The sequence below is a fragment of the Amphiura filiformis genome, chromosome 16 (genome assembly GCF_039555335.1).
Source record: "Amphiura filiformis chromosome 16, Afil_fr2py, whole genome shotgun sequence".
Classification (NCBI taxonomy): Eukaryota; Metazoa; Echinodermata; class Ophiuroidea; order Amphilepidida; family Amphiuridae; genus Amphiura; species Amphiura filiformis.
In genome coordinates, this window is record NC_092643.1 from 17903480 (window position 1) to 18046407 (window position 142928).

The 142928-nt window shown below is 35.5% G+C and overlaps 2 protein-coding genes across 5 annotated transcripts; one reads left to right on the forward strand and one right to left on the reverse strand.

The window, feature by feature from the left end:
• Nucleotides 1-16090: 16090 nt before the first annotated feature.
• Nucleotides 16091-44112, reverse strand: LOC140135667 (G-protein coupled receptor 54-like). Of its 2 annotated transcripts, XM_072157249.1 has the most exons (4): nt 44037-44112; nt 24139-24571; nt 21529-21664; nt 16091-18624 (listed from the first exon to the last, which is right to left on the reverse strand). In XM_072157249.1, exons 2-4 carry the CDS (start codon nt 24484-24486, stop codon nt 18059-18061), a joined length of 1050 nt encoding a protein of 349 aa, XP_072013350.1. In that variant the 5' UTR covers nt 24487-24571; nt 44037-44112; the 3' UTR covers nt 16091-18058. The 2 variants fall into 2 exon arrangements, with proteins under 2 accessions (XP_072013350.1, XP_072013352.1); XM_072157251.1 differs by lacking the exon at nt 44037-44112 and having other exon boundaries at nt 24139-24626.
• Nucleotides 44113-56742: 12630 nt separating this feature from the next.
• On the forward strand, nt 56743-116088 carry LOC140135663 (G-protein coupled receptor 54-like). 3 transcript variants are annotated; one of them, XM_072157246.1, is made up of 4 exons: nt 56743-57139; nt 88146-88511; nt 112990-113125; nt 114687-116087. In XM_072157246.1, exons 2-4 carry the CDS (start codon nt 88176-88178, stop codon nt 115271-115273), a joined length of 1059 nt encoding a protein of 352 aa, XP_072013347.1. In that variant the 5' UTR covers nt 56743-57139; nt 88146-88175; the 3' UTR covers nt 115274-116087. The 3 variants fall into 3 exon arrangements, with proteins under 3 accessions (XP_072013347.1, XP_072013345.1, XP_072013346.1); XM_072157244.1 differs by lacking the exon at nt 56743-57139 and adding an exon at nt 76297-76695 and having other exon boundaries at nt 114687-116088; XM_072157245.1 differs by lacking the exon at nt 56743-57139 and adding an exon at nt 76297-76840.
• Nucleotides 116089-142928: the final 26840 nt, after the last annotated feature.

Sequence of the window (142928 nt, forward strand, 5' to 3'; positions counted from 1 at the left end):
CATAAATGTATAAAGGAACCCATACAACTTTTAAAAATTTGTATCCAGGGGTACTTCTTTGTGTAGAATTCAAATCTGCCATCAGCAAACTTTCAGCAAACAAGTCCTTTACTTAAAAAGATATAGGGCCCTCAAAATGCAACTTCAACCATCCAGGACCAACTTCGGGGGTCAGAACTCCAAAAGTAAAAATTATTTTATTTTTTTCTGAGAACAACAACTGTATACATTCTGTGCATGGAGAATGTTTATAGTCCCTTCTCTAAAAGCAGGGACATCTCATTTCATGACGTCAACCTTTTTCTAGGTCAAATCTGTCTCGTTCGAAGGAACTCATCGCCAGGGACAGGCGATTTGCGCGGAAAAAAATAGCAAATTGCGCGGAATTGCGCGGAACTCTTTTTTCAGTGCAAATCATGTATCCCTGCCCATAGGAAAAAAATAGCCAATTGCGCGGAATTGCGCGGAAAAAAAGTTCCGCGCAAATCGCCTGTCCCTGCTCATCGCTTAAGTTGGTTTTAGCGGAATATCAAATTTAAACGTCTTATTTTCTCAAAAAAGGAGTAATTTTCATTGTCCTCATAATATTAGCTTGCCAATGATATGATGTTGTCCGAGCAATATATGACCTTTAAAGGACACGGGAGTTTTATGGTAAAAAAAATATTTTAAGGTAAAGAAGAGTATAAGATCCTAATTCAAAAACCGGAGAAACTATTGCTACATGTAGTGTTGTTTCTTTACAACATAAATCAGTATAGGAATGTTCCTACTTAAAAGAAAAGTACAGATGAAATTGTTCGAACGGTTATCAAATTTTGCAGCTGAGCAGTAACATCAGAATTGTCAATTGCCTAAGGAGCAAAAGCAACTTAAACGTCAAAATTAATAATACTTAGTTTAATATCCTATTCTTAACAAGTATTTCAATAATAAAATTCAATTTTAAACATCTGATAAAAGCTACTACAGATATTTTGTAATCATCTAAAATTACCCTCTAGCACATTTCGATCCATCACGCCACTAAATAAAAGCATAAACGTGACTTCGAAAAAAAAAAACCAATCGTATATTACAATTTTGCCTTGTACCTGTCATATGAGGCGTCCATTTAGCAACATTAAATCTCACAGGAGCGGGTTAAATCGATTGCAAGAAAATGAAATTGATCGATTACTGGCATCAACAACATCAAGTTATTATTTCTTACATCGTGTATTTTATATATTCTATTCTATATAAAGACTGTACAAAAAGTAACGCAACTGTTATAAATACGCCTATAGCTTCAGAACTAATAATTGTTTTCACAATATTTCAACATAGAAAGAAGGATGATTTATATGCGCGCATTTTGATACCACATTCGTCCAACTTCGTTCAATATTCACAACACAGCAGTGTTTTTGAAGACAAATACCCGTACAGGCTGAGTCAAAAAGAAGTAAACTCATGTTTGAGGGCTGTAACTCGAGATCTGTAAGGAATATGCTAAAAATACAACCACCCATTTTTGTAGCTTCACTTCCCAAGTAGGGGCCTACCTATTATATTGATTGCTAAGGCGCGAAATTCAAATGCAAATAAAGTTCTGTGGCAGGTGTGATTTCCATCAATAATTTCTCCATGTTATAGGGCTCTTTTCAATATGAATTTTACCTCATTGCACTACATTATAATAAAACGGGCCAATGACAACATGGCACCACAATTTACAGCACGGGAGCGCACGTTTCTGTCGGCGAAGTATCATGAAACTAAGAGTCCCGCTGAAGTACAGCGTCTTTTTCGTTTCCAATTTCCTACAGCTAACCGGGTTTCATGTAAGGGAGCAGTATATAACAATGTGAACAAGCTCCATGTACATGGGACACTAAGGAACAGACAGCCGGAAGCTTCAGGAAGACCACGAACTGCTAGATCACAAGTGAACATTGCTAGAGTTAGACATGCGTTACAGCAAGACCAAAGATCCGCTCAATCCTTTACCCAACATTCCCCAATCAAGCTCCTGCCGGATCGTTCGTAAAGACTTGAATTGGTATCCCCACAAACTATAGTACCGTCATGGACTTTGTTGAATATTGATTAAAAGCAAAAGTTGTCAACAAAAAATCCTGTTAGCACTTTGCTGATTCGTCGAAATTGAAATGGATGAAAATCAACCAGCCGTGTGCAGCTACAAAAATGGGTGGTTGTATTCAAATGAGTATAATTTTAGTTTGCTGTGAGCAATTGCAACAATTCTTTTTTTTATTTAGACGTGTAGAATTCGCTCTTTGCAGTGGTATTTTTATTTTTAGCAGATTCCTTGCAGATCTCGAGTTACAGCCCCTCAAACATGAGTTTACTTCTTTTTGACTCAGCCTGTATATACAAGTTGCAGCTATATGTATTGATTTGAAGTAAGCGCGAAGATAGTTGCGGGATTTACGTGTCACAATGCTTGCGTAATAACCATTGATGGATACAAGGATGTAAACTGCAACTTTTAAATTCGGGTATCAAACTGCGCGTAAATAAAACATCCTTCTCCCTATGTTAAAATATTGTGAAAAGAATTATTGGTTCTGAAGCTATAGACGTATTTATAACAGCTGCGTTACTTTTTGAGCAGACTTTATTTCGCAAAATCGCCTTATAAGTCATTACTTTTCCATGCATTCAAAGGCATAATTATACCATTTCCATTCCTTTCATTCACAGACTTGACATTAATACAAGACTGGTCTGGATGGAGTAGTCTGCATAGACCGCAAGGGCTAAATATTAATTGGGGTATATCGAGAGATTGTGTAAAATAATTGTTTGATAGAAAATGTGCTTTCCATGTTGACATTATGATGCTCATAATGTAGCGAATTTGCCTAAAATGACGGATTTAGGGAGGCTGAATTTGAGCTTTGTGAGGGACACAATTAATTTCGGACTTTATGCAACACGGTTCTGTTATTATCTAATTTCCCGGTCAAATTGATATGGGTTTGAGGTGATATTTCTTAAACTTTGTCAGCAACTGGCATTCATCAAAGGTGAAATACACTTACAATGTACCAAATTTTTGAACAGAAGAGGAACTTTAAAAATAGTGCTCTTAAAAGCTGTACGTACTCAGAAAGTTCGGTTGTCCAATGAACTCACACTGTTTCTTTGTGTACAGTAAGTTTATAACATTTGGCTCCAGGGGACCATTCAAACTTTCTGAGTGCGTACCACTTTTATGAGCCATATTTTTTAAAGCTCCTCCCACTTTCAAAACTGGTAGATCACAGGTACATTTCAGTTCTGACGAACACTTAGTGGTATTTACGTTTAGTAAAATTGCCTCAAACCTCAATAAATTTGATAATATCAGAATAATGTTGCTCAAATGCAGAAATTTTACCCCCACAAAAATTAAATTCAGTGTCCTTAAATCCGCCATTTTAGGCTAATTCACGACATTATGAGCGGCATAATGTAAACTAATGAAAAGCACATTTTCTGTCAAACAATTATTTTACACCATCTCCTGACACACCACAATTAATATCTAGCCCGTGCCGTTTATGCAGACTTCTACTAGACCAGTCTTGAAATTTTGCGAAAAAGTATTCCATATTAAATGTCAAGTCTGTACATTACATTGCATTTTATAACATTAAATTTTTTATTACATTACATTACATTACATCACATCACATCACATCACATCACATCACATCGCATCACATTACATTACATTACATTACATTACATTGCATTACATTACATTACATTACATTACATTACATTGCATTGCATTACATTACATTACATTACATTGCATTGCATTACATTACATTACATTACATTACATTACATTACATTACATTACATTACATTACTTTACATTACATTACATTGCATTACATTGCATTGCATTGCATTGCATTATATTACATTACATTACATACATTACATTACATTACATTACATTACATTACATTACAATTGACATGGGAGTTTACCATCTACAACTTCCCAATTACGTTCCTCGAGAATCTGGAGGCTACTTGCACCAAACACTTGAAGCGATGGGCTGGAGTAACCGATGCACCACCAACACCGCCCTGTACCGAAGTAGGAACAGATATGGCTGCAGCTAAAGGGGCTCAGCACTTCTGTTAAGTGCATGCAGGTCACAAAGTACCGTCTCAACAAACACTCTATAGATGGAAGCACTCAAGCTCTGTTCAAAGATTGTCTCCAAAAGAAGGCAAAGCAAGCAAGTCAGGTGGAATGGAGTCAATGAACTAGAGCAGGGAGAACGCCATCTGATACTAGTCAGGCAGATAGAGCAGGCCTTGGCTTTAGAAAGTTCCAGAAGCAAATAAAATACATGATTCCGCAGTAACACAGAAAGTACTTGACCGGCCTTGTCAAAGATGTGGATGAAGATGATATGCTTGTCTACCTATATGGTTGCGCCAAGCAGGGACAGTGGCTCAAGTGGGACTCCGCCATGCAAGTTGACACATCGTGGAAGAAGCTGCTGTACGTGTGGACACCCGAGCTGTTGTCGTTCCATATCAACGCCATACATGACCAACTGCCAACCCCACCGAACCTGAGATAATGGGGCAAGACCAATCTAGGATCCTGCCAGCTATGCCATCACAGCAACTGTACACTGTTCCCATATGCAACTTCTGCAACTTCTTACTGCAATCGATGAGGCTAATCAAAGGAAACATGGTATGCCAGACAATACAAACTACATCGCTACCATCTCATTCCGGGCTGCAGATATACAACCTACATGATCCCATCCTTGCCTCTTTTAAAGAAGGAATGTACAAACATCCTGCAAAAGGCCAACAACTTGGAAGTCCTAATGGATCATGAAGAACGCGAACAAATAGTGTTCCATCCCCAAATAGCAGAGACAGCTAAACGTCCTGACATTACCATCTACTCTGAAAGGACATGAACAGTATTGAATTATAATTGAACTCACCGTTCCAATGAAGGAGAACTTGTCCATTGCATACGCCAAGAAAAAGTGCAAATATCAAGAGCTTGTAGCTGAGTGCGAGAATAGAGTATGGGGCGCCCACTACTTCCCAATTGAAGTAGGAAACAGAGGCTTTTGCCTCACTAAACACTACCTCACTAAACAAATGCCTTGCCGCTGTAGGAGTTCCAAGTGGGAAGAGAAAAATCATCTTGGAAACAGCCTATGTGACTGCACTCAGAGCTAGTTACTTTATCTGGCTATGTCGTCAAAACATTCAACCAGATGGACCTAACTTCACCAATAAAGCACTTGGAGGGAAGAGGGACGGTTGAGCGCTCATAAAACCGGTTTAACCCGCCAAAGTCTGGTCCCAAGTACAGAGACCCCAATGCACACTATACTGTGAAAATATGCTTCGATGTTGACAGTGTTGATGTTAAAACAATAAACTATTCCTCAATGACACTTTTCATAGCTCTAGACTAGTCCTGCCTGCTGCCGTACATCACCCCGTGTCAACCGTTCCACGGGAGTTCATAACAATTAGTAAGTTTTAGCAGGTTTGCCGTCGGACAAGTTAAGAACTGTCAAGCTTTTGTCAAGCTCTGACTTCTTCAGGACAAAGTATAAGTACCCGTTCACTTAAGACTTTTCAGAGCCAGATCTTTTAAGATAAAGGTAATTAAAATTACCTTTATCTGTTGACAAGGAGCAGTCTTTAAAAACGTTTACATAAGCAGATAGGTGAGGTCTACTTGTTCACTGTTCACAAGGGGCAATCTTTAGTGAACGGCTCTTATCAGAGCCATCGGTAGACAAGGGGCGGCCCACATGTCTAGACACTTTGTCCTGAAGAAGTCATAGCTACTCCTTACGAAAGCTTGACAATTCCAAACTTGTCCGACGGCGAACCCGCTGAAAACTTACTAATAGGTTTCATGAGGTTATCTTTCTAAAAAAAACACAACAACAAACGCTAACAATAGGACAAACGGTAAAGAAATAATTGACTTCAGCTGTAGTTTAATCGTTACCTATTTTAATAACCTTGAACATTTAAGTATGTCGGTATGATTATTAAAAACGCGCCATGAAAATAGGGGAATGAAATGTTTTCTTGTTTTGCTTTATAAATAACTATGTGACATTGAATTGCGATGTTAACTTTTGCGTATGCAATGTTCAAGTAAAATTAAATTATGTCATTTGGAAAATAGCTCAGAGTCTTCCTACTTTATTTTTCTCTAAAGTGTTAAAACGTGTCATGTAAATGTACATTAGTGTATTGGTATTTTATGTAAGGTGGGTGCAATATCCTCAATGTAATGAAATATATATGAGAACATTCTGGAATGGTGGTTGACTTTTGTATAATGGTAGATAAATACTCATAAAACATGGCCCTTCTTCGGGAAAAATAACATAGCTGTAAAAGCTAGCATCGCATATGAAATGTGATCAGTCACTGTAGTTAATAAAGTATACAGTCTAAACTCTACCAAATTCATAATAGTATTGGCTCCGGCAGTCGCAAAATACATTTTTTAAACACAATTCCAGCTGAAAATAATTGGACATAATAAAAATAGCTTTTGATAATATTTCTACATTGTTTGAAAGGGGTATTATTAATTTTGCAATAGATGATGATGCATAACCCTCTTATATTTTATATCTTGCCATTTGTACTTAGCTTTTGTTTGTTTAAAATTGTTTTTTATTTAATATTTATATTAAAAATCAAGAAAGATCAATATACATTACGAGATGCGATATCTGGCAGCTCTATTTGAATGAGCTGTGAATGAAGTTGTTTGTTTGTGTATGTGATTTTTTTTGTGCGTAACAAGTCATGTTTATCAATCATCATAACCCGTGCAGCTGAGGTACATTAGTTGAATTTAGCTTACAATTTAACTATAGCGAAAGTCTGGCATTCAGGTTTATGAATAAGAAATTGTTAATTTTTGAAAGAAAATATCACTGAAGCAGCTATGATAAGGCTCCAAAAAATAAAAACGGTTCCCTCACTGTATACGCGGACTATTTTGCTCATAGTTTCAACATTAGAAAACATTTAATAGTGCGACGCATAGGTCAGATTGCCCATGTAAATTGGATTTAAGAAAACGAACCTATTGTTTTACCATCGATTGCGTGGAATAATGAGAAACATACGTGATACTATGTGAGTGTAGATAACATTTTATCTTGCCTTTATGGAATCAGGAAAAGATTGAGTTTGACGTGCCTACGGGAAAGGGTGACCATCAAATTTATAACACGATTTCCATTAGGTCACAGGTATCGCAAGTCAATCGATATTCACAATTAGTATAACGTTAATAATTATTCAGTTTTGTGTTTAAATATTATTAAAATATTATTTAGAAATGACCTGAAAAATTACATATATGCTATCCACTTACACAAATTAAAGCCATATTCAAAATCAAAATATCAAAATTCTTTTTTACGCGATTATATTGTACTTTATTAAACAAACATACCTTGCAAATTCAAGACTCTAGGTGCTGTAGTTTTGTCAAAATCCGAGATTTTGAATAAAACGCAGGAATCGTCGTTTTATTACTAGGATGGAATTACTAGTCGAACTCATACACGATGTTCATAACACAGTACCATAACACGACCGAAGGCGTGATACATATTGGCGACATCGGCACTGGTAGTAAATTTCAATTTTCTTTGCTTTGCCTTAGTTGTTCGGCAAAGAAATGGTTTTGTATGAAAATGTTATAATATGGCTTTAAGCGGATTTAGTAAGAAAGCGTATGTTTTTCGAGTTTAGGCGGGTTGAGTTACAGGTTGTTTTCAATTGTGTCTTTTTTCTCGTTTGAATAAAAACATCAGCAGTATAACAATTTTGTTACGATTCAAATTCGAGTTTTTAGCGAAGGAGACTTCGTTTAAAACTCAATACTGTATTATACAACGACTCTGCAACAACTTGTTGATTATAAAACAATTTTAAATTAATATTTTCTAGATGACTTACCTGTTTTTTGCTCTTGCTTGGTATTTTTGTGGCACGTATACATTCCAAGGTTTTCACTTACGACGCACTGCAGTGAATTTATAAATCAGAACCTTTTTTCTTGCTGCATTCATAACTAATCGACTCTTGTGAGCAGAACAAATCATGACAAATCTGAGTACGGATGGCGTTCTCTCTATGGGATGACAGTTATTAATGATGTCTTGAATAACGACTCAGTAATTTGAACAGTGCTCATGACCAGCGCCACTGGCATGAAATCAGTGCTCATGGTTGCATAGTTCGTTCACTGTGTGATAAACTACTATTATTCACCGTAGAAATGAGGTAGTTAATCGGATTAACTAAATACAAGTTTGACTATATCGCCCTGCACTACAACGTTCACACGGTACCGATGCATTGAAGCATAGATGTCAAAAAAGGCTGATCACTCGCACCTGTAAGATTAGTATCTTTGAAAAGAGCGGTATTGTATTCAATATATGTTTGCTGACATACACCGGTGATAAGTGCAATCAGCTTGCAGTGTAGGGCGATCTATTCAAAAATTGTATTCCTCTATTACTGTAGTAGTTAATCTGATTATGACGTCACTTCTACGTCGAATAGTCATGGCGCTGGGTAGTTGTCTTGTTACATTCTCGAAACCAATATTTTTTGGCATCCTTACACCTCAAATGATAAAACTAGAATTAGCGATTTTTTATATGCTCATATATGCTTCCCACGAGGTGCTGAAGATTATAATGGAGACAAACTTTAAAATTTGTCCATCACTGCTACGAATAAAAAAGTCTTAGTCCAAGAGTTATAGAGTAAATTAGGTCATATGTCCATATGAGACCAGATTCGAAGAGATCGGACCATTTTTGCAATTTGACATACGTGTATGAAATTTTAGACATATTGAGGATTGAGAGCCAGAAAGCCATAACTCACAAATGATTCCTTGTGAGTTGAGGCTTTCTGGTTCTCAACCTTCGATATAACCTATTCGACGTTACAACCCCTGAAATAAGCACTGCAGAACAATACGACAATTGATATCAGAAACATTACAACATAATAAGGCGAAAAACATCACCAAATATGACCAAATCGAGCATAGATCGACGAAGTTGAAGAAATTATGTTACTTAAGGGATCTAAAATGAGCGTTTATTGCGTTTCGACAGTATTTTTTGTGGGTCATGAGAGCACCTCAGACCTATCGAATTGCATTTTGAATACGAAGCATGTCTTTCTGATATCAAATAATTTACATTTTTTGAAAATCACAATATAATACTATTTTTATGACAAATTATAAAAATTTGATATTTTTCAAATTTTTGATATATAATAGTCCTCGAAGTAAATTATATAAATCTAATGACATATTCTTAAAGTGTATGTAGCAGGGAGGAAAAGCCGACGGTCAATTGAAAATTTTGACCTTTCATATTGAAGATATGGATTTTTCCCCAAAAAGACCTTTTTTTTGGTGTTTTGGGAAAAAAAATCCATATCTTCAATACGAAAGGTCAAAATTTTCAATTGATCGTCGGCTTTTCATCCCACCTACATACACTTTAAGTATAAATCATCAGATTTATAAAGTTTACTTCAAGTACTGTTAAATATCAAAAATATCAATTTTAATGATTTGCAATAAAATGTGTATTAAATTGCAAATTTCAAAAATCAAAATTATTTGATATCAGAATGACATTCTTCGTATTCAGAATGCAATTCGATATGTCTGATGTGCTCTAATGTCCCACAATAAATACTGTCCAAACGTTCATACCCCAGCCCTTAAACGCATTAAATTTCCCGGTGTTCCCTTAGTTTATGTAATTATTGCTAAATTAAAGGAACGCAAACACATCCTCTAAATATGGTAGGTTTCGTCAGTGTTGCCAGATCATCTTTATCACTTTCATTCGCTATTCATATATTTGCGTATATGGTCGAATCCAACCAAAAGTGTCCACGGGCCAAAAATAAAAGTCCGAAATAAAATGTCTCCACAATTTTTTCCTTTTGCCCATTGATTGATGACATATTGGCCTTATAGGAACCAAAAGTGCCATTACTAATCTTGAAAAATAAATCCAGGACGTGTGATAGTAAATGTGATATCAAAACCCAATGTTACCTACGAATACCACTAGGATGCTTTCACTATCGCAATACTAATCAACCTAAAACAAATGGAATATTCACATTAACGCTTTTTTTCGTGTAATGTAGACCACAGGGTGTCAGGAAAATGCTAGCTCAACCAGAAAATATTTGTTTTATTTTTATAACGCGATCAATATGATCTTAGTCAATTTATGCTAGTTTATTTTTGAAAATGAAATTCAGGTCAGTTTCTGTATTTTATTTATCAAATGAGTATGAATCAATTTACATATTGTATAAGAACGAGTATGATTATGTTTTCAAGAATATTAGGAATTATACGCATACACCTAACGCTTTATACAATAAAAAGGTGAAGAAACTCGGGTATTCGTAGGTAACATGAGCGATTTAACAATATCTATATTGAGTTTATTGGTTTAAATTTTGCTATTATGGTAATGAATTAATAAAATGGTAGTTTTTAGATCTCTTTCAGACGGTACGTCCAAATGAATAAATGCTATTACCTTACCATTTTGATGCTTTTAGCAAGATTTTGACCACTTCATTTTGATATACAAGTAGTTAATCAGCAATTTTACATAATAAATAATTGTTGAATGAATCCGTATGGGTAATAATAGTGTCCTGGGGTACCGCTTAAAGTTTTTGACAATTAATTTCCATTGGTAGGGACACTTCATTACACATGTCATGTATTATGCTGTATTCGTAAGTAACATTTCAGTATTTGTAGGTAAGAATTAGACTTTTGGTGGATATCGCAATCAAAACTTCATTTTATAAAGCACTTTGAATGTATTATTTTCTTTATGTGCGTTTATTGATACTTTAGACCCTATCATGTATTAATAATGTCGGTTCACAGCGGTTGAAAGAGGATTGAAGTAAGAAACAAAGGCACTAAAGTGACTTTAATTTGCTTAATTGCACACAAATCGATTAAAACCGTTATTGCAGACTTATGAAGTCCATCTTGGAGTCAGTTACGTCTTGTGGCCTTTCGTTTGAGGGCAACTACAATTAGCTTTATACCAGGGTCCATCAATGTGTTGTCTAGATCATGAGACAATGAGAACAGTCGTTTTTTCCATGGTATTCGTAGGTAACCTGAGCGAAAACGTCAAAAGTTACCTTCGTATAAATGTATTTGGGCACAAATTACTCTGACACCAGAACGTCGGTAAACATTTAAAATGAAGCACACATGACAGTTGACAAATCCAAGTATTTATCCCTTCTAATCTTCTTTGAATCTGATTTTTCTTTCAAATGAGCAGACCGTCGTCTATTTCAGTACATATTTTTCACCAATTAAGCCGTATTCAGTTTTGCATGGTGGGCATGTATGTGAATTCGCAACTTTCATTGACATATAAGAGGATTTTTTTTCGAAATGGACCATGAAAAGTCCATATTGTTTCATAAAAATTTAAAAAAATTAAAATCTAGAAATTTGCAATTTATTTTGATGCTTTAATTGAATGAGAAATTATTGTTTAAAAAGGACAGACTTGTAATCAGGCTAAAAAGTTAGCCCATTGAGAAATGCATACTTGTTGTGAGTATGTGGTGAGTAGACTTGAACAAATCTTGGATTTTACACACCACCAAATCGGGTTTGAATCAAACTCCAAACTCAGTGTTTTATTCTGAGAACCACACCAGGTTGATTTAATGGAAAAAAAATGGGGTGGGGTGGGGAGGGGTTGTAAGGTTGATGGTTAAAAGAAGTTGATGATTAGCATGGTATACAGATAATATAATAACATTATCACTTATGAATAGCTTTATTTTGATACCAAATTTCATTTGTAGTTCCCATCAGCATTGACAAAATCATCAATATGAACATGTCGTTCAATGAGGATTTTTGCATGTATAGTGGTGTGCAACAAGAAAAACAAATCAAATAAGAATGGCGACATCCTATCTATTGCGAAGTGGCGGTTTTATCAAATAATAAGAGTTGAAACTTGAAAGTGAACAGTGTCATGTGCTTGAAAGGCTAGGTCTATATATTTAACTATAAGGCCTGATTCAATTCCATGTTTTCGTCGAAGTCAAGTTATAATGGATTTATAGTGAATTCAATTTTGATGAAATGAGAACAAAAAAATTTGTTTAAGCTTACTTACACAGTACACATATACATGCATGCATGTTGAACCACACTCAGTTTCAGAGAAGAACGGCAGTCTCTTACTCAGATTGACGCAAGTGCCCTGTTAATGAGCGACATTTTGACGTGTAATCGGCCAATCAGATTACCGCGTATGTTGTTATGATTGTCAGACGATTGAATCACCGATCAGAAACACACGTCCATGTTTACGCTGTGCACGCTCTTAAAATGTAAACAAGTGCCGTTCTTCTTTGACCGAAACTGCATGTAGCTGAGGGCATGCATGCAATGGCCATATCTGTAATCGCCATAGGGTAGCAACAACATATACAAGATTAAGCCTTTTTAAAATGAAATTTTATGCATACCAAATTTTATCGGCTAAATACGCACAGTTATGCCGTTTGAAATGACGCGTCAATTATTTGTAATTTGTGACGTATCGTGAGATGGCGAACACATCCAACGAACCATTGATTAGCAAAAGCCTGCATTTAATTTAAAAAAAATATAATTTAACTTTTCCCAGATGTTCATTTAATTTTTGTACATTAGCATTCTATTTAGTAGGCAAATTTCCCAATACTACAATGTACTACAGTACACACATAACCTATGATTCTGCATGGCCATAGATGCTTGTTATGTAACACCTTTTGTAATTTACACCCTTAATCCAAGGTTATGAATATGAAATGAGGGCTACCTGTTTACATTGTCTGTTTGCATTGCAATGGACCTGTGATTTTGCACAATGGATCTTGTTATTGCATGCTAAAAATATCCCATGTTGTCTAAATGGAAGAATGTTTTATAAATGGGGGGGTGCCCTAAAATTACACCCACAATCATACCCCTAATCTAACTGAACATCGCAATAACCCTAAATCCTATATGTACCTCTAACGTATAGCCGTCCCTAATTCTAAACCCTAACCTAATTTTGAAGTCGACGCCCGACGTCGCGAAATGACAACCGCGTACGTCTAGAATAGCGTCGAAAGTGAGACGACCGAGACGCGTCCAGCAAAAGTCACGAAACGCGTATAACTCCCATCGTTCCGCTTCCGCTTATTAAATCCGCTTCCGCGCCGCCGTGCGCACGTCGTCGTCGTCGATAAACTCTAACTCTATGTCCGAACCCCAACACAAAATACAAAAATATTTTTAAAAAATCATCAAAATTTATTGCATTTGCATCCATGCCGGTATAATATTATACAGTATCCATGGTATAATATTATACAACATCCATGGTATAATATTATACAGCACCCATGCATAGCATGTGTGCACTGATTCCTATTTTTTAAATTATTTTTTTTTAACTTTTAACTTAAAAATGAACTTTTTCTGGTCCACTTCGAAAAAAAATCATGTTATATGATTTGATAGCAAATATACAGGCCTTCGTTATGTACCAATATGGGCATTGGCATGAATGGCGGTGTTTCACAATACTGTCATGATGTCAAAGTGTATTCGTAGGTAACATTCGGTTACCGAAATTTACCTACGAATACTTGCTTTTATTGTTGACATCTCAGAAATATTTAAACGCAGGTTATTGAAACTTGGTAGAAATAAAGAGTGTATTACCCTGCACCTATTGCTTAACTATTGTTTACTATTCTCTCACTTTGTGGAAATGGCACAGCTTTTAACATGTATTCGGAGGTAATGCATATTTTTTACCAAACCTACCTTTGTGCCATTTAGAATTTCTGGCAGCTAAACACAATAATAAAGATGTCCGAATGCAATGCATTTCAGTATTGGACATATCAAAGCTTGTATCAATTGCGCATTTATTAGTGATTTTCATTTTTTAAAGATATATCTAGTGCTATGAAAAATTGTATTCGTAGGTAATGTAAAAAAATACCACTCAAAAAATTATCACAAAAAATTCATAATTATGTACAAATATGTGAAAAATTGAACAGGCAATCTTTGAATACACACCTTTCAGGAAATCAATTTAGATTCAATCCAATGACTTCTTTTCTGATTTAGATGTTTTTAAAAATGCTTTAAGAAATATTTTGAAAAAATGGGTAAAAATAGCATGTTTTGGGGTCTCTGTGTCTAAGTTTTTCACAGAAGGGGTCTTATTATATATGGCGCGAAGCGTATGATCAAGGCGAATAAACACAATACAAAAACGAATGCCAATTGATTTAATACTTTTAAGTTATGGCCCTGAACATGCCGTGTACACTTTTCGTTGGATTCGACCATATACGACCCACTGCTCAAAACAAAAAAATCACCACTTCCGGGAAATGTCAACAAGCCGTTTCGCGGGAAAAGCAGTGGACCAAGTCACGTTACTTGTGATCAAGCCGTCAGACCACACGGCGAAAGCTAAAGTAGTGAGTTACTTTTTTCATTGGATTTGCCTAGCAAAATGTTTGAATTATTTAAGGGATCTGGAATGAGCGTTTCGACAGTATTTTTGTGGGACATGAGAGCATATCAGACATATCGATGTCTTTCTGATATCAAACAATTTTAATTTTTTGAAATTCACGATATAATACAAATTTCGCATTTCACATTTTTGATATATAACAGTCCTCGAAGTAAATTTTATAAATCTAATGATATATTCTTAAAGTGTATGTAGCCGGGAGGAAAAACCGACGATCAATTGAAAATTTCGACCTTTCATATTGAAGATATGGATTTTTTTCCCAAAAAGACATAATTTTTTTTGGTGTTTTGGAAAAAAAATCCATATCTTCAATACGAAAGGTCAAAATTTTCAATTGATCATCAGATTTATAAAGTTTACTTCGAGTACTGTTAAATATCAAAAATATCAATTTTTAATCATTTACCATAAAATGTGTATTACACTCCGAATTTCAAAAATCAAAATTATTTGATATCAGAAGGACATTCTTCGTATTCAGAATGCAATTCGATATGTCTGATGTGCTCTAATGTCCCACAATAAATACTGTCCAAACGTTCATACCCCACCCCTTAATCTACAATCCTACAAAAATGCACCTGTTTACTGATTTCTGTAAAAATAAATATTGGTATCCTTCACCAACCCCCTTACCCTCAAGTTTATTGGTCGGCATCAGCCGCTTTGCCCCCGGGTATTATTGTGTGTTTTTTGGTAAATATTAGTACAAGGATGGTCCCACAACTACACTAAGCCATTTGTTTGTAAATTGGAGCGTTTTCGCTTTTCGGTAGACGGGGGGTGAATGCATTTAAAAAGTCAGGTAAATTCCTTTACAAGCTTTTGATCATCTTTTGATCTCAAACTAATTGCATTTTTCACTTACGATAAAAGCCAGGCGGTGATGGAAGCGATATCGCCAATTTTGAGGTCGCCATAGGATTAACACATAATCATGAAATCTTTACAAACAATTCTAAATTTGTTATGTGGTGTCAAAGCAAAATTATCTTACTCTAAAACCGTCGGGGTACGACCGTGTACCACTCTGTAAGTATGTTGATTTTCCATTTGTAATTGCTAACCGTGTATTTTGAATGGGGCTGTCAGCCCTGTATCTTCGCCAGCCTCGTACGTCACGTGTTGCGCTTCCTATGCCGCCTGATAAAAGCGTGTCACTTGCATCACCCCATCACTATAATAATACTCCTATTATATTATCCTTTTATCACAATAATAAATTTATTTTGAAAGGGATAGACCTTAATAAGGTAAACTTTTAGTTTAGTGTATTAAATGATGACAATAAAACATTTCTTACAAAAGTTACTAATAATTATAATAAAACACCAACACTAACCTTTTAACTTACTACATTTTCTCAAGTGCATATTTTATGTTATTGCTTTGAGTAACAGACTTAATTTGTGTATGGTTAATTTTGTGAGTTCATAACAATTAGTGGGTTTTTAGCGGGTTCGCCGTCGAACAAGTTTAGAACTGTCAAACTTTCGTCAGGATTAGCTCTGACTTCTTCAGGACAAAGTACCTAAGAATGAGACATGTAGACCGCCCCTTGCCTATTGATGACTCTGAAAACAGCCGTTCACTGAAGACTGCCCCTTGTCAACACGAGAACAAGCAGATTTACTTCCAATGCAAAAAGATTCATCCATGTGTTTCTTCAGCTGAATAACACCAAACTTGCTGTCATTGCTATAGCCGCAAAAAGTATCCCCCTGGCCATGCTGGGAATGATATAAAAAAAAGTGCTATCCACGCACAGTGTCGACAGCCTCTATATAATTATTTTTCCCTGAAATGAATCACGCCCTAATACTCCGTTGGTATTGGTATTTCACCAATAAGATAGCTCGCCTTTCCGAACGCAAGAAAAGGAGTCCTATCTGATTGGCTAGAAACCGATCGCTAGATCGCTCAGTGATTAGTGTACAACCTCAGATGTAGAGATGTATTCAATTCCATTTAAATCAATATTCAATATTCTATTATTGACGCAGATAATAGTTGTTCACTGTGCTGTATTGTATTAGAGACTTGTGATTTAATATTCTATAGCCAGTGCTACAGCACTGTGGTCTGACCTGAATGGGCTAAGCTTGTTCTTTTCATAATAATAATATTCTCAAGCAGTTGAATATCATTATTATCGTACGATTTGAAAACGTTTCGGTGAAAATGCAGTTAAATATATGTGTTTAAAGAAAACAGCAATCGTATCTTTAGTTAATTGAAATTCCAGTGAGTTAATTGAAAACAAAACCTGGGTTTTACCTGACAACAAATCGAATTTTCTTGTAATGGAAACATTATATGGGGTACTGAGCATGCGCAGATCGTATAAACGTGTATGAATGGAAACGCTGCGGTATCTCATATCGTGCCAGTGATATGCTTAGCCTGAGTCGCTCGGCCTATCTCGAACAAAATCACCATGCGTAGCTTTTGAAGAACGAGTGGATTCGCCGTACTATCACGGCAATTTTTGACACGAAGATACAGGGATGATGACGCTGTGCCACGTGTCCCATGAGCTGAATAAATACATTTTAGCCCCCAATTTGTGATCTCCAGGCTGCCTTTACTGGCTGTGACAAGGGCAGCAATATTGAATCTCGGCACTATACTAACATAACCAGGCCATCAACGCTTTTGTGTCTGATGAACAGAATTAACTCTATGGACTCCAAGTGTAGTATAAGTGGCGACACTCTGATCGCAAAACCGAGAATAGTGTCGCGTGACTTCGAGGGTTGGACCTTATACAAAAGGTGATCGTCTATGGTAATGAGCTGACGTAATTAAGTAGATCAGACATAGACAACAATATTAACAGACAATGACTTTCTCGATGATCTAATTACGTATTTCACAGAATGTCTAAAAACATTATGTAATAGGCTACTTATTTAAATTTGTATATAACATTTATATAACCGATTATAATCCTTTATTCCAACACAGAATTCGCGGTTGTGCATGGATTGGCAGGTGCAGGTGTGGCTAATATAAGATAAGAAGATGACTCGAGCTAGGTTTCAAAAAAGTGATCTAAGATTAGAGGGCACTATTTTTGGCATCCCGTGTGGCGCAGTTCACTGTTCATTGCACATATAAACTACCAGTGACAAATGGACCATAGTGACGATGGGCAACTCTAGCGAAGTATCTCCAAATATCTAGGCATTTACTACAGAATGTTGAGGGCTTGCATAAATGGGGAATCATTTACATCAGATGGCATTTTGAGTAAACAGTCCAGCGGGTTTTTTTCTTCAAATTTTGTCAGCTAAACATCTGGTGAAATACGACAAATTGTTTAAGGGATCTATATAACATTGTTAAACGCTACAATTTTTACTGCATCATTGTAGAGCCAGTGGCCTCGCGTGAACTACTTGTTGTTGACTTTGTCTTCTCCCTGCGTATGAAACCACAGAGACAAAAGTGTCCGATGTCAGACACATGTCTGCGAAAGGACGATCCAGCCAGAGTATACAGATATGGATTAACGCTGCTATTAACAAAAATCAACACATTAGCCGCTGTGTGGAGCTCAATGTACAGGGGAGTCGAAGCAGTCACTACAGGATGAAAAGCCATCCACATATGCACCACGTGTACTGGTAACCACATTAAGATGTAAAATATCACCACTACAAATATGCCTATAATGGTTCTCTTGCGTTGAGCCACACGACGCCTTGACGCCTCATCGTTAACTTCAGATGCCGTAAATGCTGACATGTTAATGGCAATTTTTGTGTAGCATGGTACGATTACGATGAGAGGAACGATATAGAGGGAAAAAGTAGCATAGGAAAAGAATAATTCTTGACCCCAAGGTTGGCCGAATTCAGCGCAGCTTGTTTCTGGTGTGGCTCCCGGGACGAATGCTACAGGGATCTGCACTACAAAGGAAGCTGAAAGGGAAAAGAATAGATGTTATGACGAATTTTTAATTTTATGTGGAAATAATATAATAATAATAATATTAATAATAATAATAATAATAATAATAATAATAATAATAATAATAATAATAATAATAATAATAATAATAACACTAATAATAATAATAATAATAATAATAATAATAATAATAATAATAATAATAATAATAATAATAATAATAATGATAATAACAACAACAACAACAACAACAACGTGCTTCTCTCGTTCAAAAATACATTTTTTTTATCATTCATTTTATTTATGCTGAATAAAACATTTGTGACGTGTCATGTCAAAAGCAGACATTTTTGGGCAGGATCGTAAATGGAGAAATAGCCAAAAATCTGCCCGGGTTGATTTTTTCACAATTTGGGTTTGTTGTGAATTTGTGATGTTATTAATGTTTAAAATATTGTCTGATAGTTTCAGACCGGAATATAACTGGCATCTTGTATTTTTTGAGACATTTTTAAAGGTAATTCCTATTCCCAACATTGCCTCATTTCAAATATATAGTTTTAGTTTTGGTTTTGGTTTTGGTCACGTGGTTTCCTATTGTCCTGCCTAACCACTTGAATCACAAGATATCGAACTCTTTGTTTCTACCTTTTGTTTAAAACTAAACATTTGTGACAGGTAGTTTCGGTTTTGGTTTCAGTTTCTTATAAGTGGTGTGACGAATAAAATTACAGGATTTTCGAGTTACCTGATCTAAGTATACAAAAGAAATGTTTAAATTTCGCAGTGCAATATTCACGAGCAGAGAAGTCGAACAAAACAGTCTACATTTGAAAGCATTGATTTAGTTTGAAAGCATTGGCTTGAGACTACGTAATAGCCTAAGCTGATTTCACTGTGAAAATATATAGACCATCGAATTATTTGCATTCGACATTACAAAAGGGGCCACTACTGTAATTGTATAGGTGCTATAAACAAAATCGATTCATGTCCTTAATCCCATGTACCAGAATCGATGGAAGGCCATTATATGACCTCTAATAACCTAATGACTTTTACTGAAGCAATTTTACTGCAAAAGTAGAAGATAGAGGGAGAAGATTGGGGTGTGTATGTATGTGTGTGTGTGTGTGGGGGTTGGGGGGGGGGGGGTGGGAGGGCGAGGGGAGAGGGGCCGGGGGAGAGAGAGAACCGAGAGAGAGCATTGGAAGTGAAAGAGAAGGGGAGGAGAGCTCGAGATGAAGATATCGAATGTAGGGGAGGAGGAGGGGAAAGGGGTAATTTAGGAAAGAGGTGGTTATATAGGGAGGGAGCCCCTCTTAAAGAGGTATGGGTTGTGCTTCCCGGGGATAATAAACTAATTCATAATCAAATCATCTCCATGCATCGTTTATGTTTCATACAAACACACAAATTCACCCACCCCACCCCATCCTTCAGTATACGCGCATGTATATGATTTCTAGGCCTAGAACTCGTGAGTGTAATATGCCACCTACCTTCGACAGAGAGCATCAACTGTCGTCCGCGGGATAGATTTCCGATATCAATCATGATAATAATTATGTTAGCACAATAGGCTATTGTATACTTCTGGTTATATACCCTATACTGTGTCCTCCCAGCATAATAGTGTTATGATTGCAGATCAGATCAGCTCTACTTTTTAATCCCTTGATTTTTGGTTTCTGAACAAAAGAGAAACCAAAACTATATATTTGAAATGAGGGATTGTCAATAATATTTTTCAAAGGCCGATATCTCAATTTCCAATTTTATAATACCATAACTTACGAACTCAATATCTTCGCTTAGAAATGTCCGATTTCATTGGGGAAAACAGCGTTGTGGAGCAAATTATCTCTAATATTTATGATATGTAAAACCTCAAAATTGATAACCTGCCCAAAAGTGTCTGGTTTTGACATGACACGTCACATTTATATTACCCAATTAAGTTTGCCATTTGCAGCTAATTGAAAGACGAGAAAATTGTGAAGGTGAAACTAATTGCTCTATTCTAGCTGAAATGATGCGGAACACATTAATTTGTAAAGCGTACGCGTCACATTGATCATGTTGCTACAAAACGCCTTGTTTCCCACAAGAAATATATTAAGGATTGATTTCGTTTACTATATGCAATTACATTCGCTTCATAATACCGCCATAGTTACTTGTACATTAGTTTTGACGCACTACATCACAAGGCCTGTGGCAGTTGAGATTGGATTAAGCATCATATGCTTTCTCTTGACCCAAAGGCTTAGGGTAACATTGTTCATTTGATTGTTGGGAATGGCCTTATTTTCCTTGTTCTAAATCTTCAAATCTATTTCTCACTCATCTTTCCATGAAAGCCAGCAGGCTTATAGGCTTAAGCATTTTGTTTGAGCCTGGTCCCATCAGGATTCAGTACCCAAGTGTGTCTCCACACGGCGCGACCGTTTTAAACAAACAAACAGCACCTTTAACCATTAACAACTGAATCTTGAATATAATTGTAAGAATTCCAAAAATGTATTTACAAGTTTGTATGTCTCAAAAACACCCTGCTACATCTTAATCTCCACAATAATGTCTATTTTTAAAACAAGGATCATCGTAAGCTACTGCACCTTTTGATCCCATGCATTTCAAGCAATAATTAGCTGTGCGACATATCTCAAAGCTAATGCATTAGTCCAATTTAGTCGAAACAAAATACACATATTTAACCTTGTTTGTAAGTGTCTTCACCTAGTTGAAGTCAAATTTCACTTATTTGTTTAAAAAGATGGATAGATCGAGGTTTAAAATACAGATGTACTGACGAAAAAATGGCAACAGAAATTAGCCCATATCGACAATACCACATTTCCCCTGACGTATATATATGATAATCAGTCCTTAAATACAGTTAAGATATTTACCGATCCAAATCAAGAACATGATGAGATATATAGTTTTAGATGACCTGGTGCTGAGGGACTTTAAAGGATTCACAATAAGACGATAGCGGTCCCAGGACAAGAAGGCTAGAGTCAGACTGGTCACTTCGGCTACCACCTGCACGGGGAGAGAACAAAAAACGCTGTAAGTTACCTACTTCATCAGAAGGACTCAAGTACTTTATTTGTTATTCATGGTTTTATTTGTTGTCTTTATACGCTACCTCGCCTTAAATAAAGTTTTCTTTTTCACTCTACAATTCAGTCCAATTGTTGTCACTATTTGTCATAATCGTGATAATAGCTAGATGCAGGGCACAGGGCCGGACTTACCTTTTTTGTGGGGGGGGCGGGGCACTTTTGAGGCCCCCAAAACCACCGTGAGGAAGGCATGTGGACTCAATTGGCCAAATTTTGGTTTACGTTTAAGATCGATAATGACAGAGGAAGTATTATAGTTTAGATGGAGACAAGAATAGTTTGTTCCGATTTTACTAGGACATGCGCGCGAATCGCGGGAAAAAAATCAATTGCAGACAATTTGAGCCCAAAATGAAGGTGAATATTGCTATATATCAGTCAAGTTAGCTCAATCGATAAGGTGTTCGACTATGGTGCGGGTGTGAGTGCGAGAGGTTACGGGTTCGATTGAGTTAGCTTGAACTTCCCCTGGACAAGGAACTTGAACTGGAAAGGTTTGTATACAAAAACGATTCAGTTTCCACCTCGATACACCTATATCATTATTATAATGATACAATTTCAATTGTATGATTAATCTACTATTTTAAGCAAAATTATATAAAGAAAATTTAAAAAAATACGAAAAGAAATAAAGCATCGCCAGGTTCTTGCTAATCCCCGGAACCGGACAAAAAAAAAAGAAAACAAAAGCCAACGTGACATGTGAATAATGTTTGTACAACAGGAGAGTAGTTCCCGGACTGCCCTATACGTGTACTTGGCTTCCCTTTCAATGTCGTTTTGATTAATTATACCACTTCCAATGACACTCTGATAATGACAAATAGCCAGCTCCGCGTAAATAAGCTAAATTACAAATATAATAAAAAATAACATTGCGTCGGACGTCGTATGTTCATCACGTTTAGACATTCGTAAAAAAGGCACTTTTGGTGGTATTTTACATATAACAATGTTCACAGATTGAAATGTGTAACGGATACACACATTAACAAAAGATGATGACGTTATGCTTTAATATATTCATTTTCTTTCCATCGCAGTAACCATACTTAATAATGCTTTTAAAAATAAACAAACGAACAAAGGAACATTCACTCCTCAAACCTTTGAAATATATTGAATAAACAAACACAGAGACAACAACAAATATTCATCCAAATGTAACCAGCATAGTACTAACATTCTGAATAATCTAAGTTAATTTACTTCACGTGAATGCTAAAAAACATTGGTAAACTTTAATAGAATTCTAGTGCAGAGCAAAGTAGATTTATTCATTAACCAGCCCTGTCAATTCTTCTTAGAAATTTGATTTAGAACAAAATATTGCTCTGTAAATTGCACATCGAACCACTTTTGATTGAAAAGCACATTGTTTTAAAATTTACATCTTGATCAAATAAGGAAACACGGTTTGCCATTTGCATTGAATTTAAGTACAGCGAACGTGTCCACAATGTATTGGTAGCTTCATGTCTCGTGAAATACCGTCAATGAAAGGCAAAACAGGGTGTGAATGTATAAAAGGTCATTCAAATCTTTTCCTGTAAACTTTTCACGAGAGTGTATTTTAACATGTTTTTAGCGTACATTCCGTACTTACTGCGTTGAAACTCACTCGTCTCTGATTAGCTGCTGAGGCGATCTGCTGTTACCAAGTGGAAATGTATGGATGAAATTTGCGCCGTACGCGTTGTTAGCTCCGATTTTGAAACATCACTGCAGTACGCGCTCGTCGAAGTTTTACAGCAAAATATTATAGTAAAATTATTTGGACATCAATTGCGGTCAAACTGGAGGATATATTTAATACAATTTAAGTTTCACTGACGCATAATGTTCATTTACTTTGAGCACATTACCATGCGACGCGACGTTTCTGCAGACCGTCACTAGTCTAGTCATCACATCATTACATTCTTTGCATGCCACTTGAACACCCAAAACACATTCTTGTCCATCAAACACCTGCAACACACACTATTAGCGTTCCATTCAAACAGCTGAAACACATTCGTTGCATTCCATTCAAATACCTTGAAGACATTCTTTGCATTCCATTCAAACATCTGGAAAACATTCTTCGGAATCCATTTAAACACATGGAATACATTCCTTGCATTCTTTTCAAACGCCTAGAACACATTCAAACACATGAAACACATTATTGCATTCCATTCAAACACATGGAACACATTATTGCATTCCATTCAAACACATGGAACACATTATTGCATTCCATTCAAACACATGGGACACATTGTTTGAATACCAAAATCGTAAAAATGAAAAAAATAAAGGGCAAGTGACAAATGAAACTCGATAAAATTAAATGCAAACTAACAACAACTTTATGAAACAAACATAGCCACCAAAGGTACTTACATATTGAAGATATATCGGAATATTGCAGCCAAGTTTAGCGGACAGATTCCAACCAATAGTATCGGTCGCAGTTGGGACAGCATCCAAAAGCAGCAAAGTCAGATCAGTAAGAGCCAAATTAGCGAAGCAGAAATTGATGAGCGTGTGCATATCTGAGAAAATCAACACGATCAGGATGACCATGGCGTTGCCGAATAGCCCCAAAATGGTAACAACAGAAATTGTAATTGCTAGCGCCATTTTAGACTCTTCAGAAAATTCATAGCCATTGTCGGCAAGACCAGGTGTCGTCATCGGGTAAATGATGTCGGTTTGCGAGAAGTTATGTAGTGCTGTAGTTGGATCCATCGTAAAGAATGCCCTGGGTGTCACAATGCTGGATGTTATCTTTTGGTGTCAGTGAAGATACGAGAGATGTGTGCTACGTGCTCACCTGCATAATGTGAAGAAACAATCAAGTACATTAGAGTACATTAGAAGTGCCCTTGCCTGAGTAATTGCCTTTTATGAGTAAATGGGTCATGTACTGCGCCATATTATATAATACATTTGAATTGAATTGAACGAGCGATTGTTCAATGGGACCGGACTTATTACAATAAGACGAAATAAAACAATAAATTATTTACCTAATCTATTTTATTTCAATATATTGGAAGGGAGACACCTTCGCGGTTCCCTTCGAAAGCCGGGAATCACCAAGAAAAACATTCGGAAATAGCGAACTAAACTGCAAAATTGTCAGATGCTCTTAAGGTGTGATTAATTTAAGCAGAGATGACAATAATGTGGCAACGAGTGTGTAAATTAGATTTGGTAACTAAGTTTTGAAAAAGAAGCGGTATTTGAATCCTAGCAATTTTAAATTTAAGAAGCAAAAACATTATAAAGAACAACAAAACTACAAATTATAATCATTTTAGAACATTAAAACGGACAATATGACACAACATCCAATGGGGGGGGGGGGGTAACATAACATAATAAACAAAGTTAAAAACCCGACGTTTCGAAAAGACTTCAATCCTCAAAGAGCACTCAATATAGTGGAAACCAGCTCTGATCTGGTTTTAGAACATTTCATCAACAAGTTCCATAATCTTTATCTTGTATCACCAAAACCACTACATTTACGTACTATTTGACGACATACCTTTATTTGCAGTGGTTTGAAGTTGACAGATTTGCTGTTACCAGTTATTTTGTATATCGTGATAAGGTTTTATAGCATTTCGTAAGTCCATATATATTTATATGTTTCAGCTGAAATGAGATGCCCCCTGTCATTCCTTGGGGTACGCTTAATAACAAAGACCATCGTAGTCTTTCAACGCCGTATGAAATGCCAAGACATGTCGACAGAATGACCAGGCCAGAAAGCCCCTGCACCACTTGCAACTTTCACTCCAAAATTACTCCAATGTCCCAAGACAACCAGAACAACCGAACAACGACCGAACAAGATATAAGTCCAAGTCAGGCAGGACTTAGAAATGCTGCTACAGGAGGCCGAAAGTGTAAAAGAACACACAGCCCTGTCCACCCCGTCAAGTCGCTATCGTGTCTACTCATTAAATCCCTTGAACCTTCGCATGTTTTTTGTAGGAATTTAATTTAAAAATCAATATAACTCTGTTGTGGCGCTAGTTATTAACAATTGAAATTAAATTAAAGATCGGACAACATCGTACCAGTCTACCCAGGACATACCGGTACTAAATAATGCTTGATTTCTTGCAATAAGTGCCTCCCGATTTATGAGAGGCCATCATTTGATATTAAAGAGCATTATGAAATTTAACAAAAAAATTGCGCCCTCAGTTTTGGTCAAAGTCCAGTTTCTTGTGTTGTTGTTTGTCCATATACTAATCGGCGGCATCTGAAAGCTCATTACAGCGTCTTTCACGTACAAACTTAGGATTTTGTAATAAAGGACCTGAAACTTTGTTCCAAAAAACAGTTCAAAAGCTGATAAGCTTAGCGCGGCGCTCACAATCTGCCTCTTATATTCAACATTACAGTCTCTAAATTACAACTCAGTAGGCCCTTTGAGTATTCAGTCTATCAAAATAAGGCACAGTTTCTCATTAGATGTTTTTGCGAAATCCCTCAGAGTTCCTTTAAAGACTTACCTTTTATAAGGAGGTATAGTTTGGAATGGTATATACTTCTATTGATCGAGCAAGCAAAGTTGTATTAAATATGCTGTATGTTGCAACTTAAAAACAAAATGGGCAAAAGCATGAACTTGTTACATAAGAAAAGATGATAATTTGATCAATAATTTGCTGTTGACATAAGTTAATTGTTTTATATCTCAGGATTGCATTTAAACTGAAAGTTCCTTGACACATTACATCAGTAATTGATGATAAGGGCTTTAGGAAGGATGATAATTTTACTTATTTTGACATTAAATCTATTCGGAATAAGCAAAATCTCAATAGAATGTTCCTTGACTTTCGGATAATTAAATAATTCGTTCCATTAATGGCAGTTGAAAAGCAACATTACTTATACACGTTTTTCTTTGAAGAGCACACGTACACTTTACCTTGTTCGTAATGTTGCATAATCCAGTAACATGATGTGAAATTAAATATGTTTATTAAGTTAGCGGCCAATTTTAGATACATTCTGCGGTTACAGAGGTAATAAATGTTTTAGTGACTCAAGGCCAAAACACCTTTTACCCAAATCCACTTTAGCATGCACAACAAAACACACTGTTTGATTAAGTTAACAATATCTGAATCTTTGATAAAATGTCCAGTATGATTTAATAATACTTTTGCGAGTGAGCATAAATACATATACAATCAGACAGAATCAATCGAATACACTGCTTGCTAATGTTACTTAACCAGCAGTATTCTTCTTACGAAGTTCGGATGTAAGCTTGGTGTCGGGGGAGGGGTACTCGGTCTGATTGAGTTTTTGTTGCAAAATGTTTGCGAGACAAACCTTTGTTTTGGCCTAAAGGGACAATTCGTGATCCAGAACCTCAACCCCAACTTACTTTAAATAAAGTTGAGGTCCATCAAAAACCTAGGACTACATCATGATAGTGCATATACTTTGATCAGCTTGTAAATGTTGGAAATAAGCTTTTTACGTGGATATCTATATGAACCATACACTAAAATGTGGAAGTTAAAATCATAAAATATCCCTTTAAGGGGTGGGGGTATGAACATTTGGGCAGTATTTTTTTGTGGGACATGAGAGCACATCAGACATCGAATTGAATTCAGAATACGAAGAATGTCCTTCTGATATCAAGTAATTTTGATTTTTTGAAATGCGCGATATAATACACATTTTATGGCAAATGATTAAAAATTGATATATATGATATTTAACAATCCTCGAAGTAAACTTTCTAAATCTAATGATATCGACTTAAAGTGTATGTAGCTGGGATGAAAAGCCGACGATCAATTGAAAATTTTGACTTTTCGTATTGCAGATATGGACCCCCCCAAAAAAAAAAAAAACCACACACACAAAAAAATTATATTTTCAATATGATAGGTCAAAATTGTTAACTGGTCGTCGGCTTTTCATCCAAGCTACATACGCTTTTACATATCATTAGATTTAGTTTTCTTCGAAGACAGTTAAATATCAAAAATTTACAAATATATCAAATTTTAATAATATTTCATCAAATTATATCGCGAATTTCAAAAAATCAAAATTATTTTATATCAGAAAGACATTCCTCATTCAGAATTCAATTCGATATGTCTGATGTGCTCTCATGTCCCACAAAAAATACTGTCGAAACGTTCATACCAGAGCCCTTAAGTAAAACAATCTTATAAAATATTAAATAGTGAATAATAAAAGAATCAATAAATGAATGAAATCCAATAAAATAAGAGGGATTAATAAAATGAAGATGAGCCTGAAAACAACGAAAGGGAAGAATGAAAGGAGAATATTTCATGTAATAAAAAATTAATTTAATAATAAACTCAAACAAAAGGCCTAATATTACTCAACTTTGCTTTATGCATTGTGCAATCGTACGTATATTGCTACATGGACTGTTAAATAATATTGATTTGAGGAAATAAGACCTAAACTTGCTATGTCCCCTTGAGGTTGAAAAAAGTTTTAGCTTAAAAATCCACAATTTTGATATTATATACATCGATATACGGACGACAGTTTATATACATGTGTCATATATTTCAAAAATTAAAAATTTACCAGGATTTTTGAGAGATTTACATTTTAAACTCATATTTCTGAAATATTTTGACATAGCCAGTTCTGATTATGAGTCATCCCCCTGTAACACTGTCAATTAAAACATACCTCCATAAAAAGTGGACAGAATGTGCCTGATAACTGCTTCTTCTAAATCAGTGACGTAGCATTATGGCGAATGTATATGTAGGTCTCGGCAGCGCATCATGGAGCAGGTTGGCTACTGTTTCACAAGCGTCTACTGAAGTCCTTCGTTACACTGTGGACTCGCATCCATGACATCAAAGCGCTAATTTGGCGAATAAGAATATTGGGCTCTTACGTGCAATATTATACGGTATGTCTTCACAAGGAAAGGTTATCCTTTATTAAATATTATGAGGCTTTCCACAGTACAAGCGGTATTTAGTATGATAAATATAAAACCATTTCGAATATGATGAATTATATGCTTCTTTTTTTCTTTAAATTGAACCTTTGATTTTTATTTATTTTATCGATAAAGTTGTGCATTAGTCAACCTTGAAAGAGTTGACAATACTTATAAGAGTTCATGAAAGACCACCCGAAGCCGTCTGCATTTTATCATCAAGTTGTGTTCTTATCTTTGTAAAGAAAACACATAATTTTCTTTTTACTTTATTGCTTATGCATTTTTGATTGGTAGTATTGCATGGTGAATATCTGCATCAATATCTGTACCAAGACAAAATTGGATGACAGTTTGATCATTTTGTTACTTATGGAATGTTTCTTGTATAAAAAGCCCTAAATAATTTTTGAAGTATTCCAGAAATTGATATGACCACCGGACCCCTTCATACCATATGTTTATATACATTAAATCAATTGAGCAAAAACTCAATAGAATGTTCCTTGACCATCGGATAATTAAATAATTCGTTCCATTAATGGCAGTTGAAAGGCAACATTACTTATACAGCACTTTACCTTGAACGTAATGTTGCATAATCCAGTTAATGATGTGAAATCATATATTTTCTATTAAGTTTGCGGCCAAAAATAGATACATTCTACGGTCACTGAGGTAATAAATGTTTTAGTGACTCAAAGCTAAAAACACCTTTTACCCAAATTCACTTCAGAATGCACAACAAAACACACTGTTTGATTAAGTTAACAATATCTGAATCTTTGATGAAAAGTCCAGTATGATTTAATAATATTGTTTGCGAGTGAACTTACAACTGTACAATCAGACAGAATCAATCAAATACAATGTTTGCTAATGTTACTTAACCAGCAGCATTCTTCTTGTTGTCGACTACAAAGTTCTGCGAGGGGTACCTGATTGAGCTTTTGTTGCAAAATGTTTGAGAGACAAACCTCTGTTTTGGCCTAAATGGACACTTCGTGATCCACAACCTCAACTCCTAACTTACTAAGTTGCGGTTTTTATACCATCAAAACCTAGGACTACATCACGATAGTGCATAAGCTTTCTGACAGATTCGGTTGTTTGACATAGGTATCGCCCATTTTGTATTTTCAAAATTACTACACAGTGCTGCTGTAATACATGCGTAATTCGCAAATTCAAAGTCAGAATCAAGTGAAATGTTGGAAACATCCTGCAGTTACTGTCCGTTTTCCTATACACAATACACAGTGCTCTCACCATTGACGTGTGACCTCTACAAATGATGTATGTTGGGAGAATGGACACTTGCCTAGTTAACATCACTGTGTGAAAAATAACCAGCCAATATTTTATTTATTCTCCAAAACTTCTAGCAAATATATTTCTCTAACATGACCTAAAATTACAGCTAGGTTAGATGTTCAGAAATGGTCGCACTTTTGTAAAATATGAGTGAGGGCAAGGCATAGCTAGCCAACTCCCCGTGTTAATTGAATGGAGATTTGACCGAAAATATTGGTATCGGACCGCTCACTTCTGAAGGATGCCACAAAAAACAGTAAAAGCTACATTTAAATTATTCTAAATAGGTTCTAGAAAATAAAGTTTTGTAACATGTCCTAAATTTTTAGCTAATTTAGATGTTTGGAGAGGGTCGCACTTTTGTGTTTTAGGAAGGATATGTAAACGACAGATAACACCAAAAATATGAAGAAATTATTTCCAAACTGTGTTAAGCAGGAGGGTGAAAGTGCATATAGGAACAATGCCAAAAACTACGTCACGCCGGTCACGCTATTGTTCGAGTTAAACTACATCATTCGCCATTTTGTAAATATTAACGCATGATCGTTGCTTTGAAGTTTCCACCGGATAGTCTGTGGATAGCGCAAGAGCATGCTTTGACCATGCGCAAAAACATGAATATCATGAAGATGTTTAAGATTGATTCTTAGATGTTTCAAAATTACCGTCATATTGCATAGATTCATCAAAGAATGGTTTGAAGTACTAACCTTATTTAGTAATTTTAAAAATCGGGAGAATTTTACAAAATCAATGTTTTTACCTGTCGGTATTACAACTCGTGAAACACATTAGTGATGTGCCTGGGTGACCTAATCTACTAACCTTTAACGTTTCCTCTATGAACTCTAACCCTCCTGCAATATGGCGCCTATTGTCTAGAGTTAAACTACATCATTCGGTGTGTTACGTAATAGCTACGATGCCTATCCCTTTATATCCCTGTGTTAAGTCAACAATCATTATGTTGCTCATTTTGAAGAATGCTGGTTAACAAAAAGCAGGTCTTTGTCTCATTTCGTGAACAATGGTACACATACCATTGTTTCCTTTCGTTTCCTTTATAATCGGTTACCCAACTGAAGCTGTAATACCCAAAGAGGTTTTAAATAGAAATAGAGTCGCAATAGATTATATAATCTTTTGTTCGTTTGATGCCGATTAGAAGTTGCGACAGGCTATTCATAAAAGTGGTACCATTGTTTCGAATAAAGGGGTTCCGCCATTAAATTGGTCACTGACCCGGCATCATATTAACGCTCTACACAACAGGCGAGTATCAATAAGTGACCACACTACAATCATGTGTAAGGGCAGTCATGTGTAAAGTGGTACCATTGTACTCAATGTATCCCAAATGTGTGCTTGTGTGGGTCTGAAGACTATAAGGAGGCTTTAGTTGTCGATGCAATCATCTTTACCACCCACCTGACGATAGGTGTTTCATTTAAATAAATTGAATGCTCTTGGTGATCGATTACACATTAGAATGTATGAAGGCTGCCATTTCCAGTCCATATATCTTTATTACACTATAATGGTAATCGCTATACGTATAGGGCCTACATGTAAGTATAAGTATAGGCCTATAAAGGTTGTTTTTAAGAAATTTCCATTTAATTTTATTTTAAGAAGGAGATTGGTATAGAAATAGTGGCGTACCCAAAGAGGGGGAGGGGGTTGGGGAGGGACAGATTCACCTCTGTGAGAAGTCTTGGGAGGGGGGAGGGAGGAAGAGGGGAGGAGTGGATATGTAGAATGAGAATGAGGGCTGGAGGAAGGGATAATAAAGACAAGTAGATAAATAGAAATATAAGGAAAATTATGGGAATGAGAGAGGGAGGGTGAGAGGGGACAATGAGAGCGAGGGAGTGATAAAATGTAGGCCTAGGAAAGAATAAGTACAGAGAAGGGAAAAGAAAGGAATGATAAATACATTTAATAATAATTATTAGGCCTATATAATAACTAAACACATAACAGCACTGGGCAGCCATTCGACGATGTCAATGCCTTTATTCGTTACGTAATTAAAACGCCCAGTCACATGTATTTCACACCTACCAAACACAACTCACCCAATTTCGCAAACTGGACGTTGAATGTACACTCTCATGAATATTGATTGGCAACATTTTCCAATATGTCAGCGCTCTAATCGGAAACAATAGAACAATAGACCCTGCAGAGCGTTGGTAATACCAGCTTTATTCAGTTAGCAACCTGGACAACGGATTCTTTTGTTCTGCAAGGCTCACTCAGTCATTTAATGAGGCAATACAAACGATCGAATTTGGTGTTGAAATGAGCTAAATTTTGAGTTACGCCTTTTCAATGTAAAATTAATTTTCTCGGCCAAATAAAAAGCAATCATTTTCATTTTTTTCAGTACATGTCAGGTCAAATTGTAGCGCTTGATACTGTATTTTTTTCAAATCCTAGTGTTAAACTTAGGCGTGAAATTCAGTCATTTCGTGTAAGATTTTCGATTTTGATAGGCTTAAACTCTGCCCGCGAGCCTTTTTTGGATCAACCTTTTAGCTTTTCAAAGTAATATAGTTCGCTAATGAAGGATTTTTCCCAACTTTCTAACGCACATCACCGTGAGCGATATATCATAGTTTTGTCAGAATTTCCGTTTTGATTTCACCATCTTTCACTGTCGGCTGAAAAAAAATTCAAAATCAACGCTGAAATCTAAGGCTAGTACTAGCATTGTGGATCGATATCCCTGGGTTTAATAGGAATACCGGCATGGCTATAGTGTTGCCAGAACTTCAATATAGCAAAGAAATTCCCAGACCTATAGCGCTCCTACTGATCATGTTTAACCAGAACACCCAATTGGGGATTTAATCGCTGGTCGGGCAATTTGCTTTCAATGAAAAATTGACCTGGATAACAACAAAGGAAATATTGACTATTTCTGCTGGTTGCTCTCGAGATAAAAGTACTGATTTGACATTTTCGGAACATGAATGGAAAAAGGGTAAAACAAAAACGGAAATTCTGACAAAACTATAACATATAGACCCACACGATGTGCTTTACAGAGGTGGGAAATATCTTTCTTTAGCAAACTATATTAGTTTGAGACGCTAAAACATGAATTCCGTGAAAAGCTCGCAGGCGAATTCAAGGCCTATAAAAATCAAAAAAATCACACTAAAAGACACAATTTGATGCTTAATTTTAACACCAGGATTTAAAAAAAAATGTATATCCAAGCACCAAGTTTTTAACTGACATTACTGAAGGAAAAAAAATTATTGCTTTATATTTGACCGAGAAAATTAATTTCATAGCAAAAAGGTGTATCTCTGAATTGTGCTGATTTTTACTGTATCGATCGACTTTTAGCGCGACTAAGCATTTCTAAAGAATTGGTTGTCCAGGCGGCTGACTGTATTGCGATGTCGCACATTGAAAACAGACACTTGTACACAACCAGAGAAGATCTGATTTAATCAGTTGAGCTGCTTTAATGAGTGTTATCTTGGTTTAATAGCTTTTAATGGGGTTTAAGTCCTGCAAAGGTCGAGATGAATTCTACTGTAGACATGACTGCATCATGATAAGCTTTTTTCGTATATATCTATATGTATTGAACCATACACTAAAAAGTGGAAGTTAAAATCACGAAATATTCCTTTAGTTAATAACAATCTTATGAAATATAAGATTTTGACCTATGGAGAAGAATAAAGAGAGGACCACAGAAAACTATAAGCAGAATAAAATAAAATAAAATAAAATAAAATAAAATAAAATAAAATAAAATAAAATAAAATAAAATAAAATAAAATAAAATAAGAGAGATTAGTAAAATGAAGATGAACCTGAAAACAACGGAAGGGAAATATTGGAAGAATGAAATGAAACTATTTCAATTAAAAATATTTAAAAAAATTAATAATAATAAACTCAAACTAGGCTTTATACATTGTGCAATTGTACGTATATTGCTACATGAACAGTTAGATAATATCAATTTGAGGAAATTATAAGACCCAAACTGACTATGTCCCCTTAAGGTTAGCAACTATTTTAAACTGTTGCGAATTGGTAGTTCACAGCATCTTGCGACTGGTAGTGAGCTTTAGCAAAATTTACATTGATCATTTCGATAGCGAGTGTGTAGAAGAATTCAAATATCACAGATATACTTTTGTATTTTATGTGGTTCTTGTATTATGTTGTAATAAAAATTCCTTTAAAAGGAATAGGGTGGGCAAATGAAAAATTGTCAAGAGAAATGAAAGAATGAGTAAGTCAAGTTCACAATAAATAAAAATTCCTTTAAAAGGAATAGGGCGAGCAAATGAATTGTCAAGATAAAGGTGTAGTTCCATATTGATAAGTCCAAGTAAAATAAAAAACATGTTTCACGTCCAGGTTTTTGAAAAAAAAGGAGTAGGAGGGGGCTTTTTATTTTGTATCGCAGAATCGATGTAAATACCCATATTTAGAGCTATTTTAGCGTGCACAATAATGCCTGCAAAAAGGAGGAGGCCTCTTTTTTATTTGTAAGTTCTGAGGGTAGGCCCCCTCTAATGATCTTGTATATTGAGAAGGCTATAGAAAGCATCTCAACTCCCTAGACATAATTTTTAAAAAGTTATAACTGAATTGCAAAATATAAAAATATAATTGAAGAAACCTCCAAAAAGGAGGGAGGGACGTGAAACATGTTTATTTTTGTATTTGGCCTAATGCAGTATTACTTCGATTATTACTTGTCATCATTAGCAGAGGAGTGAAATTTTGATTGAAAGAATTAAACTAAGGGACACACCATTTGATATCATACTGAGAGGGGGGGTAGGAAGTTGGGGTCGGGGAAAGTTTTTTATTTTTTATAGTTGGCAGGGAAAGTTTTTTTTTGCTCATGAAGTGGGTGAAGTTTTTTTTTTGTTGAAAAACTTCCTACCCCACCCTGAGAATCTAATGGTGCATCCCTAAGAAGGTTTGTGTTTGAAGTTATATAAATAACGAACTAAGAGCAATCGAATTAGAACAACAAAAATGTATATGTCCGGACTTTTTCAAAAATTGGTGAGGGAGGTCCTTATTATTTGTTATCGTGTTATTGTTTTACCATTCATTTCTGTGTAAAATTGCAATGGCAAATGTTTGTCAACACATCATAAAATCGGGGAGGCCCCTAATATTTTTGTTATTTCCCCAAAGCCCTACCCCTAGCTTGAAGAAAGTGTTTGCAATGTGTTTATACATGATAACCAAGAACTTCTAAACATGTCATTTCATCACAACAATTTTATAAAAAGTAAGGAAGCAAATAGGAAAAATAACTAAAATATTTGAAAATCTCCAAAAATCGGAGAGGGCGGGGACGATATACACGTTATTTATTTTACTTGGCCTAAACAATGAATCACCACTCATGACTCGAGGTCAAAACCATTATGTAAATAAGATAATGTTTGCATGCGATGTCAAACAAGGAAATGTTGACATAAATTAATTGACTGTTTGGTTTTCACGATGCTATTAATTTAGCCCAAAGATTAGGAAAACTAGCAAAACTGGTGAACTGGTACTGTTCAAATAAAAACATCTGCAAATCTTGCTGCAATTTCCAAATAGTATTTCTATTACTTAAATAATTATTTTTGTTATTTCTTTTAATACAAACACATTACTGCCTATGACGACTTTATCGTATTACTTACATATCAAAATCAAGTAATAATTACAAAACTCGCCGTAAACTATCACCTCTGTGGGTGTTTGGGATATAACCGGCACGAATATTTTCTCAACACTGCGGCATGTGAAAAAGTAGGTCAATAGTCAGAGAATACAGGGTGGGTGCGGCACGCCGCACCCACCCAAAAAGGGCTGAAACAAATTATATGATTTGTAGAATGAACTTTTGCAAAACATCAAAGTGTTATTTTTCAATATTGATTTAGATAATGAAAACCATTTTTTTGGCTGCTTCGACCAACAATACCTCGTCTACCCTTAGGGTTGAAAAAAAGTAAATCCACAATTTTGGTATACATACATGGATATACGGACGGCAGTTTATGTACATGTGTCATATATTTCAAAAATTTAATTAATTTCCCAGGATTTCTGAGAGGTTTACATTCTAAACTCATATTTCTGAAATATTTTGACACAGCCAGTTCTTGTTATACATGTTATAAGTCTTCCACCTGCAACACTGTCAATTAAAACAACATACCTCCATTAGAAGTGTAGAGAATGTGCCTGATAACTGTTGCTACTAAATCAATGAAGTATTATGATGACGATTATACAATATAATGTGGGTCTCGTGCAGCTGATCCTGGAGCAGGTTGGCTACTGTTTCACAAGTGTCTACTGAAGTCGTTCGTTACACTGTGGACTCGCATCCATGACATCAAAGCGCTAATTTGGCGAATAAGAATATTGGGCTCTTACGTGCAATATTTAAGAAATAAAGGGTAATGCATGATCCTTTACACGAAAATAATGTGTCCGAGGTAGTAAAAACGTAAATAATGGGTGAGGCGCAGCCGAACCCATTATTTAAACGTTTTACTGCCGAGGACACATTATTTGCGTGTAAAGGATAATGCTGCACCCTTTATTTCTATTCTATTACCACAAAATAGTGTGATTTAAAGAGAAAATATCAAATTTTTTGCCCAAATATTTCAAGTTGTTTACCTCAAGGTGGAGCGCATACGCGTAGCCAAAGCGTATGCACATTCCAATAACACAACCTAACATTCCATTCTCCCCTATAAGCAGGTATGCACATACAATAACACACCCCTGACATTCCATTCTCCCCTACATAAGCAGGTGTGTTGTGCGCTCTGCTGTGCGATGTGATGATAGAAGAACATAAAGTTCGTTGCCCTTGACACTTTATCGCTAATTAATGGTCTGTCACGTGACGCGTTTCAACAAATCACAGTGCGCGATTTTGAATAATGGGTCGTGGGGGTAATAGAATATACGATATGTCGTCACGACAAAGAAAGGTTATCCTTTATTTAATACATTCCATGGCTAATGTGGCATTGAACATGATAAATGTAAAACCATTTCAAGTGTGATGAATTATATGCTTCTTTGATATTCAGCACAGAATTTAATCAGCTTAAAAGCAATAATACATTACATCATGACATTATTTACATGTTTACCATGATCTAGCACAATGTATACTTCTTAGTGATCTAAACTAAAAAGTTAAATAGACATTTATAGATTGACAAGATTTGGATGATTAATTCAGCTAATTAATCGGTCTCTTTTAATTTTATACGGACTCATTCGTAGTTTACCAGCCAAAGAGGTTTTACTGTATTTCCACAATTGATGTATTTTAATAATAAAGTAAAAAGGAAAGTTGGTCATACTTATTTCCGTCTTTAGTTATTAAAATTTGTATGGGTATCGTAAGTGCAGCAATTACAATATAGTCTTGCACTCACTCATAAATGAGCGTAGAATGCAAGACTAAAATCGTTTTTTTCTTGTCTTGAGAAGCAATATCCATCAAGAATTATGGCCAACTACAATTCAAACGTTGACGGAGAAGTGGAAATTGCAACTTTTGAATTTGTACCTTCAGTCGGTTTAAATTTAACAGTGTACTTCGGTTATATATATAAATGCGCTTTTATAAATACGCACGTAACCACCGCCGCGCTGCCATAACAGCTCATAGACAGTAAGTCTCGAAGCGACCTTCTACATAGCGAGTGGTCTTTCTATACATTTGAATGCAAAGGCGGAACAACATGAGACTGCTGTGCAGCAAAATCGTCTATTTTGTTCAACTTTGTGATTATATTGTAAACGTTTCCGTAGTTGAATATTTTTTCCCGTCGTCAAATACTTTCAAAATGTTGTTTTTGATAACATATTACACATTTGGAATTGCAAAATGTGTAATAATTTGGCAATTCAATTAATACTTAAATTTGATGATATTTATCTACATAGTTCCTATTCCTTGCTGTACAGTGGTCAATGCATGAGGATTTGGTCACGCTTTTTTTTTGGTCTGGGTATGTCGTGCCCATGGGTCACGTGCGTATTTATAAAAGCTCATTTATAGATATAACCGAAGTACACTGTTTAATAAAAGTTATTTAATGGTTATTTTTGTTTTATTTGCCGCCACTGCTATCTCATAGGAGAGAAGACATCCTCGTAATCAATATTTTTGACCCTCACTTTGGCCTAAGGGGCTATCATTTTCTTCGGAAGGGGGGGGGGGGGTCATACATTTTTGGAAAGAAAAATAGGGGGGTGGGTCATAAATATTTGATGAACACAATTTAGGGAGTCACAAGATGACCACAAATAGTGTGTTTATTTTATTCAAAACAATGTTAACCTATTTATGGGTAAGATGTGGTGTGGGGGTCATACATTTTTGTTGCCGAAATAGGGGGTCGCCAACTTTTTGTAAATTTGGGACCCCATCCCTTCCGAAGAAAATGATAGCACCCAAAGGTCATGATGCGTGACCTGCTGCTTTGTTTATCGTGCTGCCTGTAATGATGGACGTCATGAATGTTAACAATTATTTGTCTGCAGCAATATTACTTGTTAGCATACTTTTCTTTCAAAAGCACACGACCTGCCTTTGTTCGTGATGTTATTATATGCTCCAGTTAACATTGAACGACAATTAAATAAATGGGATGTAAACTAGTTAAACTTGATCAAATTAGCCACCCGATGAATACCTTGGGCAATGAACATTGAACCTGTACATAACAGAATATTTCGCTAAAATAATTAATGTTATTTTTAGACAATATTCTAAAATGTTTCATTTAAAAAGGATGAAATTTCAAGATAGTGACAAAACAAATGTTATAATCAGTAGGAATATTTTTCATTAAAAACAAAATACGAAAAGCGTATTTGACCAATGTGGTAGCGGTGCTTTTTCAAAGGCAGCAAAAAGTGCTCTACCTCTTTGGCTAATCGCTCAGCGATGAAGTATAAGTTCAGCTTTCTGTGTTATGATTGTAGATCAGATCTGCTCCTGGTTTAAATGAAAATTAAAATGATTGAAAGTACAATAGTACAAATCAATACATCTTGGAAAGCATGTCAGAATAGAGATAATTGTGATTCAAAATTCTTTTTTGTATATCACTCAAATGTTTGGATAAACAAACTTAAAATATGTTCTGATATGGGCGAAGTTATTTAATTAATTCGGTGACGATGTTTCGGAAAGAAAACGTGTTTTTTCTTTTTGCTGTTGCATGCCCTTCCTATTTTTTATCATGATTTTACCGGTTTTTTAACTGAATCCTTATCATAAATATTTGTAAATAGAAAAGAAGTTTTTAGCGAACATGGCATGTACAATAATGTTAAGGCGACTAATGGTTTTCTTATGCGGAAGCACACAAGATTAAGATGGCTCTTATTTCTGTTGACAGGTGGTTATAAAGAATGTAGTTCACATTCCCTAAACATCATTCATAATGTATGCTCCAGATATCATTTCCGATTCATATTTGATTAAGTAATGACATCAAGTATTGTGTATGATTGTATCAGGTACATTAAAAAGTGCAAAGAGTTCATCATTTCAGATTTACAAAATAGAGATAGCAATCGATTTCATTCGAATGTACCATAATTTAAGTTGTAGCCTCCACATGTGCATACTCCTGTCGCTGGCAATAAGCGATTACGTTTTGCTTACTACAAGTTGATTCTAAAAGCCTTTAAGTCCAATTCAGACTCCACATCGCAACGCGATGCGATGCTGCGATGCTTATAAAACATCGCAGCATCGCGCGATGAAATTAAAATGTACATTTTTATTAAAGAGAAATTTCAGAAAAAAAATCGCTGTTGGATATTTTTTTATAAATACATAAAAAAAAAAAAAAGCGCAGTGATTTATAGTGCGCTACGCACGTGCAAAACGCCTAGACGTTGATCCACAAGCCTCAGCACACTTTACAGGCTGTCGCTGACCACTATGGCCCCACATCATTCCATAAACCATTTAACAACAATACAGGGACTTTGCAGCTTCAAGAGCACACACCCTAGACATTCCACAAATAACTATCACAACCATCATCTCCCCGAGTTTCGTACGGGTTACAACGAGGTTCCTTGTCCAGGGTAACTTCAAGCTAACCCAATGTTTTGGTTCGAACCCGCAACCTGTCGCACAATAGTCGAACGCCTTACATAGACAAAAAACTTCCGTATGGTTTGTATTATCAACCACTTCCACGATTTTACTGCTACATTTTGATTAGGTCATCCATTTCTCTGTTTTCTGTTGGTTTTATACATGTACTCACAATAAGAATCATTTTTTCACAATGGCATGGGCAAAATTTAAGTAGCATGGTCGGAGATTCTTGCCAAGAATATGCAGATTTGATCACTCTTCCAGTGTATTTTGGTTGATACTAAAGTTTGCATTTAATAAAAATATAGTGTGTAACAAACCAAAATATAATTTTCCATAAACTGCAATTTGTCACTTGTTGCGTGACAAGTGACTAACGTCTGTTTATGAGCTCAGTAAAATCGTTCAAATAGGCCTAGATGGTCTTGTGAAGTAATATATACCAAGGACATAAATTTTAAATAGACGCCAAAAAGTGTACATTTATTATTATTGCCGGCAAATCCAAATATTGACGGAAAGTAAAAATTGCAGCTTTTTCTCGTGTCTATTTCTGCATCATTTGCTGTCAATGATATTTCAAATTAAAGAAGATTTATATTTCAGCAGCACGTTCTATTCTGTTGCGCAGTTGGAATTTTTCTTATCGTTGTAAAGGAGACGATCGGAGTGCCCATCTCTCTTTCATTGGTGATTGGGCCAGACTCCTCCATGTAATGTTGCTATAGGGGGATCGCTACACCTCCTCCACAGCGAGTCTGTTACCTTCCCAGCATTTAAGAATGCCGGTACCCATTTAAACACCTGGATGGAGAGGAGTAATTGATATAAAGTGCCTTACTCAAGGGCACAACACGATGGCGTCGCCGGGGCTCGAACCCGCAACCTTCCGATTATGAGTAAGTGCCCGTTCCGCTAGGCCACCGTCAATATTGTTTGCTTCTTCTCAGAAGCATTAATAAAACTGTTTCAATTTGTGGCATTTTCAGTTTTGGGTGGTATTTTGGTCGATTAATTTGGTATATAGCGGGAAGGAAGGAATTAACACCAGGTTTCCATAGGATAGCTAGACAGGGGGTGGCGCAGCAGGCTGTTTATCGCGTTGATTTCTAGGATAGGTTGCCCTATTGTAATTAGAGTAGGTACGATATCCTAGTGAGGTATTCGAAATCATAAGCTTTCATAGCATGGCAGAGTGTGTGTCAAGGAACTTGTATGGCAGTTTTTGGATCATCTGTCTAAAATGATCGATTTAATGTACAAAATTATACATGTATTACATTAATAAATTCGATTTAGTTTTTCCAATCTTCGTGTGTATTTGCCTGCTAGGTGATTTGGCGTCGGTAACTGTTGATGCCCACCATGTAATCGATATATGAATATAGTATGAAAATGAAAAATGTGTCAGCCATTTAAAGGGGCTCTGAGAGATTTCTTGGGAAAATCAAGTCATAAAATTGTGCTTTATTTTGATACATTGGATACTCAGAGAACATACAAAGCAGTAACTTAGGGGACAAAATCTATAAAATTAAAGATATGAGACATATTGTGAGCGCTACGTTAAGCCTTTTCTCCAATATAACCGTGTGAGGGTATTGATGTCTGGATACAGATATTAATTACAAAATCGTACAATTTTAAATGATTTAAGATTAACTATTTCAAATGCTGATTAGTGAATGGGCAAACATTGCGTACATGTTAAAACTGGACTTTGACCAAAATAGAGGGCGCTCCTTTTGTGAAATTTTAATTTCTTTTGATACATAGTCCGCGGCGTTTGATATTTTCTCCATCGTTAGATGGTGCACCGATAGATGCATTAATTAAATTTCTCCATCGTTAGATGGTGCATCGTTAGATGATGCATCGTTAGATGGTGCATCGTTAGATGCAGTCTCTATGTTTTCGCCATCGTTAGTTGGTGCTTGGCTAGATGGAGCAACGCTAGATGCAGCCCTGTATTTTAAGGGAACACTTGGTTTATAGGCGCAACTGGCTTCCGAAGTAGTTGCTTGCGATGCTCGGTCGGCCCGTCGGGTAATTACTTTGAGTGAAAAAGTTGTACATAAATCGTTATTATTTGGCTGACCTCAATGATTTTTTTTAAAACATTGCTTGAAATAAATCATGCGTTCTTTCTGAATGCCTGATAATAGGTCCAAAAATTGATGTGAGCCGTTTCGTTATTTCAGTGTCTGGGGATTGTCTGCAGTAATATTACTTGTAAGTACATATTTCTTTGAAATGCGCACGACCTAATCTTGTTCATGATATTGTGATACAGTCCAGCCAATGAACAACAATTAAATTAATAGGATGTAAACCCGTTTAATTTGATCAAATTAGCCGCCCGTTAATGAATACTTGTACTTGTACATAACAGAATATAATGAATGATTCGTTAAATAAATTTTTAGTTTTAGTTTTTAAAAAAGGTTGAATATTCAAGATAGTGACTGAACAAATGATATAATCAAATACATACAAATACATTTCGGATTTATATAGCGCCCTTTTCCATCTAGATCTTGAAGGATTCAAAGAGCTGTAATTTCGCTGCCATGGTGAATCATCACAATCAGATTGCATCATCTAGGCCAGTTGCAGCCGAACCTCAGGCGCAGACCTATCCGCACTTAGACTGTAACATCCACCAATTATCTGTGCAGCTCCCCAAATTCCATTGAGTGAAGGAAGTTTTTGATAACCAAACAACTAATCACCGATTTTTTGAGAAAACCTGCGAGAGCGAGCATGGAATCGGGATAAACCAAGTGCACATGAGTCCTTGGGCCGTGCCGGGGCTTGAACCTGGGACCTCAGTGGTGCAAAGCGAGGGAACTACCGCTGCGCTAACTCGCCCTCCCTGGGCGAGTTAAATAATGTACATAAAAGAACATAATCATAAGGATAATTTTCGTTAAAAAATGTACATAAAAGAACTTAATACATTAAACTGCTTTCGCTTTTTGAGAGGAGGCGGGGTAAATTTCATTCAGGGGCATGCGTTGCAAATAGGACATCTTCATCAAATATCTAAAGAGTAAAACAAATCAAATATGCTTAACCACCCGGTTTCGAACCGGTACCAAGAGCTACCAATAGAATGAAAGGCAAATGGGTGATCCGCTATGCTATACGATCTGATACTGGATTATTGTATTTAATATCCAAATAAATTTATATTGTATTTTGTTCAAACGAAGCCAGGCAAAGCCCAAACGTGCTCAGAGGAGACTTAAATCTTTGTGGGCCACGAGAACACATCAGACACATCAAATTGCATTCTGAATACAAGGAATGAACTTCTGATATCAATTTTTTTCGTGATATAATACAAATTTTATGTCAATTTTGTATTTTTTGACATTCAGCAGTCCTCGAATAAAGTAAACTTTATAAACCTGATGATATGCACTCGAAGTGTTTGTAGTTGGGAGGGAAAATTTTGAAGTTTCGTATTGAGGATATATTTTATATATGAGGGAAAATGTATATCTTCAATACGAAAGCTCAAAATATTTAAATGATGGACGGCTTTTACTCCTAGCTACGTTCACTAAGTACATATCACTATGAATAGATTTATAAAATTGATAAATATTTTTAATTTTAAATAATTTGCTATAACATTTGTATTATATCGCGAATTTCAAGAATTTAAATTATTTGATATCAGAACGACATTCCCCGTATTCTGAATGCAATTTAGTGTGTCAGGTGTGCTCTCGGGTCCCACTAAAAACTACCATGCAAACGTTGCTATCCGATTCCGTAAACATGGTAAGTAATGACATTGTTGACACAGAAAAATACAAAATGTGTTCCTACCTTATGTAGACGCAATAAAAACAAAGTCAAGTTCAGTCGCATAAAATTACCGACCGCTGTCCAAAGTACAGTCCAGATTGTGAAGTCATCATTGGTAGCATAGCATTATATATTGTCATCTTGACAAATGGATTGAGGGCACTCACAAATCACAGAAATTAATAGGTCTATGTCCAAGCCTCTATACATTTTGATTAAAATATGACCAATTAAATCAACGTCTGATAATTCAGTTGACATTGAATCAGAAATCTACTTCTCTTTATCAAAAATGCAAAGAGCAATACGAAGCATCATCTTAAATAACGTTGATGAGATTGGGACAGACCTTCTGTTTGAACGATGGCAGTGACGTAGCTTCATAGGGCACGGCTGTTTGATGTGATAATATATTAATTTTTCTAACAAAACATTATTATAATGTTCAATTCTAGACCTGAATGATACCAACAGCTATCATACTAATAAACTGTATATATACACATACATTTTGTAGTAATTTTTAACATAGATTTTCGTTTCTATATAAAATTATTAATCTTTTTCTGCTTTTTTTGTGGTAATTTTAATTCTATAAACTATATATTTGTGTACAAATCATGGGCGCTATTTACATATATTTTAAATTTAAATTAGCCAAATAATATACGGTTCACAATTTATAAGTTCCCCCCTAATACTTTTTAGAATAAGTCAAAAAATATATTACGAAATGTAAAAATGTAAAACGATATGTATAGCCCTTCCTATGTGAAGAACAACAGAGGTTAATTAACTTGGTCAGAGGTCCTTTTGAATAATCTATTCCATTCAGGAGGAATGTTCAGTCCTTTATCCCTATTAAAATTGGCTGGAGTAGAATGGATATGCCAAGCTTCCATGAACTTCCTTTCATGTCCAAGATCTTGGTATTGTCCCAGTCAATGTCGTGTTGGATTTACCACACATGCTCAGCGACTGGTGATTTTTGAAAGTTGCCAGAATCAGTGTCTCCTTGGTGTTCACTAATTCTCTTCTTCAAAGTTCTGCCAGTTTCAGCAATGTAAACTTGGTCAGAAGATCAACAAGGTATAGATTAGATAGCTACCGGCTGGAGATCCTTAGGAATACAGTTGCGTGGCGTGGGTCATCGCATGGGGGGGGCACCCACCACGATTGGGGGGGTGGACACAAGCCGTTTTTATTGTACATGTATACACATTGTCACTCAGGAACATTTACTTCATCTATTCTCAATGTTTATTACAATGTTATTTCATGTGCAGATAATTAAATTCATCTGAAGGAAAGGGATTCAAATGCGAAGTTAAATTAATTGAAATAAATGTTTTATTACAAAGGGTAGCACTAAGGGAATGTAATAATAGATTAAATCGGGGTAGCGTAGATACAGTTCTAAAGATGAAACTATATCGTTTTATTCCTGAATGTTTAACGAAATATGGCACAAAAACTAAGTTCTATTATTATTATTATTACTTTATGGATTACATATAAATTACTATGTCATATAATAAGAGTTTCAATCTCTATATACTCAAGTTAATCTGTGAAGGTGGTTTGTGAAAAGTTACAACGGTACAAAGAGTTACGATACATCGTGCGTCCTTCGGCTCATATTCCAAAACCATCGTAATTGGTTGTTGGAAATATAACGTTACGTAACCTGTATATCAAATAATACGCGTACACTTTAATAGCAGTCAAGTTAGCTCAATCGATAAGGCGTTTGACTATGATGAGAGAGGTTGCGGGTTCGAATCCTGGTGGTGACTAGTTTGTTCTCGTGGGAAAATTGAGTTAGCTTGAAATTCCCCTGGACAAGGAACTTACTGCTAACTTGTCTAGTTGTAACCCGTACGAAACTCGGGGAGCTGATCCTGGTTGCGATGGTTATTTGTGGAATGTCTAGGGTGTGCGCTCTTGAAGCATCAAAGTCCCTGAATTGTTGTTTAATGGTTTATGGAATGATATGGGACCGTAGTGGTCAGCGACAACAATTAGGCTTTATGGGTTACATTTTGTCTTTGGCCTGGTGAAAGGTTTTAAAGTATAGGCTAGTATGTGCAATTGTGCATGATTGAAAACAATAATACTTGAGGTCTTCAAAAGAAAATTCACAGACAATTTTCTTCGATATAATATGGGTTAGCTCGTCCAAGTCAAGGCTGTTACGCATGGTAGTAAACATTTAATATTGGTCATTCTGTCCTCATGAATACACCATCCAATGCTACCAAGATTGATAATTCTTTAAATCCTTAACCAATTCCGTGTTTATTTACATACTAGATTGGCTCAGATGTTCGTTAAAGTGATGCTGAGAAACAAATCAGATGAGAAATACTCCCTTATTGAGCCTAATTTAGAGACAAAAATCTGATTCTAATTAAAATGTGTACGCCTGGCATCATACTCTAACCGAGTCCAGCCAGTATAAGAGCAGAAGCAGAACATTTATAAAACTGGGCTTTGTCCAAAATTGAGGGCGCAATTTATGTGAAATCTCACAATACATCATAATCTGGCAAACCAATGCTTTACAACTATCAACATGTCAAAACTAATTCATATGATTGTAAATAATTTTGATTGTAATTATTGTAATATAGACCTATATACATAAGTTTGATCTTGGAAGCAAAGAAGCGAAGAATAATTATAATGTCGTAAAAGAATATTTTATTACACGAATTTTCGGGCCTCGCCCTTCGTCAGGTGACAAAAATAGTGTTGTGAGGCCTACACAAGAGAAACATTTAAAACATGATTAAAACGCGAGCGCAGGTGAATGGTGGGAGCGACACGCAAGCGACACATGAGCGACAAGCGGGTAGAGCGTATACAAATCCAGCGCGTTAAACATGTTTATGTTGGAAAACATAACGCGCAAGACGGAAAATAAAAAATAATTATAAAATGCGCAAACGCGTGTGCGAGTACAAAAAAAAAAATTATAGGCGTCGCGCAAGCACAAGCGTGAGCCGAGGTAAAAACGCGTAGAGCGTATACAAATAAAGAGCGTTAAACATGTTTAATTTTAAAAAAAAATGCATGCAAAACGCAGAATACAAAAAATATGTAAAAACGGGGCGCAAGCGAGCGTAACAAGCGAGGCCTAAAAGGTTGAAACGCGTGGAGTGAAAAGGGGAAACCGCGCGAAAAAGTATAAGAAAAAGGGAGCGCTGAAGAAAATTATGATTAAAATTTAAAACTGTTGAAACTAGCATTAAGTCCATTGGGTTGAAGGGTGCCGAGTCTGAAGATTAATTTCTGTTCCATGTCTCTTCTGGCTTGGTCGTCACCGTGGCATTTGTAGACTCCGGAAATCTTGATGTGTGTTGTGTTGTGTCCACTGCTGGAGAAATGTTGAGCTACTGGCAAACCTGGCATCTTGAGGCGGATTGATCTAAGGTGTTCTGTAAATCGATCCGCCATTCGTCGTTTGGTCTCGCCTATGTACAAGATGTTGCACTTAGTACACTGAATAGCGTAAATGACATTGGTGGTGGTGCAGGTGAAGGCTTCGGTGACTTTGACTGTTTCTTTAGGTCCCACGATGTTATCGGTGGATGATATATGCTTACAAGTGTTGCAGCGTGGTCGGTGACAAGGTGATGTGCTGCCTTCTTTTCTACTAAGTTTGATCTTGTGTGCATGTGTGTGAGGGTATATATATGTGTGATATGAGTGGGGGTGAGTAGGGGTGAGAGGGATGAGAGCGTGGGGGTGTGCGTGAGTGGGTTGTGTATCTTTTATACATTGTACATCTTAATACTAATTACGGCGTGTCCGTCCGTCCCTCTGTCCGCGCGCTATCGCGTGCGCGTCCGCGCGGTTCGCGTTCACGCGGTGCACTATCGCGTGCTCGCGGTGCACTATCGCGTGCTCGCGGTGTGCTATCGCGGAGTATCAACGGGAGTGTGCGCGGAGTACAGTGCCTATAACCGTTTTTGCGTTCACGTTTCTCGCGATTGATTTCATTACTTTAGTAACGGCCTATATCCACGTCCAGATAGGGCTTGGAAGAGGCGAATGATGGGTTTCCAAACAACAACACTTTTGTAAAATGTACATAACTCATTAACAACAAGAAATTAAGCAAGTTTTCAAAGTATATGATTTGTAGAATGAACTTTTGCAAAACATCAAAGTGTTATTTTTCAATAATATATTGATTTAGACAATAAAAAATCGATTTTTTGGCTGCTTCGACCAACAATACCACATCTACCCTTAAGTTGTGTCAAGTTGGGTCTTGATCATTGAGAGACGCATTTCATAGTGGTTTAAAAAGTCAGGGCAGTTATATGGGTAACTGGGTTTGGTATGGGTAACGGGTTTGGGTAATTAGAAATAGGCCTATCACGAGAAGCGCCCGACCCGAGAACCGTGAAATCTAGTTATTTTATATTTATATTGTTTACTATGAGTTATTGTTGTTGTTGTTTTAAATGTATTTTTTGTCTTTTGTATGAACGCACCGCCAATTTTATAGGCGTGTACCGCTGATTCAAAAGCGTCTGTTCAAATAAATTAATAAATAAATAATTGCCACATGTGAATGTCACTTTCTGAAAAGCTGGACTGGGGTAGGTCAGGTGATATAACCAAGGTAACTGGGTCACACAATGCCCATAACTACACTCTCAGAAATAAAGGTTCTAAAAGGTCTTAAAGAACTCTTTTTTGTCCTCTAGAAACCCTCAAGAAAGAAAGAACCCGTTTAAGTAAGTTTCTAAACTGTCTAAACCCGTTTAAGTTCTTTAAAAAGTATTATTAACCTTTTGTAGAAGCATTTTGGTATTTTGGTAATTAAGGCTCCCAGGACAGACTTTAGAAACTTTTTTTTCTGTCCAGTAGATGACAAATTGGTCCACTGGCCATCTTAGGAAGGGATAAATCAATCATTCATTAGGGAACTACCAGCTGTCCAAAATCATGAAAATAATTAATAACATGTTATGGGAAAGGATAACGTATTGTCATCATGGTCATGCCTTGTAAAGTGTGCTGAGGCTTGTTGATCAACGTCTAGGCGTTGTGCTTATGCTCAATCAATGCGCTTTTGTTACGAGATCATTTTAACCGATATTTAGGTATTTGCTCATTGTTTCTGGATTTGCTCTGAAGAGATGTATTCTTTTATAAGAGCCGTAATATTTTCTTGCTTCCCTATCTCCATCTCGAAAACACAAATGATCATGCATAAAGGCGCATGCCTGATGTAACCACGCACAGTTGAATTATGATATAGTTTTGTTTTGATCATTCCTCATCACATATAATATTTCCCCGCTTCTTTCTTGTTTCTAAGAAGCTGCATTGTGCGTGTGTCCCTGCAATGACAGCTGCCATTTGTGAATTCCAGTAGTAGTGTTGATGTATATTATGATTCATCCAGTTGTAGAAACAGAGGTGAATTATGAATAAAATACTGGAATAACTTACTATTGATACGTGACCAGTCTCCGATTACGATCAATACCGGAGCATCTTTGCAGTTGCCAGATGAAGTCCAATGAGATTGGATAAAAATTCGTAAGTTATTCCAGTAGTTTATTCATAATTCACCTCTGTTCCAGCAGTAGTAGTTAGTAGCAGTAACAGTCAACGTTCCCCTGCATTGTATGCTGTGAATTCTCGCATATTCATGAGCGCCGCTTGTTCGATCGTACCGTGTCTAACAATCACACCAGTGATAGAGCGTTCCGGGCCTTCGCGATTTAATACGCGATAGACCGTAAAAATACGCGGTAAGTGCGTAGCAGGTTTGCCTGTCTCATTTCATGGAACAATCGGCCCTCATTATCGGGTGATATGCTCATACTTTGACTGCTTGTACACGGTCTGTTTTTCGTCCATGGTTGCAATAAACACGACACGTGTATATGGGTGTCAGCTGATACTTGATGCCACGTGAGAAAGCCCGCTATCATCTGATTACACAATTTAGCTGCTAAATATTAATACGGTATGACATCAATCAATCTCAGCTGTACTCATGACAATATATCATGTGACGGTAACCTGACACGTACGTTAAATTTGTAAATAATGTTATGTTTGCCTCTTGAGCCTTTTCTATGATTATAAAGAAACGTTGAAGAAGGTTATAAGATTTTTAAAAAAAAGAACACTTTAAGAGTAGACGAGGTATTGTTGGTCAAAGCAACCAAAAAAAAAATCGATTTTCATTATCTTTATCATTATCATTACCTTGATGTTTTGCAAAAGTTCATTCTGCAAATCATATACATTGCAAACTTGCTTAAGGGGGTACTACACCCCTGGCCAATTTTGTGCCTATTTTTGCATTTTTCTCAAAAATTATAGCGCATTGGTGACAGGTAAGATATGTATATTATTGGGGCAAGGACTACAACTATTGCACTGAAAATTCAGCAACTCAAGGCAAGTAGTTATTGATTTATTGATAAAATATTGGTTTTCCCTCATTTTTGACTGTAACTCCACAACTGTTGTCCGTGCTGAAATAAAATTTCCAGTACAGAAGTTGTAGTCCTTGCCCCTATAATATACATATCTTACTTGTCACCAATGCGCTATAATTTGTGAGAAAAATGCAAAAATTGGGCAGGGGTGTAGTACCCCCTTAATTTATTGTTATTAATGAGTTAAGTACGTTTTACAAAAGTGTTGTTGTTTCAGCCCTCTTTACAACATAACTCAAGAACCACAGGATCTACAAAAGTATATCTGTGATATTTGAATTCTTCTACACGCTCGCTATGAAATGAGCAATGTAGTTTTTGCCAAAGCTCACTACCATTCGCAAGATGCTGTGAACTACCAAATCGCATCAGTTGAAAATAGTTAATAACCTTAAGTCTGGTTAATGCTAAAGGTCTTTAGTTTTAAAAACACATTGACAAAAACACAATACTTACGGTCACTGTTCTGGATTATAAAGGGAAAATAGTATTTGGTAACGACCGATTATAAAGGCTTGCGTACGATATGAGACACCCGGATTGATTGAGGTAATGGAATTGAATGACATTCAAAGGGCACATTCTGTTTGGCATATCCTACGTGTAGCATTCTTAAAGCTACCTTTATGGCATATCACCGTCTTAATGTGGAAAGGCATCAGCTCACAATACTTCGTGTAAATTTGTTTTCTTTAATCAGTTTTCACTTCAAGCTTTGCCCTATTTTTCTTCCCACCAAACAGAAAACATTTTACAGCAAACGTTTAATTGTCGGTTTATATAAAGGGTATAAAACGTTTTAATAACATTCAACAAGCGTTTTTGAAAACTTGTAGCAGACTTCTGCTCTCCCCATGGTTCATTTAGAATTGGGTAAATGAATCATGAAAGTACTCCGTCCTTCGGAGGGACGTTAAGCCGTCGGTCTCGTGTTCAGAGAGTCTCGAAAAGAGTAGGGTGTTAACCCCTGACTGTTCACAACCCGTCCCGGTGATCAAATGGACCCCAATGGAAATAAGCTTCAATAGAGGCTTTCTTGGGTTATCCAGGGTTGTCAAAACCCGAACAAATCAAATCAAAATCAAAAAACATTCTATCATAATTGATATTATTAAGTGTTAACAAAATATTTTGCAATGACATTTGACCACATTTTAAAAATGCTGTTGTAGTGTTTTTTCATGTAAAATGTTTTGAAAATGTTTTCATGACCTTTATCTTTACCCGATATTTTTAATGTTATTAAAATCTTTTATTAAAAACCCATTTATAACGTTTATATACGTTTTAAGATAAGGCCCTGTCTGTTGAGGACAACCAAACATTTGGGGGGGGGGTGCTTTCTTCGCTGACAGCGAATTATATGTCTGTGGAACCGCCTTGTATTTCTATCCAGCATACACTTTTTGATATCTGGTCCTGTATCCTCTGCCAACATCTTGACGTAATCCTTCTTGGGGAAGCCTGTTGTTTGCTTCCCCTGCCCAAATGAGGACAATAACCATAATTGTCAAAATGCTGAAGAGTAACAATAATATCAGGAACAATTAACACTTGTAATTTATTGTAGCAAAACCGATACACAGTATTGCTTATATATAAATATAAAGATTGATATTTGCCTTTGCACTGCAAGAAAATTTGGCGACATTTCGCCCAAAATTTCGCCCAACGTTGCTGAAGTATGCATCCCACCCATCAAATGGGCACATTTTCACCAACATCGTTGGATTTTTTCACTTTCAACAACAAATGAGTCATTTTCATTACACAACAAATGGACATTACTACTTATGTTGGTCAAAATTTTTATGGAGCTACGACGTTTCGAGACCTGGTCTGGTCTCTTGATCACGTATGAGTGATTCCAGATGCACTGCTGGTGTTTCTAGAATATGGAGTGTTTCTAGATGTGCTCTGGATGATGTGGTCATAGGCGTGACTGAGATTGAATTCGTAAGCCAGACGGTTCGGTAAAATTGCTCATCTACAGGAAACCCACTCACACAGACCAGTATCTGAACTTTAATTCACATCATCCGTTACAATACAAGCTTAGTGTAGTCAGGACACTAATGGACAGAGCTCAACACATAGTCACTGAACCAGAAGACAGAAAGAAAGAGGAGGAACACATTCGGCAAGCGTTAAGAAAGTGTAACTACCCAGACCGGTCTTTCGACAAAGTCAAACAACAACAAGCCACTAAGTCCAAGAAAACCAACAAGAAAACTGACTCCGATAGCAAATCTAAAGGCATGGTGGTGATACCATACATCCAAGGTGTTTCAGAGAAACTACAAAGAGTGTTCCGCAAACATAACTTCTCCACCGCTATGAAGCCACACACCACCAGCCGGCTGTGTTTATGAAATTCACTGTCAAAATTGTGATTTCACTTATGTCGGAGAAACTGGAAGGCTACTGGGCACCCGCATAAAAGATCTCCAGCAAAATCCAGACTTACATCAGTATCTGACCAACACAAATCGGCTATCAGCGATCACGTAGCTACAACAAACCATATCATAGACTGGGAGGGAGTTAAAATCCTTCACCGGGAAGACCAGAAATACCCCAGATGGATCAGAGAAGCCATTTGGATAAGACGCAGAGGGACAAAGTTATGAACAATGAGGGGGTGCCGCATTCAATCTCAGTCACGCCTATGACCACATCATCCAGAGCACATCTAGAAACACTCCATCTTCTAGAAACACCAGCAGTGCATCTGGAATCACTCATACGTGATCAAGAGACCACACCAGGTCTCGAAACGTCATAGCTCCATAAAAATGTGAGTACTGGATATGTTTCAAGAAATTTTATATTGCTAATCTACACGAACTATCCTGAATAATCTCTTCAAGAATGTTGGTCAACATTTACTCTAAAATGTTGGGCATTTTAAAAACCAATGGTTGGGTATTTTAAGGGCTAATTATTGGTTGAATTACTGTTAAATGTTGATATTTTGAAGGCCAATTGTTTGTCGATTTACTATTATATGTTGGGCATTTTAAAAGCCAGTTGTTGGTCGATTATGGGCAAAGCATGTTGGGCAAAATACAACCAATAGTTCATTTCACTGTTTTGTAGGAAATTATATTATAAAGTATAACATTTTATCGAGTATAACATTTAGTTTAAACCCAATCCCAGTATATGTAACATGATACATAATACATGCACAAATTAAGCTTACTTGTCGCCGATAAATCATCGTAAGTCGTGATCGCAGTCTCGGCCTCGCACACACTTAACTAAAGTGTTATACCCGAAAAATGATATATACTTTATTAAACAATTTCCTACCTTCAAAAGTCTCCAATAGATCTTGAAGACCCCAATCCACACAAGCTTTGCAGCAACCCATCGGCCACCTTATTGTCTGCAATGCATTTGCATATTTTCTGCAGAACACAAATGACCAACCACAGTTCGCAAAGGAACACCATGTGACCATGGTTGGGCAAAACCAAACTTTGCCCAACTTTATTGGCAGGAAAAGAATGTTCTTTGCCAAGGTTGGTGTTACGTTTTACATAGCAGTTGGCGAAAAGTCGCCCAACAAAAATATGTTTCCCTGTTCCGGATTAAACTCGCCCAACGTTGCTTGATTTGTTTCAATACCACCCAACATTTTATTAATTTCATGCAACTCCAAACGTTGGGCAATGATCGATGTCATAAATTGTGTATTTGTTGAATGTTATTTTACCAACACGTTATCGCACAACATAAAATCGCCCATTTTTTTTTTGCAGTGTGTGATCTATTTACAATTGAGTTCTTATTCAACAACGGGCTATTGGATTACAAATCTGTAAATTGCATTTGAAGAAGAATTTATTTCTGCACAATTTGACACCTCATTAGTGGCAATTGACTAATATTGATGTCATAGCGTACTATACATTTAAATCAATGTAACCCAGGATTTGAAGGTTTTGTTGAGTTGTATTCAGTATAATGAAAGGAAATCTGTGTAATGATATCTTTCAAATATGGACCTCACTACATTAAAATGACCGGTATTTTATTGTTTTCTGGGCTATCGTATCAAATGAGGTGTTGAAATGCGCAGAAATAAATTCTGCTTCCAACACATTTTACAGATTTGTAATACAATAGCCCATTTTTTAAATAATGACCATTATTTAAAGGGGTAATTACTTTAGATTGTTTATATGCAATGTTCAGATAAATCTATGAGCAAGCGAAATGTGGGCAGACACCGACCAATGAATTGACAATTTTGTTGTCAGTCAGTAAAACAAATAAAATCAGAAAGTAGCCTATATTTCTGGGTAAAGAAAAACATACACATCCTATTGCTTTGATCTTGAAAACAAATCCTCTTTATATTCCTTTCATTAAAATGCAAATGTATGCAATTTCATTACGGTTATACTTTAAACTTGGTGGCGCTATTGGCTTTCAAGAATAAGTGCATACCAGTAGAGACAGGACCGGAATAATTCTCTCACAATCTCGCTGCAATGAACTGTAAAATAAAAATAATTCTTCATTTATATTTATTTTTATCATAACAATTTTAATGCTTTTGCAGGAGAAACTTAAAGTGTGCTGAGATTCTAAAGTGTGTTGAGGCTTGTGGATCAACGTCTAGGCTTGTGCCTGTACGTAGCGCACTATAAATCTGTTTTGGGTAAATTGAATATTGAAAGACGGTGAAAAATACGCTGTTAAAATATTGTTCTTGAAAACTCACAATTCAAGTATTTTCACCTTAAATCCCAGGCTGAGTATGAGTACTATAGTGTACTGTACGCTGCAACCTCTTGTGGCCTTTCAAGATCCAACCGTTCCTTAGGTCCGTATGCACAAACAAGTTAGACCGGGTCTAAAGTTAGACCTGGTCTGAGTGAATTTAGTCCCAGGAGAAAGGACATTTTCCTTTGCATTTGGTTAAGTTATTTTGTATTATTTTTGAACTTTGCATTTAAATCTTTAGAATTTGCTAGCTACTCTGGGAAGGAAATAAGAGTAAAGGGCCATTCCTGGTGGAACTAAATTCTACTTAGACCAGGTTTAACTTTAGACCCGGTCTAACTCTTTTGTGCATACGGACCTTAATGGACCTTACCTAAACTTTAGATTTGAGATGATCATCCTGAATTCAACATTACCATTCCAGTTATTACAAAATATAATCTTCGTTAAACTAGCTAGTTGAACAAAGCAAACCAAAATAAAGAGATAGACAAAAAATGAAGACAAACTTTATAAAGTAAATTTTTGTCCCTTAATACAGACGAATTCTTCAGTGTCTTTTTACAAATGTTGTAGTAAAAATTGAAGACAATATTTCGGTACTTAAAATAATATTATAATATTTTGTATTCTAATCATGTTCAGCTGGCAGGCTTCGATGGTTTGATTGCGTCACCACACTATCTAGTTGCCGTCTCAAAATGAGTTGAATGTTATTTTGAAAGTTGGTTTTAAATTTGGCTTCACTCTAATCACACATTCTATACTAAACAAAGAAAAAACTGGAACAAACACACACCCTTACCCACACATTCCATCCCACACTCACTGCAAACCACACCCATATACACCACAACCATCAACACAATAATACAATTTATATAACCCGACATTTAATGTTATTAAAACGTTTTTATCTAAACCTAAACCCCAAATAAAAACATTTTCGTGTTTACTGGGTAATTACCTACGTACAGGTGACATGACGTCACCTGATAAATGTTTAAGGAAAATCATCATATTCCACCTGATAGCCAAACATTTCGTGACCCCTTTATGTCTTGTATAGTGGCTTATATCATGAGTAATACATTTGCTTTGGAGTAAAAATAAACAGGTTTCTCTTGGGACTGTGAGATAATCACTGATATTTGATATTAAGCATTCGTGGATATTTAGGTTAGGTTGCAAACGTTGGAACATTTTCATCAAGACTGATTAATCAATAGTATACGTTTCTAATCTAACCGCGGCTGTCTCAACGCTCTGGTCGTAAGCGCTTAGCATTCCCAAAAGGAAAACTTTACAAGGAATATTCTTTGTAACACGTCATTGTGTCTCCCAGCACGGCGTTCGTTTTGTATATTGCTGGAGTGATTCGTCTCTCGTGATGTTGATCAAAAATATTAATTTAACAGCTTCAAAACAATTTCATGTAACTTGGGAAATATAGCTGTTACTAATGTTGTTTTCTGTTGAATTGTGATTGCTGGAATATACTATTCCTCCTCGCAAGGACAACCTTGAAATAAATAATACTATCGTGAAACTTATATCGTACCAGAGTGGCTACAATGTGTATCGATATCATTGCAGACATCGTCACACACTGACGAGGCCATCATATTCTGAAGCAACGCTATATAGTTAAAACCTCTCAACTCGATAACTACCATAAAGATGTGACAGTTTTAATGATTTGATGTATGTTTGACTTCTGTATTGATGGAAACGTGCATGAGTTAATAGTGTTGAAGTGAAGTATATGTAATACCTTGAGATCGCCTGCAGGAAGAGATTCTTGTGTTTTGCCTAGATGTAGTGAATAGCCTATATGGTTCGGATATCATAAATTGACAGATGTAATGCCTTGACAGCTGTAGAGCTGGTAATGCGCACACACATTTTCAGGTAAGTATATTTCACCTTATGATAAACGATGATGAAGGCGTCTATCACTTACAAGCCTTTTTAATTCGAACAAAATTGAATATTAAGGTTTAAAAAACTCTTCATATTCGATTTTGTTCGAATTTTAAGTTGGTTATTCTTTGCCAAATATTATAAGATATTATTAGGAAAGTTGTTTTGGTCATATAAAGTCAAGCTAATTACTAATGAGGTAATATGAAAGACAACTCACTTGTCTTAGCTACTTAACTGTGGTGTTCTATTATTACATAATTTAAACTTGCTCTGTTGTCGATGTTCTAAGAACACAAATAGGTGTAAGTTGGGACATGTATAAGCATTAAAGATAAATCTTAAAAGACCGTACATCATGGCTTTTAAGTATTGTTTATGAGTGTTAAACATAAGCAAATGTTGCAGTTACTACTAGTTCTTCATTTACATTATACATGCACTATTTCAAATGGACAGCTCTTTAATATAAAGAGTGGTTTTGACACAAGTTCTACAAAATTGGTAGGATACATTATATTCTAAATAGTCAAAAACAGATACCGCCTTAATGAAGCAACCATCTTTTAACGAAGGGTCGGACTGAGAGGTAATTATTCCCATAGAGAGGTTTTTTTCTCATTAGCTAAGCTAAAACGACCCGAGATGCCATCAAACTACTGAAGCTAATTGTGGGGTCATCCTTTGCAATAGCCTATAGTAAAACAAATTGACCTAAAATCGTACTCCGTGTTACACCGGCCCCATCAAACCTCGGCAGGCAATGGGATAGATGAAAATTCATGACTTGAATGTTTGCTCTTTTGTTCTAAGATAAATGGACTTCGAACTCTTGTGTAAACAATGAAATAGTCGTTGTCTTTCATATTTCTTATGAAAATCATATTAAATGTTTGTATACTCTTTTGGTCCAAAATCAATTTAGTCGTATAGTTTAATAACAACTTGTATTTTTCAATTCCTGATGACGCGCTCACTTTATGACGTCATAGTGACGTGTAATATGGATACTGATTGTCCTCATTTATTATCAGACTGATAAGGAAGCTCATGAAGGTAAATAGCGCCATAACACAATATATAGCACTTTTAGGAGACTTTAATACCACCCTAATCCATTAACTTATTCTACTCTACAAACAGATATTTTAAATTTTAAAAGAGGTGCTCGAAAAGATTTGGGTTATTTTTGTTTAAATATAAACATATTTATCCACCCGAGAGATAATATACTGATACTGTAGAATTGCCACAAACAGACGCTTAAGGGATGTGGCTATAGGAACAAAGACCAAACAAACATATTCTTGTTTACGCCGTAATATTGTAGTATTTCAACCATTTTACAACTTCAGCTGTGTAACTTGCAAAAATTCCCGCTAAAAAGTGGTTCTTTGAATTTTTTTAAATACATTAAAAATCGCATTGGACTTTTCGTACTGATTATACTATAATGATTACCTGCCTATAATGTTCTGATCACACTATAGACTGGGATTATATGTGACCCCATTGCCAGGCAATTTGTTCCTATTGTTCCTTGTCTGGAAAAATTCAGGGACTGTGCTTTTAAATAACCCGCCAGAACACAATAAGGCCATTGACCTGTGTAGTGGTCATACGTTGTTCATTCGACCATAAAGATTTCTAGTCCCTCAGCAACTCATTAAAAATGCGTTGCATCAGGTCAGGGATTCTATTATAATAATTATAATCCTTTCTTTGAGGTGAATAGATAAAAGAGAGTTCTTGAAAAACAGGTGTGATGTTGTAGATAATATATTATCATCAAAGTTGCTGGCATATAGGACATTTCGTGGAAGTGGCGCTTATTATATATTTCTTGTAAACACAATCTAATGTGGTACTCGCTACATGGAGAAGGTCGGTCTGCAAATGTCCAGTGCATGAAGCTATATAGTAGAGATATTATAGCTTCATGTTCAGTGTAAATCAATTAAAATACTATAGCTGGATATCAAAAAATCGTGATGCATTCCTTCTTGTTATGGACGATATTAATTTTGATATTATTGTGACAAAATCCATTCCCTTCTCAATTGATTAGGCTCCAGTCTTAGGCTTTCTTTTCTAAAAATAAATCCTAGGGCCTAAAGGCAATTAAATATGGGCTAAACCCATATTCGGTATGCGGAAAGTTTTCATAGTCATCTATTACCTATACCAGGGGTCCGCAAATAGCGTGGCTTCCCGAGTGGCGCGAGGCGCCGTTTAGATTTAAAATAAATAAATAAATAAATAAATAAATAAATAAATTCCCATGTTCTCCGTGTAAAGACAGGCTAAAATAGTGCAAAATATTGCACCAAATGGCGTCATTTGCACCTCAACTTAAAAAACAAAACGATAACTTCACGGGGGCACCCTCTGACTCCCCGGCCGTGCTAAAGCACCGCGAAAGCTGCTTCGCAGCCATTGAGTGGCGCTTTTCAGTCTTTTATTTCATGTGGCGCTTCAACAAACCTATTTGAGGAAGCCTGACCTATACCAGTTTTCACCCCGATGTGGCAGTGACGTCAACACGTTGAAGCAGCTGTTTTGCTCGCGCATCTATGCGGCGTCTTTAAGCGTGTGCGAGTGTACATCAGCGCTTTGATCGAACGCTAGGGAGTGTAATGAAATTCATACAGTGCTGATGTCACTGCCATATCAGTAGCCTGAATCCTTCTGGCCTCTAATGACGGCGTCTTTTATTTACCCACAATCCGTCACGTTGCCTTATTCACCAACAGCACAACCCGATGACCGTGCGTAGTTGTTGAAAAACTGAAGGATCCAGTCTACCACATCAGGGTGAAAATGGTATAGCTTATCGCAAACCAGCCAAATTTGTATATGTTTGAATAGCTATAGAATACCCGTGAATATAGTGTCAGAAACTCTCACACATCTTGGGATAACCTTGTCATTAATGTGAGACTGAAAGCAACGCCATTTTGGGGATATATTTGAACATTGCGAGGGAAAACATTGCGGTAAAAGTAAGTTAATCATGAAAATCGTTTAATTCTAATAATATCAACCAGTAACGGACACTTAGCCAAGACTATGTGAGAAGTTTGGGGTATGTAAAGCATTTTCTTGTTATAAAAAACAAGGAAAAAGCAGTCCAAAATTAAACAACTCGATATTTAAAGAAAGTACATTTTGAGAAGGCCTACGCTGGTTCTTTTAATTCTAGTTCAAAATCTGTTCATCACCTGCAGTCCGATTTGGTATCTATGGTTTCATAAAAGTATTGGGAACTCTTTTTTATGATATTTTGGTTTAAAAAAACGATACTGTTAAAAATATCGGTATTTATGCCAGCGACATTTCTATTATGTAAAATGCGTTGAAAAGTGTCGGCTAAAAAGTGCATAAATTAAAATCGCGAACAGTAATAGAAACAACAACTATCTACATTCCAAGCGGAAACGCTTTTCAAAAACATACCACCTTTTTCGGGCAATCGCTGAAACCGAAATATGAAATTCTAGGCCATCTGTAAAAAAGTGCGTGAGCAGAAATGACCATGAACTTGGGTCACCGAAATAAGTGTTTATATTGGTGTCAGGCCTTTCATAGTGATACAACAATTAGCCCCCAATAATGGCTTTCATTTGAACTGTTATTTGTTAAACTGCGATTTTTACTTTTTGAGAAATCAATGAGTGTATCAAAAAACTTTTCGAAAGTCGATTAAAAATGGCCTAACCCGTTAAAACTCAGAGGAGTTAACAAATAGCGTCTTCTGCAAACAAAATTGAAGGTGTTTGTTTTTTGTAGCTCAATGTCGAGCAGGTCAACAACAATGCTATATTTAGTCAGTGTTAATTATAAAGCAAGAGAAAATAATAAACATCAATATACCAACATTTCCATGTGCTTTAAATCATATATTGCCAATAAAAAGTTGATTTGATCAAGAACTTTGCTTTATTTAGTAAGTGTTAATTAAAACAAGTGGAAGTAATAAACATCGAAGTACTAAAATGTCCAGATACTTTTAGATCATAATATGCCAATAGCACATCGATTTGTTCGAGTTTGGTTGAAAGAATTGTTTTGGTCACTATCAAAATGGATGCTCCTCTTTCGAAATGATGATTATCCAAGATGTATGTGCAAAATCAACGCTCAAATTCTTTATACATAAAAGGTTTCTTTTATTACATGTTTTTGCTTCTTTTTTTAATACAGTTTCTTTTTTATAATAACATTTTATATAATTTATATTACAAATGTATTTTGTCAGTTCTATTCACGCTTTAACTATAAATAGTCATCTCTTTTATTGACGCATATACTTTGACATTTTTAACATAAAAACTACCCATCTATGTCGCATATAGGATCACACATACTGGATAAATAAACGAAAACAAGCTGACAACATATGTAACATTTCAGCTTAAATATGTATGGTGCCGTGACAAAATGTTGCACACAAGTACGTGAGTAGGATGTTCTCTACGAGCAACATATATACGTTTCTGTAAAATATATTTTTATTTTTTATTTTAAGTACATAGTTATGCCACTAATAGTTTCAGCCTTGTAAAGTACCTGGTATTATTTTAAAAATATTATTTTATTTTATTTTCACCCACATCTACACCAATACGTGGATCCTGGGTTTCTCTACCAGAAGTCAGTTTGACCAAAATTCTTCCCTGCAATACAATATAACTATTGCATAACAAAGGGAGATGGGTTAACCTCTAAGCTAAATCTGTTGCTATGCTAAACACCTACAAAATATATTAACTTGTGGGAAGGCATTTCAGTCAAACTGACAGACTCAGGATCCACGTATTAAGTCAAGCAGTCAAAAAGTCTCTTAATTTCTAAAATTTGCGCTATGGGCGTTCGAGTATAAGCGCATCAGAAAAATAGAGGCAGGGTTGGAAAAAATAAGATTTATTGTAAAATAAAAATAATCCTAATATTGAGAAATATGTAGCCATTATCTTGCTTTTTTCCGGGTTTTTAAAATCACGATTGCAGCTGGTTTTTATTTATTATGCTTTTGCTGGATAATCTGTTTTTGAGCTTTTTTGGTATACTGTTTTTGAAAATTCACAATTCAAGTATTTTTCAACTTACGTCCCCGAGCTGAGTTTGACCACTGTAGGCGGCAACCTTTTTATGATGTTTCAAGATCCAACCATTCCTTTCATGTCTGATTATGTAGATTTTTGATGATGATCCTGAATTCAAAATTACCATTCCAATTATTTCACATGATAATCTTCATTAAAATGATTTAGTTGAACATAGCAAAAAGAGAAACAAAATAAGCAAAGAAATTAAGACATTAAAATAAACAAAACTTTGTGAGTTCTTCCCTTGAGTGAAGATGAATTATCCAGTGTCTTTTGTACAGAGGTTCTAGCAAAAATCAAAGAAAATATATCGGTACTTACAATAATATTATACTATTTTGTATTTTAATCATGTTCAGCTGGATGGCTAGTTGCCGTCTTAAAATGAGTTTAACGTTATTTTGAAAGCTGGTTGTGATATTCTGGCCTCACTCTAATGACACATTCTATCCTCAACAAAGACAAACACACTCCCTACCCACACACCCCATCCCACACTCACCCCTACACACCCCCCACACCCACCCCCACCCCCACACCTATCCAATAATACAAGAATACCGACTACCCACCCAAACATTAATATAAAAAGTATATAGATAATATGGGCGGAATATAATTGTATAAAAATATATATCCCATGGAGATCTAAGTTGTGGAAAATTTGTTGCGTGTTTTGTTTTCCTTTATATGTATTTATGAACAAAATTTAATCTTTCCCCAGTGTAGGCCAGTGCACATAAACGTTGAAAAAACCAGTGCATCCGAACGGATTCGAACCGGCGACCTTCGTAATACTAGCACGACGCTCTTGGGCTAAAGAGGCACGTTGGAGAAGAGCGGAAGAAATAAATCTATAGGTATTAGGTTCGAATGATGTTCGTCGCATTCCTAGCGGAAGGCATCAAAACTGCATAATTATTTATAACAAAATTATTATATATACTTATATGCATTTGTCTTACTATATCCCGGATATCCTCATACCATGTAATTATGTATTATTATTATTATTTATTCTTTCTTTATTGAGGGTAATACTGCTTCAGTGACAAGCACTGCTTTTCAAGCAGGCCCTCATTGTATACATGTTATTGCAACAAAATATATTACGATACACAATATTTACAAAAATAGCATACATAATATACTAGTATTACAAATAAGTATAATGGTATCATCAAACACAAGAAAATTATAAATACCATGATTCAAAATACAGAAATACAATAATTATATTTATACAAAAAATAAGCAAGCAAATGAACAAAATGTAGATAAAGACAGGCCTAAATTTCTTTAATTTTTGACTGAAATTGGCCTAAAGTCATATTTTCCATCTGCGCTCTTACTGTCGGTGGCAAAGAATTCCATGCATAGGCTGCCCTGACGTGAAAAGTACGTTGACCTGAATTTGATTTAAATTTTGGAACAATCAATGTATTAGAAGTATGATTTCTAGTTATATGATTATGGTTATCATGAACAAAATCAAATTGAGAAGATAAGTATGATGGATATTCGTTCTTTAAACATTTGAAAACAGTCATTAATAGAGTATTATGCCATCTTTTATCAAGTTTAACCCACTGCAATGTATTCATTAAATCATTAGTTGGTGTCCTTATATCTGCTGAGAGAATTATTCTAGCTAAATTATTATGAAGTACCTGAAGCCTATTATGGTACTATACACTAAAATTTGACCAGACCATGCTGCCATAATCAAAGTGGGGAATAACAAGAGCATTTGATAACATTACAGTGGTTTTATATGGAAGGAAATATTTTATACGTTTTATTATACCAGTTCTTTTGGAAATAGTTTTACTAACATTATCAACGTGAGCTGACCAAGACATCTTGCTATCAAATTTTACACCTAGATATTTAAACTCATCTACTCTTTCAATATCATTGTTGTTATATAATAAATGTACATTGTTGAACTTTTCAAGCATTTTGTTTGTACCAAAGATCATAAACTTAGTCTTTTCAACATTTAAAGTGAGTTTGTTTACTTTGAACCATTCAGCTACCCTACTTAGACATGACTCCATTTGAATTTTAAGATCAGATTCATTTTTAGCTTTACACATTAAAGAGGTATCATCAGCATACATTACAGTTTTACATTCAGACACAGCATTAGGTAAACAGTTAACAAAAATGATAAACAGTAAAGGACCTAAAATTGAGCCCTGAGGAATACCAATATCAATTGGCCTAAAGTCAGAAAGAGTTGAGTTAACATTAACAGTTTGTTCTCTGTTGTTTAAGTATGATTTAAACCATAATAATTCATCCCCATATACCCCATATTGTTTAAGTTTCCTAATCAGAATATCATGATTTACAGTATCAAATGCTTTCTTTAAGTCTATAAATAAAACGCCTGTAGCATAACCTGTATCCATACTCTTTAAAATGTAATCTTGCACATCTAGAAGGGTTGTTGTTGTGGAATGATTCGGATGAAATCCTGATTGAGCATTTGATAACAGTCCTACATTACTCATATATTCATATAATTGATCATGGACAGCTCTTTCAATGATCTTTGATACAATTGGTAATACAGAGATAGGTCTATAGTTACTAACATTAGTTTTATCACCCGATTTAAATATTGGAGTTACTTTAGCCTTCTTCCATGCATCAGGAAAAGTAGACCCATTCAAAGACAGGTTGCAAATATGAACAAGGCATTTTAAGATGAAAGGCGCAGCCAACTTTAATAACCTTACATTGAATGGATCTAATCCTGACGATTTACAATTTTGCATTTTACTTATTTGTTTGAGAACAAATTCATTAGATATTGCTCTAAAACTAAATTTGTTTACACTATGATTTTGATGAGAACATATAGTATTACAAGTGCATACATAATTATCATTGTTATTATTAAATTTACTCCCAAGTTCATTACCTATTGAAGTGAAAAACTCATTGAACTCATTTGCCATATCCTTTTTGTTACCTGAGTAATTACCATTCTTTTTAACAACTGCTGTAGGTATACTTGATGTTTTGTTTGGTATAATTTTCTTAATTGTTTTCCAAAGATTACCAAACATTTTGTTACCTCCTTTATATACTATCATGGAAAAATGGTTTAAATCATGAGTAATACATTTGCTTTGGAGTAAAAATAAACATGTTTCTTTTGGGACTGTGAGATAATCACTGACATTTGATATTATTAAAGCATTCGTGGAAATATTCTAAGAAAAAAATTGCAAATTCTAAAATTAAGGCTAACGTTGAAATGTTTTCACCAAGACTGATTAATCAATACGTTTCTAATCTCAAAGCTCTGGTCGTAAGCGCTTAGCATTCCCAAAAGGAAAAATTTACAAGGAATATTCTTTGTAACACGTCATCGTGTCTCCCAACACGACGTTCATTTTGTATAAAGCTTGAGTTTGTATATTTGATTCGACACCGTGATGTTGATCACAAATATTAATTTAACATTTAATATATACTTCAAAACTGCAAGTAGGAACTTGCTGTCAGTGATTTCATGTAACTGGGGGAATATAGCTGTTACTAAAGCCGTTTTCCGTTGAATTCTGGTTGCTGAAATATACTATTCCTCCTCGCAAGGACAACCTTGGAATAAATAATACTATCGTGAAACTTATATGGTACCAGAGTGGCTACAATGTGTATCGATATCATTGCAGACATCGTCACACACTGACGAGACCATGATATTCCGAAGCAACGCTCATAGTGAAAACCTCTCAACCAGATACCTACCATAAATGGTGTGACAATTTTATTGATTTGATGAATATTTTACATCTGTTTTGATGGAAACGTGTATGAGTTAATACTGTTGAAGTAAATCGACTGGAGGAAGAGATGCTAGTGTTTTGACTATGTAGTGAATATATACATATGGTTCGGACATCCAAAATTGACAGATGTTATGGCTTGACAGCTGAGAGCTGGCAAATACGCACACACATTTACAGGTAAGTATATTTCACCTTAAAGGCGTCTATCACGGAGAATCAACTTGTCCATCCAAAGATAAGCGCGACTCGCACAACACCACTCAGGCAGTTTATAAAATCCCCTGCATGAACTGTAACTTGTCGTATATTGGAGAAACAGGTAGAAAATTCGGTACAGGATTAGAAGAACACAACAGTGAAGTGGAGAAAGTCAGCAGCACTGTGGTCACTAGAGCAGGGAGAAAAGAGTCGTTAAATATACCACGCACAAGTCGGCCATAACAGATCATGTTGTTGACAAGAACCATGTCATTGGGTGGGGGAAGCTGAGGTCATTGGCACAGAGCAAGATGATACAAGCGCTGGATCAAAGCAGCTGTGGAAATAAGAAAGAGGGGGGGTACAACAATGAACAGAGACGAAGGGCAGTACCAGCTTGCTCACATTTTTTAGGTGGGGCTCGAACTGCAACAGTGATCCCCAGAAGGAAGACCAACAGGCAACCCACAAAATCACGCTGGAAATCCCTCTAGCGTTGGTTGTTAGTAGATTGCAGTCACTCCTCATCAAGTGTTGACAAAGACAACAGTGGTTGTTGAAACGTACACAGTAAGGGCATTTACTTGGATCAGATACTACGAGCTTTGGTTACTAGTTTACTCTAACGGTCCTGATGGATTTTTTTAATCAGGCAAGTATATTGTTTTCCGTATCTGGGGATTAAACTTAAAGTGAGTGTTGAATATGAGCATTACAGTTACTACTTGTTCTTCATTTACGTGATACATGGGGTTGGTACAAATTGTGACCCCACTTCTCATACCCGACTTTCCATACCCATCTGACCCGATTTTTAATGTTAATATAAATCTGTTTAAAATTCCAATAAAGTGTTAATGCAATTTGCTGAAGCGTAAATACTTACCACAAATTTATATCGAAATGCCGCTGAACGAGGCTGTGAAATTGGAAATGACGTTTTTTATTTAGAATGAATATGAAATTTATTCCGTTTTGGAAAACTTACTGGGTAATCAGCAATAATTTAACAAAACTTTAAAAATACGTCGATTCGGGTAGGTGTGGAAAGTCGGGTATAAGAAGTGGGGTCACAAATTGTACTACCAACCCTGATATTTATTGCAAATTAGACAGCCGTTATAAAGAGTGGCTTTGACACAAATTCTACAAAGCTCTACAACTCCCAATTGTCTTAATGAAGTAAACCATCTTTTAACGAAGGGTCGGACAGAGTGGTTATAAATTCCCATTGAGAGTCTTTTCCATTAGCTAATTGTGGGACCATCATTTGTACTAACCCATGGTGAAAACAAATTAACCTAAATAGGTGAAGCGTCATGATTTTAATGTTTGCCCTTTTGTTCAAAGACATGGACTTCGAACTTTGTGCTAACGATGAAATAGTCGTTGTCTTTCATATTTATTTATGTTTCTTATAAAAATCATATGTTTGTATACTCTTTTAGTCCAAAATCAATTAAGTCTTATCGTTTGTTTACAACCAGTATTTTTTAATTTCCCGATGACGCACTCACGTTATGACGTCATAGTGACGTGTAATATGGATACTGATTGTCATTATTTATTATCAGACTCATAATATACAGCACTTTTCGGATACTTTAATACGATCCTAATCCACAATAGCCACATACAGATGTTTTAAATTGTAAATAACTTATTCTACGGTACAATAGCTAAACACAGATGTTTTAGATTTGAATAATAAAATAGATAGCTCGAAAAGACTTAATTAATGTTTTATATATTCATCCAACCGAGAAAGTTACCGTCATAATATACTGATACTATAGAATTGCCAGAAACAGATGCTTAAAACTTAATTATGTAGCCAAGAGATTTAACAAATAGAATCTTCTGCAAACAAAATTGCAGGTGCATGTGATTGTAGCTTAAGGGGTGGGGTATGGACCTTTGGACAGTATTTATTGTGGGACATTAGAGCACATCAGACATATCGAATTGCATTCTGAATACGAAGAATGTCCTTCTGGTATCAAATAACTTTGATTTTGTGAAATTCCCAATGTAATACACATTTTATGGCAAATGATTAAAAATCGATATTTTGGATATTTAACAGTACTCGAAGTAAACTTTAAAAATCTGATAATATGTACTTCTAGGGTATGTAGGTGGGATGAAAAGCCGACGATCAATTGAAAATTTTGACCTTTCATATTGAAGATATGGATTTTTTTCCCAAAACACCAAAAAAAAAAAAGGTTTTTGGGACAAAATCCATATCTTCCATATGAAAGGTTAAAATTTTCAATTGATCGTCGGCTTTTCCTCCAAGCTACATACACTTTAAGAATATATCATTAGAATTATAAAATTTACTTCGAGAATGTAAAATCAAAAATGTGAAAAATATTATATTTTAATAATTTGTCATAAAATTTGTATTATATCGTGAATTTCAAAAAATGAAAATTATTTGATATCAGAAAGATATTTTTCGTATTCAGAATGCTATTCGATATGTCTGATGTGCTCTCATGTCCCACAAAAAATACTGTCGAAACGCTCAAAACGCTCATTCCAGATCCCTTAAGGGGGTACTACACCCCTGGCAAATTTTGTGCCTATTTTTACATTTTTCTCAAAAATTATAGCGCATTGGTGACAGGTAAGATATGTACATTATAGGGGCAAAGACTACAATTACTGCACTGAAAATTCAGCAACTCAAGACAAGTAGTTATTGATTTATTGGTCAAATATTGGTTTTCCCTCATTTTTTACTGTAACTCCACAACTGTTGTCTGTGCTGAAATAAATTTTCCAGTGCAGTAGTTGTAGTCCTTGCCCCTATAATATACATATCTTAGTTGTCACCAATGCGCTATAATTTTTGAGAAAAATGCCAAAATAGGCACAAAATTGGGCAGGGGTGTAGTACCCCCTTAAAGTCGTGCAGGTCAACAACGTTGCCTTCAGTCAGTGTTCAATATACCAACATTTCCAGGTGCTTTTTTTCATATATTGCTAATAACACAACGATTTGATCAACAACTGTGCTCTATTTAGACAGTGTTAATTAAAACATGCAGGTGGTTTTAGACGTCCAGGTGGCTTTAGATCATAATTTTATATTGCCAAAAACATATCAATTTGTTCAGGGTTGGTTGAAAGTATTTTTGGGATAATCAGCTTTTTACGGGATTTTCCGCTTTGGAAATGATGATCATTATTTCATTTTAAGAATAATGTGCAAAATTAATCCTATAAATTCTTTATACCTGAAAGATTTCTTTTGCTTCCTTTAATATTTTATATAGTTTTGCGATATTTTATTTATAAAACATAAAAAACACCTGTCACATAATAGGATCACACATATTAGATAAATAAATTATAACAAGCTGAAGATACATATGTAGCATTTAAGCTTCAAAATTAATATGGTGCCGTGACAAAATGTTACACACACGTGAACTAAGGATGTTTTCTACGAGCAACACACATGCGTTTCTATAAAATATATTGTCATTTTAATTTTTAAGTAAATAGTTATGCGACCTGTGGCGTAGATTTCTTTTTGACATTGGGGGGATGAGGTCGGAAAAAAAATCTCGAAGTATACTGATTTTGGCTCCAAAAAAAAAAAGAAGCGCCGGAAAAAATTTGCCATTCTGAAGCTAAACTGTTAAAATATGGTGCACAAGTGGAATAAATTTGCACTTTGTGGCTAAAATGGCCAAATGAGGTTAATTTGGTCAGAAACCCACATACAGCCGTCAATATGGGGGGGTGAGTGTATGGACCACCCCTGGCAAAATATTGGAGGGGGGGGTAAATCTACGCCTATGTATGCGACCAATTGTTTCAGCCTTGTCAAGTACCTGCCATTATTTTCCACATCTTCACCAATATGTGGATTCTGGGTTTCTCTGCCGGAAGTTAATTTTACCAAAATTCTTCACCACAATACAATATGCGTATGTATAACAAAGGAGATGGATTAACTATTGCATAACAAATGAGATGGATTGACCTCTGAGCTGCATCTATTGTTATGCAAAAATCGGTGATTAGTTGTTTGGTTATCAAAACTTCCTTCACCCAATGGAATTTGGGGAGCTGCACAGATAATTGGTGGATGTTACAATCTAAATGCGGATAGGTGTGCGCCGTTCGGCAGCAACCTAGTTGATGTGATCTGATTGTGATGATTCACCATTGCAGCGAAATTACAGCGCTTTGAGTCCTCTAAGATCTGGAGAAAGGCGCTTTATAAATCCAAAAAATTTATTATGCTAATCGCCTACTGTATTACTTTGTAAAAAGGAATTTCGGTCAAACTGATATCCGGTAGAGTAACTCAATGGCCAATTGTTACCTTTTTGACCACAACACATGTGAATGTGTCGTGTGCCATACTGGAACTAACAAAACAATACCTTAAAGTATCATTTTTAATGTTTTTGTCATAAACACGATATTCCACAATTTACAACTGTTTGTACCGGGGTATACCGTGGGCGTGTCTGTAGTCAGGTCGATGACATAATAAACACAACCTTGAATAATAAATATTGTGGCTTAATATTCTGCATTGCCTTAAGCAATAGTAGCCTTAGCCCAAGGCTCGAGGCCTAAGTCACTGAAAAGCACACAATATAGGCCTGTTCAACAATATTGCTTTATATTTCCACCCCCTCATTGTGTTGTCTCATATCCCTGGTCAATAAATATAAGTGTGCTGATAACTCATGGTGGTTTCTTTTATATTTACACTGTGTAAATGGCTAGCATTTAATGGATCTTATGTTGCACCTGGCACCACTTTCCATAGTTTTAGATTACACACAATAGTGTCCTCACAAGTTTTAGAAAACTGACCAAACCACAGATCCAAACTCAATATCCTATAATTGGTCATACCTTTTTTTAAATCGCCGCCAGGGAAATTTATGAAATCTTGGCTGAAATCAAAAAGTGCGTGAGCTAAAATGCAACATCAAAAATAATATTCAAGCCTATTTACTTAGTTTTCTAAGACCCTACCCAAGTGATCATACTAAAATATGAAACTACAGAGTTTGGTCCTTGATATGCACCATCAATTTTGAACCTGTGATCAATATTTCTAGGCAAAAATTCACAGTAAACATGGCAGATTCCTCTCATTTCTGGGCAATTTAAATGAAAATTCCATCACCCCTTAAGTCAACCAGCCAACCTAATACAAACACACACACCCCATCCACACCACTTGTACAGGTACCTAACACCTAAAAACAACACTCATCCACCCAATCCAACACCAACCACACATAGATCGCGCATTATACACCCCTACTGAAGAATAAAAATCTTAAATTAAGTTATTACTATCAACCCAGAGAACTAAGTATTATAACTTTCATGAACTTTCATACTATTATAACTTTCATACACCCCTATTCTTATTGTAAGGTGAGTCTTGTAAAATGTACAGACAATTGATTCCTTAAAGCTGTTTTGAAATGAAAATCCGTGGAAAACTACATTACAAAGTCCCGAGTTATGTGTGCATCTTGAGTAAATGAATTATGTACAAGGACATAATGTGATGCGATCAAGCCAAATCAGTCGGAACTCGGCAATAGTAAATTTTCAGTTTCCTATATGATAGTAAAAAAGCATTTACAAAGCTAGATTTTGCAGAAAACTCCATTGAAATTGAACAACCAGTTCCAAAGATATGAGCAAGTAAAGACTTTCCAAAACAATAGGAAACAAAAGGAAAAATTTACTTTGTTTGGATATATCTCAAAATCAATATTTCCGAGTTCCGACTGATTTGGCTTGATCGCATCACATATGCCTTCTGTATAGTGTCAGTAAACTCAGGGACACAGTTAACACGTCCCTTGACTTGGCACATGAAATGTATGCTTAAATGTCGCCAAGGGTACAAATAATAATTGGAAGTCGTTGAGGGAACAGTAAATTATTCCCAAGGCTGACAATTTACTCTTATTTTGAACTCTCGGAGAGGAACAATATTGCTTTTCACTAAATTAAATATTGATGCAGATAGGCCCGCAGATAGGGTTCTTTTGATACAGTTCAAGTACGAAGTGTTCTGCCATCGTACGACTATGATATGTGTTGAAAGATTAATGGAGTATTTTGTGATCCTAGTATCCTCTTTTTATGACATTTTTCAGTAGATATCCATGAAAAAAGCTTATTCCCAAAATTTCAGTTGATTCCTATTTTGCGTTTGCGTGTTATGCGTATTACGCTGCTCCATAGAAAATGTATTCAAATTTCACTATATTATTTTTTTGCAAAACGTTTTGTACATAAACATTATGTAGCCAGATGTTTCCAGTGGTATAAAAACCTCAACTTTTTGGAGACAAGCGGGGGGTGGGGTGATAATAAATAATATAATAAAAATAATTAGGAAGCACGTATCATGTGGTTTTATTTAAAACACTCAAATTGACCGTAAAAACGAATAAAAAACAGCCGGCTCTCAATACGCGACATTCAAAATTCCCGCGCCGAAAATGTCTGTGGCAATGACGTCATGGTTACCTGTGCTCAATTGTCGTCAGCCTTCATTGTAATATTGAGACGTCATTGCCACAGACAATTTCGGTGCACAGGAATTTTGAATATCGCGTGTTGAGTGCCGGCTGTTTTTATCATTTTCATGGTCAATATGAGTTTGTTTTAAATAAAACCACGTGATTCGTGCTTCATAATTATTTTTTTAACATATAAGGCATAATGTTGTGATTGCCGGTGTGTTCCTTTAAACAATGAACAAGTAATACATAATACATTGTACTTCAATCTGAATTTCAAAGAAATCGTTACTCCAACATAGAAACAAAGAAAACAAGGAGAAAAAGGATCTTAACGGTTGTTTGATGGCATGTAGAACTGTATTAATTTTTAAGTAAAGATAAACACTAATGGTTAAATCTTGGGATACAAGTTATGGAATGTTTAAACATTTCTTCAACAGGAGTGGGGTTTTCAAACGGAATGGCACACTGCGATTTGAAATAGTATAGGAATTATAAGAATCTATCAAAAGAGACGGCCGCTAAAGGAAAAGTATCATATTTGTACATTATATGAGAGCTGTCACTAGTCTTGTTTATTTGTGAGGCCTGTGATGTTGATCGTCTGGAATATTTGTATTTCTGTAGGGTTGACACTATTCAGCTTACTGCATTTCAGGGTTGAGATAGACTTCTCCGTAGTCCATTTGCCCATTTTGCATACTCTGGCTATTACATTTAAGCATACAACTCTGATTTGTATTAATCTGTGTGTAATTGATAGATTTCCACATCTGATCTTTTCAGTGACCGTACTCCCTCTTTATATTGTTAGCTTCCCAAGTGGATTTTTTACTCGGGCTTTCGCGAATAAACTGGTAGATTCCAAAATCAGAATTGTTCAGTATTAAAGTGAGCCATTATGCAAGTATATTTACTTTTACTGTCACTAATCACATGAACTCTTTATGACCATTTTACTATTAATTATAATACACATTAGTTTAATTTTGAGTTCCAACAGGATGCGCCCATCATGATTAATAATAACATATTTTTATTTAAATCAAAATTCGACCATGGCATAGTCTAGGGTTGAGACTATTCAGCTTACTGACTGCATTTGATATGTTTTCATGATAATACGTGATAAGATAAACAAGTGGAGGAAATTTTGTCGAATTCCATATAGACTGCAGACTATTTTAATATTAGCTGGAGATCAATCAATCAAACAAGTGAAAAGGCACAACAGCGCCCCCGTGTGTCAGATATTGTGGCTGACGACGTCCAAGAGTAAACTGCGCTTTTGGTAAGCAATCATAAACTGTGAGAAACCCGAATGAAAGACACAAAATGAAATAAATTAAAAATATTAGTAGATGAAAGCTTACTGAAGAATTTTCTTCTTTAAAATGGTGCAAAAAATCATTCAAACCCGTTCACGTGTCACGGGGATTGGGATTGTACAAATAGTATATGTGTTCCATTCTTATATATTATAGTTCAAAGTGGAAGAAATAAACTAATAAATAAATAAATAAATAACATATTTCATGCGTAACTCATTTTCTCAAGTTTGATACATTGTTGAACAGTGATAAAATGATCTGAAATACGGTATATCATCACCGTCGATCATATAAAAGTACTATTATTTAAAAATCTGTTTGGATATCCGCGCTGCTACAGGGATTTCCACAAAGAAAACAGTGTAATCCACAAGATATTACCTAAACTTACAAAATAGTAGCCTATATCCTCAGAGCATTTGAAAGCAATATTGAGTTTAGAGTCAACGTCAATTCAAAAAGTATGCCTCGCAGATATATTTGATGGAATAAGTTTGTCAAAATTATTTGTTTCAGCTCGAGCACTTTTTAAATTAAAATTCGAGACACGTCAAGTACTCAATTGCCAAAGTGAATTTCTTCTGATAAAAATGTCGTGATATTTTTTTGGGCTTTTTACCATACCGTATTTTTAAAAAATTATTCTTATTTTTAGAAGGCATCTACAAATGTTTGCGCTATATAGTCATGTCCACCGCCAACCAAACACACTTTAATTATATCTATTAGTGGGGGGAGGGGGTTACCAACGTAACCCAAATATATTTTCCCCGGTGCTCTAAAACACTCAAAAGAGATCTAATGTATTGGGCTTATCGTCCGTCCGTCCCTTTACAAAAGTGATATTGACTTTTAACTTATATTTTGATTTGTGATTTACTTTCTTATTTAGTCAAAACGCATGTTTATATGATTTTGTAGTTTAAAACGCAATGTTAGGCAAAAGGATCTACTTGGTACATTATGTCGTCATTTCCGTTGGAAATATTGGTACTATTTTTGGTATAACTGGATAAAGGAAACCTATAGCTATCCATTCGTTAACCCAATAATCGGGCTACCGTTATGAATGCTCATAACTCTGGCAAATGTTATCTGATAGGCATATTAAAATAATTTGAATAGAGTAAACTCATACAATTATTTTGATATCTTGTTATGATAGTAATGATGATGCAATATTGAATTATTTCTTTCTTCAACAAATTTCGATCTAGCAATTGGTATTTTATGCAAATAGCACTTTCACCCAGCTAGCACTGGTCATGCTGATAATGATTACTGGGAAAACAACTGATTTCGACAATAAAAAAAAGAATGTTCAATGTTGACGCTGTCTTTCCTCGTCTACTAAGAATTGAGAGTTATGAACCGATGGAGAAGCCTATTGACAGAGCTGAGACTTGAAGGATTGCAAGATGCCCGATGGACTATTCCACCTCTGAAAATTCGGCATGGTTTCACGGACCCACTCATCACGCAATATTATTTATGTGAAATAACAGTCTTGGTTACACGCAATTCCAGGAAGGCTAAATCGTGGGTCCCTAGAGAGACACTTCGGCTTATTAAGTCTTGCGTGGGCAGACTTAAACGTTTTCTTTATACATTACGAATGTCCGAGGAAGTATGTTTTTCTCATATCAAGATAACTGTATGACGTCAACCTCAATAATATTAAATTTAACGTCTTTTGAAAATACATGACGTCACCTTATTAATATTGAAGGGAGGAAGCAACTTTACATAAAAATCATCTAACAGCATAATTATTTCACTGGAAGTCTCATAGTACACTTTCAGCTTTAAAGATAGCTATACAGCTTAAAATTTTAATTTCACATTCCGTTATTCTTTTTAAATTATCATGAAATATAATACGTATCTACCTGTAATTAAAGATGTAAACATTACATGTAAAGATAAACACTTTTGGAATAAAGATAAACATACCTCTGGGGACGTTTAAATGAATCCCTTTTAATTGCACTCTTGAAAAAATTGCACTTTAACCAATTTTTGCGTAAATTCTACTATCATGGAAGGTAGCAGAGAAAGTAAACTAAGATAATTAGCATTCGTTCCCAGGTTCCACGATATATGCTCAAGAACACGTTATCCTGTCGCCTATGATGTAACGTGCATTTCGTAACTCGGCTTTCATACACAAAGCTCTAGCAGATACTTGACTCATATGAAAATATGAATTGATATGTGTAATAATGAAGTAGCTACTAGCAACCCAATTATGTCAGTGATTTCATTAACCTGGAGAAATGATAGCTGTTGATTTTTGTTTTTAAACTGGAATCTACTACGACTACGTTGCAATATAACCTTGGAATAACATAAAACTACCTGGAAACTTATTATGGTACCAGAGTGGTGAGATAGGGCATCGGTAACATTGCAAACATCAATACACCGACGTGAGCATCATCTTGAATACGAAACAACACGTAATGCTAGAAACTCTCAACTCCGAGCTACCATACAGATGAGGAATTTATGAATATTTACATCTGTTTTGATGAAAACGTTTCATGGATTAATACAGTTGAAGTGAGTATTCTACATACGTAATACCTTGAGCTCGACTAGGGAGAGTGTTTTACTAACACTGATAGTGACTATAATGGTTTGGACATCGTAAATTGACAGATGGTTTGACAGCTGTAGAGTTGCTAATACTTTCATCTATTTCACGGTAAGCACTTCCGTAACTTGTTTTTTGAAAAACAATCTTGAAGGCAACTGTCCCTTAGGCATATATAACTTGAAGGTGAACTTTGACATTGTTAGGCGATTAAAGGGAAACAAAAGAGAGTGATGATAATTTTTTGCATCTTGCAATTCTTTTATATACCAAAATATGATGCAGACAAACATTTTGTTGTTACTGTTGTTGTTTTTGGTCTAAATTATGCTTCCATTATTTTTTAAATCTTATTTAATTTTCACTTTCATCCACACCATGTCAACCAGCCCACCAATACAAGCATATAACTATCCCATCTATTCGTACCTGCAGCCATAGACCCAACCCACACCACATTGCCCACCTAACACAAAACACCAGACTCGCATAATTTAGATCCTCACACACACAACCCCCACACCCCATACACACGGCACGATATTACAAAACATCATCTTTTGAGAACAAAATATATAATATTGTGCCTAATTTGCCCGTGGAAATTGGAAATGTTTAAGTTGAACAGTATATCATATTTCAATTGAACAGTATAATCATAATTCATGTGCTGTTTTTGGGCATGAAAAATATTGAAATCGCCTCACAAACGGCAAATAAATCTTTGAATATTACTCATGTACTATATCATCTACACTGAATTAACAAAGCCACTTATTGGGCTGTGAATGTTTTTGCCGTTGTGTCAGTTGCACAACTGCTTGGTTACTGACATATATTTAGAGTAGAGTATTGAAGTAAACCTGTGTGCAATTTTGGATTATTTTGATGCACCGGAGTTTAAGATATGAACTTGTGAAAAATTATAAGTTTCTTTTTTGGCTTAGTATATTTTGCATCTTATCACTTTAGAGGTTTAAAACACCTGACTTGTCATTTGGATATTGGCATATTTAGAAACAAGACAAGTTACAAGACCCTAAGCTGTAACAATACCATATGTGTAATACCGTCCATCCTAACATTTTACTCAACTAAAATGTGGACATTGTATAATATTCACGAGAAATATGAATCCAGATGCTCAATGCAAACGCTAATGTTGCAGGTTTGAAAACCTCGTGTTTTATACCATGTGTATCTATTTCATTCTAAATGTCCTGACTCAATGAACACCAAACTTAGCATAATAATACATACGCATAAGTTTGAATGAAATATTTTTCATTATTAATTAAAAACGAAATCTAATAAAGTCACAACATACCCAGCTGTTTTATGTAGTGGTACCAGTTTTATTCCAGATTAATTTTGGTCTCGCCTTTCAGATGGGGCTTAGCAACCGTAAGACTGTTTAGTGTTAGTTAAACAACGGGGCACAGTTGACACTTCAAATAAGTTGCCACATGGAATATACACACAGATAGACAAAGGAAAAAAAACAATCCTGCCAACTACTACCCCAACCCCATAGAGATACATATTTAAAAAAAATATCCAACATGCAAATAAGTTTGTTATTGTTTCACACCAGTTTTTTTTGTTGGCAGATTTCTCGTTGTATCCAATGCTACGTGCATGTGCAAATTGTTTACAAATATATAATAAAAATGTTTAATATAGGTGGAATTAGGATTAAGGTACATGTAAGGCCACGAAAAAAGTAGTTGACCTTGAAAAATGGAAAATGAAGATAAAAATTGCCAAGAAGCGACAAAAAATAAAAATGCGCTAAATCACACACCCCTCATACAAAAGAGATGAAATACTGCGTTTAGCATAGCTTTTATTTTACCAACATTTAAAAATAAAAGCATAGCACGCTTTGTTTTGAGACAACCCATTTTTTCTTAGCCTAATAAAGGCATATTGGAAATCTAATTATTATCATAATGATCTCTAATGATAAACGCTTGGATAGATAATAGTAGATTGTAATGTTAATCAAAAGTATGTTGGAGTTGGATCGGCGAGGTGCACTAAATTAACATTTTTCCCTGTGTCCTTTTTCCCTTTTTGGATATGTTGTTCAGGAGGGTGTTTCGAGTCACTAGCAAGCAAAAATACGGGTGTTCCATTTTTGTCTAGGTGCGCCCATTTTGGTACTTAAAATTGTCTCGTCTACCTTGTCAATCAGTAAGTACATAAGTAATATTTAAAAGTAACATGACATTAGGTTTTCCATGATGCAAGATATGCAAGATATGGAGAGCAATGTTGCTGCACATTAACTTTGCACCATGAAATAGTGGGAGAGTATATAAAAAGCAGCATAAAATACCTATTGCAATCATTTCTTTCCAAGTTATTCAGCTGACTGTGCTGATGGTAGCTGTGAAAAAAAACATTTCATTAAATTGTATTGAAAAATTGATAAGATTTAATTCAGCGTGCGGTGCTTTTGTTAAAATTTTACAATTGAAGTAATATCTAAAGAAACATTTCATGCATGAATACATCACAGAGATGGTTATATGTGTCAATTTGGCGTTTTCGATTTCCATTTCGCTGCGACATTGTGGAGAATGATTTATTATTTTTGCGATTGACACGAAAAACCAACATTTGAATTGAAATTAAACTAAATTTAGAATTCATGTCTTACTAGTTGTGGGTTTTTTTATTCTTTTTATCAGTTTTGATTTGATACAAAGGTTGTTGGCAATTTAAAAGAATGTTAAAACGTTGAGCATTATATGGAATAGAGTATGTAAGTGACTGCGTCTAAAAGCTCTATTATATGGAAATTTCTTTGGATATCCGCACGTCTACGGGGATTTCTTTCCACACAGCAAACAGTGTAATCCACAAGATATTATCGAAATTTGACATCCAAAAAAAACCATGGATATGCACAAAGATGTCCTGTAGCATTTCAAAGCGCGAATGGATTAGAGTCAACTATATAATATATAATATATTGAAGCAACTATGCCTTGAAGAAATGTCGTACGTGTACTGTACACCGTAAGTTTATTTGTTTTAGCACAAGCACTTTTAAAAATTAAATTATGAGTTTCTTTCTGTATTGTGTTGCGAGGTTGTTTGGGCGTTCACGCCATGCAGCATTTTAAATCTATAAAAAATACCGTTCATTTGAAATAATAAGTAGCTATGATAAATATTACATCAATTTGAAATAAATTACAACCAAAACTGAACATTTGTTTTTGCGCTATCACCAATAAGCAAAATCATGAGTTCAAGTAAACCAATTCAAACTCTTAACCTCTGCCTACCTACTGAAGCAAACTGTGTAACAAGAAATATATATACGAAAGGAGGGGGTTGCAACCCTCCTATATTTCCCCTATTCATTTCCTTGGGTTGCGGTTGACGGTTGATCAAGTTTTTATATTTTTTTTAAATATCTTTGCCAATCAGTACATAAGTAATATTTAAAAGTAATATGACATTACGTTTCCCTTATATCAATCGATTTATAATAAAATTGAAAGCTTATAACGTATGCGACTTACGTATGCTAGATATGAAGAGCAATGTTGCTGCACATTAACTTTGCATCATGAAATAGCGGAAACGTACATAAAAAGCAGCATAAAATATCTATTGCAATCATTTCTTTCCAAGTTATTCAGCCGAATTTGCTGATAGAAGCCGTAACAAATATTGACTCGTGGCTTTAAGACAATAAAGCCTGTATAAATAATGAGTTGGGTTGAGAGAAAAACCCTGTCATTAAATTGTATTTAAAATTAGTTCAGCGTACAGCGCTTCTGTTGAAATTTAATAAAATGAAGTAATCTCTAAAGAAACATTTCATGCATGAATACATCACAGAGATATGTGTCAATATGGCGTTTTTGATTTCCATTTCGCTGCGACATTATGGAGAATGATTGATTAATGTTGATAATTTTGCGCTTGACACGAATCATCAACATTTGAATTGAAATTAAACTAAATTTAGAATTGATGTCTTACTAGTTGTGGATTTTCTATTTTTTATCAGTTTTGATTTGAGTTGTTTTGTCAATTTGCAACCCTCATACATCTTAAAATTGAAGGCTTATAACGTATGCATAAGTTTATTTATTCCATCATCTTTATTCAAGCAATTTAAACATACAAATTTAGAAGAATAAAGAAACCAACAAACATCCAAGACAACTGGGGCCTTTACTGACCACCAGGCATGGCGTGAACGAAATACAAATTACACATACACAATCATTAAAACACCTAAAAAAGATACAAAAAAATATAAATATATATTTTTTTTAAAAAGGTTAACCAACAAATTAATGACATTGATCATCAGGCGACAGATACGCCACCCTGGTAGGCTATCTGAGGATATTGACATTCCACTCTTTCTCATGTCTTGCCTGGAAGATGGAAAAAGAAGACGTGAGAGCCATTTTGGAGATGTCATTCCTCAGATCTTTGTATTTGATGTGCGACTTGGCTACATGCAGGAGGCGGTTAAGACGAGTCTTGTTCGATTTTGTAATTAGACCTCTTGAACCAACCTCGAATGGAATGTAACTGCAATTGTAGCCAGTGTCAGAAATGTCGCCTACCAGGGAAGCATATCTGTCAACCTTAAGCTTGTGAGACTTATCAATGTTCGTTTCAAAAGGCACGGTGAGTTCTAACAGAATGATTTTTTTCTCCTCCGGAAACGTTAACACAATATCGGGTTTTGAACTGTGGGTATGACGTCAGGGGAACCGTCCCCCTGCAGTAAGGTACCCTTCAATGTCCGCCGTGATGAGAACACGTTTATTGAGAAAAAGTTGGCTGTTCTCCAGAGCGGTAATTATGATGCGGATGATGTTGTTATGACGCCAGAGGTACCGATCAAGCATATGGTTGCAGTTGTTCAAGATATGAAGAAGGGTACCCTTACATGCACAGAGGGGCAGTTCCCGTTCAGTCGTTTCCCCATTTATAGAGATTTGTGAAGGTGGGAAGGCTGTCAATGGCAGCATTGATAGCAAATTTTAGCACGCTCTCCGGAAGACTGTACATAATAGATTTCCAAGTAAGATTTGTATTACATTCGTTTAAAAGTTTAGTATTTAAAATTAATTCAGCGTACAGCGTTACTGTTGAAATTTAATAAATGATGTAATCTCTCAAGAACCCGCCATTTCATGCTTGAATACATCACAGAGATGGTTATAATGTGTCAATTTGATGTTTTAGATTTCCATTTATTTAGACATTTTTGAGATTGACACAAATCACCAACATTTGAATTGAAATTAAACTGAAATTAAAATTGACGCCTTACTAGTTGTATTTTTTTCAATTTTTTGATACAAAGGGGTTGGCAATTTGAAAGAATGTTAAAACGTTGAGCATTATATGGAATACAGCATTGTACAGTATGTAAGTGACTGCGTCTAGCTTATAAACATGATAAAAGCGCCATTATATGGAAATCTCTTTGGGTATCCGCACTGCTACAGGGATTTCCACACAGCAAACAGTGTAATCTGCAAGATATTATCGAAACTTGACATCCAAGAAAGAACACTATTCTGTCGGTCGAACATCCGGGCTATCTCTAGTCTCGGGCCCAAACTGCATGTGGCGCACGGTTTGTTGTGAACAACAGAAACCGGCTGTGAAGGAGGCTACATAGCGATGTTGCTGGAGTGGCATTCAATTTCGGGAAAAAACGACACTCGACCATGGAATTTAATTTTAAGTTTGTTAGTATATAAACGGTAAATCAAGTAAGTTTCTTTCACTCTTAAGACTTAGAAACGGTTGTTTGATTCCACTGACTATTTGCGATCGAAATTTACATAACACCAATGACAGAAATCATCAACAAAAATCGAATCAGGGACTTGTTTTCACTCGTACATCATCAACCGGAAGTGACGTGACACGGACCGACAGAATATTATATGATACATGGATAGCACGAATATAGCATATCCTGTAGCATTTCAAAGCGCGAGTGGGTTTAGGGCCAACTATATAATTGAAGCAACTATGCCTTGAAGGTATAGCGTATGTGTACTGTACGTCATAAGTTTGTTTTAGCACAAGCACTTTAAAATAGTATAAGCAAAATAGCATAAGGAAATTAAAATATGAGTTTCTTTCGGCAAATGTGATGCGAGGTTGTTTGTGCGTTCATATTAGGCATGCCAGGCAGCATTTTTAAATCGATAAAAAAATACCCTTCATTTGAAAAGGCAAGCAGCTATGATCAATTTGAATTTGATGCGAGGTTGTTTGGGCGTTCATACCAGGCAGCATTTTTAAATAGATAAAAAAAAACACCGTTCATTTGAAATGTTAAGCAGCTATGATCAATTTCAATTTGAAATAAAATATAACCAAAAACTGCACATTTGTTTTTTGCGCCATCACCAATAAGCAAAATCATTTGAGTTTTGTTAAACAAACTTAAATTACAGACTTGACATTTAGTATGAAATATTTCTTCACGAAGTGTCAAGACTAATTTGAAAGGAGTCTGCATAAACCTCATGGGTTAAATATTTATTGGGGTGTGTCTGGAGATGGTGTCAAATAATTTTTGATAGAAAATGTGCTTTCCATACGTTTACATTATCGTGCTCATAATGTAGTGCATTTGCCTAAAATGGCGGATTTAGTGAGGCTGAATTTGAGCTTTGTGGGGGACACAATTTCGGACTTCATTGTGCTGTTATTAACAAATTCATTGGTTTTGAGGTGATATTACCTGAACTTTGTCAGCAATTGGCATTTGTCACATCTGAATGCACTTATGTGCGTATAAAATAGATATTGACTCGTAGATTTAAGACAATGAAGCTTGTATAAATAATGTGTTGGTTTGAGAGAAACCCATGTCATTGTATTTAAAAATTGATAAGATTTATTTCAGCGTGAGTGGGTTTAGAGTCAACTATATAATTGAAACAACTATGCCTTGAAGGTATAGCGTATGTGTACTGTTACGTCATAAGTTTGTTTTAGCACAAGCACTTTTAAAAATTAAAATATGAGTTTCTTTCAGCAAATGTGATGCGAGGTTGTTTGGGCGTTCATACCAGGCATGTCAGGCAGCATTTTTAAATCGATAAAAAAATACCGTTCATTTGAAAAGGCAAGCAGCTATGATCAATTTGAATTTGATGCGTGGTTGTTTGGGCGTTCATACCAGGCAGCATTTTTAAATAGATAAAAAAAACACCATTCATTTGAAATGTTAAGCAGCTATGATCAATTTCAATTTGAAGTAAAATATAACCAAAAACTGCACATTTGTTTTTTGCGCCATCACTAATAAGCAAAATCATTTAAATTACAGACTTGACATTTAGTATGGAATATTTCTTCACAAAGTGCCAAGATTGAAAGGGGTCTGCATAAACCTCACGGGTTAAATATTTATTGGGGTGTGTCTGGAGATGGTGTCAAATAACTTTTGATGAAGCTTGTATAAATAATGTGTTGGTTTGAGAGAAACCCATTTCATTGTATTTAAAAATTGATAAGATTTATTTCAGCGTGCAGTGCTTTTGTTAAAATTTAATAATTGAAGTAATTTCTAAAGAAAAATTTCATGCTTGAATACATCACAGAGATGTTATAATGTATCAATTTGGTGTTTTCGGGGCGTTTTCGATTTCCATTTCGCTGCGACATTATGGAGAATGATTGATTGACACAAATCACCAACATTTGATTTGAAATTAAACTAAAATTAAAATTGACGCCACACTATGTACTAGTTGTGAATTTTTTCGTAAGTTTTGATACAAAGGGTGTTGGCAATTTGAAAGAATGTTAAAACGTTGAACATTATATGGAATGCAGGTATTGTACAGTATGCAAGTGACTGTGTCTAGCATATAAAAGCACTGTTATATGAAAATCTATTTGGATATCCGCACTGCTACAGGGATTTCCACACAGCAAACATTGTAATCCGCAAGATATTATCGAAACTCTGCATCTAAGAAAGAACATGGATAATAGATAGCATATCCTCTAGCATTTCAAAGCGCGAGTGGATTTAGAGTCAACTATATAACTGAAGTAACTATACCTTGAAGATATAGCGTATATGTGTACTGTACGTCATAAGTTTATTTGTTTTAGCACAAGCACTTTTAAAAATAAAAATGTGAGTTTTTTTCGGTAAATGTGATGCGAGGTTGTTTGGGCGTTAACGCCATGCGGCATTTTTAAGCTGTGATAAATGTCACGTCAATTTGAAATAAAATATAACCAAAACTGCACTTTTTTGCGCTATCACGTCAAGTTACACAAATTCAAACTATTAACGCTCTGCATATTGAGGCAAACTTTGTAACAAGAAACATACGCGGGAGGGCCGGGCGGGAGGTTTGGGATAGGGTTGCAACCTTCCTATCTTTTCTCTATTTGTTTCATTGGCTGTGGAGCAGGTGATCACTACCTTTCGCCATTCACGTCTGGCTGTATCATATTGTTAGTGTCCCCAGCATGCAGCAGCCTCTGTATGTAGGCCTAAGACAAATAAGATGTTCTTCGTCGACCTTGTTATACCTTTAGCTTTGTAATGATGTGCAGTGCACTGGCATACATTCTACAAGATCTGCGCATACTAGTATGGCCAAGGAAATGTAGCTGTCGCAGCCTCAGACAGTTGATTAGAGGCTCTGTGTTAGTGGTAGCATAAACCTTAGTATTTCTGACATGGTCGATGCGCTTTATGTTTAGCATTATTCTAAATTATTCCATAGCAACTCTTGGCAAAAGCGTTGATCTTCCGCTCCATATCACTTGATATCACAGGTTTACAGCCAAGGTGGTGAAAAGCCTTACTTTTGTTGTAATGGGGATTGTTTGACTCCCCCATAGGTGTTGCAATTTCCAGAATGCAGATCACGCCAACGTTTTTATAGAACCATGTTATTTGAACTTGGGAACATGATTGGTGGGCTCACTATACTTGAAATGGTGGCTGTGAGTTGTAGTTGAAGGTAATATACTAGTCAATATTTGGTACTTTGATGATAAGATCCAGAATATATCTGTTGTACCTGCTGTTCTAGTCAGCTATACATATGTGCCCTAGAAGTATCAGATTCGTACAGGGCGGTGTCACCAACAAAATCAAGATCATTCAGAGCCTCTCCAGGATGTCGTCTGCATGGATTTATGAAGATGTGTAATACCACTCCTGACTCTAGAGTCTAGTCACATCAGTAGCATCTTCATCAAGTGGTCAAGGAGTACAAACGGTGCGTGAAATCCCCTGGTTTTTCCTTAGGATTGGGTCTACGTTGTCTCGAATTCTTGTCAACAGGATTTTGTCGTTGACTTCGGCTGCTACAGACTTGTTAATGGAACAGTCACATTTGTGATCCACTACTTTGGTAGACTTCTCCGTATAGTCCACTTGCCCATTGGTTTTGCAATCAATAAACGGGTAGATTCCATGACCATTTATTGAATACTTATTTGTGATGATTAATTTCAACTGCAAGTGTTCATCATGATTAATAACATAATTTTCATTTATCAAAATCGACTATGGGGGTAAATCGTTGTGAACATTTATATGCACAATATATAAATGATGTCCACCATAACTTCACCACCACATTGGAGTGCATTTGAAGTAATTCCTTAAATATTTTTCCTATATTAAAAGTCATACTGTTGTAATTGCTACCACCCAGCTAACAATTTTTCGTTGTTACAACGTTGTCTAAAAGTTATATAAAGTCGTACAAACGTAATATATGGACGTTGTAAGTACGTAAATCTGTGAACTCGTATTCGTGTCGTGAAAACGTTATTCCCGAACGTTAATGTAACGTCATTATGACATTGCTTCGACGTCAAGTTGTGAACGTCGAAACAACGTCACTATGACGTTATATCAACGTCCGAAAATCACAACACGAATACGAGTTCACAAATTAACGTAATTTCGACGTCCGTAGATTACGTTGTATCGGGGTCAGACCGTGACATTTACACGGCGTTGTAATAACGTACTTTATACGTCGAAACAACGTCATTAATTTGCGTACTAACGACGTCCGTAGATGACGTTGTATCTGGGTCAGTTCATGACTTTTAAACCACGTTTTAACCACGTGCTTTATACGTCGAGACAACGTAATTTTAATGTCTTAAAAGACATTATATTAACATCCGGCAACAATGATGCTCAATCCCAAAAAGGGAGAGCGTCTAAAAATTTTAGAAGTTTAGAACTTCAGGAATAGAAGTCGTTACTTTGAGTTTCACGCCTAAAGGCGATCGTCAAACGACACGATGAGAAAATTTTGGCTGGACAACAAACTCCTTGGAATGGAAGAATTTACATTCCATGGTGTCAATATCTAAACTATTTTTCAGATACGTATTTGTGTAACGTTTTCTGAACGTATTATTCAAACGTTGTCGCCAGGTCTGGTCAAACATTGCATCAACGTCGAAACAACGTCATTACAACGTCATAATGATGTTATATCAACGTCCAAAAATCAACGTCGAAAATAACGTTGTCACTACACGAATACGAGTTCACAGATTTACGTATTTACAACGTAAATGACAACCTAAGTCCAACGTCCGCGAATGTCGTGAAAACGTAGTGTGTCAGCTGGGCAATGTATAACTATGTGTTTCTGTTATCCAGTGATACCAAAATAATTAAAACATTCCCCACGTATAAGATCGCTATCCCTTTACAGTAATTCCACAAGACCAAACTTAAAATCAGACAAGAGGCATGGAAGTATGACAGGTGCATCAGCAGGACAAGGGTTAATGTAACAAGTATGTCACGAAGGACATTAAAATTGTCTGTTTGTTGAGATTATATTCCGTTGATTTAAGCCCGAATCTCTCAAAACAAAGGATGTTTTTGATACCAAATACAAATTGAAGTTAAACAAATTTAAATTGACGCTTCAAATGTAATGTTTTGAGTATTTGATATAAAAATGACATTTAAGATTCGATTTCGCTTAAACCTGAATTTCTCAAAACAAAAGGTGTTTTGATATCTAATATGACACGGTTGCTTAGGGTAGGGAGCAAAATGTTCTTCTTTTACAATGTTTTACAGGACTAAGGGAATTTTTACAATATTATATACATTTGTGTAAAACAGCTTGAAATTTATTAGCGTAAACAATGTGATTTTACAATCAATAGATACGCTGTCTACCGATCATTATTCAAAAGTGCTATAAATAGACAGTCATCAGATGCAGCCTATAGCACTTGATTTACTCAGATGTCTCAAGCATCAGTCATTTTGAAACCATTAACGCAATTGTTTCACACGGAATTATATACTTCAACGCTTGTAGCGTTACCATTGGTTACTCTATCCAATAACAAAACAATGTTTTATTCCAATTTATTCCAGATTTTGGCTGCGTCACCTGCTACTTCACAAATGGGAAATATAATGGCAAATGTGACTAAGCTACCTCATGATTATGAGATCCATACACCACCACCTCTAAAAGAAGTTTTTCATCCGGTTGGTATGTTAGTACTGACAGTAACGATATCCATAATAGCAGCAGTTGGAATAGTTGCTAATTGCGTGGTGATCTTCATAGTTATTCGTTACAAGGATATGCATAAGACTGTTAATTACGCTTTTGCTAATCTGGCCGTCACTGATTTGATGTTATTATTGCTGGATGCAATCCCGACTGCCTTTGATACTGCTGGCCTTAATTTATCAGCCAAATTGGGATGTAACATTGCTTTTTATCTGCAATATGTGAGTATATAAAGTCAATACATAGTTTTTTCTGTACTTGTTTTATATATTGTTGTGTTTCGTTTTTGTTTCAGTTTTATATTGAAATGCATTATTTCTACCAAGTAGTGGTTACGACGTCTATAATTGAAGACCAAATTAAAAAGGCTAGTTTGCGTCTGACGTCAGGGCAAAGCCGCGGCATGATTGGTTACTAACCTGCGCAGTACGGCATGTTTGGTCTGGTTGACAGGACGTCATACGCAAACTAGTCTTTTTAATTCGGTCTTCAATTATATTTGCATTTGTGATTTTTGTCTTCTATATGTTGATATATAAATTCGAAAGCATTTTTTATTGATTCGTTACCTAATGTTTGTATTTCTTTATTGTCGTATCAACCTTTCTGGCTCTATCTCCCTACTTTGCAGTTGCCATTTATATTATATTAATGTACTACATCATGTATTCTGTCAATGATTTTCAAATCACTCATAGCACACAAAAGATGACACGAGTCGGTAGTATTTTGATCAAATCCTTCTTCATTACAAATCTAAGAAGTGGAAAGACAACAATTCGTCGGCCGTATCACACACTGACGTATTTGCAAAAAATGTGAAAAGGACTAAACAGCAATTTTACCGTGCAATGATAAAGTCGCGCAAATACGTCGCACAAATACGTCACTATTTGAAACGGCAAATTCTTCAAATTGCAAGGCGAATCACGAAAATGTTTGCCCATGCAAAAACAAAATATCGTCACTTCTTTTCATAATGTGCTCAAGCTGTATTTATGTTTGCGGCGCATATGTGATGTTGTTACACCTAATGCTTATTTTCGAAAGTAACTTTTGCATAATTAGCATGATTACCGGTACCTTGTCACCTTATTCAATCACATGGTTATTTGTTTCACCACGGGTTTGTCATTAAAAGCAAGCCAAGTGTGAGATTAAATTGTCAAGAAACGAACACGGCCTTGACAACCTCATTCATGCCGTGCTAACGGTGCGAAGTAATCCAGACATCGTGTGATGCTAAGCTGTCGAGCTACACCTTTAAAGAGACACGCAACGATATTCTTTACAACATAATTTATTGTCCTGTAGGCTATACATATGGTATACAGGGTGTCCCAGAAAAAATTACCGAGTGAATAACATTTAACGTAAGTCGAGAAGTAAACATCAGAATTTAAAAAAATTAAAATGTAGCGTTAAGCCTATTTTATTGGTCATCGCGTACGAACATTTCATTTGATTCAGTTGACTGTTTGCGAAGAAATTAACGATTACATAATGCGCACATCAATGCAGTTCATTCCAAGTTTGATCACAGGCGCTTTTTACATACTCGATCACCGCTTCCTAAAGTTTGTGTATCTCGTTAAACATTATCTCGTACCACATTATCTATATATTTTATAATCCGACGGTGTTATGTTATTTATGCTTTCACTAAAGATGAATAACAGTTTGTCAGAGAAAACTTTGATTTCTGCAATTGGAAGCTTTCCAACTTTAATTCTTTAGGTTGTGCAAATATGGTATATTTTAACTTTTCAAAGTTTCCGTGTGATTTTTGATACCATGCATTCAACATTAATGTTGAAGTTTTAAAAGATTTAAACTTTGCATTGCAATTTCTACGAATTATTCCAAAAACTTAAATGTGTGTGAGAAAATTTTAAGCCAGCTGGAATTCTTTTATGCAATAATTCTTTATGCAACATTTATGTCAACATTAACGAAAAACGATATTTACAAGTATCGAGTATCATCTTACATACATGTACAAGTTTTTATTTTCAATATCGTGCAGGTTTTCAAATTTGAACAAAACCTAATTTAAATGTTTTGCAAGAAACAGATTGTTTAAAAAGAATGAAAATGAATTCACAGAACAAAACATGAAGCCCATTGACAGATAACCACTATAGTGCACATTGTGTTGAATAATCTTTCTTTCAAACTTGGAATGAAGTGAATTGACGCATGAGTTATGTAATCGCTCATTTCTTCGCAATCAATCAATCGATTCTAGTCAAATTAACGTATAAGATGCAGAACAAGATGCGCTACACGTTGATGTTTAGATTTTTGGATTTTGATGTCTATTTCTTGACTTACGTCTAAATTTGTTCGCCCGGTAATTTTTTCTGGGACACCCTGTACATGGTATACGTATGAATTTATTACATTATGCCTTGCGTCATTGATTTCAAAACCGTTCGGAGAACGACAACAACATACGTAGACTCTAATTGTTTCAAATTTCAAAAGTAATATATATTTGACCTAAACTTTAGTCAACTGAACTTACTATTTTTGAGAGGGACATTTTCTCGCCCAATCCTGAACACATCATTAGCCCAGTGTGCACCTACTGATCTTCTGGCGGTAAAAGTTCATTGACCTGTGAAACGGATGTTGTTGTATCACCTGTCACATTTGGATAATAAAATCATAGTCAGAGCACTTAATAGACTTGCTCAACGATCGTGTTCGTCAGAATAATTTCACAATCGATGTTTTGAGGAATGAAATAAATAGTTTTTCGGAGGATTTACGTATGGCATTTACCAGCTGTTACCAGCTGTAAGGTGGCCCTTACATCGTATGTGGTACCCCACCCACTGGTTTCGTTATGTTGATGACACTTGGATGAAGTTACGCAAAGATCAACTAGCCCCTTTCTTCGACCATATTAACGACGTCAATGAACATATCAAGATGGCAAGCTTTCCTATACTGTTTGGTTACTATGCAAAGCGACGGCAGCCTAGAAACGTCAAAATACCGTAAGGACACTCACACAGATCAGTGTTGTTTGACGCGCACCACCCATTGATCCATAAACTGGATGTAATGCGCACTTTATTTCAGAGTGAACACAATTCCCTCTAGTGAGGACGCGAAGGAACAGGAACGGGAACATCTACGAAAAGCCTTGAACCTTTGCGGTTATCGTAATCGGACCTTTCAAAAAGCTCTTTCAAACCAAATCAAAATTAGAATATCCTATTTTCAAATTATAGTTTAGTCACAAAAGCTGACATGACATTTGGTTATATCGATCAAATTTTTCTTCACTGGAAATCTATAAAGTGGAACACCATTCACTGCAAATTGCGAATACAGAGTCTATTTATACTTGTGGCACATAAACATGATAAAGAACCTTTCCATCATGCTTGTTTTCAAATTAGGGAAATCACATTTTACACGTTTACCAATTATACACCACTCTTGTTATCTCTGTCAATTACAAGGTTATCTGCTTCATGACTGTTTTGTTATTAAAAGCAAGCCAAATGTACATTATATTGTCAACAAACAAACACAGCCTATCACGGTGCGAATTAATCCTGAGTATTCTAGACACAGTGGTTTGCTAAAAGCTTCAACCTCGCTTTTTGACTTGCAGCGATCAAGAATTGATCAATCAACATAAGTTGGTTTCTGAAGTAGTCTGCTTTTATTTACTTGTCACACGTGACAAGAAACTTAGAAAGCTGTATTTCAATTTCATTATTTTGGGCTCACGGCAATTTTGAGAAACTACATCATAGATATTTTAAACATGGAAACAAACAAGAACAAAACGTGTCCATGGCTACATATCTCTATGTTATTCCCGTGGACATTGTCCACTGGATAATATAAAAAGAAAAATAGGAATGTATTGGATTGTTGTCAAGGTTTTCTTTTAAGCCATAGAAGACCATTTTATAAACATTTTCAAATCTGATTACGCATTTTGGTAAAATATGAAACTCTAATACTGCGAGTTTCAGTTAAAACCAGCAAGCATACATGCATTTGTAACATCAAGGGAATTTCGTGAGCTTTTTCTGCCTCTATCACACTTGGACGTCATTCAGAGTTGCTTGATTTGAGCATTTATTACAAAACATTACATAGTTCTAGACCTTTACTATACCCACAGCTATCCCACTGATATACACATATATGTGTAGCTATTTTTAACTTAGATTTTCTTTTCTTTATCAAAATTGTCATCTTTTTCTGCATTTCGTGGTATGCAAATTGAGGGCGATATTTGCATATACATGTATTTTAAATTTGATTTAGCCTAATATGAGTTATTCCTTTCATTTTATGACAAAAAAAAAGTAATTTCCTTGCTATATGGTATACATTTTTTATGATGTTTTAATGCCATTATACAAGTGTCTACACCTTGTAAATATGCCAACAAGATTTAAGATAAATAGCGCCATCTTTGTTCAACTTTACTTTAAAATGACTACAGTTTTACATGGCATCAAACAATCATGTATTTAACACTTAAGTGCTAAGCAGAGAACAAGAAACTCCATTAACAGTTATTAACAGCAAGTATCACGTCTTATAGTTCAAGTGCGAAACAAATACACGTTTCTTATAACAGTGAATCCGTTTAGAATTCAAATCCATTATGATTCCATTCACAAAGCAAGATAGTATTTGGAAAGTCTTGTGCTGTAATGGTAATGACACTAAACACATTAAGAGGAAAGTTTTGAGCGGAAGCAGATTATCGAGCTACAAACAGCTAAAATAAGGCAATGATTCTACAAATAGTGAATCCAAATCGAATTCCATTGACATGGTAGGTAGTATTTGGACAGTCTTGTAATGTAAAGGGATTTAAACATGGAACAATTATTGAGAGGAGTGCTTCTAAGAACATTCAGAATTTCGAGTTGCTGCTTGACGCTAAAGATACCCATCATTAGCATGATAAAAATGCATTACAATGTTTTTACATAACTCACTTGAGGGAAGTACTCTACCGCGATTATCTGTCCTTGTGGAGTGCAACGTTTTCAACTTTTAGGCAGTTTGTATGCAAATGCTTATCTGCCTCATTCTGTTGTGTGCGATACCTATCAGCCCAAAGTTGCTTTGATTAAATGGTCTGATGCACTCTAAACATCACTGAACAGGCGGAAAGGGTGTGGAGATTCAAGCGATGTAAAATACCCTGTCCCTGACGATCGAGCTACCTTGAACCATTCATAGCCAATTGTATTAGATTCTAAAGGGTAAAAAGCTGTAAACTATTATATTATTCCCCCATAAGAAATGCATTTGATTATTACATTATTCAACTACCGTTCAGAATTAAAGCTTGCATTTATATACATTATTGCCATGCCACTCTGCGTTGCTCAGCATGATACGTTTATGGTTCGGAACCGAATAATGACCGTAATATGGCATTTTGACACAATCCTGGGTTTTCGACATAACCTGATCATACTATCAACTTGTTCAGCCATTTCCAGCAATTGAAAAATTATCTAAGTGGTACTTTTAAAATTTAGTGTGACGGATATTTTATATATAACCGTTAACCTGATATGCTTTTCCATTTTCATTAATTTAATGCTCTTGGGCCACTTGCCTATGTTAAATGCGCTTTAAAATTGATATACAATTTCTTCACTTAATCAGGAAATGATGGAAGTTTGTAACATTGTAGCGAATCATTACAAATTTACCACCTGACTTAAAATTGCGGTATGTAGCATTATCTTAAATGAAAAGAGGAGTCAAATGTCCATGAAATGGCTGCAATTAGTATTAGTGGTTAATGATGCTCATTATTACATTGAAAAACCAGGTGGCTAAATAGTTCAGTGCAAACAAAGTACCATGAATATTGTTGATGACCTACTTTGTAACTGTTTGACGTTTTGGTATGTGCCCCGGAAGATATGTGTTCAACACAATGGAGAATAACGCATTAGCGTGTTCATGTAGTGTGTTCGTCAGAACAGCACTGATCCATATTTTCATCGATTGACTATATTCGGATATATATTTGTAGATAAAGAAGTTGAGGCATTTATTAGAAGTTGGTAACCACCAACCACAATGTGAGTGTCCTGATGTCAATTCTTGAGGTTCTGACCCCAACTGCATCATGTAAACTTTTATCCTATGACCCTTGAACGACTCATCAATTGACCTAATTTTGTAATACAGGGGTCGAATGTTTCTAACAAAATATTACATAATGTTTAATTCTAGACTTTTACAATACCAACAGCTATCAGACTAATATACACAAAGAGGGTGTCCCAAAAAAAAGGTGTCTCCTATTTCTGAAAAGTTGATCAAATATATTTTGGTATGTAAAGAAACCTTTAATCGTTAGCTTTAATAAACCAAAACAATTATTTCAATCGGCTCACAACTTTTGAAGATATGACCTTTTAAATAAAAGTACCCGTTTTTCACTCTGTCCTTGGTACTTTTATTTTGCATACTTTTGCCCTGAAACTTGGTCAAAGTGTTTCTAATATGTTCTAATGTATTATATAGTGAAGCCGCCCTCTAATTTGCATATTTGCATAATTAATGAGATAATTTGCATAAATGCTAATTAATTATGCAAATATGCAAATTAGGGGGCGGCTTCACTATATAATACATTAGAACATATTAGAAACACTTTGACCAAGTTTCAGGGCAAATTATGCAAAATAAAAGTACCCTGAACATTTATGCATGGATTTTAGCAAAATATTGGCAAAATTATATGTAAATGAGCTTCTCCAGTCATTTTAGCTCATTAACTTGATTGATTATTGATAAAAACAATAAGATACAAAGAAAATATAAATTGATATATTTTGAAAACCGTATGTCCGATTGACTCCAAACAAAAGGTATATTGATCAGTGTACTTTGCTCTACTCAATTAATCTGTTTAAAACATGTTTAGAGCACTTTTATAATGCATCCATAACCACCTTAACAAAATCCATTACCCATTAACCCGCTGATAAAGCCCATTCCATAAATAAAGTTATTTTATAAAGTTATCATTGAGGAATGTTTGATATTCATGCATGGTATGTGTACTGCTTTTCAATCTTTGAAGTAGCCAAACCTTCTCCGTGGACAGAGTAAAAAACGGGTCCATTTCTTTAAAAGAGCATATCTTCATAAGTTGTGAGCCGATTGGTATAATTGTTTTGGTTTATTAAAGCTAACGACTCAAGGATTCTTTACATGCCAAAATATATTTGATCAACTTTTCAGAAATAAGAGAAAAAAGGGCGCAATGAAGGGACTCTTTTTCTTTGGGACACCCTGTATATTATTTAGCAATTTTTTACTCAGATTTTAACTTTGATTTTCTTTTCTTAATCAAATGTTCCATCTGTTTCTGCCTGTTTAAGGCAATTTTTATTCTATAAACTGTTTATTTGTATGCTATTACATACATTACAAATGTGATTTACCCCAATAAGTTATTCGTTTCATTTCATGATAAAAAGTTGTTTTAAAACTTGCTTGCTATTATGTTACTTATTTTTATGACGGTTTAAGATAAATAGCGCCATCAGTGTTCAACTTTGTTTAAAAATGAATACATTTTCGTGTGATTTTTCTCGTTAATGCTACCATCATCAACATAAATATATTCATTAAACATTGGTAATTCTAATTGATCAGCATCATGGATTGGCCTTTTGCCAGTAAGTGCAAGTTCAGCGTACCACACGTTCAGGTATATGGACCATTCGCAACATTGACTGTCCGCACTAATTTGAGCGACCAAAACTCTGACCCAAATTAGCATGATAAGAAATAGACTTGATGAACGTGTGTGACGAAATTTCTTGACTGGAATTTGACACACTAGTATGGAACGAAATGGGAATGATCGGGAAATTGAGTGGAATTTGATGCGATTTGAAAAATTGCAAATTCAAACAGATTAGACGGTATAAACTTGCATAACATGACATGTTCCACCTACCTGAAGTTAGTGGTGGTGAGCGTGTGCCATTGATCTCTGACTATTACTCAATTGGAGGAGCATTGTGCATGATTGATATCCATTTCGCGTTGTAGACTAATAACTTTTTTTACACAAGCTTGTACCGCAGCTAACAAAATTCTAATCACAACATATGACGATGTTAGAGATCGAGATCTACAAGCTTGACAAGGTCTACTTTCAGCTAATGGGAAAAACACATGTAAAATTTTATGTGTTGACATATCTAAGTATATTATCTATTAAAGTCATGTCAGTTTTTAATGACCCATAACATATATACGACTGCAATCAAACCGCATCATCTTTTGAGAGGCTTATTTTATCATGATCCCGATACATTAGTTACGCAAACAATTCGCTACGTGCCTAAGACTGCTTAAAAAGTTACTAGATATCTCCTCCCATGCTCTGCTAAATATCATCAGGCTTACTTAACTGAATCGTATACTAAACATGTTTGAACGACCCTTGGCACAAGTAAATTATGTGTACAGTGTATCAAATAATAATCTATTTACTTATAGCACATATCCGCACGTGTTCTGTAAAATCATATTGACTTTCGGAAGTACAACCTTACAAAATTACTTTGACGGAAATTTCATGATTCATGCTGACTAATTCCCTCAAGCTTAATTTGTACTATAATAGTTTGTAACATAAAACGAAGCAAAACATCTATTGTTAAACAATCTATGATTATTGGAAAAAACCACAAGACATTCTGAAATTGAACGAGAGAAACAACAAAATAAATAGGGAGGCTTGAAAATTGTACCAAACATATTCTTTTAGTTTCTATTCATCAACACGTTATCCAAACCCAAATTGAATCAAATCGAACAAGTAATACTATATATAATGTCATATTAAAAGCACACACTGCAATAAAGGAACACTATTATATAATGTCATCTTAAAGTAACACTTCAGATAGTAATTTGTCCCGAAGTGATTTTTTATGACAATTATTCCGTTGAAACAAATCTACTTTTGACATTACGAAGTACATGTTATCGCACATCACTTATACATGTAATTAAAGTATGATATTTTGTCACTCCACTATAATTAAACCCAACAGCGAGTTCCTTCTATATAGGATAACATCACAACGGAAATAAATTAGTTCGTGATATTTCAGTTAAAGAAAATAAATTGCTACTTCTGTCATGATGAACGATTTGTCAAAATATTAGCGTGCTGCGGAAATAACAACGTAAATCGAACATAATTACGATATCCTTCTAAAATTGGAACACATATGCAACAAAATGAAATTGAGGGTTTTAATTTTGAAATTAGGACATAATATTAGGAACTGATAAAAATTTCTCATTCAAAAATGTTTCCATGTTTAACCCACACCCTCACTTTGGAGTCTCGTAATGATATTTCAGTCCATCTGACGACCCGATAGGATAGTATGTGAACAATAAATATTTTTCAGCCCATATTGTATTTCACAAGGTCAATAAGAAAAGGGTGGTATTATTTTGATGGTAAATGTGGATGACGTGTAGATGAGGTTCTTGTCGGACCTTATACTTGAGATCTTCATGCTAAAGCATAAATTATTCTAGAATGTGTTCTTTGATTTTGGAAATGACAGGAATTGACAGCCAAAATTGTTCTGGGATAAAACACACATGTTTGACCCAAACGTATATGTGGTGTTAATCCAGATATTAAAAAATTTTACCTGAAAAATATGGTAAGGGGATACCTCAGAAATGTGATTAAAAATAGCAATACATTTCTACACTTTTTATTTGAAGAACACATTTGAAATAATCTAGTTCTTGACATGCCGCTTACAAATTTCAACTGCCAATAAAATCGAAATGTAATGGAATGAAAATAATGTGTTTCCGTATGAAAGGTGCAATAAATTAAGTTGGTATTATTAATTCAACGAGATTTATCAACTGTAAATGCTGTTGTTTTTCAAACCCTCTAAAAACAAATTTGGTTAAAGCACCCAAAATAGAGACCTAACCTACATTTTGGTTCCGAATTCCATTTCATGACATTCTATATACATCTTTAATACACACAGAGTAGGTAGTGGAATTTCAATTTCCTAATCGCCAAATTGAAAGTAAATTCATTCATTTATTTTATTCAAGCAATATTTTATTTACCATGCTTTGAAGCAGTCGCTAACAATTCCAGGTTAAGACATGTCTAACCACTCATTCAATTTTATGTGCCCTGGATTTATGATGGCAGACACGGCCTCGTTTCATCTCCTCGATAAAAATGGTACTTGTGGACGTACGTAAACACTTTTGAATATTTGCTCATTTGGACTCCATTCTTTATTGACAATTTTGTTTATACCTTTTCATATAAAAATGTAAGTAGGAAACACGTGCTCTTATTTGAGTAAATTTAGGGAGGAACACGGTGAACTGTTGAAACAGCTGGCTAGGGATAAATATGACGATAATGCAATTTCAATTACGTATAGTACATGCAACCTTTAGTACATCTATATTACTAAAATAATGAGGGGTGTGGGGGTGGAGTGTCCGTCCAATATTTCGAATATGGATAGGTACCACCGTACCGGGCATGCGATGTTAAAGGGGTGGTTTAAAAGGTCATCTGTGTTCAAAATTTCAAACTTCGCCCGATTTGAGGACGGCAATACTCTATTAATGAATTATTTGTTTAACGGCTTGATTCTTCAGAAATAATCCAGTTGCACTGCCTTATTGTTTGGATCCTTGATACTTGATTTTTTTTCCAAATAATTTCTGGTAAAAACAGTCCATGGGTTGACACTTTTTTGGGGCCGTTTCATAATAAAGTTCAAAGGGTGTTTTTTTCATTGCATGATCTGACTGAACAAAGCTATGATTTTTTTTTAAACATCTGAAAGAATAGGTTTTCAATTGGCCTTGTTATGAATAATTCATCAATCGATAATTTGGGCCAAAACAATATGAAGACCTGAGGGCAAAAAGACCGTAAGTCCACTTGGCCCCTCAACATGACTGTATACACTAAAGTTAAGTATAGTTTTTAGGGTTTTTAATACATGTTCCAGGGTGAAAACATCATGAAAGGTTGTGAAAGATTTGTTTTGGCCCCTGAACATGTATAAAACATTACCAAACTATACGACACTATACCCAACTTCATTGTATACATGTTGAGGGGCCAAGTGGACTTACGGTCTTCTTGCGCTCAGGTCTTCATATGACTAGAAGGAACAAGAAAAAACTGAAACAAGTTTTACAGAATGAAACGAGGATAATATTACGTTATTATGTAAAAGGACCCAGTATCATGTGGCGGTCTGAAATTAATGCTTTAATATTAAAGCCTGATGCAATTGAAAAACGCCTCGACATCACCTGCACCGACAGATTTCTATAGTGGATGATTGACTCATGAATCTATAATGAGTTTGTATCTACACCTGTCGGTGCCACGCTGCCATATCGTCTGTTTGTTTTTATTAGATCGCCTGCTAATAATCTGTTACATGATAAGATGTAACATGAGCTAAAGGTTGTGTCATAAAATGGTATTTGTGGGTTAATGTCATCATTGTAAACAACAACAACGTGAATGTGCTCTAGTAATGTCATTTCAACATTGATCATTTGTCATTTGTTATTTGTCAACTGTGGATAACATGATTTAAGCGCATCCAATCATCGAATGTTCGAGGTATTGCTTTAAAAAACCCGGCTACGGCAGCACCAAGTCCCAGGCTTTAAAGTCAGGGTTTAATACAATTTTGTTCTAAATATGCTGATGTATATGCTGATGAAAAATGTTCCCCAAACAGCAATTGATTTTTTTTGAAGAGAAATCAGATTAAAAAAAAAATCATTGATTACTACCAACATAACAAAAATGCTGCGTCCTTTGCGCCACAAAACTAAGTGCTGTTTTTATACGTAAACAATATGCGGCAGCAAAGTTGCCTGAACAACTTCGTAAAAGTGCTTGTACAAATACCATATCGCCGGTAGAATATGGAAATTCTTCGTACTGTTACATGTACGTTAATTTCCGACATTTACAATGTTTACAGAAAACAGTATGTGTACCCAATGAACTATAGGGCGAGTAAAAAAATGCCCAATATAGCAAATAATCGATATTTATGTAAGAAGCAAGTCGAACTTTCCCATTATTGAAATTGTATGTAAATGCCACACTCAACTCCAGTTTTTTAAATCCAAATATGTCCAACTTCCTGGATATACTCCACTTCAATTTGCGCGCATTTCATTTCGACATTTTAAAAACCCGCCTACAAATTTGTATGTTTTTGATAGAGAATACACATCTTTAAGGCTACATGCTCTTTTTGGTTGAAATTTTTGGCGGGAAATAATCCCGCCAAAACATTAAAGTAATCTTTTCCCACAACTAAATATCATAGTCAGGAAATAAATGATGCATCTGGTAGCTTAGATCATAACTTTCATTATACTTAGTTGCAATTATCCCAGAAAATTCTTGATTTGTTTTTACAGAGTCTTGAATTGTCGATGTTTTTGATCAAAAAACATCACTCGGTGTATTTTGAAACTCGAGGCATTAACTCTTCTCAAATTAGCCCCAAATCATAATTTATTATATGCACGTGTAGCAAACACCAATGGGAATAATTGGACGTTGTTTGCGGAGCCTAAATTTGGTTTGATTTTATTTCACGATAATTCTAAGGTGAGAATTTTGACCTGACATTTCCTTTTTGGATTTCAAATTTAAATTCATTGATATGTGATATTTTCTGCAACACTTCCCGGTATCATTAAGCATCTGCTGATAACCAACATTTTAGCTGAAAACAGTCCTTCCTATCATTTTTGAACAAAATATGGTTCAAAAGTGTGTACCGTACGCGTATAAACTAGCACAGCGAGGTAATGAACAGAGCTATTTACGGTGGGGTATCTATTGTAAGCTATTAGGGTAGGCCTATAGTATATCTTCCCGCAAGTGACAAGATGTGTCAAGCAGGGCGGTATATTCAAACGCTATTGTCTGGATCATTGAGTATCGATTGCGCACGTATACATGCAGCACGGTTGTGTGTGGTCTTCCCCAGGTTTTGACATAAATTACAAATGACGTCGTGAATGACCCAGCGTTTTCATTTTATTATTACTAAATTAATCGTCGTTTATCACGAGTGCTAAGAGTCGTACCAGTTCAATTCATCAAAATTAATTTGTATTAAATAAAAACAAACAGACAAGTAGAGTCGTATGTCTTTCTATGACCTCATTCCTACCAAAATCAGTCACCGTGGCACAGTATAGGCATCTTTAGCATTCATAGTGCAATTGGCAGTGGTTCGAACCCCGGTGAAAATTTTAGTATTTTTTATTCTTTTTACTAATGCGCTGTGCCGTTTTTCAAACACGCCCCTGAATGAAACTCATGGGCAAGTACCCTTAAAGTAAAGGTAAAATGAAAATAACAACAAATAATGTTTCTTCTCTTTAAACAAAACCAAGGGCAATAACACTTTGGGTGCTCCATTTTATTTCAATGCCAATGAGTTTAAGAAAATGGCAGTTGTTCCAAATCCATCTTTCACAGAGTGGGCTAGCTCTTGGACAAATATTAAAATTGGGTATTGCTATAAAATGTGCCATAAAAACAAAACGGTAAGTGCTAATTCCTTGATATTTTCACACAAGATCACTAATGGATATATCATTTATAAAATGTTTAACACCTAAAAGGTTCATCTCGGTACTTAAATAAAAAAATTGATATTTACTCACCCTGTATTACAGAATTGTGCTTATGAAGGCTGTAATGGATTGGACTTTAAACTTCCATTAATTTGAAATGGGTGGACTTAAGGACATATTATATAATATGCACGCATTGGGAGGATCTGATGATCTGATTGTCAATATCAAAGCCTAAATGTACCAGGATGATTCCAGTGAGCTTCAAACGATCAGTAGTTTGTAATTATCAAGAGCCACCTTAGGGACACGAAATACAATATATGTCATTTCTTGGGTTTTATCATGTCGTTGTTTTTACGCTCTCAATGTGGGTTCCAACTTCAAACTATATAGATAACTTAAATGTTTTTCTTATTGGGATACGCATTGCGCATTGATCCCCACTGGAAACATTCTTACTGTGTGGGGCCATATTGGCAGCATCATTAACTACACCAAATTTTGTTCCTGATGTACACCTCACATATATTATTGTTTTGGTTTAGGATCGTGATTTTATTTTAATATTTTCGGTTAATATGTTGGTTAAAAACGAATCAATCAAATACAATTATACTAAGATAACTCCACAAGGCTCCAATTCATTTAGAAACACTTTATCATGCTCTATTACAGCAACTTTCCCAATCAACATTCGGAGTGCTAATCTGAAAGGTGACAAGCTTGCTTCTATTTATATTGTTTTAAAGGCTACAGTAGCACCAAGTCCCAGGCTTTAAAACCAGGGTTTAATACAATTTATTTCTACATTTATGGTATATTTAATATGCTGATGAAAAAAAAGGGATGGGTTATGTTTCATTTCATTTCCCAAATAGCAATTGATTTTTTTGAAGAGAAATCAGATTAATAAAAAAAAATAAGCATTGATTACTACCAACATTACAAAAATGCTGCGTCCTTTGCGCCACAAAACTAAGTGCTGTTTTTATACGTAAACAATATGCGGCAGCAAAGTTGCCTGAACAGCTTCGTACAAGTGCTTGTACAAATACCATATCGCTGGTATGGAAATTCTTCGTACTGTTACATGTACTTTAATTTCCGCAATTTACGATGTGTACAGAAAACAGTATGATGTATCCAATGAACTATTGCAGAATTGTGTTGATATGAAGGCTAATATGGGTTGGACTTTAAACTTCCATTAATTTGAAATCGGTCGACTTAAGGACATATTATATAATATGCATGCACTGGGAGGATCTGGTTGTCAATATCACAGCCTGAATGTTCTAGGTAAGATTACTCTACCAGGATGATTTCAGGGCGCTTCACACTATCAGAGCTTTTTAATTAGGCCAAAAAATATGTTTGGTTACCCTCAGAGACCGACCCAAAAAATTTGAAATCTTGGGTCGGGTTTTTTTTTCAATCACTATTTTAGAAGAAATTTAAATTAGGACAGTATCAAGGACATTTTATTTTGTTAATTATTAAATGCATATTTGATTAAAAACAAAAAGTATTTCCATTTTAAATCCAGTCAAAAAACACACAATTTCTTTACCATAAAATGATCAAGCATTTGTCAATACTAACCTTTTCAAGATCGAGGAAAAATCGAGGAAGAGCCCATAAAAAATGACCGAGCTACCGACCCTCCAAATTATTGTTTTGGATGTGGAAGGGCAACCAAACAATAATTTTTTGACCTTATCAAGAATCACCTTAGAGACACAAATACACTGCATGTCATTTCTTGGGTTTTATCATGTCGTTGTTTTCACTCTTTCAATTTGGGTTCCAACTTCAAACTATAAAATTTAAATGTTTTTCTTATGGGGATACACATTGACCCCCACTGGAAACATTCCTACTGAGTGGGGCCATATTGGCAGCATTATTAACTACACCCGAGGAGATGATAGGGCCAAATATTGTTCCTGTACACTTCACATATATTATTGTTTTGTTTCAAGATCTTATTTTAAGATTTTTTGTTATGTGGGTTAAAAACAAATTAATTAAATACAATTATAGCACAAGGCTCCAATTCATTTGGAAGAATAAAGAAAGGGTCAACATTTTCGGATTAATAAAGAATTACACGAAAAACACTTTATAGTGCTCTATTACAGCAACTTTCCCAATAAACATTCAGAGTGTTAATCTTATAGGTGACAAGCTTGTTTCTATTCATAAACATGATAAAAGATGGGATCACAATAATACCCAACATTTTACTTTTCTAATTGTATAAAATAATTAATATATATTGCTGCAATTGTTCATAAAATAATAACCTATTTGTCCCATCCCATAGCGCGGTGTTAACCAATTTCGAATAATGTATGAGATAGCCAAGAATGTTGACATGGAGGTATTTCGAATCACTAAGAAGATTTAAGCATGTATCCCAAATCTAGCATTAAGTGTATCAAAAGAGAAACATATCCCTTTATCCTTTGATATCACATATTTTTATTTTCCACTAAGTTACAGCACTAGTAGTCAGACGTATCAGATACACCACCCTTCCCGCCTGTTAGACAGCTGATAACAGCGGGGCAATATACACGGGGAACTAATCCACATCACAAGAACGTCACATCTGCAAAAGCTACCCTATAGACATTTGACAATGTCTGCATTCTTTATTGTTCACATACATACAAATCAAATCCAGGCAGTTATTGTACATGGGAGCTTCTTATACTAACATATTGTAAATACGAAATCTAGAACAATGTGGTCATGTCTAGAATAAAAGTGTATTTCACAACGCTAATCCTTGATATGTAAAGACGACCTTGCCATACATTATTTTATTTGCGCTGTGAAACTCCAATGGTCTCAAGTCAGTGTTTGTGCTTTTAACTAAGAATTGAATTATAACACAAAATGTTTCTTATAGTTAAAGATAAAATCGGAGGTTTTTTATTAGGTTTAAGTGGGTACGACTAAACATCGATTTGCTTTCCTTCTCAAGTATTTCAAAACAACAAACATCGCTAAGTGTTCTGGTGTAAACATTTAGAACAACATTAAGTTTAATGATATCTTTCGTTGTGGCCCATTTAAACATTATTTGTGTTGAACTTCCCATAACGCCCGGGATATGTTAAAATATAGTAGATTATGATATAGCTGTTTGTAAATTGACACCAAATTGAATCTACCCTGAATACTTTTAAGTATAATTTTTTCCGAGAGGTCTTTGGGAGTTAATGTAATTGCAATTCTGTGAAATTAAGCTATGAATTTCTCCAATTACACTGCAATAGGTTTATCAAATTTTCGGAAATACCTGTGATTTGGTAAATACTACAGGTATCACTCCAAAGCATTAGTCAATGTGACAACATTTTTGACCAATCTTATGGTGGGCATTTGTATCTTTCAAGAGGCCACTGATTTAATATCTAAACATCATGTCCGATCCGCTGACATGATCCTGGTTGTAAGAACGGGTTACATAATTCACATAAGAGCATTCACAGTATGAAACAATATTCTGAACTCGAGAAGGTCAAAACTCCATATGTCTTTAATTGACATTTTACACATGTGTTCTATATATATTGAATGATCTGGCACACGGTATTACAAGTGTTACCAACATTGTCATAACGCCGATTTGGGCTATGTTTGCGATCATATGAACTAAACCTAGTTTTGTACGTCTTGACTGTGAGGTATTTCATTTCATATCAAGGGTAAAGGCGTATATTGTTTGCATTTTCAAAGTGACAAACGCCGGGGGACAAACGTTTAGTCGTGAGTTTTAACTCACAAAGTATATGGTATCATTTTCACATAATTATGTGGTTTGAAAGACAACAGTACGGTCTTTATGTGATAATAAAGAAATTCAATCCAAATATTCAATATATGGGGTCAAATGTCAACTCTCATTACATACTGACCGCCCCTCTATGTAGAATAAAACCAGGTCGCGAAAATATAATTTTTGGGTTTTGTCCCCGGGTTTTGTCTTAAAAAACTAGAATTCTTTTTTTATGTCTGTTCCTCTCATTCATTTATCATGGCATATTACACCCTGTGGAATAAGAAAGAGCATAATTTCTGCAAATTTCTGGTGTTACGACCCGTTACAAGACTCGAGGCCAAAAACACCTTTTACCCAAATTCACTTCAGAATGTACAACAAAACACACTGTTTGATTAAGTTAACAATATCTGAATCTTTATGAAAAGTAAAATATGTTTGATCACATGAACAATAAATGCACCCACAATGTAATCAATCTAATAGATTAGGAATGTTATTTATCAAGCAGTCTTCTGCGTGTTGTTAATTACAAAGTTCTGATTAAAGCCACGTTTGTAGACTACTGATGTATATCCTTATTCACTTGTCCTGCAAAAAATACTGCTCAGCGAAGTGCACTGTTGACTTGAATCAATCCCTTGCCTATAGAATCCTCGCACAGACGATAATTTCCAAAATGGTGCTGCATTCACCAATCACTACCTTTCTCCAGGAAACAGGCTTTTCGTTGCACTGATCAACTTTATTGTCAGATGTGTTGTTTCATAAACCAGACTTTAAGCAAGGCGACAAAAGAATATATTCTTTTCTTGGAAGAGGTACGCACTTTGACGTATTCTATATCTTCTCCGTTATTACTGGACAGTCTGGATGTCTAGTTCGCAAATACCTAAGGCATATGGACTGTAAGAACATTACCTAACCCACAACAACATTGTAGTACTATCTCTACTCAAAAATAATGTTTTCATTTTGTTATAATACTAAACACCAAAATTTCCCATTATATTAATAGCCAATTACTTCATTCATACTTTCACAACTTATACTGTAATCTAGAAATTCCCAAGCCTAATTATAAACATTAACCTTTCACATTACATCACTTCCTTAAATGATGTCATATCCACTTTACATTAAGAATTCCCAATCCATAAATAGGGATTCCCAACTTTCATGAAATATCTTGTAAACAAAGATAGATGATCAAATTAAACTACCCAGAGCACATTACAGTGGTTATATTGTTACCATAGTTTTTCCAGATATTTCTCAAAATGGGCCAGAACAGCTTTACCCCGTCTTTATCTCGTCTTAAAGTAATTTAAAAAAAAATTATTTTTGAGACTTGAGCCATTTTGTAAGTGTTAAAAAGTAGACAAAAATAATATTTACGACCTTAAATATAAATAGATAACAATTATACATCTCATAACTTCCTACATGTGATACTCTGTGAATGTGCCAAATTGTGACAAAATTAGGATTTCTCTAAAAACGGGGTATAAATGGTCAGTTTTGTGAATCTTTAACACTTTTATGTTTAGAATACTGTAATGATCTTTGCAACAGAAAAGACGAGGCGGAATACAAATTGTTCTCTATTGCCTTATTCGTATTCAGATAGCGTGGCAAGCGAAGTTTAAAAAGCAGATGTCCGATTCAGGCGATTAATTTTTTCAATTTGTTTGCGGAAGGAACAATCCTGGCAGAAAAGTAACCCAGATTGGGTTTCAAAATATAGTATAAAGTTGGTTCAGGGATGGTTAGAGCTGTTAAGACCATATTCCCAGAAACAATTAACGTGACGTGGCGACAACCGTCTTATTTTACTTGGTTGCATCACATGTGTAATGCTTATTCCAAAATATCGCCAGGAGCAAGAATTACTGTTCATATTAAGTGACAGTTATAGAGCGTTTGCCAAGTAGAGCTCTGGTCAATCAAGGCACTGCTTTTATTCTTATAGTTCGCGCCACACATGTTGTCATTGCAGAAGCAAATAATTATATGGATGTTTCGATATAAGTAGCTGGTAAAGAAATTAAGTAATATGTTGAATCATTTCCAATTTTTAATTTATCTGTCCTTACATCAATTTGATATTTTGAGCAGTGGATACCGCGGCTACAAATATATATAGAACCTGCCTGTCGTCTATCACACAACAATCCACATCGTTTATTCGCATTCTTATCAAGTATGAGTACATGTATTACACACTAAGTATATGCATACAACTCGCTACATATGCGCACCCCACATGGATATGCGTGTTACGCGTTATCAATACTCGTGATAAGGTGGATCGTCTACGGCCTGATAGATTACACCCTAAATCATGCGACTGTCCAAATCGGTTGTTTGAAATGATCATTTATTAATGTTTCTATATAAATAAACATTACACAATTTTCAATTTACAATTTTCAATTTATAATACCAACAGTTATCACACTTTCCCCTGGGCCTCATGGAAGAACAGAGGATACCTTAAACATTCACTGAATGAGTAACCCAGGCAAAAGAAGATATAAAACAAACAAACAAACAAACAAACAAACATACGAATATTCACACATATTTTAAAGCTATTTTTAACTTAGATTTCTTTTCTTTATCAAATTTTTCAACTTTTCCTGCCTTTTTGTGGTAATTGTTATTCTATAATCTGTGAGTGCAAATTGAGGGCGCCATTTACATATATTTCTAATTTAATCTACCCCAATAATATGGGTTATTCCTTTAATTTCATAATGAAAAGTAGTTTAAAAATGTCCTTTCTATTATGTTACTCACTTTATGAATACAGTTAACATGCCATCAGGCTATGATGAAAGACCTGGAATGGGTTAAACTTGATAGTAGGTGGGAGAATCAGTTACTTATTTTAGTTTTTAAATGTCTAAAGAACATTGCTCCACATTATTTGTCATCTCAATTCACTTTCACCTCCTCTACTCATTCTAAGAACACTCGAAGTCAATCACATAACAAATTGGTTGTTCCAAGGTGGAAATTATCTTCTGGGCAGAGAACATTTCATTATAGAGCTGCCACTTCATGGAATAGACTTCCTTTTAATCTCTGTGCCAATTTGGATTCACTAAGCTTGAATGAGTTCAAGAATGTCTTATAATTTTGTTTGTGTTTAAGACATCAAGTAACTTATTGTAGCCTTCCTCATTACTTTTTTAATTTGAACCTGTTCTTTATTTCTATGTTTGTATATTAATTATTCATATTCTTATATAGTGTTATTTGTATATGAATGTTATGTATGTTATCAGGGCTTCCAGGGAGACCAGTACTTTTGTATTGATGGAATTTTCCTGAATAAATAACGAATAAATAAAATAAATCAAACAACCGTGCCAATCAGATTATGTGTCTACGAACTAGACCACTCGATCTCGCCGAATAAGAATTAAGTATATTACTATCGATCCTACCATAACTTTATCAAAGAACATCCTACAAGGTATCAATACACCGTTCAATATCACTTTAGGACAAAGATGTGTCTTGTGAAGAGCACGTGTACGAAAATAAAGTGTCATCCTTAGTATGATGACAGGGAAGTAAAATTTAATAATACCATGGAAACTATCGCATTGATAAATCTGCGGAGCATTTACCATCTATTCTTAGATACTTTTAGTAGAAAACTCTTTGCACGAGCAGTTTGTGTCGATGCTCGCGTGTTTTTCCTCGGTTTCAAGAATCTTTGAAGTTGAAGAATGATGTTTTGATCAGCAGCTCTTATCACTAGTGTAGTGAAACCATAATAGACTAATGACTTGCCATGATGCCCAATCTCATCAATTAATACACAATGGCCTTGGCAAGCTATTCTGATTTACATTTTCACGTCTTAAAAACCTTCATAAAAGACCAACATCAGCATGAAACTTCGCTTTCAAAGGCGGGAGTTTATGAAGACGGAAGCACGTTATGAAATTTATGTATTACATTATAAACAACAAACTGTTTTTAAATCTTCCAATATCTCCCGTTTTAATATGTTGAAGTGCACTTAAATCATCATTCGGAGGAAAGTAGAGTGGATGTTGATGTAGTTATTTTGTTTTAGTTAACTGATTTACGAGTCATAGTATTACTTGCATCATGTATAGCTACGCTTTAGTGCTAGTTCTTTATGTTGTTTCCTCATAACTATGATTACGCAAATCCAACATTAAAAAGGTACTTGATGCAAAGGTTTTATTGAAACAATTCTCGCACTATATTGGACTTAATGATATATCATCCCACATCCGCATTCTTCACAAGTGATGTTTAGGGCATAAAAGGGTACTTCGCTTATTCAATTACGGATACTAAACCATTTATAAAATGATCACATCATAACCTGGTAACATACAAACTCATTCACTTCATATACTACTCCAGTCTTGTTACCTAGCTGGGGGGTTTACACCCCCAGCTAGGTACTGTAATGCTCTCCGATTCTTCTTTCTTTCTTCTTCTTCTTCTTCTGGCAACAAACTTCGAAATGCTTCTCCTCCTACATGTTACACCCTACAATTACGTAACTTGCACATATGTACCGCCTATATCCAGTGCCCATATGGTGCAAACAGAATTGGGATCAAAGGTCATTAAAGTGGCATTTTCGGTATATAACCAAATATCTTCAAAATGCTTCTTCTGCCACATATTACATAGCACAATGCTAGCTGGGGTTTACACCCCAGCTAGGTACTATAATGCTCTCCGATTTTGCTTACCTAGCTGGGGGTTTACACCCCCAGCTAGGTACTGTAATGCTCTCCGATTCTTCTTTCTTTCTTTCTTTCTTTCTTTCTTTCTTCTGGCAACAAAAATTTCAAAATGCTTCTGCTCCTACATGTTACACCCTACAATTACGTAACTTGCACATATGTATCGGCTATATCCAGTGCCCATAGGGTGCAAACAGAATTGGGGTCAAAAGTCATTAAGGGGAATTACCGGTATATAACCAAATATCTTCAAAATGCTTCTTCTGCCACATATTACATAGCACAATGATGTCACTTACACATGTGCATCGGCTTTACCCAGTGTTCATACCTTGCACACAGAATTGGGGTCAAAGGTCATTAAGGGGTAAAATCTTACAATTGCCTTATCTCGACATCTGTAAGGGGTGTGGGGCTCAAACTCAGTGACAACAAAACTCATGACCAGGGGAACATTTTACAGGGGTCAGGTCAAAGGTCATGCAGAGGTCAAATTTTAGAAATGCATTTTCTGGACATCTGTAAGGGGTACAGGGCTCAAACTCCGGGACAACAAACTTAATGACCAGTGGAAAATTTTGGAACACTTTCCAGGGTCATGTCAAAGGTTAACTGGGGTCAAATCTTATAATTTAATTTTCGGGATATGTGTATGGGGTATGGGGCTCAAACTCAGTGACAACAAATCTCATGTACAGGGGAACAGTTTGCAAGGGTCAGGTCAAAGGTCATGCAGAGGTCAAATTTTTGAAATACATTTTCTGGATATCTGTAAGAGGTACAGGGGCTCAAACTCTGTGACAACAAACTTACTGACCGGAGGAACACTTTGGAATGCTATGCAGGGGTCAGGTCAAAGGTTACCTGGGTCAAATCTTAGAATTTAATTTTCTGGGCATCTGTAAGGAGTATGGGACTCAAACTCGGTGACAACAAACTTCATGACCAGGGGAACATTTTGCAGGGGTCATATACCTCCAAAACACCAACATGCCCCAGCTAGGTTTGTGGTCTATGACCACCATTTGCCACTAGTTGATACTTTTATTTAAGGGTAGACAAGGTACTGTTGGTCGAAGCAGCAAAAAATATTGATTTTCATTACGTAAATCAATATAATTATTATTGAAAAATAACACTTTGATGTTTTACAAAAGTCTATTCTACAAACCATATACTTTCAAACCGTGCTTGATTTATCGTTGTTAATGAGTTATGTACGTTTATGTAAGTGTTGCAGGTGTTTCAACAACTCAAGAACCACGGGCCCTACAAAAGTATATCTGTGATATTTGAATTCTTCTACACACTCGCTATAATGAGCAATGCGATTTTTGCCAAAGCTGACTACCATTCGCAATATTCTGGGAACTATTAAATCGCAACACTTTAAATTAGTGTCAAACCTTAAATATGTACCTCAAATACTATTGTTAATCGTGTTATTGATGTCTTTCTTTCTGTAGCGAGTAACCGAGTAAATTATGCTCTTTCTTCTGGCTTTATTGTCATACTAAAATACCAAGATATGGTACTGACTTTCCACTGATCAGTGGCATGATATGAGAATGATGTTGCCTGACCACCTTTCTCCATTTGAAACTGAACATTTCCCCTCCTAGTCCAAGTAGACAGTTCAGAGTCCCCCATCAATACCTTAAAGAATTCCTCCCTGGAGTAAATATTGAAGGGTTCGTTATAAGAAATGAGTTGCGGAAGCCATTGGTCAAATTAATATTTCCATATGTATTACAGTAAACGTTTTGGTATCCCCCTCCCAGTGAAAATCATGCACATGGTGGAAGTTTAAGTTTGAAAGGTCTGGCAGCATGCATGAATGGGAATTGAACGAGTCGTGTGTAAATTGACGTAATTCTTTCTTTCATGTCTTACCAGTTTGAGACTCTACCTAATATGGCGGAACCATGCAAGGGGTGAATACCTTTCCATATGAGTGTGGGCTTTATTTTCTTCAATGTACAAACACCGCACCGTTAGCTTAGACACCTGCGACTCTTCTTAATGATAACGGATTTCAAAATATAATCATTGACTTCAGTTTCATAATGTACATATCACAAATCAAATTCCGTTCATCGCACAACATCTGTAAAATTACCCAATTAAGTGAAAACGCGATAAATTACAAACGCTAAATATTTTAACAGTACTTTAAGTCGAAATCGAAAGGAAAACTAACAAAAAGCTGCTGACATATCAAAAAGCAGGTCAGGTAAACGGTAAATTACAGATCTATGAAATGACTTATTTCTATTTTATATTCATATTATTAAACATTGTTTAGTAGATCTAGGCTATAGGGGTTCTTTTAATTTACACTTTGCCCTACTTTTCAAATCATAAAGTAAATATTTCAATCAAATGAGGGAATTGTGATTCTGATTGTGTTGATATTTATATGCCTTAATATGTCAATTTAATTAAGAAACATATCACGTTTCATTGCAGATTACTGCGCAGGTGACGAGTCTGACGTTAGCCTTTCTATCATTTGACCGATGCCGACTTGTATTGCATCCACTGAAATCACTAGGAAGCAGGTCATCGAAACAAATCTTCATTGTCTTTCTTTTAATCTGGATAGGTAAGATATGTTGTGCTTGCTTTAAGAATCACAATACATTTAGAGACATGTATACCCCAAATTCCCAATGAAATGGGGGGAGGGGGGATGAGATAATTTGAGAATGTCTATTTCTTTCCATTAAAGGAATTACACCAATGCCTCGTTTAAATTCCCCGACCCTTGAATTACACCAATGGCTCGTTCCAATTCCCCGACCCTTGTATGCCAGCATATTTCATTATTTCAGTGTCCATTCTTTACCTAATTTCCTCATAAAATTAGAATTATGTGAAAATGTACATGGGTGCATTCCTTTAAGAACATTGTAGCCTGTGTGAAAAAATGCGGTGGTCAAACATTGTTCTCCACATTTCCACAATACCCAGGGCAGGGACAAACAGCTAGTCATTATACCCTGATCGGAACTGGTGGTGATGTCTTTGTTTGCCGTCCAGTGCATCTGCCACAATGCAGAGGGAAAGGATTGTGTTAATGATTGTTTGTCTACAGTGGAGATCTAGATCTCATACACCACACCAATTAAAAAATGCTTTAAAAACCGGTTTACTTTATCTGCATGTCTTCCCAAGAGTTTCAAGCTTATGACGACTATGAAATGTCAAATTATCCATTCTTTTTAATTATTATGTTGGTAGCTTAGTCGAACTAGCGCACTAATGAAAATTATTATATTTGAGCTTCAGATTTTTGCGCCACGATAATCACGGAGGATCTGCTATATCAAAACCAAACTATGCATTTTTGTTTCCTCGCGCTTTTCTAGCAACGCACAAGAAGGCTTTTGCAAAGCGTACGCGGTAATTAAAGCATGCGTTTGACAGGCGTGCACACACACACAGCGCGCGCTTTGCGCCGAATTTGAAATACTAAACATAATGATGTGCAAGTTTAACCATAACTCAAACAAAATTTGACGACCATGTCCAAATTTTTCGTGATTGGGTTACATTTATGCATATAAACTGGCCTCAAAAAGAAACTTATAATTTTTCACAAGGTCATATCTTAAAATCCTCTCCATAAAAATGAACAAAAACTGCACACGGTATTACTTCAATACTCTACTCTAAACACTGGTCAGTAACCAAACAGATGTCCAACTGACACAACAGCAAAATGCACTGATATGGAACACCTTCCTGGACCACATTCACAGCCCAACAGGTTTCTTTTGCTGGGTTCCAATTATTCGCCTGTACATGAATTACACACAGGATTTTAAGATATGACCTTGTGAAAAATTGTAAGTTTCTTTTTGAGGCCAGTTTATTCCATGGACGTTATTTTTAGATTCGTAGAATTATGCAGTAAGCGGGTATAAAAGGTTAATTGATATGACAGTTTTACATACAATCCTATTTTAAATACCTTGGTGCTTGCTACCATAATGGAATTAACACATCTCATCTGCCTTTCAAATTTCGCTTGCAACGCTATCTGAATACAAATTAGGCAATAGAGCACAATTTGTTTTCCGCCTCGTTCATGTCGTTGCTATATGAATACATTTAATTTGATAAAAACATATTCTTATTCATTTGTAATTTTTTATTTTCAGTTTCCAGCATTCTTCAGGTACCAATAGCTTTCGTGTCAGGGACAACAGCCACTGGGCAATGTGCTGAGTATAATCTACTTCATGGGCAGCAGTTTTTCTTCATTTATTCCACATTTACCCTCTACATATTCCCACTAATCATAGTAATATGTTGCTACCTCAAAATTGGACACAAAATGTTGGGAGATCCTAGTGCCCAACAGGTGGACATGGAAAGAACATTAAAACAAAAACGTCGAAGCCTAATTTTAATATTAATAGTGGTGCTATTTCTTGCGTTGTGTTGGCTACCAGTGCATACTGTACACCTTTGGATGGCATTTCATCCTGTAATACGGTCGAATTCGATTTCATATATCAAAGTGCATACAGCTGCAAATGTATTGATGTTTATAAACAGTAGCTCAAATCCATTTCTTTATACTTTGGCGGGTTCGTCTTTCCGCATGCATCTAAATGGAATGCTAACATCAATGTGTACTTTTACAAAACTTGGAAGACTGTGTAAGAGAAAATATGAAAAACCATCTTCAATTGAAGCAAATGGTGAAGCCTTTAATGTTTATAGCGACTCGACATTGTTATGATGGATTCACGGAGCATATTAACCTGAATACATTTTCATCATAGCTTAATCTGATATCTTATGGAACCAGTTAAAATGGAATAAAACGGGTCAAACGAAAATAATGCTTTAATGCAAGAAGATCAGGTGAAGACTTTTCGTTTACATGCAAATGTAATATCAAACAACAAGTGCTTGTTGCACAAACCTATGAATAATTTAACCTGGATCTACTGAAGTAGTTCTTGAAAAGGGTATTATCCATAACTGTAAGCTACTGTAAATCTGCACGTATAATGCAATTTTTACAAATACAACGGTCTCTTGGCACAAACGATCTGACAGCTTTGTTCTGTCACATGTTCTATACTTTCTTGTTTTGTCTCCATTAGTCTCCTCTGTCATGTTATCCATAATCTCCCACATAATGTGAATTGTAGGTATTTTATCACACACTTACTACGGTATAAGTTTGCAATTAGGAAGGGATCATTATTTACGCTAGTGGGGAACGGAGGATTTTATGGGGGGGGGGGCGAAATTTTTTGATTGACTTGAAATTTTGACCTTAATATTGGAGGGAGAAATTATACAAGGAATGGAAGATTCAAGGGGGAACGTGAAATATTTCCTTCGATATGAGTGAGGATTCGAAATATATGTGCGAAAATATATGAAAATTCTCCGTTCCCAACCCCTCGGCGTGAATAATGATCTCTCCCTTAATGAAATATTTTATACATTAAATAATGGATGTTTTGATTCGTAATGTGGAGAAATAAGATCAATGTGGTGTCCGTAGGAATGGTAATGGTAGGATTGGTACATTGACTGTCTTGGATTCTCTGCAATAGTGTTTTACAACACAATACAAAGAGAACGTCCTCACGTCAGTGACCCGTAATTATAAATCTAAACCTGGTTATGCAACGACAATTTGATTGATACGGTCATGTGAATATACTTGTTAGCTGATTTGATTTCCACATTTGCTACCAAAAGCTCGAAATTGACAAAGATTAATACCAATAAAAGACATTTGGTGCATTTTCAAAAGTTTTGAATTAACAAGAGCACGCAGAGATAAGTTGCAGAATGTGACCATTTCATGACCCGAAACGATCCCTAAGTATAATATCAATCGCACTAGCCAAGAAGACCTCCTTCAGTTTCCAAGATAATCGACAGGGGCTCGTAATGGGCAAGCAAGCTTGACTGGCCACGCCTAGCAGTTTCGAGTAATCGTGTTGATTTGAAACTTTTGAAAACACAGAAAATATCAAATACTGGTATCAATATTTGTCAATTTAGAGCTTTTGGTAGCAAATGTGGTTTCAAATTAGATGATTCTGCATACGACCGTATCAATCAAATTGTTAACACATGATCTATGAGGAAAATTTGAGTGAGGACTTTCTTTTTGTACTGCGTTTAGTGCAATGCTTATGTTGACGCCATCAACTTGCGACACGTTTGAATAATTCAACATTTAGCATGTTCCAAATCTAAATTTCGTGAACAGGTTTCTTCAATGACAAAAGTAGACATGGTTTACCTTGATAAAATCTACCGAGTCTCAAAGATCCTCCGAAAAAAATACTACGATGATCGTTTACCATGACGTGTCACTCCCCAGCAAACAGTCAACCAGTGTTGCCACTAAGGAAGGAGCCCAAAATCCCGCCCAAAGTTCACCTCATTCCTTACTATGTGTTTCAATGGGGAAGAAATTAATGGAAAATTCATTTTTGAAAACGTGATGCAAAATATTCAGACAAAAATATTTAACTGCTGACAAACAAAAATGTTTGCCAAAGATATTTTACAATAACGTTTTAAAAACGTAAACATGATCTTTATATAACCGACATTTAAATGTTATTAAAACGTTTTGAAGAAACGTTTTAGAACATTTGTGTGTTTGTTGGGTCACTATTTAGTTATAGTATCTCTCTTGCAATAATACTCAGTGTTTTCGTTTTGTTTTATTCAATGAGTTTCGTTGACCAAACTGTATTTCTAGTCATTTACATTCTGCTCGGTATAATTATATCAGTCTACTAATGTCTTCTTTTTAAAAGATGTTTTATAACAAAAAGAAAAAGCTACTAAGGTATAGATAACGACATAGTTTAGAGATATGAGGCTCGAGAAAACAAACGATATTGAATGACAATATTTATGATTTAAATTTATCGGAAGTAAACATGTAACTGTGCGTCTTTTTTAATCTGATTTTCAACTTAATTTGATTCAAGTATGACATCAGGAAAAACAATTGTCACGTTCCAATAACTTTTGTAAATTGAATTTGACCCATTTCATAGCACGTGGATCGATACATGGTGAAATCAGCACAATTCAGAGATACACCTTTTTGCTTTAAAATAATTTTTTTCGGTCAAATAAAAAACAATAATTTTATTTTTTTACAGGCCTCAACTTCGCCCGTAAGCTTTTTTTGGAATTAAGTTTTTATTGTTTCAAACTAATATAGTTCGCTAAAGAAAGACTTTCCCCACCTCTATGAGACACACCGTGAGGCCTGTAAAAAAACATGGGTCTATATTATTATAGTTTTGTCAAAATATCCGTTTTGATTTCACCTTTTCTCACTTGCAACTGTCAATATGTCCATCTCAGTACTTCATTTCTAGTAATTATAACCAACAGAAATAATCGATATTTCTATTGTGGCTTGCAAAATCATCCATTCATGGGTAGTTCGCGAGTTGATTTTGACTGGTAGTCGGAATTGAAAAATGGTGCAATCAAAACCGAAATTCTGACAAAACTATGACATTATAACCCTATATGATGCGCTCTAGAGAGTTGGAAAATATCTTTCATTTGCAAATTAGGTTACTTTGAAAAGCAAAAACGTTGACCTACAAAAACAGCTCACGGGGCAAGTTGAAGCCTGTGAAAATCGAAAATCGTACACTAGAAGCTTAAATTTCACACCTAAGTTTAACACCAGGGTTTGAAAAACATAGGCCTATACTGTACCAAGCATTATAGTTTTGTTCTGACATTTACCCAAGAAATTTCATTTGACCGAAAAAATTAATTTGGAAGTGAAAAGGTGTAACTAAATTTTTTCTAAATTCAACACAGAATTCGGTCGTTTTCAGTACCTAATTAAGTGACAAAGTGGGTCTTGTATAGCAATAGCCATCGACTGACTAGCGTTATGAGGATATATTTTCATTACATCTTGTAGTCAAGATGCATCAGTTATCTATATATGTGATGCGATCAAGCAAAATCAGTCGGAACTCGGAAATATTGATATTGAAAATAAGATATAGCCAAACAAAGGAGCTATTTCCTTTTGTTTCCTCTTGTTTTGGAAACTCATTAATTGCTCATATCTTTCGAACTGGTTGTTCAATTTCAATGGGATTTTCTGCAAAATCCAGCTTTGTAAATACTTTTTCTTATTCTATCAGAAAATGAAAATTAAATATTTCCGAGTTCCGACTGATTTTGCTTAATCGCATCACATATGGTATGTTTATGCAGGAGGCATTATACGTATATCGTTTGAAAATTATTTCCTCCTTCAAATTACGCTCAGCCGCTATAGCGACAAGAGAGCAACTAATTGTTGGCATATGGACCAGGCTAAATGTTGCTGCTTTGCATATTTTGACATTGTCTTAAAATTATTCGCTCGTAATCAGTAATTGAATACTCAACAAAATCAATATTGAACGATATTGAACGATATTAATGAAAATGTCTACTTTGCGGGAACATGTTTTTATTCAGTTATCACTAAGATTGTGGTTTTTCAAATCTTAAGGGCGTACTACACCCATGTATTGGTTTGATTGGTCTAAAAAAATATTTTTTCATTTATAGCTAGGCAATATATGCACGGATCATGTGAAATAAAGAAAAAAATAAAATAATAATAAAAAAGGTGCTTTTAAACCATTGTATAGTAAGTCATTTTAGCCCTATATATTTTTTGTTTACATTTTTCCTGGTAACTCAGATGTTTGTTTCATAACAAACCATAAATTGTCCATAATTTATTCTTTTCAACATGTTCAAGTAGGGGGCATGAATAGAATACATTAAATCCTTTGTTATACCATCTATAGAAATGTACTCACTGATTATAACACTGAATAAATTAAATAGGCCTAATCTCTTACACATAGACAATTTAATAGTACACCATGTATTTATCTTCTGTAATGTGGTGTTAGGAAAAGAGATTAAAAAAGGCTATAAGGTCATCAAAGGTCAGGTTATAGGTCAATTGGTTCAGGTCAAATTCAGGCATCAACATGTGGTAGTCTGTGATATAATACATGTCATAATGAGGCATCAATTTTGATATTTTGTCTGTTACTGGATATATAATGGAAATATGTGAGGTGGATATACTAAAATACCTTGGGATGTAAATGGTGAGTACAATTTAGATTGCCTAGTTGATATGAATTGGGCAAATAAATATAAAATAGTTACCAAAATCACAAAAATGAAGCTTACGGTAAACTACCTAATATGGTGGTATGGGTGACAAAAAATACAATCTTTTTCAACATTGCTGTAGTGTGGTTGTGGTAACCTGTTACCTATGGCTTAATTAAGTTTCAGTGAAATAGTGTCGCAAGTTCAAAATACAAAATATAGCTCAACATTGAAAATAGAAGCATTTTAACCGGTTCGTTTTTTGATAGTTGTGGAGCACCAAGTTCATGAAGTCATAAAAGAGATCAGGGACCGCTTATTCCCATTTTACATATCAACATTATTTCCCTAATGTGTTAGCAACACATATCCAAAATGTTAACGAAATCCGTTGATAGTAAGCTTTCCAAAATGAAGTGGATTTAAAACATCAGTGATGTACCACCTTTTGGCTTATATCATTAGAAGCATGTACGCTTCATTGATACTGATGCCACCAATTGAACGAGAAGATTTGCCCCTTCATTTTGCATACCACTTTGTCCAATTTCTTTTTCTCATTTCTTCACAAAATGCAAAAAAATGCAAAAAAAATGCATGGGTGTAGTACCCCCTTAATCGACTGCTCTTTCAAACCTTGCTGATTTACAATATATGTATATGAAATCATTATTCAATGTTATTCAAACGTTAACTCAATTCTTTTAAGCAAATTGAAAGTCAAGATTACATAAGAAATTTCTAGAGCAACTCATTTAAGCAAATTGAAAAAAAAATGACATGAGAAATTTCTGGAGCAACTCATTTAATCAATTGATTCAACTGTGCCTATATTATGCCACACATTGCCTGAAACGTCTGAAAATACCGTATTTGATGCTAATTCTTGTCTCTTTGTTATAAATTGCACTTTTAGTCACCATGTCTTATTATTCATGTATACATCTGTACCTCGTCGGGGATGTACAGGGTGTCCCCAAAAAAAGAGGCCCCACATTGCACCCTCTTTTTCTCCTATTTTTGAAAAGTTGATCAAATATATTTTGGTATGTAAAGAAACCTTCAATCGTTAGCTTTAATAAACCGAAACAATTATTTCAATCGGCTCATAACGTTAGAAGATATGTCCTTTTAAAGAAATGTATCCGTTTTTCACTCTGTCCACGGAGGTTTGGCTACTTCAAAGATTGAAAAGTGCATATACCATGCATGAATATAAAACATTCCTCGATGATAACTTTATAAAATAACAACTTTATTTAAGGGAATGGGCTTTACCGGTGGGCTTATGGGTTATGGATTTTGTTAAGTGTCATTAATGTGGGTGAGATTGATGTGGGATGGGACTTCTTTTGCTATACTTGCAATTACTTATGTTTTTCTCGTTTCTTGCTTTCTTTTTATTGACAACATAAGTCATTTCTCTTTTTGGAATAAAAGGTAGCCCTGAAAAGGGCTGTTTAGTTTGTCTTTGGTTCTTTTGAAGTGAGTTTACTGTGCTGCTCTGCCCTCTACCTGGTTGCCTCCAGGTTTCAGCCCTAGTTCTCATTGCATTAATTGCGTTGCGTACCATCCTTAAGGCCTTGTGCGCCGGATACTTGCGAATGAAGCAGTAATACGGGGTTGCGAAGATGTTTGAAGCTAGCTGGTGATCCTCGCTTATAGTGAATGCTTTCCCAAGACTAATGCTATTATCTATCCATGTCATTAACCGTGTGTTTCGTTTAAATCTTTGATGTAGCCAAACCTCATCCGTGGACAGAGTGAAAAACGGGTACATTTCTTAAAGAGGGCATATCTTCAAAAAATTGTGAGCCGATTGAAAGAATTGTTTTGGTTTATTAAAGCTAACGATTTAGGGTTTCTTTACATACCAAAATATATTTGATTAACGTTTCAGAAATAGGAGAAAAAAAGGGCGCAATGTGGGGCCTCTTTTTTTTGGGACACCCTGTATATTAAAAAGTTGGGATGCGTATTAAAAAGTTAAACCTTTAATTAAGGTTGTGTAATATAAAAAAAAACACTATGTGTTAACGTTCTTTGTTTTCTTTACTGCGTTAATTACACGTCTTTTCAAGTCACTCTTGTAGCCAGAAGGTTGAACAAATCAATTAAATTTTCCTTTATAATACTGTGTGTATTGATTATTAAGTGTTCATTTAAATGGTTCTATTGTTCTATTGTGTAATTTCTAAATTAGATAAGATATTGTTGAGAATCTTTTATCCTTGTCTGACAAAAGACATGAAAGATGGTGATTGTGAGCTGCTTCTGGGTTTCTCATCCGCGTGGGTATAAAGGTTCGTACATGTACTAAACCTACAAATGACTTAAAGTGACTCTGGATGATTGGGGCAACGTTTTACACCACGGTAAGGTTGTGGTGAAATGATTTTTATTTGCTCTTTGAAATATTGTAGGTGTGTATTGCGACAACTCCCAATTAGGTATTTTATAAATTTCCTTTCTTGTCATCCTGTCTCCTATCGTGATATCACGTGCGCTTTTATAGCCCGTATCCAGCTTGTGCTGGGTGTGAATGTGGTACAGGAAACTGTTCCATGTCAGTGCATTTTGCTGTTGTGTCAGTTAGACAACTGCTTGGTTACTGACATGTGTTTAGAATAGAGTATTGAAGTAATCATTTGTGTGATTTTGGTTCATTTTGATGCACAGGATTTGAAGATATGACCTTGTGAAAAATTGTAAGTTTCTTTTTTGGCTTTGTGTAAATGGTTCGGATATCGTAAATAGACAGATGTATTGGTTTGACAGTTTTATAGCTGGTAATACGCACACACACTTCAAGGAAAGTAAAGCAGCTATCAATTACATATCCTTAATCAATAGTATAACATTTCCATAAAATTAAAAATAGATTATATTTTACTTTCCATAAAATGTTAGCTTTTACTGTCCGATATCCCCCCTTTTAATTTTGAGACAACAACTGAGGTAACGCAAAGAAAATGGGAATTTACTACCATCAACGCCGATTTTTAGGTTTTTGGGTGAAAAAATACTTCAATACGAAACCTCTTTGTCGAAATCTTCAAATGATGGATGGCTTTTCATCCCAGCTACATACACTTTAAGTACCTTTCCTTAGTTTATGAAGTTTATTTAAATGTCAAAAAAATTCTTTTTTTTAATAATTTGCCATAAAATTTGTATTATATCGCGAATTTTAAACAATCTAATATTATTTGTTATCAGAAGGACATTCCTCGTATCAAGAATGCTATTTGATGTCTGATGCGCTCTCATGTCCCACAAAATAATGTGCTAACGTCGCTATCCGATCCCTTAAGTGAGGGTTTAAACAATGTCGCTCAATTAAATCAAACATGTTAAAGGAAAACGAAAGAGAGCCATGATATAGATACCGTAGTTGCAATTTGTGTATTATTTTATACACCAACTATGAGACATGTAGCAACTTAACAATTGAACAAACAAGAAACAAAAACAACAACAGACAGACAAAAAATATATCAATTGCAACGTTTTAAAACTAAAACGATAAGTACCTGGTAAACTGTCGCTAGATTTGACATTCCGTAAGTACAGAAGTGATGTTTAAAATCAATATGACATGCCTTATATGCCTATATGTAATTGAAAGCTTTTATGACGAATATGCTTCTCAACGTATGTAAGATATAAAGAGCAATATTGCTCCCATTGATTTAAATGGTGGAAAAGCACATTGAAACAGCTTGTTGTTTAGAAATAGTTGTTGCATGTATTTTCTACAAGTTATAATTTTATTCCTTTTTTTTTTCATCCGAATGTGCTAACAAAAGCAGCAACAAATATTTTCGTATTAGGTTTAAGATAGTGAAGCTTTTAGTTGCATAAATGTGTTGGTTTGCGAGAAAACGTTTGGTTAAATCATATTTAGAATTGATAAAATTAATTCAGCGTGCAGTGATGCAACTGACATTATCGACTAGAAATTGGTCAGTTCCCTCGGATCGCTATATCCAACAGTAGAGGCGCGTAGCGCGACTTCGAGGCGCGCAGCGCCGATGTGTGAAGAAGCGCGTAGCGCCGACATCGAGGCGTGTAGCGACGCCATTTTGAAATTAGTGATTGCACGAATTTCAATTTTTTTTTGCTGCCAATGTCTTCAACATGATAAGTTCTACTGGGGAACCTGTCAGAATGCTTGTATAGTATAGTCAGACCTCATAATGTGCTATTGGGCAGTGGCAGAGGCTCTATACTAGAGCTAATTATCGACTGGCTTCATGATATTAAGTAAAAATGTCTGAAGAAACGTCAGGGAGATGGTAATAGGTAAGTCGATCAGTTTGGTGTTTTCGATTTCCGTTTCGTTACGACATCACAGACAATGATTAATTAATTTAATGAATTGCAATAAAGCAAAATGTTTACACCAATTCTCATTGGAGGAAACCGTTTCCTGCAAGACGGCTCAAAAGTGGGTTACCAAACCAAAACCATTGAAAATGCATCTTGGCTCTCAGATCAATAATTATTTTCATTCCAATCTCATAGACTATTCAAAGTAGGGCTCAGAATGAGCACGATGTAGGTGGTTTTCTTATTAACATGCTATTTTTAATATTTACAGCAGTATCAAAAGGAAATGTTTTCTCAATTTTCTTTAGTAAGAACATCAAAACAGAATATAAATTATGTGTAACTACTTGTCTTTACGACTAACATCAGTTTTGATTCACACAGAGTACAGTCAATCTACTCTGAAGTACAAAGTACAGACGCGGACGCACACATTGTGCCGACTTTGAAAGGCACGCATACCTGTAGCAAAGACGCAGCACTACGCACTGTTAACATGTTGTATACGTGCGCGTTGTCACTTTGTACTTCAGAGTGGACAAACTGTACTTGTTTCTACGACTAACATCAGTTTTGATTCACACAAACTACTTGTCTCTGCGACTAACATCAAGTTTGATTCACACAAATTACTTGTCTCAACGACTAACATCAATTTTGATTCACACAAACTATTTGTCTCTACGACTAACATCAGTTTTGATTCACACAGTGTTGTACATTTTAACAGTGGTATAAACAGTAAGTATGATCTAAAATACACTATGCAAGTGACTGCGTCTATCTTATAAAAGCGCTGGAAATCTCTTTGGATATCCGCTCTGCTGCAGGGATTTGCATTCGGCATATATTTGTAATCCGCAAGATTGCCGAAAATCAACATCTAACATAAACACACTTGCATTATATGGTATCCCCGTAGCATTATGAGTGGCAGCAGGAATGGGTTCAGAGTCTACTTTGTAATGACCATGCCTGGCAGATGCTGCATAATGTTGTATTTTCCAAGCAGGTATAGATAGGGTAAATTTATCATAAATGTGTTCGTTTTCGCCAGCCCATTCGGGGCTGGTACCTGTTTCAGGTTTGGGGTCAGTTTACTCAAGAGATTATATTTTAGTGGTAGTGGAATGATTTTTTTTTAACTTTTGTGGTTAAATTTTTTTTTAAATATTTTAATTCGATTTGTTAGGAAAAGTAAGTATGTTTTGCCGTTTCAACGAACGAAAACGAGTGAGTATTACCAAAGTTATGTTTGAACTAATTAATTATGACTTTAAAAGTTTAAAGGCCTAAATGTAACAATAATAGTTAATATATATAGCATCATATGGTCAGCAGAAGAAAATCTGACATCACCTATGATGTCATATCAGTGTCCTTGACCGGGGTCCTTCCTCCTTGACCACTGAACAGCGTGATATCATGTTGATAACAGATCTATAGAATCAAAATCTTCATCATATCCCCGGATCATATCACAGATTCTCAACTATCTGTGATCATATGGACCATATTGATGTGAAAGTAGTTATCTATCATATCCTGTGTCGTTTTATGGATAAAAATGACTCAAAATGTTATTGATGAAATGGTTGCTATCATAAACATCAGTTTCGTCTTTTCAACGGGAAAAATCCGATGCAAAATAAAGTTGTTAGGGCCTAGCTATAATATGGGCATAATTTATGCATATAGTATTCGCAGGAGTTTCCGACTAGCAATCAACATGATCAGCACATTCAGAAAAACACAGTTTAAGAGTGAAGATTGTAGTGAGTAACCAGTCCTTTATAAATGTGCTGGCCACTATCTATTATAATATAGTAGGCTTAAACTATACATTGCGAATTAATTAAGTTATTTTAAAATAAAATGTACATGTAAGTTAACTCAAACCGGCAGTGTTTATATCGAAAGCAGTGAAATCGGACATTCCTAAGCGAAGATATTGAGTTCGTAAGTTCTGGTATTACAAAATTGGAAATTGAGATATCGTGGGTAAAAAGCTGAAAAGACAAAAAAACCCAACGACAACAACAACAACAACAACAACAAAACAAACAGACCAGAACAATTTGGAGTACATGTAATGAATTAAAAGAGTTGACATGAGATTAGGAATTAATGTTTTCTGCTGTTTCAGTGTGCATGTTCTCATCGTTGATGGTTTGGTGGACTGTCATGTAGATGTAAGCGTGATCCTAAAATGCCTTTCACATTGACCAAAACTAATTACAAGACCTCTTCTACATTGAGGCTGGCTTTCCTTTTAAAGGAATTTTTATTAAATGTACGAGCACTTTTTGCGAGACACGTCAATTACTCAATTGTCAAAGTGCATTTCTTCTGGTAAATATATTTTGAGGTTGTTTATGTTTCATATTAGGCAACGTTTTTAATTAAAGAACTGTGATAAATGCCACGTCAATTTTTAAGTTAGTGTTTAAGTAGGTATTTTGACATTTTCTGCCCTGTCAGCAACTAGATTTTGTTTATTGAAGTTAAATAAAATTAATATTAATGCTTCACTTGTTGTGGATTTGTACAAGTTGGTTTCGAGCTAATATGCTCTCGCTGAATGCGAGCACGACAAACTTTATGGTCCCTGGAACTCAACACCAAATAAATAGACAGTTTGAAGGACTAAATATTGAACTATATAGATGGAACAAGCTTAACAAGAGTAAATAAAACCAAATTTCTTGGAGTTCAAATTGATGAAAACTTAACATGGAAGGACCAAATAGGGGGAGTTTTAATGACAATATCCAGAAATATTAATAAACTGAAACATTTTGTTCCAAGACATGTATTGTATACCCTTTATTGCACACTTGTTCTACCTTGTGTAAACTATGGCAATATAGCGTGGGGAAACGCATGTAAAATACATTTGGATCGAATTTTTAAACTTCAAAAACGTACTGTTAGGAAAATATGTTAAACTAGTTTAGGCAACATAGCAGACCATTATTCATTGATCTAAATATATTGAATGTAAATAAATCTTATAAGTTGGAACTTGGTGTATTTATGTACAAACATTAATGATGACTTGTCAAACATATTTAAGGAATACCTTTGTAAAAGACATGAAATTCATAGTCATAAAACTAGGAAAAACAATGATTAAGATAATTCAGAAAAGAAAACTAAATTTTACGTGTAAAGGTGTCAGGACATCAGGTCCTACCCTTTGGAATTATGACCTTCCTCTCGAATTAAAAACAGCTATGAATGTTAAAACTTTCAAAACACAATTTAAGAAATACTTGGTTGTAATTTCATGTACATGCTTCTTTAGAGCAATTTTAAAATGTCTTACTTTACAGATTTTTGTATGCTAGGGTCTATGTTTATACATTAATGCTTAGGTCATTTCATTGGTGTTAAATTCCTTTATGGTGACGAAAACATAATTTAATTTTCGTTCGTGCGGATGTTTTTGGGGATGACCACTCCTGGCCTCCGTGATCTTTTGATCATCTCCTCCATGTCATTTTACTTATCGTTTTTGTTTCTTTCGTGTTTTTATATACCGGTACTTATATTCTTGCTTGTTGTTTAATGTTAATGTAGAAAAAATAAATTAAAATAAATAAATAAAGATTTTGCACAGTTATGCGTCCGGTTTGATACAACAATGTTGTCCATCTTGAACAGTGCTAAAACGGTTAATATATAACCTATATATGGAAATACAGCACTTATATTTGGCAATCTATTTGAATACTCGCACCGCTGCAGAGATTTCCACACAGCAAACATTGTAGATCGCAAGATATTACTAAAACTCAACATCCAAGGAGCCACAGGTGATATGTTCAAAATAGTATATCCTGGAGCATGTGAAAACAAAAATAGGGCTGAGAGTCAACTAGAATGAACGGAACTTTGCCTTATAATAGATATAACCCTTTTTTCAAGTGATATTTGAATGACATATAATTTGAAATTTATTTGTTTTAGCTCAATTACTTTTTAATAAAATGTGAGACACACCAGGTACTCAATAATTGTCAAAGAGAATTTCTTCTGGTAAATATGTTGTGAGGTTGCTTTCATGCCAGGTAGCATTTCAATAGTTTATTTACCTTTAACTTGTCACGTCAATGTTTCTATAAATAAACATTTTGATATTAAGGTGCTAGTCACGGTCACCAACAATTTGAATCGAAGTTAAACCAAATTTAACCTGCTACAGGGATTTCCACACAACAAACAGCGTATACCCTTGCAGGTGATATTTACACAGATATATAGTATATCCTGTAGCGCGAACAGGTTTAGTAATAGTATACAAATATCTACTGCTATGAGGGCCCCTCATAGCAGTCCCTCATTGAGGGGCATGTTTCAAAATAGGCCCAAGGTGATTACAAAACCATGACTATCGCATAGTAATGTTTTGAGATCCCCGCGGGCCTACTCTCTAAATTACAAAGTCTTATTTTTAAATCTAAAAGACTTACTTTTAAATCTAACAGAGACTCTTATTAGTGACGAACCCTTTGGGATTTAAATTAAGTCTTTGTTAAGACTTAAAATTTTAAAACCACAAAAGACTTAAAATATAAATCTCTTAGACTTGAAATTTAAATCTTTTCAGTTTTACCTTTAAATCTTTTCAAGATTTACTTATAAATAAATCTTCTTGAGATTTAAAATTTGCAAAGGAGTTGGGATGCAGAAAAAACAACAACAAAGGCTCAAAATGTGCAATTTATTCAGGCAAACATTGATTTCTTTTATTGCAGCTCCATAATAAACACATTGAATGACATCCAAACATAATATCATAATACTAGTAATTGTGATATGTGTCAAATGCAGAAATTGAATCCTAGGTGTATAATGCATAGGTAAGCTTATACAGCCGAAGCACAGACTACTACCTCGGCGATTGAAGATAATGTTCACATTTGCCCTTCGTGCACATGCACAACAATGTAAGATTTCTCTTGGAAGTTATAGTCACTGACATTGGCAATTACAGCATCTGGGATGCCATTCTGCAAACAAATTCGTCCATATCACTTCATTCATTCGCTCGCCACCACACGAAATCGCAAAAGAAAGATGGCGGCTGAGCAGTCCAGGAAAACGTTTCGATTTGATCACGTGCACGCACCATCGCGTTGTGATTGGTTTACTGTTTAAGTCTTTCGAAAGATTTAAAAACAGAATTTCTTTTTCCCGATCCCAAAGAAAATTTAAATCAAACCTCGCGTAAAATAAATCTTAAAGACTTAAAAATTTTCAAGTCTCAACTAAGATTTAAATTTTAAGTCTTTCTAATTTAGAGAGTATAATTTTAACCATGCCCCGAATAAAAAGAAGTCAATATTTGATTCTTGTCATTTGATTGGTTAAAAGAATATATAATATACTAGGCTGGGCCAGGCTGTTTGCCCAAGTTTGTCAGAGAGTAACGACTAGGCCCCAGACGTTAGACCAAGGCAATGCTACAGTATGTAGAACTATGCCTTGGTTGAATTTAGGAGCAAGCATTTGTTTATTCTTGCCAACTATTTTCCTCTAGGTGATCTTCATATTTGAAGTATTATCATTCAATCGATATCAGCATAGTCGTTCAGTATAATTGATGCTAGAATACAAAGTCAGTGTCGATTATTTTGAAGCTGAGGCCAAAGCCTAGTTTAGCAAGTTTAAGCTTCCACTACTGTAAGCTGAACATTGACCCAATATGCAATGCTCTTTGCATGAAACAATTTAGATTAGGCTAATGGGGCACACCAACATCGCCTGGCTAATAATTACTTTCTCTGCAGAGATACTAAAATCAATACCCGGGATCGATACACGTGAATGTCCTATGCACGAGTTTGATATGAGACGAAAATCTTTGGATACCGGGGTAGAAAATGATGAATATCGCCCGCAAATGATTTCGTATAAAGAAACCAGATATAGTTCCTTGCACTTGAATATATTTTGAACAGATATGATAGTCGTTAGCTTGCGTTTTGAGATAGAAGCTTGCGTCTTGAGTCAGAAACTGACAATAATTCTGATTTATATGTGCCGAATTATATCGGCAGTGTATAGGCCAATCGTGAAGGTAGTCTAAAAGCATATGACCTATGGCGTACAAGTACCATGCTCGACTCGGCGAGGTCAGTCAGATGTCCTTCGGCCCATTATGCGACTCAAAACTATTAAACAGGTCGATACAAAATGGCCATGCGTGGCGGTAGATTCAACCTACCATGGCGATTTCTGCCATGAAGATATCGGGGCGATGACACTGTGTGGGGTGGAAGATGTTCACTGTGACATCAGGTGCGTATTCTAGGGATTACAATCGCGGTGGAATGACGTAAATCCGACTGAACATAGTGAGTCGAGCATGAAACTTTCATCCAGAAAATGTCAAGGTGCTTTAAAAATGGTCGCAAAATGTGTCTGCAACTTGTCAGGGAAACGGTGGCCGGAGACCAATTCACAGATTCGTCCGGTGGTAGAATTCAACAACCTTTGAAGACAAAGGTGATGCAATCAAGCAAAATGAGTCGGATGTCGGGAATATTGATTTTGGGATATAACCAATAATAGTATTCAACTTCCTATATATTTTATTGTTCTGAGCAACACTAAAATGGCTATATCTGTGGAACCATAAGTCTAACTATAATGGGGTTTTCAGCAAAACATAGCTCTGAAAATGGCTCATCTAATGAGATTGAAAACTGAATTTCGATATTGATCGACATTAGACTCACTTTGCTTGATCGCTGGTCCAAGGTCTGGGGACGAGAAGAAAGAAAGATCATGTGGTTACCCCATACGGTACCCGATGACCTTGAAAACTTTTCTGTAACCAATTTCCTGATATGTTGTTCACAAAACAAAAAAATAATTAAATCGACCAGGCAGACTTTTGGATGCGTACTTACTACTTACCAAATTTGTGCTGTTTTGGTAAACCATTAGTATACCAAATGTATCCAAATTGGGGGCTTTTAAAGGCACTTTTGCCCAATCGATGTAACAAAATCGCTAAAAAGGTACCGCAAAGCCGACAACTCTGTACAAATTTATCCAGGAAGAACCCCTCCAGGTATCTGGACATTTTGTATGTTGCTATTGCTACTTTATGTTTGAGATGCTAATGACGTTTTACCTCATGTTTGTTTCAAAGTATCGAAAGTATCTTTTGCATGATTGGCATGATTACCTTGTTACCTTTTCAATCCTTTTGTTGCATGTAACGATATTCTGTACAAAAGAATGTGTCCTGTATACATATGATTCGACTACATCATACAGTGCGACATCGTTCAGGGAATTATAAAAACATACGTTTTGTTTCAGGTTATGTTTTTATATTTTAGTCACAAAAAATGACATTGTCATTTTGGTTATATTGATCAACTTCCTGGAAATCTATGAATTGGAAAGACAATCTTCAATACAAGCCTAAATCGCAAATATGTTTGACCATGCAAAACAAAATATGTTCACGCACCATTTATGTTTGTGACGCAAATGAGATTTTTCCTCATGCTTATTGCTTGTATAGAAATTCATTTTGAATACTCAGCTCAGTATTATTACCGGTATTCTCTACACCACTATCGATAACTTTTTCAATTACATGGTTATTTGCTTCATCAAAATTTGTCATTATAAGCAGGCCAAGTGTGAGATTAGATTGTCAACTACAAAACACAGCCTTGACAACCTGTAATTAGGCCCAGGTTCACGGCGCGAATTGCTAACCTGTCGAGCCCACTTTTAAAGAGACACATAGATATTTTGTATAAAATCAGTTGTTTAACTGGCTGTAACAAGAAGTAATTAAAAAGAACACTTTTTTATTTATTTCTGTAAATGTTAGTTGCCCTATCTTTGTTCCGTTCTGAATTTTTTTTTCACTAAGTTTATAATTTGTAATGAGTAAAACTTTCATTATTGTGGTAAATTCAACTAAGATAAGCCTCAGCTCACAGCATTTGTGATACTCACCCAGTCTGAATCCTTTTAAAAGCTTAAAGGACGCTTTGCTGTCCGAATTTTAATCGAACTTCATCCTTCAAAGAGCTTTCCAATTCAAAACAATAACGTGATCACGGTTTGCAACTGACGGGTATAAAAAGGTTATGCTAGTGCTATGTATTACCTTTTGTCACATAACGTTATCTTGGCTGTACTACATCATGTCTTGCGTCATTGATTTTCAAATCGTTCAGGGAATTCAAACAATATACGTAGGATTTCCTCGTGGAAGTTTTTTAGTCACAAAAGCTGACAAGACATTTGGTTATATTGATCAAATTCATCTTCAAGACAACATAAACTGCAAACCCTGACATTTGCCTACATGAATGCCTGTGGCACATAATTTCCCACACGCCTGTTTTTAAATTAGGGGAATAATATTGTAATGCTTACCAATACCATTTACACCACTCTTGTTTGAAATAAAATGAAAATAGGAATACATGGGATTATGTTGTCATGGTTGTCCTTTGAGTCATAGAAGACCATGATATAAACAATTTCAAAGCTGACTTCACGTTTTAGCAAATCTGAAACTATACGAGTAAGATTATATGTATTTGTAATATCTAACAATTTCTTGGGCTCTTTCTACTTACAGCAAAACTGGACTGAAAGCTTAATTTGAATAAGGGAATAAAACAGGAAAACTACATAATGTATATTTGCTTTTTAGATTCCATCACCAGGATATAACAAGTATCATGTCCAGTGGCGTAGCCAGCTATTTTGGTCGGGGGGGGGGGCAAAATTAAATTTTTGGGGCACAGAGGAAAAAAATTACAGTTGCATCATACAATACGTAGAGACAAAAGGCTTTATTGGGACGATGTGCGCGCAAAAATGTGGTATTTTACACTATTTTCTCCCATTATCAGGATGGAACGGGCTTTATCTTTACAATATGCGCGCGTAGCGCGCAAAATTTTTTGTATTTTCGGGCTGAATTTCGGTAGAAAAGGGCCCTTGCCCTTTTCTTTTCCTTTGCCCTCCTGATTTTCTCTTTTATTTTTTGTCAGAGGGGCACTTTTTCTTTCATTTTTTGTCAGGGGGGGGCACTCTGCCCCCGCCCCCGCTGGCTACGCTACTGTGTAGATTTATTTTTGACATGGGGGGGATTGGGTTGGAAAAGATTTCTTGAAAGTTTATGGTACAAATGCGTGCGAAGCGCGCGAAAAATTTTGACATTTTGAAGCTAAATTGATAAAATATTGTGCAAAAGTGAAATATATTCGCGCGTAGCAAAAATGGCCAAATAAGAGGTTAATTTGGTCAGCAACCCACATACAGGCGTCAACATTGGGGGGGGGGATGATTATATGGACCATCCCCTGGCAAAATATTGGGGAGAATTTATCCCCAACCCCCCCCCCCATCCTCCGGGATCTAAGCCTATGATCACGTCTAACTTAGACTCTAAGGCCACAAAACTCGCGTTTCTTTTATATGGAGTCCATTTCGAATTCTTCTCGGTTATCTCGTCACATAACCATGATAACACATATTCCGTTCAAATTGGATTCTGCACAATAATTTAGCAGGGTGGTGTTTGAACAGTCTTGCACTGTAATGTAATTTAAACACTCAACCATATTGAGAGAATGTTTTTGAGAACAGGATATTGCGCTGCTGTTTGATGATAAGGACACTAGTCATTAGCATGATGTCAGAATGTTGAACTCTGAAGCGAAAATCACCGAACAGACGGAATGAGATTACCTTTAAAATGACAATGATCAGTAGCAAATAGTCGGATTCATTGCTCTGAATGATCTTAGTTCAACAATTGTATCTTGCTGGTACCGGTTTAAGGTTAGCAACTATTTTAAACTGTTGCGATTTGGTAGTTCATAGCATCTTGCGAATGGTAGTGAGCTTTGGCAAAAATGGCATTGATCATTTCGTAGCGAGTGTGAGTTCAAATATCACATATAAACTTTTGTCGTACATAACTCATTAACTACAATAAATCAAGCAAATTTCCAAAGTATATGATTTGCAGAATGAACTTTTGCAAATTATCAGCGTGTTATTTTTCAATAATATACTGATTTACATAATGAAAATCGATTATTTTGAAAGCTTCGACCAACAATACATCGTGTACCCTTAAATATAGGTGTAGAGATTTAAGCGAGAAAAATGCCTTTAGCGCGACACACCTCGATCGAGTTCGAGCTACCTTGCCCTATACCAGCTTTTATCACTGCTATACGTGATCTTAGGAACTTTAATAGCAAAATATGTTCGCATTAAAAATGTAAAAGTATATTAAATATTATTTCCCCTTGAAAATTGCATTTGAAAATTGCATTATTTCACTACTGCTTTAGAATTAAAGTTTGTTTTATTGTTTACTAATCTGTTATACACCCGGGGGCACTCACATTCCCCAGCTATACGGGTATGTGCCGCGGCGACGACCCCCTTTTTCAGAGCCGCTAGCCGTTCCTTAGACCCACTAAATTCATTGATTGCCGCTCTTGAAGCCCAAAAATTTTTCTAGCCGTTCCATAGACTCTCAGATTACCGATCTCCGCTCTCATTGGCATTTTGATTGGCGTGTTTTCTGTCCTACTATTTCGAGCCCAAAAAGCTTCAAAGGGAATTTTCCATCGATTTCTTCCCCATTGAAACACATTGTATATAGGAATAAGGTGGATTTTGGGCGGATTTTGGGCTCCTTGTACTTTGTAGTAGTGGCAACACTGGTTGGTTGATTGTAAACAGTGATTGCAGCACTGCCGGCCGGCGAGTGCCGAGGCCTTCAGCTGATAAACACTTTGCTGGAAATAAATGATTTTGAGATCTCTTTTGGGAATAAAATTGCCAAATATAAGGAAAAAGTACCTCAAATAATTATGTACACGTCCTTGCAGCTGGCCATAACAGTGAATTAAAAGGTAATTTACGATCTGCTGGTTCAGTGCCAATAGTGGAATGGTTGTCAAATTCTGCATACTTCACTCAATCGTCTCATGTATGCATGACAGTTCAATGTAGCCTAAATGTTTTTCTTTAGTTACGGCACTGAAAAAAATATTTTTGAGGGTTTGTTTTTATGGTGGGCTTTTAAATGCTGCTCGCTGCTGCTATAATTATCAGTAGGCTATAGGTAGGTCTGCAGGGTCTAGTAATTTTGATCCGAATGCTGGTTTGCTTTGCTAAGATTTCCATCGTAGGCCACCCCATCAGACCAATTTTACATTAATGATTTTCTTGATCAAAGTGAAATCGATTCCTTCAAAAATCTGTGGCAAAAACGTAACGAAATTGAGCCCTGGTTTGGCCTGCATGGTTTAGTTCCGCGAACCGGCCATTTTCAGATTTTGGCGGCTAATCAGTTCCCAAGACCCCCCTTTTTGGCTGGTTAATTAGTTCCCAAGACCCCCTTTTTGGCCGGCCAATCAGTTCCCTAGACCCCCTTTTTGGCCGGCCGATCAGTTCCTTAGACCTCGAGTTCGAAACTGGCGGTGGCACACCCCTACCAAAAAAAAAATTCGAGTGCCCCGGGGTTATACACTAGTGGAAGTTTTGGATGAGAAAACGGACATTTTGATGAGAATCGGCCAAAATGGTGAGAATTTAATTTTCTCATTCTTTTGGATGAGAAACTTCCTGGTGTGTGTGTCAACCATTACGGTCTTATTAAAACTGGTGAGAATTGCTAATCCCCGCGAAATAAACATTATTATTTTCTCATCCAAAAGAATGAGAAAATTAAATTCTCACCATTTTGGCCGTTTCTCATCAAAATGTCCGTTTTCTCATCCAAAACTTCCACTAGAGATATTAGCGTGTCACTCAGCATTATAGTTTTATAATTTAGAAACGAAATATAGTGGACCGTAATGGTACTTTGACATCATTTATTTTGACGTATTTCTACATAAAACCGTTAACCTGATATGCCTTTACTTTGTTCTGCCATTTTCTGTAATTTTATTGTTAAAGTGATCTGGTGCCACTCGTCTCTGTTAAATGCGCTTTTAAAATTGAAATGCATCAGGAAACGATGGAACGTTTTACTCTTAAAATTTTACAGCACATCTGGATCTAATCATAAAGTGTTACACAAGCTCAACATTTTATAGCAAAACATAATCCATGATAATAAAAGTGTCCAACTCAAGGCCCTGACCAGTGTAAAATAACATTGTGATAAGGACAAGGTTCCCTCAGTTCCCTGCCTAAATCCTAGTATTAGTAATTGCTGGTATTTTAGTACCTGCACAAAATCTAAATCTAAATTACAAATTCACCACCTGGCATAAAATTGCGATATGTGGCCTTTTCATTAAAATGGGTAGGGTCAAATTTACATGGCAAGACCGCAAGCTGTTTGCAAATTATTGAATTAAAAAAACACATGGCTAGGTGCAAGCGGAGTACTATGGAACATTTATTGATGACCTACTTCCAATATTCCAGGGAAAAAACTTAAACATTGAAATTGAAGAATAACAGTGAATATGACGTCACAATTTCGTTCAAAGTTGTTTTCGTGTCCTGGTTGTGTTCGACGTTTTGGTATGTGTCCCTGGGGGTGTGTGTTCAACACAATGAAGAATAACACATTAGAGTTTTCATGGATTTTCTAAAGCACGTTTTTCAATGTAGACTGACATGCGTGAATATTGCACTGCGAAATTTAAACATTTCTTTTGTATACTTAGATCAGGTAACTTCAAAACAAGTGATTCTCTTCTTCACACTCTTATATAAGAAACTGAAATGAAAACCGAATCTCTCAATTTTAAGTTTCTAACAAAAGGTAGCAATAAAGATATCAATAATCGTGTGAGTCAAGAGGTTAGGCAGCAGGATAATAGGAAACCATGTGACCAAAACCAAAACTAAAACTCAATATTTGAAATGAGGCAACCTTTTTAAATATTCGCACCGCTGCAGAGATTTCCACACAGCAAACATTGTAAATCGCAAGATATTTCCAAAACTCACATCCAAAGAACCACAGATGCTATGTTCAAAATAGTATATCCTAGAGCATTTGAAAGCAAGAATAGGCCTAAGAGTCAATGAACGGGACTTTCATCCAGAAAATGTCAAGGTGCCTTAAAAGTGGTCGCAAAATGTTTCTGCAACTTGTCAGGGAAACGGTGATCAGAGAACAATTCACAGATTCATCCGGGGAAGAAATCAAGGTCATGTGGTTAACCCATTCGGCACCCGATGACCTTGAATCACACAAAAACATTGTTTTGGGTGTTCATAATGTGTTAAATGTCATTATGGCCTTAATGAAGTGACCACGGGCCTATTATTGTAATTAAAATTCGCTAGTCTCCCAACCCTTGCAAGACGTATTTGACTGTTGTTTCCCTGCAAGTACCACTTCCGTGCGAATGTTTTTGTAACCAATATTCTGATATGTTGTTCACAAAACAAAACAAAATAATTGGATCGGCCAGACGGACTTTTGGATGCGTACTTACCAAATTTTTTACCACCAAGCCGTGGCACACCTCTGAACAAATTCATCCAGGAAGAAATCCTCCAGGTATCTGGATATTTTGTATGTTGCTACTGCTACTTTGTGTTTGAGGTGCTAATGACGTTTTACCTCGTGTTTGTTTCAAAGTATCAAAAGTAACTTTTACATGATTAGCACCATGTCACCTATCTATCCTTTTGTGGCATGTAACGATATTCTGTACAAAATAATGTGTCCTGTATACATATGATTCTACTACATCATGCCTTGCGTCATTGATTTTCAACTCGTTCAGGGAATTATAAAAACGTTTCGTTTCAGGTTATCTTTTTAAATTTTAGTCACAAAAGATGACATTGTCATTTTGGTTATATTGATCAACTTCCTGGAAATCTATGAAGTGGAAAGACAATATTCAATACAAGCCTGCGTCGCAAATATGTTTGACCATGCAAAACAAAATTACCAGGACATCGTTTCATGTGTTCACGCACTATTTATGTTTGTGACGCAAATGAGGTTTTTCCTCATGCTTGTATAGAAATTTTTGAACTTTTGAATGCTCAGCATTATTACCGGCATTCTCTACACCACTCTCGATACCTTTTTCAATTACATGATTATTTGCTTCATCAAAATTTGTCATTATAAGCAGGCCAAGTGTGAGATTAGATTGTCAGCTACAAAACACAGCCTTGACAACCTGTAATTAAGCCCAGGTTCATGGCGCGAATTAATCTAGATACGGCGGTTCTGAATTAGACAGTATTTCATTAGGAGAGATTGAAGGTGTCCTGTGCATCCCCAATGTTACCCTATATTGGCATCCCCAATGTTACCCTATATTTGCATCCCCAATGTTACCCTATATTTGCTCCGTTCTGAATTAGACAGTATTTCATTAGGAGAGATTGAAGGTGTCCTGTGCATCCCCAATGTTACCCTATATTTGCATCCCCAATGTTACCCTATATTTGCTCCGTTCTGAATTAGACAGTATTTCATTAGGAGAGATTGAAGGTGTCCTGTGCATCCCCAATGTTACCCTATATTTGCATCCCCAATGTTACCCTATATTTGCATCCCCAATGTTACCCTATATTTGCTCCGTTCTGAATTAGACAGTATTTCATTAGGAGAGATTGAACGTGTCCTGTGCATCCCCAATGTTACCCTATATTTGCATCCACAATGTTACCCTATATTTGCTCCGTTCTGAATTAGACAGTATTTCATTAGGAGAGATTGAAGGTGTCCTGTGCATCCCCAATGTTACCCTATATTTGCATCCCCAATGTTACCCTATATTTGCTCCGTTCTGAATTAGACAGCAGTATTTCATTAGAGAGAGATTGAAGGTGTCCTGTGCATCCCCAATGTTGCGCAAATGCTTATGCAGAATGTGTGGTTTTCCATTCAGTGAACATGCTGACCACTTTTTTATTAAGTTTATAATTTGTAATAAGTAAAACTTTCATTATTGTGGTAAATTCAACTAAGATAAGCCTCAGCTCACAGCATTAATGAGAGTCACCCAGTCCGAATCCATTTAATAACTTTAAAGACGCTTTGCTGTCCGATATTTAATCGGATAATATTTAATTTATTCATCCTCCAAAGAGATTCCCGATTTAGAACAATAAAATGATCATGGTCAGCAACTGACGGGTAACATATTTACGCAAACGTTTTCAGTAATCCTTTTCATGTGGATTCACTACCTTGCGTCATTGATTTTCAAATCGTTCAGCAAATTCAAACAACATATTACGTAGGATCTCCCTGTGTGAAGTTATATTTTTAGTCACAAAAGCTGACATGACATTTGGTTATATTGATCAAATGCTTTTTCACTGAAAATCCATGAATTGGAAAGACAACATAAACTCCAAACCCCGAATTTTGCCTATTAATGCCTGTGGCACATAAGCCAGAAAGTAAGACATGAAATTCATAGAAGACCATGTTATGTTATAAACAATTTCAAAGGTGACATCACGTTTTGGCAAATCTAAAACTATACTATATATTATTTATTTTTGCAATAATAGCTCTTGACCACTAACATATACACTGTGCTGTCTCTTCTATTGAACCTCTTGTGTCAGATTATACATTATATATACCTATATATTGCACTGTTATGTATCGGAAATCAGATACACTGAGGGCATTGTTTATATAGCCATATCTAGAAAGTTGTCCAATTCGTGATTTAATAACCCAATCGGGTGACTTCTGAAGATTTCGAAGCTATAGGAGAAGAACCTCCGGGTGTTTTTTGTTATTTTCTTAAATTGTCCTTTCATATGACACCACGGGGGGGGGGGTGGCGGGGCTCATACCATCGTGGCATTTCGAGATATGTCCTTTTGCTCAGTTGATCAGTAAGTAAGCTAGTAACATACAGGCTGATAGTTCAGCAAAAATATATGTATTTGTATCTAAGTGCATTTTCTTGGGCTCTGTCTACATCCAACAAACCTGAACTGAATAAAAACATGAACAGAAGAAAGCTACATAATGTATATTTGCTTTTTAGGTTCCATTACCAGGATATATCACGTCTAGGTCAAGTGCTAACAAAATTCACGTTTCTTTTAGTGAATCCATAAGAATTCTCCTTGGCTACCTCTTCACATATTCCGTTCAAATTGGATTCTGCACAATAAGTTAGCAGAGTAGTATTTGGACAGTCTTGCACTGTACTGTAATTTAATGCTCTGCGTGCTAGTCCTTCGCTTCAACGGAAAAAGTTCAAAGTTTTGAAATATTTTCTCAAATCGGCAAGAGCTATCTTAAGAACTAATGAACCAATAACAGGTTTGTTTGTACTCATTTTAATGCATTTTTCATGCTGAATCCAAATATGGTCTTGAAAATTTACATTTCTGAAATTTTTGAATTGTTAAAATTTGTTTGAAACATGTCGTCTGCAGTCGACACCCGCGTGAAGAGAGTAATTACTGAACCATATTGAGAGAATGTTTTAGAGAACAAGCAGGATATTGCGCTGTTGCTTGACGATAAGGACACTCGTCATTAGCATATCAAGATAATGCATTGCAATGTTTTTATATAACCTATATACTTTATAAAGTACGTACTCTACAGCGAGTTTGTCCTTTGTCAGCTTTTATCACTGCTACGCGATCTTAGGAACAGTCATAGCAAAATGTGTTCGGATTAAAAAGGTAAAACTATGTCAAATATCATTTTCCCTTGAGAAATGCATTTGAGTATTGCATTATTTCACTTCCTTAAATTAAGTTTTTTTCTTTACTATTCCGTTATATTAACGTGTCACTCAGCATTATTGTTTTATTATTTGGAAACGGAATAGTGGACTGAGTCTGTAATGGCACTTTGACATAATTTACTTCGACGTATTTCTACATAAAATCGTTAACCTGATATGCTTTTACTTTGTTCTGCCATTTTCTGTAATTTTATTGTTAAAGTGATCTGGTGCCACTTGTCTCTGTTAAATGCACTTGTAAATTGAAATACATTTCTTCAATCAGGAAACGACGGTACGTTTTACCCTTAAATATATATTTTTTTTCCATTTTTCATGTCCTTTCGTTGTTTTTGTCTAAAAGTGTAGCGAATTTAAATTACAAATGTACCACCTGGTGTAAAATGTGACATATGGCCTTTTCTCAAAAGAAAGGTGCAGTCAAAATGTCCATGGTAAGACCGCAAGCTGTATGCGAATTTTTGAAAACCACATGGCAAAATACATGTAAACCCATCCCAAAAAGAAAGTATCCAGTTTTATTTTGGTCCATAAGTCAAAGAAGGAGTTAAATCAAGACCTACCAAAAGTATGTTACAGATAAATTTATTTCGAACAGTTTGATACCTAATTTAAGTGCAGAATTGATGATGGCGGTTAAATGGCATGTTAGATGCTGGAATGTCAGTCAGTAAGGTGGCGAGGCAGTTAGGAGTAACAAGTAAAGTGATCAGAAAGTGGAGAGACAGACGGCAACAGGGTGCTGACTTATCTGATCTTCCCAGAGTCGGACGGCCAAGGGTGACCTCAGCCAATCAAGAGGCTTCGATAGCAAACAAAGTGGGGGGAGAACAGGAAGTTCACAGGTGACATGAGAGCATGCGCCGCAGATGCCTGGCAGTCATTGATGCAGCAGGAGGACATACTAGATAGTGACTGTGAAGATCGAGTGAAGGGTAAAATATTTAGGAAAGAGTAGATTGAATAAAACATGAAGTGAAGTCAAACAGTCTTAGACCATCTCCGTCTTTGTTATGTGTACCTTGAGAAGCAAGAAAACCATCAGTCAATAAGAATTATTGCAACTTAAAACATTTAAGACTCCATCTTTGATTTATGGACCAAAATCAAACTGGATACTTTCTCTTTGGGATGGGTTTATATAGTTAGGTGCAAGCGAAGTAGCATAATAGAACATCAGTATTGGCGACCTACTTCAAACGATCCCAGGAATAAACGGATGAATTAACTTGAACATTTTGAAGAATAACAGTGATATGACGTCACAATTTCGCCCGAAGTTGTTTTCGAGTCCTGGTTGTGTTCGACGTTTTGGTATGTATCCCTGGGGGTATATGTGTTCAACACAAGGAAGAATAACACATTAGCGTTTTCATGCAGAACAGCAGTGATGCATATTTGTAGCGAATAATGAATATGCGGATATATGCTTGTAGATAAAGAAGTTGCGGTACATGTATTTTAAAGCAGAAGTTGGTAACCACTATTAAAAATTTTGAGTGTACCACGGAGTGTGCTGATGTCAATTTTAGAGGCTCTCATGTATCTATTTTCCTTTATGTCTGGCGAATATTTTCTTTCTTTCTATCTATCTTTCTATCTTTCTTTCTTTCTTTCTTTCTTTCTTTCTTTTAATGTATATCTTTAGGTACAGTTGGTCAGGGGAATTCTTTTTAACTCCTCTGTGGCGCTGAATAATACCCCTGGAAATCAAATGGCGCACTAAAAGGATCATAAAATTGTGTGTGCATACACTTACGGTTAAAGCAAATTAAGCAATAATGTGTACGGTGATTTCCATACAGAATAGATTCTTATTTGTTTTCTACAACATGTTTGCCACTGTTGACATGATGGCCCTTTTAATTCCGAGCCGAATAATAAAGTGAAACATGAGGAAATCACTCATACTGCAGTTACTGTCCGTTTTCCTATACACAATACACAGTGCTCTCACCATTGACGCGTGACCTGTACAAATGATGTATGTTGGGAGAATGGACACTTGCCTAGTTAACATCACTGTGTGAAAAATAACCAGCCAATATTTTATTTATTCTCCAAAACTTCTAGCAAATATATTTCTCTAACATGACCTAAAATTACAGCTAGGTTAGATGTTCAGAAATGGTCGCACTTTTGTAAAATATGAGTGAGGGCAAGGCATAGCTAGCC

Excerpts from the sequence above, each read along its gene's own strand:
- LOC140135667 (XM_072157249.1), bottom strand. The coding sequence starts at position 24,486 with ATGGATCCAACTACAGCACTACATAACTTCTCGCAAACCGACATCATT. Across the intron at positions 21,665-24,138 it reads TTCCGATATATCTTCAATAT|GTGGTAGCCGAAGTGACCAG; the intron begins GTAAGTACCTTT and ends CTCCCCGTGCAG. Across the intron at positions 18,625-21,528 it reads CATGTTCTTGATTTGGATCG|CTTCCTTTGTAGTGCAGATC; the intron begins GTAAATATCTTA and ends TTTCCCTTTCAG.
- LOC140135663 (XM_072157244.1), top strand. The coding sequence starts at position 76,642 with ATGAATATTTACATCTGTTTTGATGAAAACGTTTCATGGATTAATACA. Across the intron at positions 76,696-88,145 it reads CATGGATTAATACAGTTGAA|ATTTTGGCTGCGTCACCTGC; the intron begins GTGAGTATTCTA and ends AATTTATTCCAG. Across the intron at positions 113,126-114,686 it reads CTTTCTTTTAATCTGGATAG|TTTCCAGCATTCTTCAGGTA; the intron begins GTAAGATATGTT and ends TTTTATTTTCAG.